A 144179-nucleotide genomic window follows, 5' to 3' on the forward strand; every position below is an offset into this window, starting at 1 on the left:
CTTCTAGCCCTACTAGCTTCTTGCTCTTCATTAAGAAGCCAAGTTCCCTTCTATTAAGAGCCTTTGCATTTACTCTTCTCTAACCTGCATGGTTCCTTCCTCACTTATGTGCATAGCCTTCCCTGACTACTGTATATAAAACCATACCTCCTTGGGAGGCCGAGGCGGGCAGAGCACCTGAGGTCAGGAGATGGAGACCAGCCTGACCAACACGGAGAAACCCCACCTCTCCTAAAAATACAAAAATTAGCAGGGCGTGGTGGCACATACCTGTAATCCCAGCTACTTGGGAGGCTGAGGCAGGAGAATCGCTTGAACCCGGGAGGCGGAGGTTGTGGTGAGCCGAGATCGTGCCACTGCACTCCAGCCTGGGCAACAAGAGCGAAACTCCATCTCAAAAAAAAAAAAAAAAAAAAAAAAAACAACCATACCTCCTCCACATCTTTTAGGTAGTCAACCTTACCTGGAGCTTTCTTTTTCCTATGAAAGAAATCTACACTAGGTAGGTGATTTCTGATCTTCCTTTGGCAAAAAGTGAGTTAGAAAAGGCAAAGAAAATCTTTTGAATACAGGCTCACATGATTACAGAGCTACTGACTTACTTATAATGCTACCAGTGACAAGATTCCAATGGTTTCCAGTAAGGGACTCTTCGTTCACCTACACTCTAAGACAAAAACCCACAACGACAAATAAGATAATATGTTTAAATTACTTAGAAAAAATAATGGGTTTGAGGAAAAGTGAAAATAAAGTTTAAAGTTTACCATTTCTATAAGTTTGTACTCTGTAGTTCAACTTAGTCTTAATTTTCTAGTTGGTCCTAGGTCCTGCAGTGTTCTTTCAAGTCACCATCATCTGATTCTGCAATCCCACTGTAAACCATTTTTAGATTTTGTCTAGATCTGGGAATGTCTCAATCTGAAGATCACTTTTTAGTTACAGTATGCAGTACTTTCACCTTCTTAATCACATTTAAAATACAGACTCTTATTAAAAATAATGGCATCCAAGTGATTCATTCAATGCCTACCTTCTAATGTCAATAGTGAGAAGACTTCTATTAAGATAGTTACAGTGGGGATAGAAGAACATGGACAGACTTGAGGGATGCTTAAGAAATAGAACTGTAGGAAATTGAGAACCAATAGTGAAAAGGGGAAATGAGAAAATAAAGATGAAGGCCAGGTGCAGTGGCTCATGCCTGTAATCGCAGCACTTTGTGAGGCCGAGGCAGGTGGATCACTTGAGCTCAGGAGTTGAGACCAGCTTGGGCAACATAGCGAGACTTTGTTTCTACTAAAAATAAAAAAAAATTTTTTTTTTCTCTAATGACCTGGTTTCTGGCTTAACCCACTGGATAGGCAGTGGTGTCACCTCAAGGCAGAGAGAAAAAAGGTTTGAAGAATGGGGGAAATGTCAGTTTTGGGCATATTGAATTTAAGGTACTTGCAAGAAATGTATTTTAGGCAGTTGGATACATAGTACAGATTGTGTTACTGTGTATGTTAAGTGAATGACAACCTTGCAGTAATATCTAAACCTTCTTGGATCCATTACCATATTTATAAAATGAGGGTGTCATATTGATCTTTAAGGTGCCTCTCCACCCTAAAACTTCAGTGAATTCAACTTTATCATTTTATTATTTAAATAATTTGGTTTGGGTCCCCATTTTCTTATTAGACTCCAGAGTATCATGTTATTGTTAGCACTTTAGTTCAACAGTTTTAAACAAAAACTATTAGCCAGTTAGAAGCTTGTGAATTCATACAACTTTGTTTTCTCTTAAATTTTAAGGGATTGTGAATCATTTGCTTCCCCTACTAACGGAAGACATATTCAAGCTTGCTGGACTTTCTTGGGATGAATACAAGAATTTTTAAAGAAAATGTAAAATATACTCATGAAAATTTCTTCTCCATGAATTCTTCCTCATAGATTTGGAGAAGTTGGAGAAACATTACTTTAATTAATAGAAAAAAAGGGGAGAGGAAAACGTGGAGCACAAAAAAATGGGGTTTGGCAACAAGAGAAATAAATCTACAAGGAGATGTATCACAATACATTTTAAAAGGAAAAAAACCAGCACTTAATTGGTGCCTTGCAACTGGCAATACGAAATTAAGTGATAGAAATGACAGGTTTAAGTTAAATTTTAATTTAAATTTTATTGTTGAGATAATAGTCTTGACATTTCAATACTGAATATTCTGGAATTCTTTGTCCTCCTTTCTTCCTAATTGCACATAGCATCTTGGTTATTATAAATTATTTCCAGGTTAACAGAACCGGTAATTTTGAGAGAAGAGAGAATACTAATCTCATTGTCTGAAACATGTTTAAGTAGTAGTCCCGGCCAGGTGCGGTGGCTCATGCCAGTCATCTCAGCACTTTGGGGAGGTCGAAGTAGAAGGATTGCTTGAGCCCAGGAGTTCGAAACTAGCTCGGGTAACACAGCAACACCTTGTCTCTACAAAAAAAGAAAAAAATTAGCTGGGTATGATGGCAATTGTTGTGGTCCCAGCTACTTGGGAGGCTGAGGTGGAAAGGTAGGTTGAGCCTGGGAGGTCAAGTTTGCAGTGTAATGTGATTGCTCACTGCACTCCAGCCTGGGCACGGAGCGAGACTGTGTCTCCAAAATAAATAAAAAAAAAAAGTAGTCCTGACAATAAACGCAACTTTGGTTCCCAAAAGAGGCTCTGTGGAATAACTGACAGATGAATGGCTCATCATTTGGAGGGGGGGAGGGGGGAGTGGGAGGTCGAAGAGTACTGTATACACAGCTCATTTTAGAGCATTGTTTCCTACTGCCTCAAGGAGTATTGTTGCTTTGGTGAAAATGAATCCCTCCAATGAAATATCACCAATTGAGCAAAATGAACAATTCCACAAACTGAACTATGTATGTTTTTAGTGCTTCCCATTGGATCAGCTCACAACTGGCATATCTTGAAGCATTATCACAATTATTCTCCAATTTAAAAAATTCCCATGCCATACTGTGGATCACATACCACAACTTAGTGAGACAGGGGGGCCAGAAATGCACAAGGGAGAGTAGAAATTAAGAAATTATTCCTTTATGAAACAAAATTACTCCAGCTTAAAATAATAAATAGAATTTCATTTTAACAGAATGATTATTTTATGAAGTATATCTGTAACTCCTGTAACAGAAAGCTGAAACTGCATCAGGAAGAAAAGCCTATGCTTTCGGAGTCAGACAATTTGTTTCAGACCTAGTGCCTCTATGTAATCTGGTATTTTGACCTTTTGATGCCCAAATCTCTTCCTTAGAAAAATAAGGAAGATAATCCTTACAAGGTTACTTGAGGATTAAAAGTAATCATGTATAAAATATATTATGTAACAAAAATAAAGACAAAAGAAACACTATTTCGACTGTGATTTTGTTAGACTTTTATTATGAATGTATTTTTTTGAATCATCATTTCAGATCTCACTAAAACTGCAAATCTTAGAGCAGTTCAATTTAAAGAGTGACTACAGCTTTCATAGCATTGATGTCGATGTCTTTTTCTGTAAGGAGCACTATGTGCGTGACACTTATATTGATAGCCAAGCTAGAACCCTAGTTTCAATTTCCTTGTTATAAAAGCTATTCTACTTACTTGTGGGTATTAACTTGAGGTGAAGAATGTAAAGCAAATTCTGAAAAACCTGTAAACAAGCACATGAGACTACATTTCGTAATTAATGGTAAAGATAGTTACTCCTTAATTTTTCAAATAAACTATAATATAGTAAACCAACTTATTCTAGTGTTGAGATACACTATAATTTTTGATTACTGTCCTGATAACCTTTCATTTAGATTATTCGTTATTTTTTGTTTATATTGCAAGTTAAGTAAAACGATGAAACTGACTTGAATATAAAAAAATCAGTAGTCCTGGGTTAAACATTTGCCACTTAAGGTCATTAGCTTAGCTGCAACATGTTACCAAACCAATAAATATAACATTATTAGGTTAGAGACTTAAAAAAAATCTGAATACAATTAAGGATGAATAAATATGTTATTAAGATGAACTACATGTGAACTTTCAGTTTAAAAGTATACTTTTAAAGAACAGAGCTAATTATCAAAAGCTTCCATTTTTACTTTCTCCTCCAGTAATTATCTCTTATGTGATAATTTGATAAGCTCTAGGAGAATAAGAAAAAGTCCTTTTATAATTCATGATAGGTTTAATCAGGTAATTCCAGGAGGGAAAAAAACCATTAAAACAAAACCTTATGATAATCATCTGGTATGTCCAATTACATGGGTATGATGTAACAGAAATGGTTACAAACTTATAATGTATTATTTACATTATATACTCAAAACTATCAAGCTAGTTAACTATATCTGAGGAGACACATTATGACATGAGTTAAACAGTTTTTCATTGTTCATTAGAAAGAATGCAGTCAAGCTTTTAATGGAAATAATATACAAGTGAGGCACTTTTTAGGTCAGAAATAGAAAGCAAACGACACTACACACTGGAAATGTTCACAAAAATCTATGTGTATTTTTAATACAGACTTTTCAACTAGTTTATTCTTGAAAAATTCCAAAACTAATCACTGATGCAATTTAAGAAGCTTTCAGGAATAATGGCTAACATTTATCAGTGTACCAAAGCATATGAACGTTTTATAACCACCTGGCTGCTAGGCAAACAGTACCTAATACCTTAAAGCCTTTTTTTTTTCTTTTGGTTTATATAAATCATCTCAGGTTGTGTTTCTTTCTTAAAGAAATTCATTCTTTATGTTTGTCTCATTGCAAAACACCTCATGGTGCTATTATCATGATTTATAGACTTTTTTAGTGCAACAATAATGCCAGTTTCTAGTGCTTCCTCTTACACTTTGAAATGTGATCATGGAAGTCAAATCAAGAATGAACATAATTAGTAAAGAATCCTTGCTTTTCAGGTAACTAAAGTTTTCTAAGTTTTATGTGGAAAAAATGTAACACTTGCTTAATGCACCTTTGGGCTACAATTAAAAACCCAATTTAACACATATTTCCAAGTGTAATCATAAAATCGAATGTAAATTTCAACACAAGAAATATCCTTAAAATTCTTTACACTGACCATTTAGGGGAAAGCACATTTCCTGTACTCTGGAGACTAACATGCATATTAAGAAACATTTCTGTGCCATTTAATTAAGGGGGCAGGGGAGAGGAAAAAGAAAAGAAAAAGCAAGACTTACCCAAGATATCAGATGGCACTATACACATGAATTGAAAGTGCATTTACATTACTTCAAAAGCTCATTTTAGGCACTGCTGAATAACCAATGAAAATAGGTAGTTTCAAGTTTTTCCCTTTAGATTTTAACCCCACCCCATCATCATTTCAGAAACATACACATGGCTGGGGGCAGTGGCTCATGCCTGTAATCCCAGCACTTTGGGAGGCCGAGGTGGGTGGATCACCTAAGGTCAGGAGTTCGAGACCAGCCTGGCCAACACGGTGAAACCCCGTCTCTACTAAAATACAAAAACTTAGCTGGGCATGGTGGTGGGCGCCTGTAATCTCAGCTACTTGGGAGGCTGAGGCAGGAGAATCGCTTGAACCCAGGAGGTGGAGGTTGCAGTGAGCTGAGATTGCACCATTGCACTCCAGCCTGGCCAACAAGAGTGAAACTCCGCCTCAAAAAAAAGAGAAAGAAACATACACACACACTCTCTGAAGTTGTCATGATAAAATACAGGTGTGATTATGTTTTTTCATGTTTTGAGTATTATTTTTAAAAATTCTGACTGGCGGAAGGAGGAAAAAAATGCCATTTTGGTAATGGCTTTTGAGAGTTAAAGCAACTGGTTCTATAAATGCCTCAGTACATCCATTAAGTTTGATTGCCAGTCCCAAATATCAACAAATATTTTAAAACAGGATATGTAAGAAAAAAGTGCTTAAAATCTTTCAGCAAGCCAACAAGACAAATTTACAATTCCTTTGAGATAGTTCTTATTCCTGGTTTCCCTGGTAGAGGTGGTCACCACATAAATAGCCCTTTAATGGTAGTAGTGATGAACCCTGTCAGATCCCTATTGCCATCTCATGTCTCTGGCCTGGAAATCATCCAGTAGGTGGTGCTGAAGCTCCACACGACATACTTCTTCAGAAATCAAATGATGTCCCTTTTCAAGTCAAAAGAAATATTTAAGAATTATCAATTCTGAACAAAACAAGTTCATCAGACCAGTCTTGCTTGTCATACCATCTAGATGATTCCATTTTCAATACTATTACTCAAGCAGTTGTCTTGAGCCATCTGCTTATATCAGATAAAAACAAAGGAAAGTTTTAGAGGAAAAGCCGATTGGCAGTGCCGAGTCTGTACAGAGAATGAGAAAATGTTCCTGAAGTTGCCTATACACGTTTAAGAATCAGTGATTTAAACTACCCATTTGCTTTCACAAAGGAATTCTAATTTACTCAAAAGAAAATTTCCATTTAGGGATTCAGAGAACATTATATCATCAGTTAGTCTTGTAGACTGATTTAGAAACTGGGTATGTTAACTACAAAGATCCAAGGTAAAATAAAAACCATTTCATCACCATAATTTTTAATGAAGAAACTTGTTTAAAATTGTAAAGGAAAAAATGGGAATGGGACGGCAAAATCTTAGCAGCAAAGTGGTTAAACAAATTGAAAATATTAATGCACAAACATTAAAATATTAAAGCATATATGTTGCATATAAAATACAGTACAGAACCAGGAGTTGCACTATACTGATTAGTGCTTAACAGAAGAAATGATTAAATTTGTTCCTCCCAGAAGTATATACACAGTTCATTTCCACAGCATTTTCCTATATAGCCAGCAAGTTATTTTCTTCAGTTATTCACACCTTGATCAAACCTGAATTATAATCTTAGCACTTACAAATATGAAAATTCATTCACATGGAAAAACAGTATTTCCATTTCACCAATAAAAATTTTGAAAGTTAACAGTCTATTCTAGGAAACCAAGTTTAGCTGAAAACTTCAGGGATGAAGATCATCTGTTGTAGCAGCATTCAAATATATAAACAGTAAAAATAAGACTTAAAACTGCTGCTACAGTGTCATGTTTTGGATTTAGTTCATCCAATTGACTTTTAGTACAAAACTAGAAATACCCTCTTCTTCATAACATCTATAGTTATCAATATATTTTCTTCTTTTCAATGTGAAATAATACTTCAAGATGATCTATATACACAATGTTGTCAGTTCAAGCTGTCATATAAATATAAATGCTTTCTTAAAAAAAGTATTTTACAGACAGATAGTGTTATATACATTGTTCAGTTTGATCTGGGGCAAAAGAAAAAAGCTAACACAAGCTTAAATGTGATATATAAAAAGAATGATACATAAATGACGTTTAAAAACCTGCATAGAAAATGAGCTTCAAATGGTAGTGTGATTTTAATTTTTATCACCTCTGAAACTTCAAGCCATTAAAAAAAAGGCACACTTCTCAACTTCATCCCTCTAAGGGAATGTTCTTAAAGAACCCTTTCCTTGGTTAGAGTTTTAATGTAACACTTAAGAAAACAACAACAACAAAAAAACAAAAACAGACAATTTGACTTCAAGGTACTTTAAAGTTTGTTGGAACATTTATCCAACTATTTTGTAAATTAAACATCCAGTAATATAATGCTCTGCAAAAGAAATAAATTTATATGTACAAGATACTTCATTTACAATGTTGGATTAAATACTTTCCTGGGATAGTTTAGCACACATTTTAACATAAAATAATTTTGCTTTTGGCCAGTTTAAATAAAAATAAAATGTAACTGATAAAAAGTTATTGTTATGTAAATAATAAGCACTGAGGATTAAGCTGAAAAATTAGTAACACAGCTGAACATATTCTGGTTTAGCAGAATGATACATGAAGATCTCAAGACGAAGCTTTTACACTAATTATCCAGTCAAACTTTCTGCCTTGTAAAACATTTGTAAATGCAATATAATTTTTTGAAGGAGGAAACTCTGAAAGAAAACAACTTGCTGGTTGAATACCACAAAAAACAACTAAAAAACTTCACTTTTTTTCTATAATGTTTACTCAGTCTCTTTTTATATAAAAATAAGTGTTACGTTCCCATCAGAACATTAGACAATTACATCTGTGCTTTAAAAAAAAAAGTTGGTCACTCAAGGCTATTAGAGTATTTTTAAGGATTTTAGATTACCAGAATGTACAGATATAACTCAATATAAATTGTAGCCAAAGAGAAATAAGGATGAAAATATCAAATCATTCACATGGAATAAAAACATTATTAACTAGATGAGTTAAATATTCAAAATATATGGAATGTGACAGTAGATATATATATATCTACTTCAGAACTAGGAAGGGGAAGAAAAGTTTAATATGTAATAATTCGTACCTTACATTTAGTTAAATATAAACATTTGTTATTTATACATAAAACTGCTTTCAAAAAACAACTAATAAATGATTTAGTTGCACTTGTTTTACTTCTTGTAATTCCCAAGTGTTAACTTTTCTTAGATTGAAATCAACTGTCCCCTAGTGCACTTTTATTTTTAGTTCATGTCCTAATAAATTCAAACCTTTAAAAGTCCCATCACCTAATGCATAAATATACAAAAATGCCAAAAATTAATCCCTTTTAGTTGGATCATATTTTATGCTGACTTTTTATAGCCAAATAACCAGAAATGGTTTCCTTCTGCAAATACTCTACAACCTGTAACAAAACATGCCATGCACTCAAGGGAAAAGTTAGGCATGGCGTGAAACGCCAAGAACTGATGAGTTCTGCTTCCTCCATGTGTGGCCCCAATGATACCAGGCAAGATTCCATATTGCTTGCCAAAAGCTTCCACAAATCCAAGTTAGCTAATTCCTGGAAACAAAGATTTTAAGCTCATTTTGGCACTGGACCATTTCATCCAGCAGCTTTATGTTTCCCACCACAGCAACCACATGCCTCACCACAGCGATGGCACATTCTCAAAGGGACGTAGCAGCACATACATGGTACAATGAAAGACAAAGCTACCAGGGCTAACCATCGCAAGCAGAACTTGTCGTCGCTAGTGTCACACGAACAGGGATCAGAAAAATCTCCCTCCGAGTCTGACATACAATGATACAACATGCTCTCTGCACAGAGCATGCAACTAACTTGATATATGCATCTTTTAATAGGGTCTGGAGCATCCTGACATTTTCCCCTGACATTTTCTTCATGATTAAACCTTTCCTGGCAGTATACACAGCGAGAACGTTCACCATCCTCTTTTCTTCGTTTTGACTTCTTAATTTTTAATGAGGAAGGCTGTGTCTTAAATACCACAGAGTCTTTGGGTGAACTTAACTTAGTCTCATCCCCACAAGAGTACAGATAGTCTGATTTTTTACTGTCTGGTTTAGAAAACTGAATACTGGAATCAGCATCATCTCTTTCCAAGTCATTTTTCCACATGTCAGGATGTCTGTAGTCTGCATAGCGACGTATTAAGATATCTCGAGGGTTTATTCTGACAATCTCATCCTCATCTTGAAAGCTGACATGTCTGATTGATTTCAAAGGGACCTAAAAAAGAAACAGATAAAAACTGCAGTGAGGGCTGTGATGGTTAATTCTATGTGTCACCTTGGTGGGGCCAGCGTCCAGATATTTGTTGAAATATTCTGGACATTTCTATGATACGTTTTTGGGATGAGATCAACATTTCAACTGGTGGACTATGAGGAAAGCACAGTACCTTCTGTGATATAGGTGGACCTCATAAAAATCAGTTGAAGGCTTTACTAGAACTAAGACTGAGCTCCCCCTGAGCAAGAAGAAATTCTGCCAGCAGGGTGCCTTTGGACTCAGACTACAACTATTTCTTGGGTCTCCAGACAGCCTACCCTGCAGATTTTGGATCTGTACCTCTACTATTGCATGAGCCATTTCCTTAAAATAAAACTTTCCTATCCGTCTGTCCATCCGTCTGTCCATCCATCCATCCATCCATCCATCCATCCATCCATCCATCCATCCATCCTGTTGGTTCTACTTCTCTGGAAAACCTTGACTAATACTGATTTTAGTGTCAATATTAGTCAAAGTGGGGTGTCACTCTAACAAACACCTAAAAATGTGGAAGTGGTTTTAGAACTGGGGAATGGGTAGAGGTGGAAAGTATTTTGAGATGCATGTTAGAAAGAGCCTTGAGGAGACTGTTGCTTCTAAATATGGACTTTAAAAAGTGCTTCTGGTAAGATCTCAGATGGAAATGAAGAACATGTTTTGGACACTGGAAGGAAGGCAACCTGTGTTATAAAGCGACAAAGAACTTGGCTAAATTGTGTTCTTGTGTTTTTTGGAAAGTAGAACTTGTGAGTGATTAACCTAAATATTTAGCAGATATTTCTAAGCAAAGTGTTGAAGGTGTAGTCTAGTTTTTCCTTGCTGCTTATAGTAAAATTCGAGAGGAGAGAGAGGAATTGAAAGAAGAAACTGTTAAGCAAAAAGGAATAGTACATGAAGATTTGATATGTTCCATGTCTATCCATTTGCAATAAAATGAGAAAGCATGTTATGGAAAGAATAGCTAGGGTATAGTTGGACAATCATATGGTAAAATGAAATGCTGTCAATCTGGATTGAAGGGGACAGAGTCAGGACAAAATGAAGGAAGACTGTTGGACTTCTGGAATTCTACAGGATGGGCCAAGGGAGTAATGTGAAATATGACTTATCTTTCAAGAAAAGGGAAGAATGAGCCTAAAGGCAGGCTGTTTTCTCCTCAGTTCCAAAGGGTGGGGTCAATTAGTCCCTGTCAGTGGGCCAGGCTGTAGCAGCCCAGAGCCCTGGGGGCAATACTGACACCTATGGCTGAGGGGGTGGGGCTACCATCCCAGTGGGCCCAGAGAGCAGAACATTAAAACAAAGAGGATTATTCTTAATCCTAAAATCTTTTTCAAAAAATCTTAAAATATTTAAAAAAGTTTAAATATCTAATGGAATTATTGTAAGGTTTTGGAATTGCTTGGGACCCATGACACCTTTCTTCCTTTCAATTTCACTTTTTCAATAGGAATGCCTATCCTATACCTTTCCTATCATGGTATTCTGTAACCTATCCTATCGTGGTATTTGTACCAAGAAATTACAAATTTCACGGGTTCATAGCGGAAGACGAATTTTGCCTCAAGATATATGTACCTCATCTTACCCACACTTGATTGAAAGATGTTATTTAGATGAGATTTGGGACTTAAGAGTTGATGCTGGAATGGGTTATGTCTTTGGGGCTGTTGGGATAAGGATGAATGTATTTTGCATGTGAGAAGAACAAAATGTTATGGTCTGACTTATGTCCTCTTCAAATTCATATGCTGAAGCCCTAATCTCAGTAATGCGACTGTATTTGGAGATAGAGCCTTTTAAGAGGTGACTAAGTTAAAATGTGGCCCTTAAGAGAGACTTTAATCCAATCTGACCGTTTTCTTTATGAGGAAATTTGGACACACAGAGAAAGACACCAGGGATGTATGGGCAGAGGAAAGACCATGTGAGGGCAAAGTGAAAAGGCAGCTACCTGCAAGCCAAGAAGAAAGGCCTCAGAAGAAACCAAAGCTGCCAATAACCTTGACCTTGAACTTATAAGAATTGTGAGAAAATACATTTCTGTTGTTGAAGCTACCTAGTCTGTAATATTTTGTTGTGGGAGTTCCAGCAAATTAATACAAAGACATACATGTGTATAGCTTGGGTACACAAAAAGTCTCTGAAAAATGACGTAAAATACCCCTACTTCCACAACCCTTCTGGGAAGGTTGGTTCTTTGAGGCCAAAGAACAAAATTAAGTCTTTTGACCCCTTCCATCATCCATAAATGCAGGCTTCTAAGTAGATAAATTTGTATCTTTAGCTCCAGTCCCTGGACATAGTGACCAGTCTACTACAAGTAAGCATCTGACTCAGTTTGGGGCAAACTTCTACTTCCTAGATACATGGAATTAGGGCTAAAAAAAATTCTAGGTCTGAGCTAAAGGTGGGGTGACAGATACAGTTCATTTAATTAACAATATATAATTCTTTTTGGTCCTATCTAATAAATGCAGCTCTGGCAATCTTTTAGACTCAAATGAGAAGTTTGGAGAGTTTTTAACTAACAGCATTTATAAGCACATAGGCAGCAAATTCATACAATGAAAAATTTTCTAGTACAATTCAACTATATGGAGAATTAGAAAGACTGGAAAACTTTACCTATATATTAATTAGTTAAATTCCATATCACAAGATAAACTAACATTACTTACCCTATTTTGGGACTTTAGGCTTCCACATTCCTTGGATATTTGCCGCTGTACGTATTCCATACTTCTGCTCTGAATGTCCAAGCCTGGCTGACCAAATGCTATCTAAAATACAAACAATTTCTACTTGAATGACACAAGAATTTTACTTTTAATGAAACTGTACAGTGTATGTTCCAAAACCTTATAATCTATTAGCAGTAAAGTTTTTCAAAAACGGTTTTGAGAATAAAAACAGAATCTTTTTCCCCCACCTAAAACACAAAAACCGTAGGTCTTTTCTTACATATTTAAATTTTAACAAGTAATGAATACATAGTCAAAAAAGTACAAACAACCCAAATATTCATCAAGTAACGAATGGATAAACAAAATGTAGTAAATCCGTAGAGTGGAATATTATTCAATCACAAAGAGAAATAAAGTAGTTACACATGTCACAATGTTGCCAGGGGCTGGGAATAGGGAAGGAGGGGCAATGACTGATAATCAATGTGGGTTTTTTGGGAAGTGATATGGAGTTTGATACTGCTGATGGCTGCATAATCTTGTGAATATAATAAAAACCACCAAATTATATACTTTTTTAAAGCATGATTTTGTGGTAGGTGAATTATATAGCAATAAAAAGATAGGAATCTTTAGTGTCCTGATACATTTACAAGTGTTTTGAATTGCAAAGCCCATTTCAGACCTAAATTATAGCTAAAATACATCAATGTTTAATTTTTAAAATTTTATGGTGAAAAATTCCAATATACATAAAAGGAGAGAATAATGTAATGAATCACCATGGGTCTATTATCTAGCTTCAGTTATCATCAACATTTTGGCAATCTTGTTTACTTCTTATTTTTCCAGATAATTTTGATCCAACTCCTACTGTTACACACTTAATAAACACAATAAACACTATAACCCTGAAAATAAATAGTAATACATGCAGATAGCAAAATTTTCAAATAGTATAAAAGCACATGAAGTAAAACCCTTCCTTCCATCTTAGACCTTTCGGTCCCAGTTTTAAAAGTTAACTATCATAAAAAAATTTTTTAATGCATTCCTCCAAAAATTTTTACACACACACACACACATCTTTAAAACAGGACCCTTTGTACTGTGCCCTTGGTTTCTACATTTAATGATACAATATGGAGGCCATTCTATGTGTATAAGTAGAATCTGTAAGAATTTAGAAATTAACAAGAGGAAATAACTATGGATTAAATGGTCTGGGAAGGCATGAAAGGAAATGCAACTTGAAGTAAACACAGAATAAGCTAGGTATTTGGTCAAGTGAAAAAAAGAAAAACAGAAGAACATTACACAAAAGGAAGTGGAGAGAACAATTTTTTTTTCCTGATAGAACACAATGACCTCAACTATTATACTAAATATGTATTTCTAAGAACTATTTTAAAGAGTAAAAATGTCACGTTTCTCACCACTGTCTCAGAAAAAAGTCACACACACCACTTAAACACATACATACTTTGAAAACTACCTGAGTCAATAGGGTCTATGAATATTAAATATTAGTTCTCTCACACAATCTCTAAGTGAAAAGACAAATAAATGGACAATATTGACCTTTTCAAACTTACTAAAAACAAATGTGATAAGATACACCCCAATTAATTTCTGCTTTTTAATATCCTCACAATTTGGCACTTTTGCTATAATCTTCAGTAAAATTTATCAGCTGAAAAAGTCATAAGAGACGCTTCTTCAAAGCTGGTCACAATTAAAATTTTAAAAGGATTCCATTTATAATAGAACAACAAAAATGGTACAAAGAAATAATCCTATAAAATATGTATTATCTTTTCACAAAGAAAACGCAAAGTTTTATGTAAAGATACAGAAGAAGAGCTACACCGAGATATATATCATATTCACTAATAAAATGATAAATTATCCCCTAAACTAACACACACATTCAGCGCAAATCAAATATAAACCACAAAAGGATTCTTCATCAGATTTGACAAGCTGATTCTAAATTTTTTAAAAAGGCAAACAGCCAAATTGAAAAAAAAAAAAAAAAGATCCAAGAGGGAAAACAAAGTTAGGCACTTTCTCTATAAATATTACATTATTATAGAGCTACAGCATTTCTACAGTAAAGATGACAATGTGGCACTCATTTAGACTAGAGACATCAGAAATAGACTCAAACATATATAGAGAATTGATGTGACAGATATGGTACTGCATATCAGTGCGGGGAAAGGCTCCAATAAACAGTGTGGCGACAATTAGTAACCTATGTGGAAAAAACAAAATTTGATCCCTACCATAGAAAATAAATCAAATTAAAGTGGATTAAAGACAAAACTTTAAAACTTTTAGATTAGGAAGAAAATCTTTAAGACGAGGATAGGGAAGAGTCTGTCAAAATAATAAGAGAAATGATAAATTCAACTGCATTAAAATTTGTAATGTCTGTTCACCAAAACACCACAAAGAGTGAAAAATAATCACAAACTAGGAGATAATAGCCGCAAATAAAACTCAGAAAGATCTGAATCCAGAATATACAGAGAAGTGACACAGAACATTTGATTACCTAGTAACAAGGCCATATGAGAGCATGCAGTTAAAACCCATTTGTAAAGGAACAATCACAGTTATTTCCAAAGTCTTTCAAATACTCAATACATATCCCCTGTACATGGTACACATCAATCCTAAAGTCCAGTTTGTCCCAGAATCTTCTGTAGCACATCAATGTAAAAAATCCACTCCTGAACACTCTAAAGAAACTCATGCACATGAATAGTTGTGGACAAGAAAGTTTGTACCAGCAGTATGCCTGTAACAACAAAAACCTGAAAACAACTGAAATATCCAATTGGGAGAATAAAAAGAAACAAGTTTTAGAACTATCAAGGAAAGCATGAGAATGTTAGACAAATACAATTCCAGGTAATAGTTACCTCTAGGATGAAGGCAAAGGTGTAGATTGGGGGTGTTCCTTTTTTAAGTTGTTTCGTGGTTTCTCAAGTATTCAGTGAATACATTCTTTTTTATGTATTAAACATGTCATAAATCTTTGATATAGGCTGTCACATTTGTCTACAGTGAAATGAACCCCGTGAAAATAAGAGAAACTGAATTAAAGAACTATAATGGCTTCTAGGCCTGTAAGACTTTGAAACAATGTGTCTATCCATCCAGAGGATTTTTTTTTTTTTTTTTGAGACAAGGTCTCACTCTATCACCCAGGTTGAGTGCAATGGCGTACCTGTCTCACTGCGGCCTGGACCTCCCTGGCTCAAGCAATTCTCCGGCTTTAGACTCCTGAGTAGCTGAGACTACAGGTGCGTATCACCATGAGATATATATATATATGAGATGGAATCTTGCTATGTCGCCCAGGTGGTCTCAAATGCCTAGTCTCAAGTGATCCTTCTACCTCGACCTCCCATAGTGCTGGGACTGCAAGTGTGAGCAACCACGCCTGACCTCAAAAGATTTACTAGATCTTCAAAGCATTAAAAAACGAGTCAAAGACAAACACTGGCAATGCCTATTTAAGCATTACTAAGGGAACATAAACTAGCGTAGTTGACAATTCTTTATGGGTCCCATCTCTGCAGATCTAGTGAGCATATGCACTATTGGCCTTTTGTTTTGGACTATCTTTTCAAGGATGTCTGTACAGTGAAACCCTTGAAAGACACAGTGTTTCCCCTTTGGAGACAGGCTTGTTTAGTGTCCAGTATAACAAAGACAGTATCTCCTTCCTCAGCAAGGCAGGCAGGCTACTGAAGTGCATTAAAAGTCATTACAAAAGACTTGGCTTCCCTAAGTTCAAGGTTCCAACGCTGGGATGCTAACCCACCGAGTGGACAACATACTCCTGAGCATCATTCCCATGGGATTTGGAGGAGCAAGGGAAACACAAACATGAAGCTCATGCTACTATTGTACTGTGAATAATAATAAAGTCCTTTGTTTGACCCAGCAGCCATGTCTTCTAGCAGCATTCATAAAACTAGTAAGTTAACTTGCTAGCTTACTCTTTACAGTTCAGCAAGGCAGTTGTCTAGTCCTTTTGGCAAGGTTGTTCCTCTGTTGTAGAAAAGGATCCATCAACTTATGCAATTAAACATTCAAAAGACACAGTTATTTTGTTGAGCATTTACACTCACCAAGTTAGCTTTTAGTGATGATCTCATAAAGACCTATTTTAGGTAGAGAATGTGTTAATCAGGCTACTGCAGGTAACTACAGTCCTCATGATGGCTGAAATCAAATTTTATGTTCTGATTTTCACATTTCATTTTCTTAAACTCAATTATTTGAATCTCTGAAGATGACTTTAGTCCTAGTATCCTAAGAAAATAAGGTGTCTGGTCTGCAAGCTGAGGGCCAGATTCTCTACCATGATAAAACTCATCCTGTGAGGCCTTCTTGGTCAAATACAAATGGAAAACTGCTACACTATCCTAACAGCACTGTGCTGAATGGAACTATTTTATTCCTATTAAGAAACTTCTACAATATTTCTTTACTGTAGGTATAGCTACAGTCCACTGCAGCTTTAAAAGAGTAAACCGTTCCATTCTAATTCCTATTAAATTGAGAAGTTCACTAATTATAACAGCAGTAAATGTATAAACATCTAGTTATGCAATTCATATAACCCTTGTTTCTTTAAGTCATCAATTTTGGAGATAAGAAAAAGTATCAATTACAAGGAATTACTTACGAGTATTATTGTTCTATTTAACATTTTTCCTAAGTGCTTTATATATAACATTAATTATTTAATATTCATAACAACTCTAGGAGGTAGATACTGATAGTATTCCAATTTACAGATGAGGATACTAAGCCACAAAGAACTTAAGTAACTTGCCCAAGGCCGCACAGCTAGTAAGTAAAGAAGTTGGAATTCAGAGCCAAACAGAATAGCTCTAGAGGCCATGTCATAATCCCAAAGCTATCAGCTGTCTGCCAAATGTTGTTCACTTCTCTCTCTGCAGTTATTGAGCACTTTTTGTACTTTCTACTTGATGATTACATTCTTCAACCACCCCATCATAACCGCCATTACTATTTTGGGAGAAGAGTTCAGTTCTTTTTCCCCATCAATCAAAAGAACACCTTTAAATTTATAGTTCTTTCAGCCAAAGAAGGTAGGCCAAATAAATTCCCAGGGCCTGGGATGAGAAATACTGGTATATCATAACGTCCCTGTGTTACATTCACCGTGTTTTCTTTCCCTGCTCAACTGTATGAATCAGTGACTTAGTTCAGGATATCCATACTTCCACTCTCTCCTATGTTGAGATGAGTTTTTCTGCCCGCCACTCAGTATGTGGGAAAATATTTTGTATTTAAAACTGTTAAACTGAGTATCTCCAGATTCAAATGTCTCACAGGATGCCTGGAAGTTTATAAGCAAGTATGACTCCTGGTGGGTTCATTTTAATATCCCAAAATCTCTAGCGAAAATATGCAGATTGCTTTTAGCCTTTATTCTTGCAATTATTTTGCTCAAAGTAAAACTGGCTTGCAATTTTTTCCTTCTTGTACCAATATCTTAATTTTTCTTTAATTTTTTATAACATTTCATAATAAATTTGGACAACATACATAAACTACAGATAATTTTTAATCACTAAAAATAGGTAGTTTGCCAGTTTGTTGAGAGGATTAAAACGAGTTATATAAGTAAAGCACTTAAAACAGTATCTAGCACGTAGTAGGTACCAGCTATGATAAACATTAATAATAATGATTAGTGAAAAATAAAGCTACAGGGGGCCTGGGAGACTTACCTGGAGCCTTTTACAATCTGTGTCTACCTTGAATAATTCAAACTGTATTTGCTATGGTATGAGAGTTGCTGGAAGAAAAGCTCCCAGATGATCTAGAAGTTTTTTTTGTTCTCTCTCTACCCACTTTTAAGACTTCAGGACAAGAATAGTAGGGCCCACAATGCTGAATTAATCAAGTTTGAACTGTTAACTTTCTGTCTCAATAGCAAATCTGTAACTCTACCTAAATTTCACTTCCACCTTGGAAAATGAAGTAATTTTATCACTTCTCATGCAATTCTCCTGTCTTTACAGTCTCCATTGTGCCTTTCTCTATCAATTTTTTTCTCTGTCCTGAATCTTTTAATTTCTCCACTTTCTTCATCTTATGACCATATTCATTTCTTGACCCTGCACCCCTCTAACTCCATCTATTTGTTAAGGAAGGCTTCTGCAGTCAAGCTTCTAGAGAAGTGGCTAGCAAACATCATCTTTGTTTCCTCTCCAGACATGCACACCTCTTAATCCCACTGAAACTGTGGTACGGTTATCAATTACCTTTATAGAGATGAATTTGAATTTTATTGGGGCATTTTCGCCATAAAATATTAATTAACTACTCCATCATTTCCTTTCCTTACTCCATCACTGTCCTCCCCAGGCTTCTGAGACATCCTTTTCTGGTTCTCCTAATGTGACTGCTCTTTCTTAACTCACTGTCTCAATATTTAGTGATTCCCTACTGTTAATAGTTTTAAAATAGAACATATATAGTCTTCCAAAATAATTCTAACTGTCCTCATAGTTTCAATTTTCATTCTCTGATAATGATTTCCAAAATTTATCTCCAGTCTTTAACTCTCCCTGAGCTTCAAACAATATTTAAAGAGCTACTGGTTGAAAATTTCTAAATCTGGTCAAAGACATCAAGTCACAGATTCCAGGAGCTCTTTACAACCAAAACAAAATATATAACCTAATACCTAGGTATAGCATAATAAAACATCTGAAAACAATAAAGATATTATTTCTTAATAGGAAGGGTAGAAACTTCTTCTCAATGGTATTACATCTTTTAAATTGATGAAAGAAAATAAATTATAACAGAATTCAATGAAAAGCAAAACATCCTTCAAAAATGAAGGAAATAAAAGATTTTTATCAGATAAATGAAAACTGAGGTTCAGCAAGCACCAATAAACAGCAAATGATCCTAGATGGAAGTATAATACATAAGGTACTGAAGAATGTCAAAAGTCATAAAAAAGTGAATAAACCTAAATGAATGCTGACTGTTTAAAATAGTATTTTTGCAAGGTTTTAAATTTTATAGAGATAAAGTTTGTAATGACAATTACATAAAAGGTAAAAGAGAGGTAAACTGAGTTAAGATACTGTAGATCTGTGCATTATCTTGAAAATGGTAAAACATTAATACAGGATAGATTTTAAGGAGGCAAGACACATTTGTAATCTCTAGGATAACCACTAAAAATACTTAACAACTGTATTACTAATTAGCTAATAAAGGGACGAGAATCAAGTAATATATTTGAATCAGCAAAGTGAAGGGAAAAAAACACAGCAAATGGGGCAAATAAAAAATGAATAAAATGGTAGATTTATATCAATAATTGTGGTAAAAGTAAACGAACAAAATACTCCAATTAAAAGACAAAGACACTCCGGGGGGGGAAAAAAACCCCAAACCCAACTATATATGGTTTAAAAGAGAGGTCTGAAATGTTGGAAGGAAAAAAAAAAAACCAAAAACCCATTGTGAAAGTGCTAACCAGAAGAAAATTGATGTAATCAGACATCAAAAAAGTAGCTCTTTAAATATTGTTTGAAGCTCAGGGAGAGTTAAAGACTGGAGATAAATTTTGGAAATCATTATCAGAGAATGAAAATTGAAACTATGAGGACAGTTAGAATTATTTTGGAAGACTATATATGTTCTATTTTAAAACTGTTAACAGTAGGGAATCACTAAATATTGAGACAGTGAGTTAAGAAAGAGCAGTCACATTAGGAGAACCAGAAAAGGATGTCTCAGAAGCCTGGGGAGGACAGTGATGGAGTAAGGAAAGGAAATGATGGAGTAGTTAATTAATATTTTATGGCGAAAATGCCCCAATAAAATTCAAATTCATCTCTATAAAGGTAATGGATAACCGTACCACAGTTTCAGTGGGATTAAGAGGTGTGCATGTCTGGAGAGGAAACAAAGATGATGTTTGCTAGCCACTTCTCTAGAAGCTTGACTGCAGAACCCTTCCTTAACAAATAGATGGAGTTAGAGGGGTGCAGGGTCAAGAAATGAATATGGTCATAAGATGATGCAAGGTTGCAAACCAATGACTGCAATTTAACAAACAGAATAAGGGAAGAAAAAAATAGAATCACCTCAATTACTGCAGAAAAAGCATGTAATAAAAATTTAGTTCTGTAGGAACACAAGGTTATCCTTAATCTAATAAAGAGATCTATAAAAACATATAGTAAACACATCATAATTAATGATAAATATTGAAAGCTTTCCTGTGAGATAAGGGGTAAAATAAGAATGCTTGTGATGTCCCCTTGCTCAATCGCTACACCCATATAGGACTTTATGGTGTATATGTTTACTGTTTCACTCTGGATTTGATTCATTATAAATCACATTCTCCTGGTTTTGTTTGTGGGGTTTTTTGTTTGTTTGTTTGTTTACTGTGTCTGGTAAAGGGCAGATAGTTTTAATGTCCTTATCTAAGACATCATCCAATTTCTACACCTATAAACAACGTGCTGAAAAAATATTTTATCTTCTTACCTGATTGGCTTGGCTTTGCATGTACACTCTTCTGGCATTCAGATCTTCAAAGGGAGAAGGTCTTATATTTGAGCTTCTATAAGGCTCACTGGTAACAACTGTCTCTTGCTGAAAAAGGTGATCCTTCACTAGAGAACTGGAAGAATCCTCTTCATTTGCCTATTGGGAACAAACCTTAACACATTAGTTGCCAGAATAAAAACCACCACCACCACAAAGTAAGATACTTTCACTCTAAAAAGTATTTAGCAAGTCAGTAAGTATATATCGCTACCATCGCTATGAATAGCAATTCCCAAAACTCAAATGTACATGATTATAAAGCTATGTCAAAATATAATAATAATATGAACTTTTAGAAAAATTCAACTTCATGAGAAAAATGGGCTTTATTAAAAATAACATGAAGAACTAAAAGGCTAACCATGTCATGTAGAAGAGCTAATTATAATAATGCTTTTAACTATAATAAAAAGTGATAAATGTACATAGAAAATGCAGAAATTATTAGGAAGAAAACACAAATCTGTTTTATTTTGCAAGTTAAAAAAAAATGTTCAAAGAACTCTGCTGTTGATACAGTGAGTCAAAAGAGAAGACAACAGTAGTCTATTACTGTGTTGAATGAGTGAATGAATAAATTAGCCTAAACTTGCTGATTACGTAGGATTTAAATCATGTACTCTAATTAGACTTAGGTTGGGAGATATGCTCAATAAATGACACTCACTAAAGACACTTTTAAAATGTCATAAACAATAATTTATATAAAATAAATATTAAGTAAGTAAAATTTAGCACACTACAAAACACAAAGTCCTGGAAGGGCTTTGTTTCATTTAATTTTTTAAAGGAATAGGATATTACTTTTCCCATCACTGTATAATTATTTAAGAAAAAAGCTGATATCCAAGTAAAAGTGGCTGAAATACTTTCACTAGCTTATTCTAAAATAATTCAGAGAAATCACTATAGGGCTAACAATTTTAAGGGTTCAAACCTTTCATAAGCTTTTCTTTTTAAAAGATTTAAAAGATTGTGTTGGTGCTACTTCTAAAATTAACAAATAAAATTCAAAAATGATTAAATGCAAGTTCTAGTTTTTGTTTCAGAAAAAAAAAACCACCCTTGTCCCATTTAATTCCTTTGGCATTCAATTTCTCCATTAGAAAATAATTGTGATACCGATGCTATTTTATGACACCGGGTTATCATAAGGATATAATGGTAGTAACTGAAAATGCTCTTGAAACTAAAAGCTGTTATTGTATCAAGGAGTAGGCAACTGAACTATTAAAAATATATCTGAGAATCTACTGTCACTTAAAACTATGTCAAAACTGGCTGCTATTTTTACCCAATTTTCATAACAGCTGTCCCAATGTGTTGTGACAGTTGCTGATAAAATATTGGAAAAATGTTGGCTAAACACTGATATCCAGCAAACATGCTTTCAAAATACATAATCAAAATTGGGAAGAGTAGAAAACTTCAGGAAACGTATTTATTTGTTCCAGAGATTTCTGAAAATAAATGACTCAAATAATTGTCAAAAATCATAAGCAAACTGAATAGAATACTGGGAGAAAAAAAAATGGGTGAGAAAAGACCTAAGTTAGAATCTTGTCTTACTTTATCTAAACCACAATTTCTTTCTTTTTTTTTTCTTTTGAAATGGAGTCTTGTTCTTGTTGCTCAGGCTGGAGTGCAGTGATGCAATCTTGGCTCACTGCAACCTCCGTCTCCCAGGTTCAAGCAATTCTCTGCCTCAGCCTCCTGAGTAGCTGAGATTACAGGCGCCCGCTGCCATGCCTGGCTAATTTTTTGTTTGTTTGTTTGTTTTTTAGTAGCGATGGGGTTTCACCATGTTGGCTAGGCTGGTCTCAAACTCCTGACTTCAAGTGATCCACCTGCCTCGGCCTCCCAAAGTGCTGGGATTACAGGCGCACAATTTCTTTTTATTATAAATTGAATATCTGCCTCAACAATTTCAGGGTTGGGATACTCAGGAGATTGAAAACTATAAACAAGCATAAGTTTTAGGAGTAGTATCAGTGGTAATTATAAGATACTGCTTTTAATTGTGACTTTTTTGAATTATCTTTTACTAAATTATAATAACTGAGAAGTCATGTTAAAATTATAAATTAAAATAAAGCTGACTTGAAAAAAATCTGCATATGAACAAACTTAGTGTCTTGCTGTACTGAGTTGGGTTATTCTATTTATATACTGTAAATTAAACATTAACACATTTTACTTTAAATATAATACTTTTTTAAAGAAAATATCACAAGTGTTTGTTGCTTCATTATTAAACTGTGTGTAATATTTAAGTAACAAATGATTTTTAAATGTTTACCAATATAGCTGAAATTAACCTATTAACTAGGAAAGGTTCATATTGCACACTGAATTTATAGCTACACACCTAAATGGGTCTCAGTGAATAAAATAACCAAAGCATCATTCAAGTGTCTGATATGGCAAACAAAAGACTGTTTGAAAATGCAAAGTATACAATCTACAATGAAGTATATATATTATTCATGAATTGTAAGAATCAAATTAACATTTTAGAGAATCCTAAACTAGAAAAAAGTATCTTCCTACTACCTAATTATCTCTTTCAGCAAGTTAAAAGTTTAAATGCATATTAAATTTACAGGTTTTTAAAAAAGTGGTGATAAGGAAAACAGGCATACTCATTCATTGCTAATTCTACACACACAGAAGTAAAATAAAATCTGGAACAACTCTTCCTGGAAAGCAATTTTAATAATAATGCAACAAAAAAGCATTTAATAAAATGTACCAAAAGCTTTTAAAACATTCACACATTTTGACCACTTCTTCAATCTAGCAAAGAAAAAACAGTACTAAAATGGAAAAAGCTTTAGGCACAAAGTATTTTTCTCAGAATTATTATCTGTTGTTGTTGTAAAGTTTTATTTTTTCACTAGTTTTTTTGGGGAACAGGTGGTGTTTGGTTACATGAGTGAGTTCTTTAGTGGTGATTTCTGAGATTTTGGTGCACCCATCACCCAAACAGTGTACACTGTACCCAATGTGTAGTCTTGTATCCCTCACCACACCCACCCTTTTCCGAGTCCCTAAAGTCCAACGTATCATTCTTACGCCTTTGTGTCCTCATAGCTTAGCTCCCACATATGAGTGAGAACCTATGACGTTTGGTTTTCCATTCCTGAGTTGCTTCACTTAGAATAGTTTGCAATTCCATCCAGGTTGCTGCAAATGCTATTATTTCTTTCCTTTTTATGGTTGAGTAGTATTCCATAGTGTGTGTGTGTTTATGTGTGTGTGCATATACATAATCAAAATTGGGGAGAGTAGAAAACTTCAGCAAATGTATTTATTTGTTCCAGAGATTTCTGAAAATAAATGACTCAAATAATATATATAATATATATAATATAAAATATATATACACACACCCATACACCACATTTTCCTTATCCACTCATTGATTGATGGGCATTTGGGCTGGTTCCATATTTTTGTAATTGCAAATTATGCTGCTACAAGCATGCATATGCAAGTATCTTTTTCGTATGACTTCTTTTCCTCTAGGTAGAGAACTATTTTTAATGGTAAAAAGAAACAACTTGAACATGCCATAATAAGGGAATGGTGAAGTAAATTATGATATGCCCATAAAGTGAAATATGGTGTTGTCATTTGAAATCAAGTTTGGGAATAATATAATATACAATGTAGGAAAGATTTAGTGTTAAAAAGTCAGTACATAAAATTTTATTTACAGTATTATCGTAGCCATAAAAAGATAAAAAGTTGGAAATAAAATGAAGGCTAATACTCCTTGATGGTATGATTAATTTTCCAATTTTGTAAGCTTACTTTTATATAATTTTAAAATCAAGGTACTGCATACTTTCTCCCTTTTGATGTAGGATCATTTTATATTTTAAATTTTTATTATTTTAAACTTTATTGGAGGTGTAACTCAATGAGACTGATCTTTTTTTCAATTAACATGTTTATGAATAGTACTGCTAGAATGAGACAGGTTTAGCATCAATTCTATTCCTGTTTTGTCTTTCTTTTTCAAGAGACAGGGTCTTACTATGTTGTCCAGGATGGCCTCAAACTCCTGGCCTCAACTGGTCCTCCCTAGTAGCTGATACTACAGACGGGTATAGGTCACTGTGCCTGATAAATCATAATATTTAAAAATATAATACAAATATACTGTATCAATGAAACCAATTTTTAGCTTAAATACATTTTCCCTCTTCATCTGAAATAATTAACTGAGAGACATACTATACCTTTGCCCAAATCCTTCTGAATTCATGCAGAATGTCTTTATGTCAATAAAATAATTTTCTAAACAAGGTAATCTTCTGAATACCTTTCAAATCCATTTCCTCTTCTCAATACCTACTATTCACTGTCTTAATGCAAAGCCCTCATTATCTTTTTTTGCCTGTCTTATTTCAGTAGGTTTCTAACTGATTTCCTTGTTTCCAGCCTTTGTCCCATTATTCTTAAGGCAAATCTAATTGGTTTTTCTGTTCAAAACCCCTTAAGGTTTCCAATTACCAAAGCTTTGTTGGAAGACTGGGCACATACTGGAGAGGACGGGGAGGAGAGTAAGTATTAGCTAAGGAACTCTTTTGCAAGGTACATAATTTACACATACATAAAAATGGGCCCTCTCTCCCTGGGAAATATGAGACTCACAAGATAAAGCCCAATTTTATTTTCCTATGAAAAAGAAATGGAATGTAAGTATATAAAAACATACTGACCATTCAATTAAAGACACATGGAAGTATAATGCCATTTTTATATACTAACTAGGAAAGATGTAAAACACAGGTAGTAATACTGAATGTTGGCAAGGGTTTGGAGAAACAGAAATACTTTTTTGCGCTGTTGGTGAGAGTGCAATTTGATAATGGCACTGGAAAAAAAAAATCCGTACTTTTTGACCCAGCATTTCTACTTTGAGAGATTGACTGTATATACAGATACAGATACACACACACACACACACACACACACACACACACACAATCACAGTAGCACTATTTTTTAACAAAAATAAAGAAAACAAGAATCAAAATATCTTATGGCTCTAACAGCAGGGAACTAGTTAAAAATTTTGATACATGACAGAATTCTGCACAGCTATTAAAATGATATTTTCAGTATTCCCAAGGTATTGTTAAATGAAAAAAGCTAGGTACAGAACAGTCAACATGGCATGATCCCATTTGTCTAACTGATAGAAGGATGAATTGATAGATTTATATTTTTACTTTTAAAATACCAGAAACTATCAATATAGTTCCGTGCAGTTGAGGCTAGAACCAGGGGACTCATGGGTTCTCTCTCCAAGGAGTTATTTTATATGTATAAAGGACTATATACATAATCATATAAAGAATAATAGAACGTGTACATTTGTCACCCAACTTAAGGAAAGTGAACATAACCAATACAACTAATTACTCCTCTGTGTTTCTCCGTATTAGCACCCCCCATCTCTACCACCTGGACCCTCAGCAGATAAACCCTATCTTGAAGTCATTTTTTTTTCATTTTTTAATCTTCTTTAAGTTTTACTAAACAAATATCCCTGAACAATATTTAGTTATAGATGCTTTTGAACTGACTGATATCATGGGACATTCTGAAATTTTTTGCTCAATTTTTTTCAGTGAAATTCATTCACACTGACATGTGTAGCAATAATCAGTCATTTTGACCTCTGTGTACCAATGATAGCTAAAATTTATTGAGCATTTTCTATGTATCAGACAGTCTCAAGTAGTTTACACGGGTTAACTCAATCCTCACAATAATCCTTTGAGGTACACAGTATTATCAACCTACTCCATATGAAAAGACTAAAATCCAAAGGGATTAAGCAACTTGCCTAAAATAAAAGTTACTAGGTGGCAGAGTCTGGATAAGAACACTATAATTTATTCATCTATTCCCTGTCTATGGATGTTTGGGCAGTTCTAATTTTTTGCTATTTCAATAAACGTTGCTAGGAATAATAGTGTATAGGCCTTATGGTATATATGCACAAGAGTTTCTCTAGAAGACATCCAAGAATAGAAATGCTGGGTCACAGGATATACATATGTTCCAGTTCTCATGATGAAAATGATTTTTGAAGGTGGTTTAAACAATTCATATATCCACAATCAGTGCTCCATATTCTTACCAAGACTAGGTGCTGTCACACTGTTCACTCTTATATGTATATCTGCTATTTAATTTCTATTACAATGGATCTATCTTATTAAAAATTAAATAGTGGCTTTCCTTATGTGAATAAGAAACTCCAAGAATGAACAAAAGAATAAATGAACACACAGTCTGTTACTTAAAAAGAGTCCATCTACTTTCTTAATATGGCTTGTTCCTACTGGTTTTCATCCTCATTTCTTTGCTTTTAAAATATTGATATACCTGTCTCTTTCTGTTAGCATCTGATGTTTCATACTTCTGATTTTCTGGTACATGTCGCTTCCTCTGCCCAACAATGACATGCTTCAAATTTTCCACTAAAAAACTGTTTTATGCTTAACAAACTCATCAAAAAGTCTTTGTTGATTCACTCACAAGTTAGTCACTCCCTCCTTTGAATTACCTTAAAATTATATGTATCTATCACCCTATATTCTCAGTACTCTTTTATTTACATTTTTCCCATGAACCAGTGCTATACTCCGAATGTTTGTGTCCCCCACAAAATTCATACGTGGAAATCTAATTACCAATATGATGGTATTAGGAGGTGGGGCTATGATTCAATTAGGAAGGTAGAGCCCTCATGAATGTGATTAGTGTCCTTATAAAAGAGATTCTAGAGTGCTGTCCTGTTCTTTCCACCATGTGAGGATATAGCCAAGTATCACTTATGAACCTGAAAGTGGGCCCTCACCAGGTACAGTCTGTGCCTTGAGCGGACTTCCCAGACTCAAGAATGATAACTACTTTTGTTTATAAGCTACCTAGTCATGGCATTTTGCTGTAGCAGCTAGAACGAACTAGGACAACCTGTAAGGAGGGACTCTGCCTAAGTTTTATCCCCGGAGCATAGAACTATATGCCTGGCACACACTGAGAATTCTACAATCTGTGACATGCAAATATCCAATAATCAGATCACATTGATACCTCAGGAGTAAATGTGATATATTAGAAAAAAAGTATATAAAGAGAGCTCCTTAAGCAATAATAAGTCTAAACACTCTGGCCAGCTAGCTAGCTAGACAGGGTCTTGCTCTGTTGCCCAGGGTGGAATGCGGTGGCACGATCACAGCTCACTGTAACCTTGACCTTCCAGGCTCAAATGATCCTCTCACCTCAGCCTCCCGAGTAGCTGAGACTACAGGTGGACTCCACCATGCCTGGCTAATTTTTTGCTTGTGGTAGAGACAGAGTCTCACTATGTTGCTCAGGCTGGTCTTGAATTCCTAGGCTCAAGCAATCTTTCCGTCTCATCCTCCCAAACTGCTGGGACTACAGGCATGAGCTATCACACCTGGCAAAAAATATCTTTGAATAACTGTTATTCAAAGTTCAAGTTATAAAAACAATAAAAATTATTTCCATAATCCTACCCCCGTGGAATAGCCACTATTACTATTTGACATATATCTTCCTAAACTTCCTAATGCATGCATATGTGTTTACATGCTATGTATAATTTGATTCCATTTATATTGCAGTCTATCCACACAGTGCTCTTTTTCTTCACTCCTTAACATTCCATGGACCTTTCCCCATACCAGTATACAAGTTATACTTTGCAACTGCTGCAAAGAAGTCCAGTATTGCATATGTCATATACTACCTTAGCTAATACTCTAATTATGGGCATTCAGATTTCCAAATTTTTGTTACATGCATTGTAATGTACTTCTTTTTACATATATCTTGGTGTACTTGTATTATTTCTTTAGTATTAGTTCCTACAAATGGAATTGCTGAATAAAGTATATACACATATTCAATTATATTACCAAGCTACCCTTTGGCAAACTTATGTTATCAACTGAAAACCCCTTAATTGTTTAAGACAGAGGAACCATTTCCTTACATCTCTGCCCACACTGGGCCTTACTGCTTACCTAACTTTTATATTAGGGATGTTCGACCTCAGTATAAATGCGTAAAATATAATATACCTATCCTAATAAAAAAAATTCAACATCTGAGCATTCTTTTGAGCCACATGTCAGTGCTGAAGAAAACGTGAATTTTGGAACATTCTGAACTGTGGATTAGGGATGCTCAACCTGTAGTAATAACCAAAACACTTTCTTAATTTGGATTTGATTTGTTCAGACTTAGACAAACTTCTATTTTTTTTTTTTTTTTTTTTACTGGGTTATAACCCCTGAAAAGTGACAATTACTATGGAAACATGAACATAACATAAAATTAGGTGGTGGGAAATGCCAAAAATCTTCCACAAGAGCAAAAAGTTTAATATATGATAGGCACAAAGACTGTAAATACGCTGGCATTATCTCTAGCTTAAAAAAATTACGTCTATAGCAGTTATATATACTCACTTTCAATGCTTTTCATATTGTATGCTGGCACAGGCTAATGTGTATTGTCTACAAAGTAACCCCATGCCAATAGTTAATGCACAATGAAAATTTGTTTTACTCTCAGCTGCTGGTGTAAGAATTATTCTTTTATGGTTGATAAGTGATTGCCTAGTTTTTTATTTTTCAAAGACTTCTATAGCAATTTTGTGTGTGGAGGCAAAAGGATACAGAGTAAAGCAATAAAATAATTCCAGCTGTAGCTCTTGATCAGAACATAAGGCCAGATGACAGCTGCAGAAAAAACAAAAACAGATTTTGCTTCTCTCCTCCCTTTGCGCCCCTTCTGCTAGTACTAGTTCTTAGAGAAAATTTAGTGCTGTTTTGCAAACCCTTGTTAATGTATGATTCCCAATAAATAAGTCAAATGCAGAAAAAAAGGGATATCACAGTCGACGTACTGCTCAAGAACATCATTCTTGTAATTGTAAATCACAAATTACAGGTTTGCAAAATGTGTGGCTGGCTCACAGCCTACTAAAATAAGTTTTTAAATAATTATATCATTGGTTTATTAAATGACAGAAGTGGTTTAAAATTTTCTTTGGTAAAGAGCCCTTATATCTTGGCATTACATGTGTTAAACATGCTACCAAAGCAATTCTTTCGGTATTTAAAATTATATGCTCAAATTATGCTGGCTTAGGAAGCATAGAAAAAACGGAAAAAAATTACTCTAATTCCACAAGCCCAACAAAACCATTATTAACACTGTGGTGTAGTGTGTCCAGTTGCAATTCATTTTAAATTTGGCCACAACTGTCTCCTATTCTGTTCATTAGCTTTCTTTAGTTTGATTAGCTTAACGGTAAGAATAAACCAGCAGTTGAATTTTTAGTTTTCTATTTGTCTATGAGCTTTGACTGGAAACATTAACAGCATATATCATTTTCTTTAAGCAACCTGAACACAGTGATCTGTGAGGAAATAATATAGAAGGAATATGAAAAATGCAGCAAGACAACAATGTCTGGTAATAGTGGTAAAGGAAAACAAGTCCTTTAACCTGGCTTATTCAACGGAAGAACTAAACTATGTTTCTAATGAAGAGTTAGTTCGGCTTAATGTGGTATTAGGTTTGCAGAGATTGTTTACTGTCTGTAGATCTACTTTTGAGTTAATAAGCAGTAATTACACACATCCTGCTAACACATAAATCTTCAGCCCTTTAAATCTAAGTATATTTCTAGGATTTTTATCTTAAGGTCACACTCAAAGATACAAATTAAAATGTATGTACAAGGCTGTGGGAAATATTCAATGACGTGAATGATTAAATTGTAGTATAGCTACATAACGTAATGGCTAAGATCAAAGACTCTGAAGTTAGACTGACACAATGAAAACGGCCAAGAGATTTTAAGCTGACTGCATTTTAGAAGTATGATCCCAATGGTGCTTTTAAAAGGAAGTATGCATTTGTATGCAAGATGCCAGAAGAAAGAAAAACCTAAGCAGAAATATCCAAATATAAACAGTAATTATTTTTGGGTAGGAATGAATGATTCTTAATTTTGTATTTGTAATTTTTGAAATATGCACATATTAGTCTAAGAGTCAATAAAATTTTAAATAACATTATGCAAAAAGTTGTACAGAGAATTTTTTTGCTCTCTTATTGGGTAATAAATAAAACTCAACCTAAGATACATCAGGGCTTTCTGAAAACTGTTAAGGCAGCACTTACGAAAGGATTGTGATAGCTTGCAGTACCATTAAATACTCTGTACTACCTAAATAAAGCCAATCCACTAACTTAGTTTTCAGATATAGAGCCTTATTAAAATATTACCACCTCTGAAAATCATTACATGAACAATTCATATCCCTTGCCTAAAGCAAAATTAGACAAACATAAATCATAGCCTTCTAATCATTTTGGCTAAGAAATCACATTACTTACTTCTAAAAAAGATTGTTAGTCACGTACTTCTAATAGCCAAACGAGAAAACATGAAAATGTTTTACTTCATTATCAATCAGATCTCATCTTTCTTCTGCCCAAAAACATGTTATCTAATATCTTTTCCTCTTTCAACCTCAAGCCTGTTGTGAGGTAAGTTTGTGGGTTTTGTTCTCAATCCAGCATATCTGAACAATAAGAGCTGTAAATGTTGTAAGTGACAACTCTGTCAGCACTAAAAATGATCTTAAAACAAGCATAAGCTAGCATTCAACAACAACAATAAGAAAAACCTAGACCAGGCACAGTGACTCATGCTGTAATCCCAACACTTTGAGAGACCAAGGTGGGTGGGTGGATCACTTGAGCCCAGGAGTTTGAGACCAGCCTGGGCAACATGGCAAAACCCCGTCTCTACCAAAAAGACACAAAAATTAGCCGTGAGTGGTGGTACGTGCCTATGGCTACTCGGGAGGCTGATGTGGGAGGACCACTTGAGCCCAGGAGGCAAAGGCTGCAGTGAGTTGAGATCATGCCACTGCACTCCAGCCTGGGCAACAGAGTAAGACCCTGTCTCAAAACAAACAAAAAAACCAAAAGCTCTCATTTGTCTCATTAAAATAGTTAAAGAAAAGAAACCAAATGAAAAGAACATTCATACCTTAATATTGGTTAGGTTTTTAAAAATCTTAACTTTTAAGACTTTTCCTCAAAACTTTTCTTGAGTGCCAACTATGTATGTGATTAGCACTATACTACACATCAGGAATAAAAGATGAGCAAGATAGGATTTTAAATTCAAATGATGATCTGTTATAAAACCCTCCAAAGGACAGATATGAAATAGGTAAATTTCTTTGTTGACTTATGATAATTGATGAAGACATTAATTGTTGAAAGCAGAAAGTTGTCCAATAGCTTATGAAGGAAATGTCTAGCACAGTTATTGGCACAGAAATAGGTACTCAAATATTTGTTGAATTAATTAATGAACATCCAAAAGGGAAAGGATTTCCACTCTTGACATTTAATGCCTTCAAAACATTTATTTAAATATAACATTATCATTACTTTTACTGTGTTAAAAAATTAGATAATGCATTATTCTTTTAAACTATATTAGTTGTCTTTGCAAACAATTGCCAACGAAGTAAACCCGATATAAACACTACCTGAAACCATAATCTGTATTCAAAACATTTATGACAAGCCCATAAGATGAATTATGAAACTTAACATGATCTATTTTATTCCTAATAGAGTAGCTAGATAAATCAGAACACACTGCAACTTCCCATACATTCCAAAAGAAGAATGACCTTCTAAACCTTTGGAACATCATGAATGAAATAAATGGTACTAAGGTAAATTTAAGAGTTTTCTTTCGCAGTTGTAACTCTGAAAAAATTAGCTATCATTCTAATCATCTTAAGAAAAAGTTAAACTTCCCTTTCTGCTTGTGCATTCTTTACCTATAGATGCATTAAAAATTACCACAAAACTTAGCCGCTTCAAACACAAACATTTATTATATATAGTTTCTGTAAGTCAGAAATGTGGGACCAGTTTAGCTGGGTGATTCTGGCTCATAGTCCCTATGAAGTTCTAGTCAAGGTATTAGCAGTGGCTGTAATTATCTGAAGGCTTGTTTGTGGCTGGAGGACTTGCTTTCAGGATGGTTCACTTCACGTGGTTGTTGCTAGAAGGCTCCAGTTCCTTGCTGGTTGTTGGCAGATGACCTCAATTCCTCACATGGATCTCTTCATACATCTCTCCTCCAGTGTCCTCACGTATAGTAGCTGGCTTCTCCCACAGTGATCCAAGAGAGAAAGCAAGATGGAAGCCAGAAATTTTCTTAGGATCTACCCTCAGAAGTCACACTTCATTTTCAACACATTCCGTGTGGTAGAAGTGAGTCCCTGGGAACAGCCTATACTCAGGAAGAGGGGAATTAGACTCCAATGATGAGAGAAGTATAAAATAATGTTTCCATATTTTAAAACGACCATAATTCACTGCTCTTTGAACACCAATTATTTATATTTTTCTCATATTCAAAATACACTCTACCCTCCCATGACTCCCTAAAAGTCTCATCTTTTTACAACAACATCTTCAAAGCTAGGATGTTGTCTTCTAAACAGGTGCAGGTACAGATGAAATTTCCTGGGTATATGTAGTTCCTTAAATGCCGCTCCTTGAATATACATTGCTTCTCTCAATCTGATTTCTGGAACTAAAGAGACAAATTACCTGCCCAACACATATCCAAAAGACAATGGTAGGACAGGCAGAAGGTAACTGCCAGGTGACCTTCTTGCTTAAAAGTGGAAAAAATGAGAGGAACAACATAGTTATTGGTGCACATAATTCTGAAATCAAGGTGGCAACACTGAAAGTTCCTAGAGTGGAACTTAGGATCTGGGAATAATTTTTCATAACTCGTGGCTCTGGCCTTCGAGATCTTGGTTCTAATTTCTAATTTCCTTCTATTTTCATTGAAAGGTGGGCCAGGTTTGCATCTGCATAGTGTTTTCAACTTGCTTCCTGCCAGTGGAATTTTGGGGATCCAAAGGGCCCCTCTTCAATCAAAGGTGGTATTTCTGCCAATATAATGCTATGAAAAACTTTGTGAATCTTATAGAGGTCCACTCCATTAGATAAAAAGCACACTCATAAATGAGAAAAACTCTTCTCAACCTTCAACTTCTGCTAAGTGACATACATTTACACTTCTTATAGGACCTACTACTTTGATCGAAAGTTTCTCTGAGGTTCATCTTAAATCCTCCTGAGGTCTTAACGAAGGAATTTACACTCACATCCTTAGACAATGCTTTTCTGAGAAGGCCCTGGATTTGATCTTTGCTTAGAAGCCATTTCTTAATCTTAGCCGTTTGACATACTGAGAAACTGAGAATTTTCAAAACCAGCAAAGCCCTGGGTTCTTTTTGTTTAGGAGCCCTTCCTTAGCTTACTTCTCTCATTTACTGTTTATCATAAGCAGTAAGAAGAAATCAGGCAAACAGCTTCAACCTTTTGCTTGAAAACTCCTTAGCTTAACCACCCAGTATATTAGGTACATTTTCTGCTTCCCACATTACTGCCATGACATTGTTGCTAAGCTTTCAGCCACTAAACAAACATTCCCTTTCTTCCATTTTCCAATATGGTTTTCTTCATTTTCATTTAAGCCCTCACTGACGCTCTATCCAAAGATCTTCAAGCTTCCAGTAAGTCTCTTCGGAACTTCACTAAAACTCGCCTCAAAGACCTTCCACCTTTTATTTACTGTCTGAGGCCTGAGTCCAAAGTCATTCCCATGTTTTAGTATTTGTTACAGCAGCGCGCCATTTTCAGGTCTCCAGAATCTGCATTAGTCAAAAATCATTCCCAAATTTAGTGGCTTAAAATAACAAACATTTATTATTTCACAGTTTCTGTTAACCAGGAATTCAAGAGCAGCTTAACTAGATGGTTTTGGCTCAGGGTTCCTCATAAGGTTGCAATGAAAACATGCCACAACTGGTCATCTTAAGGCTTGCTTGGAGCTGAATAACCTGCTTCCAAGGTGGCTCACTAATACGGCTATTGTCTGAACGCTTCAGTTCCTCACCACATGAATATCTACATAGTGTTGCCTGAATGTCCTTTTAATATGGCAGTTTGGCATCCTCCATAATGTGGGTGACCTCATGCAATTAGTTGAAAGGCATAAGAAAAAAGACTGAGGTCCTCTGAAGAGAACAGAATTCGGCCTTCTCATGACTGCAATATCAACTTGTGCCAGTTTCCAGCATGCCTGCCCATTCTGCCAACCCAGCCCACAATCTTATGAACCACTTCCTTAAAAAAGAAAAAAAAAAACAAAACAGAAACTTTACTTTCTATATAAAGATTGATATCTCTTATCTGAAATGCTTGGAACCAGAACTGCTTCAAATTTCAGAATATTTGTATGTGCATAATAAGACATCTTAAGGATAGTACCCAATTTAAAGATGAAATTTATGTATGTTTATACACCTTATAACACACAGGCTGAAGGTAATTTTATACATGATTTTAAATAATTTCGTGCATGAAACAAAATTCTGACTGCATTTTTAGTGTGATTTATCATATGAGGTCAAGTGTAAATTTTTTCTACTTGAGGTGTCATGTCCATACTCAAAAAGTTTTGGATTTTGGGGCCGGGCACAGTGGCTCAGGCCTATAATCCCAGCACTGTGGGGAGGTGGGTGGATCGCTTCAGCACAGGAGTTCCAGACCAGCCTGAGCAACATAGCAAGACCTTGTCTCAAAAAGAAAAAAAGTTTCAGATTTTGGAACATTTCAGATTTTAAATTTTCAGATGAGGGATGCTCAACCTGTACTGGCTCTTTTTTTCTGGAGAAATCTGACAAATACAGTGTCTTAGAAATATTCTTAGTAATTGCTAAGTTTATTTAATAAGGCTAGTGATTTCTTCCACATCCTTTATGTTTACAAATTCCTTTCAAGCCATTACTTACTTGTAAGTCATCTGCCCCTTCAGCTTCATTTTTTGATTCAGGGCATCCTAAGAAAATAGATAAAAGTTAATTAAGTATAGAATTTTTGTCTTAGAGTCCAGTATTAATGACTAATTGATTATATCATTATAATACTTTAGAAGACTAACCAGAGATCTTTCTGGACTGCCTGGCAATTAAGATACTGGCCACTTGTATTTGCCCGTGTTAGAATAATGGAGAATAATGTAATTATTTCCCTCTTCTATAGGTAAATTTCCAGCTGCTTACTAACGAGACGTTTTCTCTGAAAGTATACTATCTCTAGCTAGCCCTGCCCCTAGTTTCTCCCAAATACTCAAAATTACTAGGCAGATTATAATTACACTGCTCTGGTGATGCTAAGATGTGATTTATTCAATTTTTCTAAATGCTTTGACCCGGGAAACAGTATTTAGTACCTATAACCAGGATTTTAGTTGCTTTAGCTAAGATGGAAAACAAATGAGTTTTAATCCCCTATTGATAGTTAATGGCCAATTGTTGTTACTGACTTTTTTGCATCAATGTCTCTGTACAGATTTTCATGCTGTTAAGAGTACTTTTAGTTTCAATAAATTAGTAAGAAAGGATTTGTCCTAGCAAAGTATTCTTAGTTCATGCTACCCTTGAGAGGCACAGCTTAGCATGGAGTAGGCATGAGATAAGAAGAAATGTGCCCTTTGGAAAGAGCAGCATATTTTATCTTTTTGTCACAGAAGGTCAAGTAAAAGCAATTTGAGATTGTTGAAAGTCTATATAGCAGCTGATAATAATGCTAGCTAATGTTTTTTAATGTTCAAAAATAACAAGGTAGACTAAGTACTGTAGTCTACTCTACCTAGGAGTTTGTAAGCTACTCCTTATAAATCATTTTTTAAAACATTAAACCCAATCTGTTTGACCCTAGTGAAAGAGGTATACTGTTACGGTACATGAGCATATGCTTAAAAGTAATTCAAAACTTTAAATCATATAAATTCCAGCAGCCATGGATACTATTTTTCTCTTTAAAGCACTGGTTCTTCAAACCTGGCTAAAGGTTAGAATCAACTGAGGAATTGTCAAAAAATACACTGATGCCAGAGTATGGAGTCAAAGCAAAATATATCAGAATCTCTGTGGAATGAGGCACAGAAACATCATGTATTTTTTTTTTAAGTTTCTTATTTTTTTCTTCAAATTCAAATTACAATTACTTGACTAGAGAACAATTCCTCACCATATTTGAACTTCTTGGAGTTTTTGAAAAATAAGGGATGACTCGACTCTATTCCCCAGATAGAGTCAATTGGTCTGGAGCGCAGACTAGTCATTTTAAGCTTCAAAAGCTTCCCAGGTGATTTTAATGTGTAGCCAAGGTTAAGAACACTGATCTAAGGAGAATTTATGGAGTCTCACAATAAAGACAAAATGGCTACTATTACTTCATAGTAATTTTTTCTGGATCAGAATAAAAAATTACTCATTTACCAAATTCTAATCTTTCAAAGTAGCTAAATAAATTACTTAACTACAATTTCATGCACTATCAAAACAGATTTGTACAATGTATTTCCATGTTCTTCCCTGTGATTGGTCTCACAGTTTATGTTTTCAGATTTTCTTATTAAAACGACATCTTCAAAATACACAAATCACAATGTAGTCTAGCACACTTTCAGTTACTTTATACAGAAAGTTAGTTAAATTGAAATAATTTTCCTCCTAATTAGAAAAAAAAATCAAGTCTTGGATATTTCTTCCTTTATGGAAGAAATGAGTTTTAATGTGATTTTTGTTTAAGTAAGTGTAAGCTAGTCTTACATGAAAAAACATTATTCTTTCCTTCAAAACCTGTATGCTTTTGAGTTAATAATTTTAATAGACTGGCAAGATAACAAAGGAATAGATGAGCTTGTGGTCTCTGCCAATCCTCAATAATGAAATCAATCAAGTGAAGACTTTTGTCATGGAATAACTAGAGTCTACATAAATTTGAATATTACAAGTTCTATATAATTACCCAAAAAAAGGATGTGACTGGTGTCATACATACACAAGTAGAATACCAACTGGGATTCTCACAGCTGTACATTTCTATTCCCTCTTCCTTCAAGCTCTTATTTTAAAACATTTGAATTATCTGAAGTCAGCTGTTGATGGACTCTTCAAGATAATACATGCAATTGACATAGACTATGATGTGACAAATACAAATCACGTTAAGGAGTCTATTATTTTATCTTCATCTATTGTGAGGTTTCAAAGCCTGGTCACATATCACAAAAGCTGACATGGTTAAAGTGTGAAAACTACTTTGGGTCAAGTTTAAGAAAGATAACCTCTACTATATATAACCGACAAATAAATTAAGAAAATAGTCAAGAATACCTACCTTGAGAAATATCCTCTATAGCTCTTCGGATACCTCTATCAAAAGCCCTAGCATCAGCAGGACTTTGAAACGTAAGACCAAACTTCTTGTCATCAATCTTCCAGTGGTGAAATGTTGGAGTGACCTTATTATAAATGAGGTCTTTTTTAAGCATACATTCCAAAACCACCTGACAAAAGCCAAATGCCAAAAATTAATATACATACATCAAATGCATCTAATGTAGCTCATAAATACAAACTGAGATGATACAATGCTATTACTTTTTAATGAATAATTTTTAATATTTTAAATAAAGTGGTCTAGTTCACAAAGTCACTCAATAGATTAAGATGGAATAAAAAAATGCACATTATAAACAAGATGCTTATTATACTCCCATTTTAAAGAATACACACATATATACACTCCCATTGCAAACAAAATTTCCGGAGGAGGAATATATCAGGAATTACTTCCAGGAAAGAGGCAGGGGGGTGGTAGTAATAGAAATTTAACTTTTTAAAGTCATTTTTGGCTGGGGGCAGTGGCTCACACCTGTAATCCCAGAACTTTGGGAGGCCGAGGCAGGTGGATCACTTGAAATCAGGAGTTTGAGACCAGCATGGCCAACATGAAACCCCATCTCTACTAAAAATATAAAAAATTAGCTGGGCATGGTGGTACGCGCCTGTAATCCCAGCTACTCAAGAGGCTGAGGCAGGAGAATCGTCTGAGCCCAGGAGGCGGAGGTTGCAGTGAGTTGAGATCACGTCACTGCACTCCAACCTGGGCAACACAGTGAGACTTCGTCTCAAAAACAAAACAAAACAAAGTCATTTTCCTAAACTTCTTAAAAGATGTATTTATATTTTGTGTAAGGATTTAATGGTCACAGCAGTAAAACAAATACACTTTGCCACTTTTTCAAAATATGTATTTAAGTGAGTTACCTAACATTTAAAGCCTTAGTTTACTCATCTCTAAAACAGAAATTACAGTACCAAAATATCCCAGAGCTTAGAGTGGAATGATCGAATGTGCATTCATGTAAAGAGCTTCATGCAATGCATGAATCAATATACCCTTGGTTTTTAAATTTTTTATTTTGAAAGTATTTCAAATTTGTAGAAAAGTAACAAGAATAATACAGAAAATTCCTGTTTGCCCTTTATCCAGATTTATCACATTAATTTTTAACATTCTCTCCGTATATGTCCATGTATAAACATTTAACTTACTTTATTATGAACTATTTCAAAGGAGTTACATATATTATGTTCTACTGCTCTTTAATACACACTTGAGTATATTTCCTAAGTGCAATACTGTTCTCTTATGTAATCACTATGGTGATCTCATTCAGGAAATTTAAAACCAACACAGAACTTTAATCTATAGACCACGTTCCATAGACCGCGTTACATTTTTGCCTACTATACTAATAATGTCTTTTAGAGCATTTTAAAAATCCTTCCAGTATAGGATCCTTTCCAGGACAGTTGTAAGGTCTCTTCAGTCTTTCGTTCCTGGGCCTTTGTCTTTCATCATATTCACAGTATGCTTTTAATAAATGTTAGTTGTCACATAAAACAAAAGTGGATATACTAGTGATCTTTGCAATTAATCTAATTAATAAAAAGACTAGAACTACACACCTTAATTATTTTAAGAATCCCCTATAACAGGAGGAAAAGAATTAAAAATAATTCAAATGAAACCCATAGTAGCACATGACACATAATAAATGCTCAGTTGGTATTTGGTGAAAGATTATATTTTCACTACCTCCACTCTTTTCCAGTCACCATTATCACTTGCACGTCTCTTCCATGCACTGCTGATGATCCCCTCAGATATTACTAGTAGTCGTGAATTACTAATAGTAATTGCAGTACTCTGCAGGTAGAGTAATAATTTTTCTTAAAAAAAAAAATAGCAACTTTACTGGACCACTCCCTAGTTTCAATGTCTTTTCAATGCTTTCAAGACTAAAATTCTTATTATGACCTACTAGGCCCTGCATGAGCTGGTCTTTGTCTGTTTGCCAAATCCTTAAACTATAGTGGCAGACAAATATTAGGTACTCAACCAATACTTCTCCTCAGAAAAACTTTTAGGCTTTATGTACTTCCCTAGGAACTCATTCACAGATCATGGACTAGGAATCTCTAATTTATACTTTTGGAGGGGAGGTCTGCTAGAGTCTGCTTATACTGGCTCCTAAAAGCCAGATATTAAATTTTCAGGAATTTTGGAAGCCATTGTTAAAAGCTAGAATATATAACTCTATAATGAAATAAATTACATTAAAAATAAAATAATAAATACACAAAACTCATCAGTTCCTAATTATTTTACTATATTTTTACAATTACCTATGTTCATGAGGTAGTTTATGTCTGTCATATCTGTATGGTGGAAATACTATATAATGCCACACTACTGCTCATTTCTTCCCAATACTATATGCAATGATAGCATGTTGAGTAAAAGCAGCCACGGTAGAGGTATGTAAATGCTATAAATCATTGACTTGTGTCCCCTCTTGAAAGCTGATTGTTAAACCTTTTATCAGCATATCACTGAATATAATAATTCTTGGTAGTAAGTTTTATTAATTCAGAAATAACCAAAAATGTGACTAAGGTTCAGTCCTGCCCGTTTATAGGCAATGCAGTGAAATTTTCTCAAGACTTTTGCTTCCCATACTTTGATGACTCTACATGTATTAGAAAAGAATTAACAGCCAGGCACAGTGGCTCATGCCTGTAATCCCAGCCCTGTGGGAGGCTGAGGCGGGTGGACCGAATGAGGTCAGGAGTTCAAGACCATCCTGACCAACATAGTGAAACCCGTCTCTACTAAAATACAAAAATTAGCCAGGCGTGGTGGTGGGAGCCTGTAATCTCAGCTACTCAAGAGGCTGAGCCAGGAGAATCACTTCAACCTGGGAGGCAGAGGTTGCAGTGAGCCGAGATCGTGCCATTGTACTCCAGCCTAGGCATCAAGAGTAAAACTCCGTCTCAAAAAAAGAAAAGAATTTACATGTATCCAGAGCTTTTATGAGTCGGCATTTTGCTAAAGCATTTTACACAGATTTACTATTAAATATTTGTTACAATCACTTTGCAACAACAACAACAATTCATGATTAAGTTCTAGAATTCAAGGGGAAGTAAATGTTAGTGTCATAAATTACTGCAACATTTTTACTACATTCATAAACAGTGGGAAAAGCAGTATTTTGTAAAACAATGCTAAATTGGAATTGTTAAAAAGGGGAAGACATAAAAACAGTTTGATTCTAGTTTTTAATATATGATAATAACACTAAATTTTTAATACATGAAAATATTACTGAATTAGCCCCCTCTTCTGTTTTCCAAAATTAATATTTTCAACTATTAACTCTCAGATAAATAAAATTTCAATGTGATCTACCCTAATCTTGTCTTCAAATGGCATCTATTATTTAGAGCCTCCCAACACTCACAGAAAAAGTAGTTTTAAAAATAAGTTTAAGCACTATTCACAATAGCAAAGACATGGAATCAACCTAGGAGTCCATCAATGGTGGATTAAATAAAGAAAATGTGGTACGTATATACTTATAAAACATATACCATGGGATACTAAACAGCCATAGAGAAGAATGAAATCACGTCCTGTGCAGCAACATGGATATAGTTGGAGGCCATTATCCTAAGCAAATTAATGTAGGAACCAAAAGCCAAACACCACATGTTCTTACTTATAAGAGGGAGCTAATAATGAATACTCATAGACACAAAGATGGCAAAAATAGACACTGGGAACTACTACAGGGGAGAGAGAAGGAGGGAGGTAAGAGTTGAAAACCTATTGAGTATATGGGAGTCAAAATCCATCATTCCCTAAACCTCAGCATTACCCAATATACCCAGGTAACAAAATCTGCACATGTACCCCTTGAATCTAAAAGATGAAATTATAAATAAATCAATAAAAATGAGCTTTAAAATGCACTGAGGAAATGAAGAGGCCAATGAACTAGCTCTTTGACTCACATAAATACCTACGCAGAAATGTGTTCCACCTAAAAGTCATGAAAATACTGAGTTTAAATATCATACCAACCAGTACTAAAACATACTAATTATAAACTAGATCTCAACTTGTTTACTTCTATCTATAAAAATATGAGAAAATACTGTTGGCATTATATATTTAATGTAGCATAAAACTGATTATCCTTTAGGGAAAAACTTCTATGGTAGCTGCTAAAACGAAATTTGGAATAGGCAGTGGAATAGAAAAAAGGTAATCTACTGGCACAATCACCCAACATCGTTGTAGATAATTTTTAGGATATGCCTCCTAGAACAGTCTATCGCTCATTTACATAATTCTCATAGGTTCCCTATGCAATGTACAATATTGTCTTCTTTATCTAAGTGACATAATATATTAGAAAGTTGTTTTGCTTTTGACTTTAAGTAGCATTTTTTAAAATGTACTTTCATCACACTAAAGGCAATGTATAGTACACCTTGATTAAGTAACAGAGACAGATACCAACTGTCTACTTCAAATTAAAAAAAAAAAAAATCAATGGGGTTGAAAGTTGTTAAAAAAAAAAAAAAAGAAAGAAAAAGAAAGCAGAATAAAGAACGCCTCAGAAGATGTTTACTCCTCATCTGATGAGAACTAAATCTACATTCCTGAAAAGCAAAAATAATTTTAAAGGCTAGAGGATTCTTAAAATTACTGAATTCTGCTGCCTATTTTCACTGTCCCTTCTCAACTATATAAGAACACTAAGTTCTGACTTTAGCCCAATGTAGTTTTCAGTGTATTAATTATGTATCTTAAGATAATAGTAATATTAGTAACAACAGTCATACAGGAAGCAGAGTTCAATGCTGAATTACCATATTTGAGATTGGCATAATTAGCAAACTGTAGAAAATAGCAATTACATCTTTGACAAGAGATTAAAAACAACCAATCCCATATTACCAGTGAATTATTTACTTTGTAGGAGAAATGAGGTAAAGGGATACATTATTTCTGGCCAATAGGAAGTTAGACTAATTACCAATGGCAATTAATGTCTTGTCTTCTTTGTAAGACAAGACATGGTGCAAAAGGAAATAAATAATTCTAAGTCTTGTTAAGACTATCCTAAAGGCCATTGCCAGAAGCTATTAAAAACATAATCTTAAAAATATTCAGTCTATTGGAATACATCCCTAATTCTAATTAAAAGCTGAATAAACTTCTTGCTAGTATTAATTAGTTGTGGGTGTGAATTTCATCAGGCCCCCATCGTATTAATGAAGGACATTCATAAAATAGATAGTAGAGATAAATTTAAAAGCCAACCAGTGGCCTCACCCTCTTTTTTACTCAAAAGATAGTTTATATAAAAAAAAAAAAATTTTAATAAACTGGAAAGACATCAGAAGTGTAGACAGCTACTGTAAAGTAAATACTAAATGTAGGACTCAAATCAACAAGAATAACTATAAAGAATATGTTGCCAAAATAATATGACACGAATAACCCTGCACTGATCCATTAAAAATGCGGCTGGTTGACAAAGAACAAATTAGAGTAATGTTTTAGTATTAGTACTAGAACTTTTTGAACTTTTGATCATCTATAAATGCACAGGGATTAGAAATAAAGAATTAACCAAAGAAAAAAAAAACAAACAAACCATATAATGGAAAATTTTAAACTAGAAAAAGCCACAACAAATTCAAAAGCACTTAAATGTTTATACTGACTGCATGAAGAAAAATTCAGACTTTTACATACAAACAGATCTGGCCAGGTTAGAGCACAATGTAATTGCTGCAAATAGACTGGCTGGAGCCAGCTTTAGGAAAGTGACTATAATAATAAAGGAGGAAAATACAATTATGTAGGTGTATTTGGTAGCACAACTTTGCATTCCAACACAGATCTAAACAAATCTAAGTTACTTAAGACATACAAGTCTAAATTCTTTACTAGCAAGGTAAATATTTTTGGAACCACAGATATTTTAAGAAGATCTTAAAGTCTTTCAATCCAGTGGTAACGAAAATAACTTTTAAAATCTATTTTTATTTTTTATTCTTTTGTCTGTTAACATTAAACAGACGTTATTTATGAAAATACAGATAAACAGGTGAACTCTGGATTTCAAGAAAACTGAAAATACTGTTGACGTAAATTTAGTAAAATCTGATACAGATGAAGGAAGAGGGAAGACAAATGGTTTCCTTAAACAACACCAGGTTAAGAGACAGCGGAAGAAGGTGTTTAACAAAAATGGATTTTTATATGAGTGAAAAGTGTTCAAAATAAAATGATTAAGCTATGAAAAATAGAACAGGACAGAAACATGGCACATTCACTTCTCAAGGAAGAAGAAAACAGTTACTACTGTGTAAGAAGAATTCAGTACAGAAATTAATTTAGCTTGTAGGCTTTGTAGCCAAGAACTGCTGGGTCCCGTCCAGTCTCTACCACTCACCATCCAGCTGACTTCTGAGAATTAGATGAACTAATAAAGTATTCAAAATACTGCCTGACACATAGTAAATCTTCAATAAATCTTAGTAGTGATGGTGATGTTGGTTACTAGGTGATGCCAACACCCCACAATAGGTTACTTGCTATGCGAGGATGGGAGATCATTATTTATGAAAAGGATTTTTGAGTATGGAGACAGAGGTGTTTGAGTGACAGATAAAAGTATTAAGCACTTCAAAGAATTTATGTGAATAAATTCTGAAGAGTTTGTTAATGGATTCTAAAGGCTGTAAAAATGCTTCAATCTCCAACCCTTTTCCTTCATCTGAAAAAAGTTCCAGGGTAAGAATTTACAGAGGGGAAAAAAAGGGGAGAAACTGTGGTTATTAAATAACTACAACTTCTGAAGACTTATTCCAAGTTATTTTGGGAAATATAGAGCAAAACTCCCATCGTATAATAACTGTGTTGCTTGCCAGAAGCATTTAAAATAGACCAAGCCAAAAATGGGTGTTAAGTGTATTTTTGTTTCACTAATAACAACTAATAATTTGGAAGAAGAGAGTACAATTAAATATATACTTTTAAATTACTACGTACTATATTGTAGTTTCTACCTTACAAGTAGATAATTACATGTTCACAAATAGTGTTATCTAAGAAGTAGCATGCTTGGTAACCAGACATAAAAATTTTTACTAGTAACTTTCTGAAATACCTTTGAATCCAATGAAAAATAATTTCATTTTCAAAATAATAATTCCAAATTCAGATTAAATTACTTGATAACCAAAGCCAATAACTGATATCTCAAATAGTTGCCTCTTATTATGAACTTTAATTTTCTGAATGTAAAAACCTGTACCCTTTAAGAAATACATTATGACATTCTATATAGAATTATGTCATCAAATACATGTTTTTACAATTGTCTATTAATATAAATTTGTGTTCAACACTGTGTTCTGAGCTGAGTGGGACTTTAGACATTGAAAAATATAAGTAACAGAAGCAGCAATGGCAGTGATTCTCACACAATAGCAGTTCTGTTACCTTCAGCTACCACAAAAGGAAGGGAAGGAGGCAGAAAAAAAGGAATAAAGGAGGAGAGAAGGGAAAGAAAATAGTATCATATTTTCATAATTATGGCACTTTATTTTAACACACATTATTTTTGTATGACTAAATAGTTCATATAAAAAACAGCAAGTTACAAAAGAGATCAAATATTTGACAGTCAGACATACATATGTATTTTATTTTCACTCAAAAAGATAGTAACTGGAGCAGCAGTATCTACAGTTTCCATACTGCAATAAACCCACACTCCTACCTAGTTCCTACTTAAATAAATGAGGCGAGAAAGTATACATGTATGTGTGCAAATAATAAAAATTAGAACAAACAACCAATAGAGGAATAAAATTTAACTGGAGGCTCACATGACTACAAGGATATGAAAAAGTGTGCAGCTGGAATTAAACTTGACATTATAATATTGGGAAAAGGTGGTGGATGCTGAGAGTAATAAGCAAAATGGACTCTTAGGCTAAAAGGTATAATGAATAAGGTTCACTTAGTAGAAATATAATCCATATATTTTTATTAAGCAAGAATAAACACAAGAAAAACTTGACAAATCTATAATCAGAGTAAGATATCTGAATATATGTCTCAATAATTGATAGATGAAATAGACACAAAATTAGTAAAGATAAAGCAGATTTGAATATCACCATTAAAACATCTGACCTATGGGACACATGCAGAAACCTGTATGAATTACTTGAAAAATACATTCTTCTAAAATATGTGGAACACCTAGGTAAATTAATCATTTACCCACAATATAACATATATCTTGACAAATATAACTGTTATCGCATAGGCTATCATCTCTAAACATAATGCAATACAACTTTAGTTTAAAATACCTGTTCTTTTGAAAGAAATTACACCTGCTTCTAAATGACAAGTGAATCAAATAAATCAGCATGAGAATTAGAAAACCCTTAGAACTAAAAGATAATGATATTAACTCCATATAAAAATTTGTGTAGTGCAACAATCCACAACAAGAAGCCAAAAAGGAAATTTGTAGTTTAAAAAGCTTACAGTGAAAATAAGAATCTGAAAATAAAATGAACTCAAAGTCCAATTTAAAATGTTAAAAATGAATAAACCCCAAAAAAGTATTAAGAAATAAAGAGTATGAATTCATTTAAAAAAATCTACAGAAAGGAAGAACTACTTTTCCACCATTTGCCTGCTTGTTTAGAACATAGATAATATGAATTCCTGTTTTAGTCAATGAATTATAATCATTTATCCTACTTTAATTGGATAAAGGGAACTCCTTCATGCTGACTTGTGTCTTTTCAACAAGATTTCATCCTTTGAGTACAACTTTACTTTCTGGCACAAGATGTTATATGATATTCTGGGCAAGGATGAATAATATGAATCTAATCATGGGGAAACATTAGAAAAATCCAGATTGAGAAACATTCTATAAAATAACTGCCCAGTATTCTTTAAACATGTCTATGTCATTAAAGACTGAGGAACTGCTCCATTTTACAGAAGACTAAAGAGCTATGGCAGTTAAATGCTACATTTTCTTATACTGAAGAAACAAAATTGTCATAAGAACATTACATGGACAGTTGTAAAAACTGGAATAGGGACTGTAGATTAAAGTACTGTATTTATGTTAATTTCCTAAATATGATAAATATACTATAATTTTGTAAGAGAATATCCCTGTTCTTAGGAAAAATACACTGAACAATTAGGGTAAAAAGCAGGCTGTAATGCAACTTACATCACATAGTTCAGAAAAAAAGTGATTTTTGTGTATGTGGGTGTGTGCGTGTGTTGGGAGAGGGAGAAAATGATACACTCAATGTGGCAAATGTTAAAAATTGGTGAATTTAGGTAAAAGGTATACAAGAGGTCTTGAGAGTATCCTTGCCAACAGCTGATTATTTGCAAAGACCAGTGAAATGGACAAGAAAAAAAGAAAAAGTACGAATAAACTATGTTAGGAAGAAAAAGAGGGACAAAACTAGAAGTAGAGATTTAAGAATTAATAAAGAATACAATATAAAGGTTTATGACCCAGAATACGAAAACTTAAGTGAAACAAGCCAATTTCCTAAAAAAGTATAACTTACCAAACTAACTGAAAAATAAAATAGGAAACCATTAGAGACCTGTAACTATTAACAAAAGTGAATGACTAGAAAGCAACGACGACATGGGATGAGGGAATGTGAGGTGAGATACACTGGGATTCCACCAGCACCTCTTGAAAAAATATAACAAGGACTAGAGGTCAAAGAACAAGAATGTCACCACCTTTTATAGATACTGTAGGGGAATTCTACCCGCAAAAGGGAACGGCATTGTCAAAACTGACTCCTAATTAGGAATTAATATGGCTCTGACTCCTGGTAGGCACACTAAAAAATAATAAAAAACATTCGGGCACAGGCTTGTTGACTCAGCTTTTTTCCCAGGTCCCCACAGGTTGCTAGCTTTCTAAACTGCTAGAATAAAACTAAATAAGCTTAGGCAATTCTCTTTTCCCTCACTGGATTTCTATAATTTGGAGATGGGCTCATATAATGTTGATGAAATGAGCCTCGAAGATCTAAGATTTTAACAGTTACGAACCTTATGAACCAATTGATACAGCAATACCCTATTACAACACAGAAACCATTTAGAAACACAAAAATATCCAAAAACATGATAGTTGGAGATATTCAACCTTTGAAAGTTAAACAAAAAAGGATGTATAAATTTGAATAATTTAATAAATAATGTTAAATTTTATAAAACCAAAACTTTATACTACAGTGAACCGAAGTCTTTTCAAAAGTCTGGACTTTACAAAGGAGGAAAAATCTCAAATCAATAACTGAAGTTCCTACCTCAAGAGACTAAAGAAGGAAGAGCAAAATAAACCCAAAGCAAGCAAAAAGAAAATGACAACAGAAATAAAATTGAAAATAGAAGAAAAATCAATGAAACAAAAACTACTTTTCTAAAAATCAATACAACTGATACAAATCTAGCAAGACTGACAAAAGAGCAAAGCCACAAATCAATTACAGGAATGAAACGGGATACTGCTAAAGTTCCTGCAGCCTTTAAAAGAATAACTGACCTACTAAGAACAACTTTATGCTCATAAGTTGGACAACTTTAAAGAAATTGACCAATTATTTAAAAATCACAAATTATAAAAATTCAACCACAATGAAATAGGTAACCTGAATAGTCCTATAACAATTAAAGAAACTGAATTTGTAATTTAAAATCTTCTGAAGAGATCTTTATATTGATAGTTTCAATGAAAAATTCTACCATCTGAAAACAAACTAACACCAATTTTACAGTCTTTTCCAGAAAACAGAATATGAGGGAATACTTCCCAACTTATTTTAATGAGGCCAGTATTACCTTGACATCAATATTAAACAAAAACAGTACCAAAAAACCCCCCACCAACCTACAGACTATTATCTCTAATGAACTTAAATGCAAAATTCCTCAACAAAATATTAGCAAACCAAGTCCAACAACGTCAATAACGTATCAAAAATTATACACCACGACCAAGTGGGATTTATTGCAGAAACAAGGCTGGTTCAATATTTAAAAATCAATATAATCTATCATATCAACAGGCTAATGTGATCAATTGACACACAAAAAAATTTAACATACTCCAATATCTAGTCATGATAAAAATTATCAGCAAGTTAGCAAGAGTAGAATGATCTCAATTTGATAAAAAATGCCTACAAGAAACCCCAGCTAACAACATACTAAAGGTGAAAGAGTGTATGCGTTTTGGTTAATATCTGAAACAAGGCAAGGATGTACTCTACTACCATTGTATTCCATATAGAATTGGAGGTTTTAGCCACAGAAATAAGGGAAGAAAAAGAAAAGACATATAGACTGAAGAGGAAGAAATACATCTCTTCCTATTTATAGATGACATGATGTCAACATTAAAAAATTCCAGGGAATTTACATAAAGAATTAAATATGTCTATGTAACAGGATACAAGAACAACAAATGAAAATTAATGGCATGTCTATATACAATGGACACACAGTAACCAAAATTAAAAACACAATAGTATTTACAATTGCTCCAAACAAAACATTTAGGTATACAATTAACAAAACATATAAGAAAAACATTTAGGTATACAATTAACAAAACATATAAGATCTATGTGTTGAAAATCACAAAATGTTAATGAAAGGAGTCAAAGACCTAAACAGAGACACAGTGTATTTATGAATTAGAAGATTCATCATAGTAAAGATGTCCATTCTCCCCAAGTTGATCCACAGGTTTAATACAATTCCTATCAAAACCCCAGTAAGGTTTTCTTGTAGATACAGACAAGAATATTCTAAAATTTGGCTGGGCACCGTGGATCATGCCTGTAATCCCAGCATTTTGGGAGGCGGAAGTGGGTGGATCACCTGAGGTCAGAAGTACAAGATCAGCCTGGTCAACACGGTGAAAACCCCAACTCCACTAAATATACAAAAATTAGCGAGCGTGGTGGCAGGTGCCTGTAATCCCAGCTACTCAGGAGGCTGAGGCAGGAGAAAAGCTTGAACCTGGGAGGCGGAGGTTGCAATGAGCCGAGATCGCGCCACTGCGCTCCAGTATGGGCAATAACAGCGAAACTTTGCCTCCAAAAAAAAAAAAAAAAAAACCAGAAACAAAAACACACACACAAAAAAAAATTCTAAAATTTATATGGAAAAGCACAGATCCAGAATAGCTAAAACAATATTGAGAACAAAGAGTAACATGGGAGGAATCATTCTACTCTGTATTAGGAATCATTCTACTCTGCATTAGGGCTTCTTATATAGCCACAATAATATAGTGTGTGGTACTGGTGGAGAGATGGACAAATAGAGAAATGGAACATAATAAAGAACACAAATATGTTTACCTGATTTTTAACGAGTACAAAAGTAATTCAAGGGAGGAATCCAGACAATCTTTTCAACAATGGTGCAGGAAAAACTGGACATTCATAGGAAAAAAAAACCCCTTGATCTAAGTATCACAACTTACACAAAAGTTAACTTAAAATGGACCATGGGCTTAAATGTAAAAGGTAAAACTATTACATAAAACTTTTAGGAAAAAAACACAGGATAAATCTTCATGACCTATGGCTAGGGAAAGAGTTCTTGGACTTGTCACCAAAGTACGATCCATGAAAGGAAAACTTGATAGATGGGACCTTATCAAAATTTAAAACTTTGGTCTGCAAAAGGCCATGTTCAGAGGATGAAAAGACAAGCTACAGACTGGGAGAGAACATTTTCAAACCACGTATTCCAACAAAGGACTAGTAGCTAGAATATATAAATAACTCTCCAAACTCAATAGTAAAAAAGCAAGGCTGGGTACGGTGGCTCACGCCTGTAATCCCAGCACGTTGGGAGGCTGAGGCGGGCAGATCACTTAAGGTCAGGAGTTCAAGACCAGCCTGGCCAACATGGTGAAACCCCATCTCTACTAAAAATACAAAAATTAGCCAGGTGTGGCGATGCATGCCTGTGGTCCCAGCTACCTGGGAGGCTGAGGCAGGAGAATCGTTTGAACCCGGGAGGCAGAGGTTGTAGTGAGCCAAGATTGCGCCACTGCACTAGAAGGAGACTCTATCTAAAAAAAAAAAAAACCTCAAACAATCCAATAAGAAAATGGGCAAAAAGACTGACATTCGCCAAAGAAGGTACAAATAATCAAATGAAAAGATGATCATTAGTCACCAGAAAAATGAAAATTAAAACCACAATAAGTTATTATCACTACACATCTCTCAGAATGAGTAAAACAAAAAATAGTGGCTACTTGAAATGCTGGTGAGGATGCTTAGAAAATGGATTGCTCATAAACTGCTGGTGGCAATGTGGCATGATAAACCCACTCTAGAAAAAAGTTTTGCAGTTTCTTAACAAAACTAAATATGCAACTACCATACAACCCAGCAACTGCATAACTGGTCATTTATCCCAGAGAAATAAAACTTACATTCACGGAAAAAAACATGTATGTGAATGTTCACAGCAACCTTATATTTAGTCCCAAACTGGAAACAGCCAAGATGTCCTTCAGTAAGTCATATAAACACATATCAGAGACTACTACTTAACAATAAAAGGAACAAACTCTGGAGATACTCAATAACCTAGATTAACCCTCAGAGAATGATCATGAAAGAAAAAAGGTCAATCCTGAAAGGTTACATACTTATGATTACACTTTTATAACATTTTTTGAAAGACAAAATTACGGAAATAATTGAGAGAAGAAAATAGTGGTTGCCTGGCAAAAACAGAAATAGATGTGGTGATAAAATGAACAGAAAGAAGAGATTCTTGTGGTTGTTAAACTGTTCTGCATCTTGTCTGTGGTAGTGAAAACGTGATAAAACTGTACAGACTTAAAATACACAGAAAAATGAATACAAGTAACTGAGGAAATCTGAATATGACACATTGTATCAACAGAAATATCCTCACTGTGATTATGACAATATAGTTTTGCAAAATGTTGCCACTTGGGAAAACAGGGTAGAGTGTACACAGCATTTATTATTTCTTACAATAGCAATTAATAATCTACAATCATCTCAACAAAAATTTCAATTTAAAAAGTCTGTGAGACATTTGCAAAACCAGATTTCATAAAAATCAGTACCAAATTCTAGTCTGGGGAGGTGGAGAACATAAGAACACTTCCTTATCATGGTAAAGGACATCTCAAGACAACAGCTGACATCATACTTATCTGTGCAACATTAGAAATGCCTTTAAATTTGCAAAGAAAATAAAGAGATATTATATCACCAATATTGTCTAACATTATTCTAAAAGCTGAATGAAGAGCTTCAAAAGATAATGATTTTTAAAATATATCATTTACAATAGCCCCTTGCCACATTTTTATAACCCTAAGAGAAAACTTGTGAATGCACCTACATAAGAAAAAACATAAACTGTCTACGGTTCTGAAAGAATAAGTAAAAATATACCCCTCCCCACAAAAGTTAAACAAGTCTAATGAGAAAAACTAGCACTAGCAGATACTAAACTTCATATTAAAGTTACAATAATTTAGAGAGTGTACATGCATATCATAGACTACTCAACTAACAATCAACAAACAGTAGAATGGAATAGGAAGTACTATGGACTGAAGGGATTGTGCTCCCTCAAATTCATATGTTAAAGCCCTAATATCCATGGTGACTACATTTGGAAATAGAGCCTGGGAGGAAATGATAAAGGTTAAATGAGGTCATAAAGCTGGGGCCCTAATCTGATAGGGCTAGTGCTTTTATAAGAGGAAGAAACACCAGAGCTCTTTCTCTAGACCATGTGAGGACATCCTGAGAAAGTGACAGTCTGAAAGCCAGGAAGAGAGCCCACACCAGAAACAGAAAATTGGCTAATACCTTGGACTTCCCACCTTCCATAACTGTGAGAAAATAAATTCTGTTGTTTAAATCATTCAGTCTACATTATTTTGTTATGACAGCCCAAGGAAACTAATACAGGAAGTCAAGCACATAGAAGGCACTGAGTAGTTGATTAAACAAAAGAATACTACAGTCAACCACTCAATTAAAAGCATGACACATTCAAATTATAATTTAGAATGTAATAAAACAAAAGTAGTGCAGAAACATTTGGAAAGCTAATAAGTATGGTCGATAAATTGAGGTCAGAGTTTGGGCTTTAATTTAGCTATGATGGAGGCTATTACAGTGTAATGGCAATTGGAAGATAATGGAAAGGATGTGAAATAAATTATGAAATATACCACAATCAGGTATAAAAGAGAACAATGAAGCCAAGATAATATTGATGAGGCTGACAGACCAAATCAACCAGTGAAAAGCAGTAACTACAGAAAGGAATGATGTTAGTTTAAAATAAATTGTAAAGAGGAAATATATCAGATGCCAAATGCAGGGTTTGAAAGAAGAGGAAATGTTAATAATAAAGAGTATGCTGAAGAAAGGTAAAGTGTTAAGCTAAATGAGAAAATAAAGGGAAATAGGAAGGTATAATAATTTGGGACATTTTCTAAATCTTAATTTTCAGGAACCAGTTCCCACAAGACTCCAGGGAAAGAGAACAGAAATGCCAACAGGCAGATTTCTCCCCCTCTTCAAGGTATACTAGCAATATTAAATAATTAACTGTTGCAAAACAACGGCTGGGGAAAAACTAAAAAATTCATGGTTGTACAGAAAGTAATTAATAGCATAATTTATTACCTTTTCAATGGGTTAATAATGAAATGAATGGGATTCTGGACTGCTTATTATTATCATTTATCTCAATTCCAATTCTTCACAGCAAAATTGGTTTGCCCAAGGTGCTTTAACCCAGTTTTCCTATTTTTCCATCTATGACAGCAAAAAGGAAACCACTGTTTCCTGCCATTATTGTTTTCTGAGCATTAGCAACATGTTTATCAGCATTCTCTACTCCACATAATCTCTCAATATGCTATCTATATAGTGCCATATTTATTAAAAAGGGGAAGAGCATTTTCTTATGCATGGTACGTCTGATGAACTACAAGTAACTCAGTAAGGAAATACCATGGAAATGATTACCTTTCAGAAAAAAGGCAGACAGATTAAAGGCAAAGGAGGACAGGGCCAGATTATAAACATTTTCTATGTGGAGTTGAAATTGTCTCCAGGAAATTAGTGGGGAATCCTAAAGAAGTATTAGACCCAAGTTTTAGAAATTTAATTATGGTGAATAACACAGAAGTTAGAAGGAGTCAGGTAAAACTGGGCAATGAAAAAAAAATAGTAGGCTTATTTGCAGGAAAGATATGAGAGGGGTAGAGATTAAAAGAATGAAACAGAATCAAGAATAAAGAAGATCTGTTTGAATAAATGGAGAGATCACTGATAATTCCTAAGTTTATAACTATTGTTGATGCACATTTTGAGAACATTCACCAAATCCAATTTCAAGATCTTATATAGTTTAACATAAGAACTGAAACAAGATGAATTTATTCTACTTTAAGAATACTGAAGATTTGAAAATCTGAACATACAAACTAAAATATAAGACCTTATTCACCATATAAATAATCTTCACACGAATGTTACCTACATTCTTGGTAAGGCCTTCCTTGGTCACTGTGTTTATATACATTTTAACCAATCCCCACCCCCACCAAAAAACTTCCCTATACTCCCTTTTCCTAATTTGTTTTTTCCCTTTAGCACTGTCTAGCATACCATTTTTCTGTTTTACTTATTGTGATATTTATCTTCCACTAGAATGTATATTACCTTAAGAACTGAGATTTCTATTTTTGTTCACTTACATATTCCCAGTGCCTAGGACAGTGCTTAGCACACAGTAGCCACTCAACAATATTTATTGCATGAACGAACAACCCACCTTTAAAAAGAAAAAAAAAAAAGTTGCTGCCTTCCACATTCACGCAATTCTCCTGCCTCAGCCTCCTAAGTAGCTGGGATTACAGGCGTCCGCCCCCATGCCCAGCTAATTTTTTGTATTTTTTTAGTAGAGGTGGGGTTTCACCAGTTGGCCAGGCTGGTCTCGAACTCCTGACCTCAGGCAATCCACCCGTCTTGGCCTCCCAAAGTGCTGGGATTACAGGCATGAGGCACCGTGCTTGGCCTAAGAAAAGAGTATTAAAAGAAAATACTGTAGGATTCAATGAAGTTCCTTCAGTGTCAAGTAAGGTTAAAAAAAACTTAGCAACATATTGTCTACTGAAATATGAATGAAAGGGTTGTTTGAGAGATTGACTGAAAAGATTTAGATTAAATTAAAAAAGAAAACAATAAAAAAATACTGAAGCCAGAAGGAATCTAATTAAGGAAAAATTGGAGGCACAATGTAATAGTGAAGACATGAAATTGAAGAGCAGTAGGAGGGGAATAAAAAAGAAATGACAGGAAATTATAAAATTCCTCAAATGGAACAGTTCTGGGTAACAACCAGATCCAGGAAAGTAGCCTGCTGAAATGAAGACCAGAAGGTCGAGACTGCAAAGAAAAGTAGCCAAGAATGATGATGAGGCTCAGATGTAGAAAATTTGGCTTTGGGAAGAAATTGCTAAGATCAGTAGATGAAAATGAAAGCTAACAGATGCTGATCGGAATGCTACATAGATTCAGTAATGGGATTTATATATGTGGGTGATAGACTAACAACTTGTAAGGGGAATAAGGAATAATAACAATACTCCACTATCTCTACTCCCACTCCCATTCTTTTCCTAACTGTGGTATTATGGTGAATAGGAGAACTAGTATCTTTCAAGAAACAAAACTGCTAGGAAGGCTGAATCCTAAGGAAAAGTTAGTTAAGGCAATTGGTTTTTAGTGGAGGAGCACTTCTGTAGGACTGAAGTTTCACAAAGGAATAATTCAGGAGCACAGTGGAAAAGCTTACCAGGAAATTCTTGTTCTGTACTTCGATAAAGTTCAACCCAAGGCAGAAAGATGTTTCCCTGGTCTTTTAAGATTCCCCCATGATAGAAAGGGGTGAGTATCATTTTTAATAAAGCTACTGCTATATTATAACCACATTATTTTCTTCCTAGAAAAGAAATATTGTAACTTTGTTTTAGGCTACAGTAACTGGAAAGAAACCTTATTTTTAAAACATGCTCTTTTTAAACAATAGAACCATTATCTTAAAGGCACTTCAACTTCTATAAACAATTACTTACTAATCCTAAAAACAATTCCTTAATCTCTTTGGCAACTCCTTAAACTGAAAATATTTCTAGTTTTTCCTTTCTCCATTTCTATATTACCTTTGTCACTCTAAGTTTATAATGGTAACTGTCTTATAACCTTGCTTTTTCTTGTCCCCACAGAGCATCTTCAGGAATTCAGGCATTTTAAAAGACTCCTATCTTTCTACTCAGCCTATTCTTTTGTCATACCTTAACCCATAATATGGTTTTAAAAGCATAGCTTTAGCAAATTTTAATAATACTAGCAAATTTATAATATTTTATTATCTATTATGTAAACTAAAGAAAATCTACTTTAGATCCCCATGATAACTAAAAACTGTTTAGTAGTAAACAGATATTTTAGCAAACTTTTTGTTACTAGTTAATTCAGAAACTTAAAAAATCTTAAGCTGTATTATAATTCAGTGTTTTAAATTTACAATGTCACATACTATGTATCAGCTAAAAATGGTCAAATAACATAACCTATACAAATAGCAAACATTTTCATAAAATGTTTGTAAGACAGAAGTGTCCTACTTACAGAGAAGAACCATTATATCTAATGAAAACTAAATAGGCAATGTGGAACTCTATGACGTACGCAAATGAACAGTTAAATTTTAGTTAACAATTTAAATTATATGCGCTCCAAGGTAATACTAACTTGTATTAAAGAATTAAAGGAAGAATCAAGGCTATAAAGGTTTAGAAGAAAACAGAGGCTATAGCTCACACACATCAAGTAAGACTTTCTTTTCTTTTTCTTTTTTTTTTTGAGACAGTCTCGCTCTGTTGCCCACACTGGAGGTGCAGTGGCACAATCTCGGCTCACTGCCACCTACGCCTCCCAGGTTCAAGCAATTCTCCTGCCTCAGCCTCCCGAGTAGCTGGGACTACAGGTGCGTGCCACCACGCCTGGCTAATTGTTGTTTTTTTGTTGCTGTTTTGTATTTTTAGTAGAGATGAGGTTTCACTGTGTTAGCGAGGATGGTCGAGATTTCCTGACCTTGTGATCCGCCTGCCTCAGCCTTCCAAAGTGCTGAGCCACCACGCCCAGCCAAGACTTTCTCCGAATCTGTCCTTAACAACAACCATTCCATCCCCAAGTGTCTCAAAGAAAGGTAGTACTTTCATTTTCTTAGGCTACAACACCAACCCCTGGTGTTTCTTTCAAATTCTTTCTTTCTCAATCATCCATAAAGCATGAAAGCCAATTATGCAGAGCAGTGCTTTCCAACTCTTCTCTCCTCAGGCACATATAGAACAATAACATAAGGCAACCAGTCTGGAGGCCCCAGACACTCATGGCACACAGGTTGGAAAGCTCCAATTTAGAGTATCAAAGGATAAACCAGGAAATAAACTCCACCTTTTGTAGGCATCACAAAGATGCTTTATAGGTAAGCAACACAGGATCACTGAGTGAATGAGTAAACCCTGAGTCAGTTACACAAAATGATGTCTTCTTGAACAAGTCTCAGGCAGCCTGCTCTTCATTTGTGCCCCCCTTCTTAAAAAAATAAAGTAAAATAAAAAATAAAAAAATAAAAAGAGTAAAGTATATAACCTTCTGGGAATCGTAGCAAGACTTATTTTTAGTACCTGTAATTGTAAATCAAAGGCTGGAAAAGTCTTCTGTGAAACGGGTTCTCTCATAACTGATAAGGGCCATCTTCTTCACTATTGTTATCAGTATTCTGACTTATAAACACTCATTAAAATATTGTACTTATTAGCCACATGAGTGGTCATATACTCCTCTTCTGAATATTTATTCTTTCTTCAAGGGCATGAATTCATGGGATATGAGGGGCAAGAATCTCACTTCTAGAATTCATCTAAGGTAGAGGATTCTAAGATGTGGTCCACAGGCAAAATGGTTATAGAACAGTTTTCAGCAACTATCTTTCACATAACTATTACATCAGAACTACTACTAAAGTGCACTGTTTATTCACTGAGAAGGCTTTTAAAGGAAAGCTACCATTAATCTGGGAGGAACCCTGTAGACTTACAGACTCAGTAATCACAATACTTCTTTAAAAAAAAAGTCAAGAAACTAGAACTCAGGAAAACGGGTTAAAGTAAAACCAATGAATAACCAATGAATAAAACCACTGACTACAGAAATGAACATTAGTGATCTCAAAATGCAGTGATATTGTAAACTAATGTATGTATATGTCAATTCTACTATTGGACTTTTCAGTCCTTCAAGTAGTCTTGATCAGAGTGTATTACCCAGTAGAGGGTGCAAATTAATCTCATTTCAGTATCACTGTCTCATTTATCTTGAGATTTCACAAGACTTCGCTATTTTCAATTTACAGCCATGAGTTACTGCCTCTGCCTTTGATCACACAAGTCCCCATAACCTAGAATGCTGTACTATAGTTAATCCCTCTAAGAAATATGGCAACTTTCTGACTGAAAGCTCTCCTTTACGGCTACACTGAGAGATGTTTCTTACCCCTGTTTCACAAGTAAGAAGATTCCTCAAAGAAAAATGGCTACATAAAACAACAGGTGTTCTGATTCCTGTTACTTCTAGCAAAATAATCTATTTTCTTATTAGTCTATCAATATTCTATACCCTGGGAGTAGGGTAAGTGCTCTTAATTTTTAAGCTCTGTCATAGGGAATAAAAGTTTCTGTTCTTTCTGAATCTCAGGTTTATTTTCACTAGCTTTATGTTAAAGCCACACTCTGAACAATCACCCAATCCATCAATCTGTGCAGGCTCATACTTAGTTATGCAGATTTGGTCCCTTATTATCCTAAACTGTCCATCTCTACTATATCCAATATTCTGTTTCACTGAGTTTTTTGTTCACATCTAGGTCATCCTTTCCTTGTTCTTATAATTTTTTGAGCAAGCATTTTTCTCTCTTAATCCACATTTTACTTTCTACTACTTTTGTATTCTTAAGAAAAAGTTTATCTAGAAAAAAATGCCTTAGATTTTCACCATTTTACTCGGTTTCTAAAATAGACAATTTCTCCAACAATATTCCCCAGTTACCATTAGCTCAGACCAGAAGCATTATACCATCATAGGCGCCTTCTTAGATGTCTCCAGGCTTAAAAAAGCATCAGTATATGGCAGATCCCATTTTATCCAAGGCCAGAACACCTTTAAAAATTTAAACTTTTTAAAGATGACATATTTATCATATTTCACTTTTGACTTCAATCGGGGTTCTCTACTTAAACATATTTTGGCTGAGACACATTATACAATGTGTAGCATGGGTGAATCATAAACTCATAAAACATTAGTGTAGGAGGTCTTTCAAGATGATTTAGGATAACTCTCCCTTTAAGTGGGGAAGAAATTGGGGCACTGAAAGTTAAGCAACTTTCTGAATTACTACAATGATTCAGTTGTAAAAAAATACGAAGAAACCAAGCCCCCAAACTGAAAGTAAGTCATATTCAAACTGTTCATGCATGGAAGAATTATTTGGAGCTCAAAACATAAGAAATAACAAAGATGCTATATAAACAGATCCACAAATACATATTTAAAGGGAATTCTCATTATTTTCAAGGCTCTATTGTGGCACTTTATTTTTATTTTGCGTCTAAGTATATGCTTTTCTTTTTCTTAATACAGAAATGACACTAACATTACTCAGCTTTTCGGATGTAATCAGTTGTTTTTGGCCCACAAATGAAACAAAGAAAGTGAAGGAGCTTTCCATACCAATTAAAAGACAGCAAATAACATTATCAAAGGTTAAACTGAAATTTTAAAATGTATACAGGTAAGAAACCGCATGGAAGACAACAGTGTTAAAAATTAGGCTGGCCACCAGGTAGTCTTATGAGCCTAGAAAATAAGGGAATTAATAAGGGAATCACCTTGGCTATGTTCGAATAAAACTTCATTTGTGGATACTGAAATGTGAATTTCATATAATTCTTATGTTACACAAAATTATTAGTTTTAATTTTTTCCAACCACATAAAACTATAAAAACCATTATTAGCTCACAGACCATATAACAACAACTGGTGGGCTTGCATTTGGCCTGTGGATTAGTTTGCCAATCTCTGGTCTAGGGAATAGCAGAGAGAAGGGAAGGCATGATGTTACCAGTTTAATAACTAGGGGGACTATTTATTAACTCCTGCATTAAACCTAAATGGAAAAGCGGCAACCCCACCCCCCAACAAATGTGTATCAATGTCAGTCTCAGTTTGAAAAAAAAATGTTGTATTTCACGTCTTTAACACAGAAACAGCTCCAGAAACATAATCACTGATTCATTGGTGAAAAAAAATCTCAGAACAGTATACTAATCATAACTTTAAACAGATAATTCATTTTTGTAGAAATATCTAAAATTATAGTATTAGATACATTATTCATTACCATTTTGTCCCTGAGTCGCTCTCCACGGATAAAAAAGTCAGCACAGCCATTCTCTTCCTGATGAGGGACTTTGAAGACAGTGACGCTGCTTAGTCCACTCCCTCCAAGTGGTAACCATCCACCACTTGAGTCATCTCGGGTCATCACCACAGCTCGCACTCGTGCATAACTATTACTAAAATAGATGCAAAGATCAGGAATTAGCTTTTCCGTAAACAAAAAACAGCCAAGCCATCAGTCTTGTTTGAGAAACCAAAGACCACATTAGTTAATATGTGGTGCGTAAGGTGTTTACTACTTCCATGAAAATCCACAGAAAGTAACCTACTTGAAAGAGGTCAAAAACCGAAAACAGACTTTAAGGTTGTCTTTTATTTTGAAGACTAATATTGTAATAAAAGACTACAAAACTACTTCAATTCATCATTTCAGTAGTTCCAGCACATCTGATTGCCATGGAACAAGTTGTGAAGGATCCCAGAGACAAATACTGTCAAACTACACAGGGTACCATAAAACTTGTCTATATATGTCCATTTGCTACAATATTATAACCAGGACAAACTGCTGTATTTCGGCACATTAAACTGTAGCATCTAGAAGTTCCTAACAGTTCCAGAATATATTATAAATAAAATGCTGAAACAAACATGCTTTAATTTCTTCTACCAACTGGGAATCTCAATCACTTACACAAATCATATAAAGAAAAGTGTTATGCTTAAATTACTTAACAAGCAAATTGGTCTGTAGAAACTATAAGAAATAAATTTCTGTTATTAGCTAACCAGTTTATATTTTTCTATAGCAGTCCAAAGAGAATAAGACACATGTATAATCAACATGATAATCAAAATACAGGCCATTTTCATCACTTCAAAAATCCTTATGCCGAGCCGAACACAGAGATTTTGCCTGTTTGGGGCCTTCAAATAAATGGAATCAAAGAGAATTACCATTTGTACCCTTTTTGCCTGACTTCTTTCTCTCATGTTGTTTCGTGTATCAGAAGTTCATTTTTTTTAACTAAGTAGTCCTCTAATTGAATAAATCTATCATAATTTATTCTTTCTTACATGGATAGGCATTTGGATTTTTCTAGCTGTTGGCAATTATGAGTAAAGCTGTTATAAACATTCTTGTACATGTCTTTTTTGTAGACATTTTTTCATTTCTCAAATAATTACCTAGGAGTGGAATTAATGGGTCACAGGATAGGTACATGTTTATACAAGACACTGTCTTCCAAAGTGGTTGTACTGTTATACATTCCCATCAATAATGTATGACAGTTTCAGATGCACCACATCCCTGCCAATACTTGGTGTTTTCAGTCTTAACTTTACTCATTGTATTGCGTATACAGTGGTATCCCACAGCATTTTTAATTTCTATTTCCATAATGACTCATGATATTGAGCATCTTTTCATGTGCTTTTTGGCCATTTGTTTATCCTGTTTTTAAGTCTGTGACCATTTTTTATTACATTGTCTTTATTATGATTTTTAGAAGTGTTTTTTAAAATATATTCTGGACATAAGTATTTTTTAGAGAATATACTTTTAAAGTTGCACTGGGTTGTGATTAAGAGTGAGAATTCTAGAGTCAAACTTCCACAAGTTGAATCTTGGCTTAGAAACTTACTATCTGTATGACTTTGAGAAAGTTACTAAACCTCTGTGCCTCAAACGTATGTGTGAAATAACAGCACTCACTTATAATAAATGTAAACCATGCCTGACACATAACAAGCACTATATGAGTATTACTTTTTATTATCGTTATGACAACAAAGCATTGAAAACCGAAGACACTACCATCCTGGTAATTCAAAATCAGATAGAATCTGGGAAATAATTGAATTTTCATGTTCAACCATAATTATCTATTATTGGGGTCAAAATAATTCTTTATATAGAAACTCTAAAAGAGTTTGGCTTCACAATTTACTCTTTTGTGGAAGCTTTTTATTATTTAGTTATTCAGAGGCTCTGATTCTTATCTGGACCCAATTCTTGCCAATCTTCAACTCAGAGAAATGGTCAGAAGAAGTGCAGGTGCATAAAGGCTGGGTCGATGTAGATATTAAATTCTCCTGAGATGGGCTGGAGCAAGCTCCACCACTATAAACACAATATGCATCTTAAGAGGCAGTGGGAGCAGACTACATAATAACCACATTTGTGGGCTAGCTTCTATTCTAAAGCTAATTAAGAGAATCTTATAAGATGTTCCTTCTTTACTAAAAACCTAAACTGTAACTCAATTTCTAATCTCTGATCATATTTGAACAGTAATTTCAAATATATCCTTTCATACACAGCAGGAGAACTAAACTACTGTCTTTGTACGTTTTGTGCTGCTTTAACAGAATACCAGACTGGGTAAATGATAAGGAGAAATTTATTTCTCACAGTTCTAGAGGCTTGGAAGTCCAGAGGCTGGGAAATCCAAGATCAAGGCACCAGTAGGTTCATTGTCTGGAAAGAGGTCAGTCTCCACTTCCAAGATGGTGCACCTTGAATGCTGTGACCTCTGGAGGGGTGGAATGCTGTGCCCTTACATGGCAGAAGGTGGACAGCCAAAAAGGGATGGGCACCCTCAGTTCTTTTATTAGGATACAAATCCATTCATGAAGGTAGAACTCTTACTTTCATGATGGTAGGTGCTAAACACCTCCCAAAAGGCCGCACCTCCTAACACTGTTGCACTGGAGTTTAAATTTCAACATAAATTTGTGGGGGCAAAAACATTAAATCCATAGCAACTACTAATGTAGAAATCCAGGTGAGAGGTAATACTGAATTGAACTAGGACGATAACAATGGACACGAAGACGAATAGAGAGATTTGGTTATAATTTGGAGGTAGAACCAAGAGGACTTGCTGATGAGATTGTAACTACAAAACAAGTGTTCCAAATCATCTAAAATTCTTAGTAGCATCCATGAGCTTCATTACCTAAAATTTCCAGCTAGTATTTCAATAAAGTCAAAGGCAAAAGAAGATGACCAAACACACAAAGACAAATTTTGTCTCAGTTGTATTGAACCATGTAGTTTTGTTTGAAATGACAGCACTATATTACACATGAACCAGAATAACTCTAAAGCTATACTTTATTGCACTTTGTGGATAAATGTATGGCAGCAATTTCAAATTCACATATTGGTAAAATTTGTAATTTTGATGAAATAACCCAACAATGTATTTCTCAGAGCAAATACTTATTGCAAAACACATGACTGCTTTACTTAGCCTACTTTTATTCTCTTGAAAGTAAAATAATTTTATGATTTACTTGACAGAAGATGCTGTAACTCCACTCAACTGGCACTCAAATATCTAATGTGCAAGGAAATGTTATCTCGATGAATCCAAAATTCATAGAGCCTATAAATCTGTAGCAAAGCAACTTTGCCCTTTACACCAAAGATTAATTTTGTGAACCTCCTGGAAAGGATTACGAATCCCCAAAATCGTAATCAAATGTGAGTTTTTTTGCCACATATGTACTTTCTTCAGGGGAGACAGTATATAGCTTTAATCACAATAGCATCTATGATCACCCTGGCCCACCAATTTAGTAACCATTGCCATACAAACAAAATGACTAGCAGTACAGCTCTGGCTCTTGCTCAGATCAGTTTCCTAAATTTGGATACATTTCTAACAGCCTGCTGGCCATTTATATTGTTTTGGTCGACTGTTCTTAAGCTTAACATTTCTAAAATAAGTTGTCTTTCTCTTCTCTCTATACCTTTCTTTTCTATTATAATACATAGCCAAGCAATACCTTGATATTAGCCCAGTGAGACCTATTTGTATTTCTGACCTCCAGGCTAAAATATAATACATTTCTGTTGTTTTAAGTCACTAAGTTTATGGTAATTTGCCTACATCAGCAACAGGAAACTAATACAAAGGAGGAAACACCTTCTTGAAGATACAGTAATATATATACAGCAGAAAAAGATAACTTTTTCCATTTTTAATTACAATAGTATTAAAACAAAATCCTGACCTCCGCCCAACCAACCACCAAATTGAGGAAGTTCTTAGAATGCCTTAAGATTTGTACAGTATAACAGGAACTTATTTATCCATTGAGGCATATTTATAGTGACAAAACACCCTTTGCTCTCTATATATTTTAAGTAAATATTAACCATCCAAATATTAAACATTATTACAGAGACTAGGTAGAAAAGGGAAGCATTTAATAGAAGTAGGTTAGGATGATGTAGTACTTCACAGTGTAAGTACTTGCTTTCTAAACTATGTAGAATGCAGACATTCAGAAGATAACCACATTACTACTCAATAATCTATTCACTTAACCCATGAGATTCATATACTACATAAACAAAATTGAAAAGTTATGATCTTCTCCCTGTAGAAGCTCATAATCTAGTGGGCAAAGATATATTACCACATAATGGGAATATAGGAGATTACTAGTATTCATATTTGATGTAGGTTTTTAATAGCAGTATATCAGGTAGATGAAAGGCTAAGGACACTCAATAGAGAGAGCACGACACAAGTATATCATATTTAAGAACCAATACAAAGTTCAAAAGATGACAGTAAACATAAGCGATAGAAAGAAAGAAAATAGTAGTTGACTTACTGTATTAAGCCATGCATACTATGCTCAAGGTTAGTACTCTATTTTATCACGATAAAGAGACCACAGGATAACAATAAGCAAGAAAGCAGAATGTTCTGATTTGTATTTTAAAAGCTCTAAGGGCAGTAGGAGAACATTACTGCATTAACCCTAATGAAGGAGATATTTCTTCATCTTACAGAGAAGAGCTGAGTTTGATTAGAAAGATGAAGATCTGTATTACTCCTTTAGCACTGGCAACTCTAAAAACTGGAGCAAATATTAAACATGGCACTCTGTTTAATAACAAGTCAGATCTAGGTTTCAAAGGCAGTGTCACCTCTTAAAAGTTGTAATCTTGGAGCCAGGTGTGGTGGCTCACGCCTGGAATCCCAGCACTTTGGGAGGCCGAGGTGGGTGGATCACGAGGTCAAGAGATCGAGACCATTCTAGCAAAGATGGCGAAACCTTGTCTCTACTAAAGATACAAAAATCAGATGGGCATAGTGGTGTGTGCCTGTAGTCCCAACTACTCAGGAGGCTGAGGCAGGAAAATTACTTGAGCCTGGGAAGCAGAGGTTGCAGTGAGACGAGATCACGCCACTGCACTCCAGCCTGCTGAGAGAGGGAGACTCTGTCTCAGACAAAAAAAAAAAAAGTTGTAATCTTGGACAAATTACTTAAGCTCTCTATATCCCTATTCCTGGTCTATAAAATGGAGATAATAATATTTATCACAGTGCTATAAGAAATAAATGAGGTTATGCATGTAGATTTCTTAGCATTTTGCCTGGCTCATTGTTAGGTGCCCAATAAATGTTATTACAATGACTTAATATATTAAATCAACTTTATATTACTACAACCGCATTATCAAATTGTCTAAATTTGTCTCATTAATGATGATCTTGTATAAGAAACCAAGGTGACAGCTCCCTCTCAGAACTTTTAACACTAAGAATTATTAATCATAGCTAAGTATGTGAAATGGTTTGGCTGTGTCCCCATCCAAATCTGAAGTTGAATTGTATCTCCCAGAATTCCCATGTGTTGTGAGAGGGACCCAAGGGATCTTAATTGAATCATGGGGGCCGGTCTTTCCTGTGCTGTTCTCGTGATAGTGAATAAGTCTCATGAGATCTGATGGGTTTATCAGGGGTTTCTGCTTTTGCTTCTTCATTTTTCTCTTGCTGCCATCATGTAAGTGCCTTTCGCCTCCCGCCATGATTCTGAGGCCTCCCCAGCCCTGTGGAACTGTAAGTCCAATTAAACCTCTTTTTCTTCCCAGTCTCGAGTATGTCTTTATCAGCAGCGTGAAAATGGACTAATATAGTAAATTGGTACCAGTAGAGTGGGGTATTGCTGAAAAGATACCCAAAAACGTGGAAGTGACTTTGGAACTGGGTAACAGGCAGAGTTTGGAAAAATTTGGAAGACTCAGAGGACAGGAAAATGTGGGAGAATGGCTTTGACAAAAATGCTGATAGTGAAATGAACAGTAAGGTCCAGGCTGAGGTGGTCTCAGATGGAGATGAGGAACTTGTTGTGAACTGGAGCAAAGCTGAATCTTGTTATGTTTTAGCAAAGAAACTGGTGGCATTTTGCCTCTGCCCTAGAGATTTGTGGAACTTTGACCTTGAAAGAGATGATTTAGGGTATCTGGGGGAAGAAATTTCTAAGCAGCAAAGCATTCAAAAGGTGACTTGGGTGCTGTTTTATGCTGTTTTCAAAGGGAAACAGCATTAAAGTTCAGAAAATTTGCAGCCTGACAATGCAGTAGAAAAGAAAAACCTATTTTGTGAGCAGAAATTCCAGCCAGCTGCAGAAATTTGCTTAAGTAGCAAGGAGCCTAATGTTAATCCTCAAGACCATGGAGAAAACATCTCCAGGCCATGTCAAAGACCTTCAGAGCAGCCCCTCCCATCACAGGCCCAGAGGCCCAGGAGGAAAAACTGGTCTCACAGGATGGGCCCACTGTCCCTGTGCTGTGTGTAGCCTAGGGACTTCGTGCCCTGTGTACCAGCCACTCCAGCCATGGCTGAAAGGGGCCAACATAGAGCTCGAGCTGTTGCTTCAGAGGGGTGGAAGTCCCAAGCCTTGGCAGCTTCTACGTGGTGTTGAACCTGTGGGTGCACAGAAGTCAAGAATTGAAGTTTGGGAAATTCTGCCTAGATTTCAGAAGATATATGGAAACACCTGGATGCCCAGGCAAAAGTGCTTCAGGGGCAGGGCCCTCACGGAGAACCTCTGCTAGGGCAGTGTGGAAGGGAAATGTGGGGTCAGAGCCCCTACACAGAGTCCCTACTAGGGCACTGCCTAGTGAAGCTTTGAGAAGAGGGCCACCATTTACCAGACCCCAGAATGGTAGATCCACTGACAGCTTCCACCATGTGTCTGGAAAAGCCACAGACACTCAACATTAGCCTGTGAAAGCAGCCAGGAGGAAGGCTGTACCCTGCAAAACCACATGGGCAGAGATGCCCAAGACCATGGGAACCTACTTCTTGCATCAGCAAGACCTGGATGTGAAACATGGTGTCAAAGAAGAACATTTTGGAGCTTTAAAATTTGACTGCCCCGCTGGATTTCGGACTTGCATGGGCCCTGTATCCCCTTTATTTTGGACAATTTATCCCATTTGGAATGGCTGTATTTACCCAATACCTGTACCTCCATTGTATCTAGGAACTAGCTTGCTTTTGATTTTACAGGCTCACAAGCAGAAGGGACTTGCCTTGTCTCGAATGAGACTTTGGACTCTGGACTTTTGGGTTAATGGTAAAACGTGTTAAGACTCTGGGGGACCGTTGGGAAGGCATGATTGGTTTTGAAAAGTGAGGACATGAGAACTGCAGGGGCCAAGGGCAGAATGATATGGGCTAGCTGTGTCCCCACCCAAATCTCAACTTAAATTGTATCTCTCAGAATTCCCACATGTTGTGGGAGGGACCCAGGGGGAGGTAATGGAATCATTAGGGCTGGACTTTCTCATACTATTCTTTTGATAGGGAATAAGTCTCAGGAGATCTGATGGGTTTATGAGGGGTTTCCACTTTTGCTTCTTCCTCATTTTTCTTTTGCTGCCACCATGTAAGAAATGCCTTTCGCCTCCCGCCATGACTCTGAGGCCTCTCCAGCCATGTGGAACTATAAGTCCGATTAAACCTCTTTTTGTTCCCAGTCTTGGGTATGTCTTTATAAGCAGCATGAAAACAAACTAATACAGTATCAAATATCAGTCATCTAAGTCTTCCACAAACTGTTTATATAATGCAGACATCTGGGAATTCTTCCAGAAGAAGAAATAAAATTAAAATATGAAAGATGAATAGAGGTTTTCACAAACTACACCTTTAGAATCAATCATTTTAGGTTCTGCTAGACAGTATCATCAACCTATGAAAATAGTTCAAACTATAACTACTTTGAATGTCCCCTGCCTTCTGGTACTACTAGTGTCCATTCCCCATGACTCCTTAATTACTAGCATTGATACTATGATTTCATTCTGAAATTCTCTTGGTCTATGTCAGAAGAAGTGAACTATAAAAAGTATTCATTCTCAACAAAAGATCAAAACATAGAAGACAGGAAGTCAACATTAATATTAATATTAGAGTTCATGATGAGATAAAAGCATTAGAGTAAAATATGAAAAATTTTAAAATAATCCTATAGTTGGGAAAGCCTAAGATCCACAGGCCATTAAAATATGAAAGGATAAATTCAACTATATTAAACACATTCTTGCATGGTAAAAACACCATAAACAATAAAGACAAAAATAACAAATTGGGAAAAAAATATGTAACACACATGTATTAGCTTTTTATTGCTGTCCTAACAACTGCCACAAACTTAGTGGCTTACAACAACACAAATTTGTACACTTCTGTGAGTTGGAAGTTCAAAGAGTTTCACACTGGGCTCAAATCAAGGTATTGGCAGTGCTGCGTTCCTTTCAAGAAGCTCTAAAAGAGAAAACAGTTTCCCTTGCCTTTTCCATTTCCTAGAGACCATCCACATTCCTTGGCTCATGGCTCCCTCCTTCTACCCTCAAAGTCATGAATACTGCTTCTCTCTGAACCTTCTTCTGTAGTTGTATCTTTCTCTGACCACAGTCCTATACAGTCAGGAAAGGTTATCCACTGAAGTGCTCATGTGATTAGCCTAGGTTCATCCAGATAATCCAGGATAATCTCCCTATATCAAAGCTCACAAACTTAATCACAGTTGCAAAATCCTAACATACTCACAGGTTCTGAAGATCAGGGCAAGGACATCTTTGGGGAGGGGCAGGACATATTCTGTCTACCACAAATGGCATATAACAGGAAAAAAAAAAGGTACTTCCTTAAAAGTAACTCCAAAAATCAGTAAGAAAAGACAAACAACACAAAGGAAAAACAGGCCAAGTTCATGAATAAAATCCACAGAAGAAAAACATAAATGTCATGAAATATAGAAAAAGTAATTTTATTCAGAATAAGAGGAATGCAAATTAAAGAGATTACCTTTTTTTTCATTTCAAAGCACTGATTGCAGTTTTTTTTAAATGTGGAATACAAAACTTGTAGAATCCCAACAAATTCATTTAATAATGACCACACTAATAATCAGGAATCATGGCAAAACTTGTTTTAGCGAAAAATTCCATTGGTTTAGAGGTAACTAAAAACACAGATTCCCAAGGTCTACTCCCTGATTCCTAAGGTTTAAGGCACAGGAAACCTGTAGTTTAAATTCCTAAGGAAGTTATGATGTTGTATTTGGAATATTAGTAAACTAGAAAACTAATCTTAATTTTGAATAAACTAACTGAAAATTTGTTGCTGTAAAATTCTATCCAGAATAATTTATCTCATATCACTGCAGGTAATGTAGCCTAACCAAACAGTTACTCTAGTTTTGGGTTTGGGATAATCTTAAATATTGAGTTCCAAAGAAAAGCAATAAAAAAAGACACAATATTCAAAGCAAAAAATACTGAGTTAGCATGGCCTGGCAATATAAAATCTTATAATGGCTATAACTTAAAAGGCTATACCTCTCTGACCACCTCTCTTACTGCTTACTCACTATATTGCAACGATAGTATTTTTGTACTCCTTAATAGTTCTCTTCTACCGTGGGGCCTCTAGACAGTGTTTCCTTTAGTTGGGTATTCCCCTGAGATATTCTATTGGTTGCTCCTTTCTAAGCTATCAGCTAACAAGAATCCTCCTCGGAGTAGCACCAGCATCCATCCATCTTCTCTCCACTATTTCTTTTTCTGGTTTTAGCTTCCTCATAATGCCTATGACTATTTGAAATTATTTTATTTATTTATTGTCTGTCCTCTATTAATAGGATTTACGCTCCATGACTAGGAACCTTGTTTTCCTTGCTCACTACAATCTCCGAACCTTCCTCTCAATTTATTAACATGTCATAGTCATGAACCTCTGTGAAGACAATAACATGTTATGAAATTTTAGTTGTAAACAAGCCTGAAGTAGAAAATTTTCAGTACCTTCCTCTACCTTCCTCCTCTAAGCTCCCTTCTTCCACCAATACTCATTTATCCCTGACCCTCGTGATCAGGTAATTTTGACTTAAGGTAGGTAAACATGACTCCAGAAGCAACTCTTAATGATAGAGAGGTGAAAACAGGTATATTGTTACAATCCAAGCAAAAACCGTAAGATATAGAGCTTTTCTCAGTTGTGTTATCATTCAGAGAAGACCACCTCATATCTCATAGTGATTCATGATTCAAGTCTTTCCAGGAACCAGGTGTACTCTGGATCCTAAGAGATCAGAAAGATAAGCAAGGGGAAATTAGAAAAACAAGAAAAAATAAAGGAAGGAGAAGAAAGGCTTTCCTGATAGAAGGCTACAGTTGTTCCTCGGTATCTGTGTGAAATTGGTTCCAGGACCTCACTTGAGTATCAAAATCCTTGACGCTCAAGTCCCTGATACAAAATGGCAAAATACTTGCATACAGCCTATGCACATCCTCCTGTATACTTTAAATCATCTGTAAACAGTGGTATGCTGTATTGTTTAGGGAATAATAAGATTTTGAAGTGTGTACATGTTCAGTAAAGATGCAACTTTTTTCAAATATTTTCAATCTGCAGCTGGTTCGATTCACAGATGTGAAACACATACATATGGATGCAAAGGCCACAAGACAAGAAAGAGCATTAGAGAAAATGATATTCTACAAGATTCAGATAGACATTTTTTTAAGTGGGGAGGGAGCAGTAATGGGATATATGGACCAGCTCATACAGGGCCATATTAAGGATTTTGTTCTTTATTTTAAGAAAAAACACATTTTGAGCAAAGAAACAATGAAAGAGATGTATGTTTAAAGAAAAATCACAGTTTTGCAGATTGAATGAAAAGATAGTGGGGGAAAGGGAGTCAGCAACAGATGAAGATGGCATGTTAGAAATCCAGGTGAGATCCAGCCTGGGTGACAGAGCGAGAGACTCTGTCTCAAAAAAAAAAGGAAAAAAAAAAAAAAGAAATCCAGGTGAAAAATACAGACTAGAATAATGAGATAACTAGACAAACAAATGAGAAAACTACATAGATTGAAGATGTCTTCTGGAGGTAAAACTGTGCTAGCCAGTGTGCTTCTAAAACTCTGACCTCTGTTGCATTTTTCTGTTTTTTCAATTGTTTCTAGTCTCTAGAATAAAGGCCTTATTACACATTTTAAATAAAGAATTAAGGAGGTAATGCAATTCAACTTAACATGGTAACAGCTGCATTATTACATAAGACATGTGCGATGGGAAACAAATACAAAAAAGATTCTATACCTTCCCTCAAGAAGTTCACCATCTAAATAGGATTGTAGATATAATACAAGTAGCAATATAATAATGTGCAGTATGAATAAAAATACATAAAAAGAGAAAAGAGGAGTGAAATTTCAAATATAAATTTGATAAAGTGGGACAACATTATTTTTACAAAGTTTGCACTCCATGATTCAAATACTGGAAAGGGGACTAAACTGGCAATCAAAAGACACTGCTTCAGAAAAACTTCACTTACTTGGATGATGGTTTAAAAGAATTGAAAAATTCAACACTTATTCTTAAAAATATTCATGGTAAAGCAGTATGAGATACTTCATCAATACTGTAAAGGCTCAATTAATAATATGTAATTTACAACAATAAAAATGTATTTCAATAATTGGTACCATGCCTAAAAATGAAATACCTGTGGCATTCTATTAAAGTCAGAAATAGGACATTATCACAGATTTAAAAAAAAAAAAGGTATAAGTAATGATTAGAGGAGATGGTGGAAAAAGATAAATAAATCCTCATTTAAAAATTATTCTTGTTTGCAGATTATGTGACTGCTTACTTAGAAGATACAAGCAGATTTCCCATTAGAAAAATAAGAGAATGCAATATAGTGTTAGATAGAGGAAATTTTAAAAACTGTCCTATTTACCAATGATTTAGAAATTGCCACACATACAAAAAGAGCCAATTCACAATAAAAATAATATAAAATTGATACGATAATGATGTACAGAGCTAATCTGAAGCAATCTGCAAAACTTTTTTTTTTTTTTTTTTTTTTGAGGCTGGAGTGTGGTTGGCATGATCATAGCTCACTATAGCCTCAAACTCCTGGGCTCAAGTGATTCTCCCCATCTCAGCTTTTCAGCTCAGTAGGCGTGACAATAGGCACCTGCCACCATACCTGGCTAAATTTTTTCGCTTTCTGTAGAGACAGGGTCTTACTATGTTTCCCAGACTAGCCTTGAACTCCTGGCCTCAAGCAAACCTCCCTCCTTGGCCTCCCAAAGTGCTGGGATTATAGGTGTGAGCCTCCACATCTGCCTGATCTGAAAACACTAATAAGGGTACAAAGGGCATGAATGAGTAAGAAGATATTGTATGTTTTCTGGAAGCAAAGCTTAGTATTTCAAGGATGACAATTCTAACGTCTCTGTTCATTTATTGGAAATTGAGTTTAAAATACCGATGGACTATTCTGGGGAAAAGGTAACTTGAAAAACATGAGCTTTAAGTATACAATAAAGCCAAGAACATTTGAGTGATCTTTTAAACATGAATCAGGTCATGTGAGTCTTGCTCAGAAACCTCCATGAGCCACATATTTCACACACGGAAAGAGTCCAAACTCTAAAGACCCTATAAAAATTGGCTCTTGTAATCTGTGTGACTTCCTCTCCAGCCATTCTCCCTCCCATTCCCTGTTCCAGCCAAATTGTTCTTTCTCGTTCTCAAACATGCCAAGCATATGCCTGCTTCAGGACATTTACTCGTGTTGTGCTCACCACCTAAACCCCTTCCCAGATATTCTGTATGCCAGATTCCCTCACAAGAGACTCTCTGCTTTACTCAAATGTCACTTTCTCAATGGGGTGCTCCTACTGCCATCATCTCCACTCCATTTGCCATCCATACCATGTAGTCTGTGCTACCACAGCACTATAATTTAATTACTATAATTTTATTGTTATCTTCTGTGATCTCTCTCACACCTACATAAAAACTCAAAGATCTTTGTTTTGTTCTTGAACACATCCTTAAACTAGAAGAGTGCTTGGCACGAAATACGCACTGAAAATATCTGCTGAATAAATAAACATTTTAATTTGGAGGTGGTGCTTTTCCTAGTAGTTATTCAAGTGTAATGTAAAAATACATTACTTGAACAGAGGGAGAGGGAGCAGGAGAGGATAGTCAGGCAGCAGGAGCAGCTGGGAACAAAAAAATATATTTAAAAAATAGATCTAGTATTTAAAATGGTGTGGTACAGGCAAAACAGAGGAAGGCTTCTCAATGTGTGGCTCATAAAACACATGCATCTTAATAACCAAATGTGTTTATTATAAAACTGATGCCTGGATCCCACCAAAACTTTGAATCAAAGTTTCTGGAGGCAAGGCCCACAAATAGGTTTAAAAAAAAAAATCCCAGATGAAGTAACCACTTATGCACAGTTTAAAAACCACAGGAGTGGAGCTCAGAAAGCATCCAAATGCATATAAACATTTAGTAGGTGATAACAACAAGGAACATCAAATCTGTAGAAAACAGAAGGTTTACTCAAGGAATAGTGAGTAAAAGTCTATCCATCTGAAAAAAAAATTAAAACTTGAATCTCTACATTACACTAAAATTAAGACTGTAATTATTAAAAGAAATATTTTTATAGTTGTGTGGTAATAGCACTTAAAACTTCCACTAAAGTCAGAAATTATAACAGAAGACTGCTATATTCAACTGCATAAAAATGTAAAATCTCTGTATTGCTAAAAACACCAAGATATTAGAAGACAAATGACAAACTAGGAAAAAACATGTCATCATACATGGCAAAGATTAGTATAATAATATAAAATTAAATCTTATACAGCAATTTGGCAAATTAAAAATATTATACCTTTAGACCCAGAAATGTAACATCTAAATATTTATTCTAAAGAAACTGAGACATGCACTCAGGAGCATATGAACAAAACTGTATATCAACATTGTTTATTATAGGAAAATAAAAACCTTTGAAACTGCCTAAGGACCCACCACTAAGAAATTGACTAAAAGTAAATTTTCAGCCACTATTATGATGTGAATTTTCACAGGCTGATTCAGTAAATAAAAAGACTTCCAAATAGTATAAAATAGTATAACTTCAGTTTGTAGAAATAAAAACATTTTAAAATGTATCATATATGCCTTAAAAGATAATCTGGAAAAATTTACAACATAATGTCGTAACGGCTATCTCTTAGTAGCAGAAGTAGAGATTATCTTTATTTTCTTCTTTTATAATCACATGGACAAAGAAAACTATCTAAAATAAAGTGATCTGAGCTCTAATAATAAACATTTAATAGTAAATACCTAATTTTTACCACTAGTTTTTACTATTAGTAAGGCAGTTACACTATAGTAAGGCAGCTCTATCTACCTAATCTATTTTGAATATTTGGTTAAAGACATTATCTTTAATTCTGACAACAACCCTGGAAAGGGGTATTATCTCCAAATTACAGATGGGGAAACTAAAGCTTCAAGAGGGTAAGTGATTTGCACAAGATCACATCACTGAGTAAGGATTTAAATCCCTGCTCTTCTAGTCCTGCTGTGACTGGAAAGGAAAACAGCCACTCATATCATACTCTCAGCTTCACTTACATAAAAATAAGAATATTTGGAGTAAACATTCTCCATCAATTATATTTTTCATTGTCTACAATTTTCTATGTCTAAATATAAGCTCATAGCACCTATTGAAAAAAGCAGATTCCATCATCATGCCCCTGACACCTACAAGGAAACAAATCACAAAATCTGTAATCTATTTCACAAAATAAACATGCTGACTTTATCTACATATCCTTTCACATTATTCCCTATACCTCTCAAGACATGGTCTGGCTCTGTGTCCCCACCCAAATCACATCTTGAATTGTAATCCCCACATGTCAAGGGAGGAACCAGGTGGGAGGTGACTGGATGATGGGGGTGGTTTCCCCCAAGCTGTTCTTGTGATAGTGAGTTCTCATGAGATCTGATGGTTATATATGTGTTTGACAGTTCCCCCTTAACACGCTCTTGTCTCCCTCCTGTCTCCTTGCGAGGAAGGCGCCTGCTTCCCCTTCGCCTTCTGTCATGACTGTAAGTTTCTTGTGGCCTCCTAGCCATGCTTTCTGTTAGGCCTGTGGAACTGTGAGTCAACTAAATCCCTTTCTTTTATAATTACCCAGTCTCAAGTAGTATTCTTTTTAGCAGTGTGAGAACGGACTAACATACCTCATTACACCCCAAAATGTTCAGCAATCCGGTATCTAATGGAAATAACACTAGAACTTACAAGAAGCTTTTTAACTATAAGCAACACTAGATTCAAATCAGTGTCACAGTCCTCAAAGTAGCAAGAAAACAGTGGTTTAAAACAACACATGACAGCGAGGGACTTACAAACCTACAAACCATGGTCCTTAAAGAAAAAAAAGACAATGAAGAAATAAAAACAGCTATCATCAGACAAATTTTAATCTATAAACTTTTCATCCGCAAAGTTCATCTGCAAAGTTAAACTGAATAAAAACAGCAAAGATGTAGAGGAGATATTTCTCATTGCTATTAGGAAACGGGCATAGATAAGAATTTTCAAGTGTTTCCAAGATCCCCAAACTCAAACCATCCTACCACTGTTTATACATCGACATCAGTGGCTTTTACATCAGACACAGGTGGAGTAAATCAAACATACTACCAATGGCTTCTCGAGTAGAGTAAGGAATGAAATAAGAATTTTTTTTTTTGAGATGGGGTCTCGCTCTGTTGCCCAGGCTGGAGTGCAGTGGCACAGTCTCTGGTCACTGCAACCTCTGTCTCCCCAGCTCAAGCAATTCTCGTGCCTCAGCCTCCCAAGTGGTGGGAATTACAGGTGCCCGCCACCACACCAGGTTAACGTGTGTGTGTGTGTGTGTGTGTGTGTGTGTGTGTGTGTATTTTTAGTAGAGATGGGGTTTCAGCATGTTGGCCAGGCTGGTCTCAAACTCCTGACCTCAAGTGATCCACCGGCCTCAGCCTCCCAAAGTGCTGGGATTACAGGCATGAGCCACCGATTCTGGCCAGAATAAGAAATGTTAATTTAATGAATGTAAACCAACACTCATTCCCAAAAAGATGTATTTATGGAACATGCATGGAGTATTATGGACAGTGTATGAACTCAGTGATGCTGGTGTCCACTGGACTATGACAACTTCAGAAAGCTTCAAATTAATCCCTTAAAACAAGTAAAGCTTTTTCACTCCATAGATAAATAACCACAAAACCATACCTTCTTCAGCAATAAAATTGGTTTTACCCTGTAAGAGCTCATACTGAACTAGGTATCGACTTTACATCTAGAAATTTCAGGAACTTCTATAAGTGAACATGAATGAGTAAATTCCAAAAGATTAATTGGGGTCGAAAATTTCTTCTTCATCCATAAATCTGAAAGTTTACAGCATGTCTCTAAAGCTATGCATTTTATATATTTTTATACAAAAATGTACATTTCTCAAAGGGTGGAAATGTAAGAAACAGAGCAGTGTATGACATGTATAAAAATCAAAAGGCCAGGCACGGTAGCTTATGCCTAATCCTAACACCTTGGGAGGCTGAGGAGGATCACTTGCAGCCAGGAGTTCGAGACCAGCTTGAGAAGCATAGCAAGATCCTGTCTCTACAAAAAAAAAAAAAAGAAAAAAAAAATTAGATGGGCATGGGGGCACACACCTATAGTCCTAGCTATTAGAAAGTCTGAGTGGGGAGAATCGCTTGAGCCCAGGAGTTTGAGGCTGCAGTGAGCTATGATCACACCACTGCACTCCATGCTGGGTGACAGAGAGACCCCCCGTCTCAAAAAGTCAAAAAAACAGAACTTAGGCAGTTGTAAGGAACCTAAAAGATCTAGACTAATCTGACACGCTACACCATACTTACTCCTTTTGCAAAGATGCACAGATGATCAATCTTTTCACTCTCCATTTGAAAATAACTATAGGAAGCTCCCAATTTCACAAGACAGTCCATTCCATTATCAAACAAATCACATCAGTAGGAAGTTCTCTTTTGTATAGAAACAAAACTTACTCCCCCACCTTTTTTACTTTCATCCACTGATTCTAGTTTTACTTTCAGGGACAAAAAAGTCTAAGTTTACTCCCATTATTATATGAGGTTTTTAATTATTTGAAGATAACTAATATTTCAATGATCAACTCTTCTCCAAGTTCAACCTGACCAGTTCCTACAACTTGTCCTAATTTAATGTAGTTTCTAAATATATCATCACACTGGTGGGTTATGAATTTATCACAATGGTTATATATGTACTGGAAAAGAATAAATAATAACCTTTGAGATAGGATGTTTAGGTGATGAGCTAGGCTCACTCACTAGCAAAGCGATTCACTGTTTTCTCTTTTAAGGTATCATCTATTTTACAATTACATATTTTGAATGAAGATCTATAGAGTTCACAAGTAGTTATTTTTAAGTTATAAGAGATGTTAAATTTCTACTCATTCATTCTAAATTGTGGTTTGGCAAATAAGGGCTTTTGATTATCAAAGAAAACAGTTTGCTGATCCACATATATGCTTACTATCTTTATTAGTACACTGCCTAATCAAATGTCCTAAGTAGCCCCAAGCTAAAAATCACATCTTTTAAATCTCTTATCTTTAGATAAGATAGATTTAATGGTCTAACTCAATTATAATTATCTCCACAAAAAACAATGGATTTTTAAAAATCTAATACAAAGATGATATCCATGTCAATTTTGGATAAGGATATAGATAAGGTTATCTTTTTCGTACCTTTCTGTATTTTTCAAATGTGTAAGAGTAAACAAGCAACTCATCTATAAGCTAAATAATCAATCTACTGCCAATACCCTTCTGGCTATCATGAGAATCTGAATTGTGCTTTTGGAGATTTTCATTAACTTGCTGGAGGGATTAATGAAGAGATTCTGACAAAAAACATTATTATACTATTGTGTTCCTTTAAGGAGGCAAATGAGGTATTTCTCTTCCAACTTATATTACCTACACTTTAAAAATCAGTGTTGATTACTGACATCAATGATCCCTAAAAATAAAGAAAAAGATGACTTCCCAAACAAATCATTTCCCTTTAAAGACATTGGGGTTACTAGAGGCAAAATTATAGGAAAAAATTGACCAAGGCAACATTCAGTGGAAACAACACTGAACTTACAGTCACGAAGACCAAGTTTCCACTGAGACTGACACATACAACTGTAATAGTTCAAGCAAATTATTTTATCATTCCAAGATGTAGCACCCTCATCTATAAAACTAAGGAAGAAAAGATGCTAATCAAAACCCTCTCCTAATCCAAACTTCTTTGATTCCATGAAATACTGAAGACTCCTAAAATCATCCTAGATAGTCCCCCATAAATGTTTGTCATGTATTACCCAGTTCTTACTCTACATTAGGAACTTTTAATGTCTCCTTGCAATGAATTACTACTACTATTGCCACTAATATTAACAGGCACTCAACACTTCAGTATCTGCTATGTGCAGATATGGTTCAATGCTTTACAAGGATTATATTTAATCCTGATGATTATTCTCATTTTATAGATGAGGAAACTATGGCTTACAAAAGTCCAGAACCACATAACTGATAAGTAAAAGAGCTGGACCTTGATCTGGGCAGAAGCAACTCAAAAGTACCAATGGAAGTTTACTTCAGAGGTTGTGATTAGAACAGGATAGCACTGTTTGGCACAAAACCACATACAAACATCCTCTTTAGATTGAGATGCTAATTTGCAATCTGATAAGATTAAGAAAACCAGAAATAATATTCTGCATCCACTCTTAAGACTAAATTTTAGTAAACAATCTAAATTGCAGAGCTATAGCCTACATAAATCATGGCCTTCGACTCATACTGGTAATTGCTCTACAGAGAAAATTCAACCATATTTAAAGTACAACAATAAGAAAATGTGGTAGAATTCTTCTTGGTCACTGACTAACATTAAAATATGGTATGATCATATCGTGGGTGTACCATGGTTGTGGTATTTGTGGGTACCACATCCATAGATTCAACCAACCTTGGATCAAAAATGTAGTTAGGAGGCTGGGCACGGTGGCTCAGGCCTGTAATCCCAACACTTTGGGAGGCCTAGGAGGGCAGCTCATGAGGTCAGCAGTTCGAGACCAGCCTGACCAACATGGTGAAACCCTGTCTCTAGTAAAAATACAAAAATTAGCCGGGCCTGGTGGTGTACGCCTGTAATCCCAGCTACTCAGGAGGCTGAGGCAGAAGAATCACTTGAACCCAGGAGGCAGAGGTTGCAGCGAGCTAAGATTCCGCCACTGTACTCCAGCCTAGGTGACAGAGTGAGACTTCATCTCATACACACACAAAAAAAATGTAGTTAGGCTACAATGGTTGTGTTTGTACTGAACATGTACAGACTTTTTTCCTTGTCATTCTTCCTTTAGAAATGCCGTATAACTTTTTACACAGCATTTGCATTGTATTAGGTATCATAAAAAACCCAGAGATGATTTAAAGTATACGGGAGGATGTGTGTAGATTATATGCAAATACTACATCATTTTATTTAATGGACTTGAGCACCCATAGATTCTGGTATTTGGTCAGGGGTCCTAAAACCAATCCCCCACAAATAACAAGTGTTAATCTGTAATGTACACAAAAAGTGTACAAAAAGGAGTGATAATTTCTTTCTTTTTTGGAGGAGGAGACAGGGTCTCTCTGTGTCATCCAGGCTGGAGTGCAGTGGCACAACCACGGCTCACTGCAACCTCCAGCTCCCAGGATCAAGCGATCCTCCCACCTATGCTTCCAGAGTAGCTGAGACTACAGGCTTGCACCACCACACCAGGCTAATTTTTTAAATCTTTGGTAGAGACAGGGTTTCATCTTATTTCCCAGGCTGGTCTCAAACTCCTGGGCTCAAGCAATCTGCCCACCTGGACCTCCCAAAGTGCTGGGATTACAGGTATAGGCCACCACTCCCAGCCAGGAGTAATAATTTCTAAGAGCTATCTAGTAACAAACATGAATTTTTGTCTTGAGAGTTTTCTATTTTCATTACTGCTAGTGAATAAACACACACATAAATAGTTCTACCTTCTTTCTTACCTGTTTTGATTTGTAAAATTTGATATTAAATATCTAAGATATAATTAATCCTATATTACTTGACATTGCCATTAATACATCCTTACATTAACTTCAACAAATTAACAAGCAAAAAACAAACATCCCCATTAAAAAGTAGGCAAAGGGTATGAAGACACTTAAAAAAAAAAAGACATACACAGACAACAAGCACAAACACATGAAAAAATGCTCAACATCACTAATCATTAGAAGAATCCAAATCAAAACCAAAAGATACCATTTCACACCAGCAGAACAGCTATTCTTAAAGTCAAAAAATAACAGATGCTGGCAAGGATGAGAAGAAAAGGGAATGCTTATACACTGCTCGTGGGAATGTAAATTAGTTTAGCTTCTGCGGAAAGCACTTTGGCGATTTCTGAAAGAAGTTCGAATTATTATTCAAATCAGCAACTTCATTACTGGGTAAATACCCAAAGGAATGTGAATCATCCTACCATAAAGACACATGCACATGTATGTTCATCACAGCATTATTTACAATAGAAAAGACATGGAATCAGCCTAAATGCCCATCAATGGTAGACTGGATAAAGAAAACGTGGTACATATACACCATGGAATACTACGCAGCCATAAAAAGGAATGAGATCATGTCCTCTGCAGCAACATGGATGGAGCTGGAAGCCATGGGTATCCTAAGTTAACAAATGAATGAATAGAAAACCAAATATCTCATGTTCTCACTTATAAGTGGGAGCTGAACACTGAGTACACATGACACAAAGAAGGGAACAGACACCAGGGCCTACTTGAGGGTGGGAGGAGGGAACGGATCAAAAAAACCACCTATTGAGTATTATGTTTATTACCTCAGTGACGAAATGATCTGTACATCAAACTCCGTGACATAAAATTTACCTATATAATAAACCTGCACATGTAACCTTGAACCTAAAAGTTTTAAAAAGTCCTTATACTGACACAAGAAATTTTAATAAATTTACTTCTCTTAATGTAGAAGCAAAGATAAGCTTTATGAATATTACTATAATTTTTTATAAAGATAGACCCCAAACAATCATGATGACCCAGAAAAGAAATGCACACCAAGCATTAGCCTGCTATTATAAACTAGCACAAAAATATATCCACCTCTTTTTACTTGTGGATGCTTATCACTAACCCAACACAACTTTATAGACCAGAAGAATGTTCCATAAGTTAGTAAGATGATACTGCCATAAGACTTCTTTAGGATAAACTACAGTGTTTCATAAATCAGGCAAAAACCTTAAAGGGGCAGGATCAAAATGTGTAAGTCAAAAAATGTTTAAACAGAATAGACTTACTCACCAAATCCTGATCATTAGAATTAAAAAGATACTTGAAAGCCTCAACAAAATACATCTACAATAGGAACTGTATTTCACGTTGTAGGTAGCATAAAAATTAGATTTAAATCCACCTTATAATATTTATTACGCCTTGGGTGAGTCAATTTAAGTCTGTTTGCTCACCTGAAACATGGGGAAAATAAGACCAACTCATGAAGCTATTGTGAGAATTAAATGCAACAACATAAAGTGCTTAACTGTGGTTAGCAAATATGTATCATTTAATGAGTGTATAATATTACAATTATGAAACAATATCATTTAATGGGTGTATAGTATTACTCTAATTATGAAATGATAGTGCACTAAAAGGAGGCACATGTAAACAAATGCTATATATATAACATGTCTGCATATTTATATAATATAAAAATCCTAAGCCATTTGAATTAATGGATAATGACATAATTTACAATTGTCATACACCTACCTCTACCCCTTAAATATATATCTAGGGAAAAAGAGCCACAGTAAAAAAAACAAAAACATTCTCAGCACAATGTCTCCTAGTACATATGCAAATACTCACCTACCAGCAATGTTTGGCACACTGCCTTACTCATGGCAAGCATATGATAAATATTTCTGGCACTGCAATAACTATTTTTTGCATTGAAATAACTGTATCTGGCCGGGCGCGGTGGCTCACGCTTGTAATCCCAGCACTTTGGGAGGCTGGGGCGGGTGGATCACAAGGTCAGGAGTTCAAGACCAGCCTGACCAACATGGTGAAACACCGTCACTACTGAAAATACAAAAATTAGCTGGGCATGATGGTGCGCACCTGTAGTCCCAGCTACGTGGGAGGCTGAGGTAGGGGAATTGATTGAACCTGGGAGGCAGAGGTTGCAGCAAGCCAAGATCACGCCATTTCACTCCAGCCTGGGAGACAGAGCAAGATTCTGTCTCAAAATAATAGTAATAATAATACCACCAGCCTCATTCCAAAGCCAATTAGCACATCTAGCACCCATAGAGTAGTTTCTAAATACAATTCTCCAATAAAAGGAACTAGAGCTCCTTTAATGGGATGGTTCCAAAGCTGGGCAAGAAAAGCATGAGATGAGCCTGGAGCATCTTGTGATACCAAAAAGGACGTGCTGAAAAAATGAAGGGATATGTCAAAAGGACATAGAAACAGACTTGACAGGGTTCCCAATGGCCAAATCTGGGACAACAGACCATAAAAATGATGACAGTGATGGATTATAATTGATACTAATAATTAAATAAATGTGAGAAAATAAGGCTCTTCTATAAAATTCCAATTAATAAAAGCAGAAGGAATGATGGAAGTAGAAAAAAATCATTTGGCAAACATCACAGTAATTGTTGTAGGCAAGAATCATCAGCAGATGCTAAAAATAGTAACAAGTGAATGACAGAAAATAGGATATTTACGTAGTCTCAAACTATCTCTTCAAAAGATGCTTATTACAAAGCGAACAGTTACAAAACCTGGCAAAACAAACATCTTCTTAACCAAATGATCAAAATTTACCAGTAACGGGATATATCAACACCATCCACCTGTTGAATTGATGCAGAAGGATACCATCACTCTACGGTATTGTTGCCAAAAACATGGAAGTTGAATTTAGGAACATTCTACAAAATTCCTGGCCAGTACTCTTCAAAAGTGTCAAGGTTATAAAAGACAGAAAGGCTGAACAGCTGTTTCACCTTAAAGGAGACTAAGGAGACATGACAACTTAATGCAACATCATTTATCATATCCTGAACTGGAAAAAGGACATTAGTGGAACAACCAGTGAAATTTCAATAATATCAATAGATACGAATATTACATTGCCAGTTGATAATAATATTGTATAGATCCTAGTTTCCTGATTTGGCTACGTAAGACATTTTAGGAAGCTGCCTGAAGGATATGTGCATTCTTTGTATATTTTTTCTTACTCCTGTAGGTCTAAAATTATTTCAAAGTGAGAATGAATATATACGTAGTTTCATAAATCTCACAACTGCTTTGAGAATCACATGAGATAATGCACATAAAGGTGCTCTGTAGATTCTAAAGTAATATACAAATGTTAGCAACTTTCATTATCATTTCTGACTCTGGTGCTGCAAGATGCCTGACACTTCCTGTTGGCAGTTCCCCCCAGTACACCTTCCAGTCTATGGGAAGAACCAAAATTGTTAACTGGTCCTACCTGTAGAATTTTGGTCCTAAACCAAGGGTATCTAAGGGTGCTTAAATTTCTACTCTAAAGGGAAAAACTTTTTCTAAAAATGTAGTCTGACCCTTTAAAAATGAATCCTGTCTCCCTGTCACTGTGATCTTAAAGTAGACTCTAAGCATAAAAATTTTCTGAATAAACACAGCAATATGAGGAGGACTCGCTCATAATTACCAATAATGGCCACATATCTTTGAATAACTCTTTAATATGTGATAGTGAAAAAGTTCTCAAGATTATCTAGGTTGTCAAAATAGAAGTAGTGATGGGATTATTTAAACATGCTTGTCTGTCATTTCTTGTCTTAGCAAGTTTTTCGTATAAATAACTGAAGGGAAAGGGAGAAACAAACATAGTTCAGTAGGTTCATGATGAGTTATTTAAGGAGTCGGGAACCACAAGCGTGTTCTTCACCTAAAATCCTCCCTTCGTCTTCCAATCAGAAATCGGGCAGTTTGGGCCATTTATATGATTTAGAATGACACATCTCATACATCTCATGCCAGACCCAACTAGGCTAATTATCATTTAGCTACAAATTATCATTTAAATTTAAATTATCATTTAGCTACAAATTATCCATTTTCAAGCTCTTGCTAGTGAAGGGAATAATTTTTTTAAAAACACTAAAGTCCTACACATCCTATAGGAAAAAAACTATTATTCACATATATATATAAATTAATAATACATAAAAATAAAAATTAAGGCTAAGGTTAAAAAAACTTAGTTCATGATATTCATTTGATCCTGAGCTCTATGTTAACAGACAATAAATCTTTAACCCTTCTTACACAATCTATCATGCCATACAAACTTCAAAGTGAATCAAAAACAGTTAAGATTGTAGCTACTTAGATCACACTACTACTGAACTATAAAGTTAAGTATAACACATAAAGATGTTTCTTCAAAATGAGGTAATTTACATATGGTGAAAGGTAAGCATCCAGTTTCATTCTTCTGCATATGGCTAGCCAGCTATCCCAGCCATATACAAAAGTTAACTCAAGATGGATTAAAGATTTAAATGCAACACCACAAACTATAAGAATCGTAGAAGAAAACCTAGAAATCACCATTCAGGACATGGGCCTTGGAAAAGAATTTACGACTAAGTCCTCCAAAGCAATTGTAACAAAAAAATTGACAATTGGGACCTAATTAAACCAACAGCTTCTGCACAGCAAAAGAAACTATCAACAGAGTAAACCTATAGAATGGGAGAAAATATTCACAAACTATGCATCCAACAAAGACGTAACATCCAGAATCTATGAGAAACTTAAATAACTGAACAAGCAAAAAACAAATAACCTCATTTTAAAAAGGGCAAAAGACATAAACAGACACTGTTCAAAAGAAGACATACAAGTGGCCAACAAACCTAAGGAAAAATGCTCCATATCACTAATCATCAGAGAAATGCAAAACAAAATCACAATGAGATATGCCATCTCACACCAGTCAGAACGGCTATTATTAAAAAGTTAAAAAATAACAGACTCTGGCAAGGTTGCAGAGAAAAAGGAACACTTACACAATGCTGGGAATGTAAATTAGTTCAGCCACTGTGGAGAGCAGTTTGGAGATTTCTCAAATAACTTAAAACCAAACTACCATTCGAGGTCGGGCACAGTGGCTCACACCTATAATCCCAGCACTTTGGAAGGCTGAGGCAGGCAGATCACCTGAGGTCAGGAGTTCGAGACCAGCCTAGCCAACATGGTGAAACCCCTGTCTCTAGCAAAAATACAAAAATTAGCTGGGCGTGGTGGTGGGTGCCTGTAATCCCAACTACTCGGGAGGCTGAGGCAGGAAAATGGCTTGAACCTGGGAGGCAGAAGTTGCAGTGAGCCAAGATTGCACCACTGCACTCCAGCCTCGGCAACAGAGCAAGACTTCATCTCAAAAAAAAAAAAAAAAAAGAACTACCATTCGACCCTACAATCTCATTATTGGGTATATATCCAAAAGAAAATAAATCGTTCTACCAAAAAGACACGTGCACTCATGATCATTGAAGCAAAGACATGGAATCAACCCAGATGCCCATTAACAGTGGGCTAAAGAAATGTGGTACATATATACCATGGAATACTATGCAGCCACAAAGAACAAAATCATGTCCTTTGCGGCAACACATATGCAGCTGTAGGCCATTATCCTAAGTGAATTCAGGCAGGAACAGAAAACCAAATACCACTGTTCTTACAAGGAGGAGCTAAATATTGGGTACTCCTGGACATAAAGATGGGAACAATAGACACTGGCGACTACTATATGGCAGGAGGGAGGGAGGGAAGTAAGGGTTGAAAAACTATTGGGTACTATGCTTACTACCTGGGTGACAGGTTCAGTCATACCCCAAACCTCTGCATCATGAAATATGCCTTTGTAACAAACCTGCACATGTACTCCCCAAATCTAAAATAAAAATGGAAATTTTTTTTAATGAAATAATTTTTATTTTCAGCAGTTTTTCTCACTCTCCTGTGAAAAATGTATTTCCCCTAGCAGGGAATCAATATCTCTAAGTCCTTTTTTACCAAAGAACCAATCAATCATTTACTTCTAACATTAGGTTGAGAACTGCATGATGGAAAGATCTAGATTTTATTCATCTCTAAAGCCTACTGTCCTAACACCTGGAACACAGTAAGCTTCAAAAATGTTAGTTTCTATCCTTTCTCTAACATATAATAAATGCTCAATAAATGTTTGTTGTCTCTATTTCATTAAGTATCAACATTAATGACTGTCAAACCTAAGAGCAATGTAAATCCAGGAGATGGACTAAATGTGACTAATAAGAAATGCTGCAACATCCGGATCTCCATCTGTTTGGCTGTTTCTATTAGCCCAGCATTCCAACGCACACGTGTGATTGATCCTTTAGAGTCTGCTGCACTGAAACATTTAATTACCACTAAAATGTGCAGCATACACATGACTTTGAATTAAAAGACATTTCCTTACTGAAACAGGTCTAAACACTATTTTCATAGAATCTAAACACTTTAACATCTGACATTTAGATAATATCACACTTTGGCATGATATATGGATAATTAGGTATTTATTATTGGTCTAATAACTTTGTCACTGAATAAGTAAGTAAATTCTCATATCACCAGAAGAATCATTTTTATATAATATCTATCTTTAAAAACCCAGTGTCTAAAAGGTAAAATAAAGCAAAACAAACAAACAACAATCTATGGTTCATCTAGCAGATCATAAAGATGATTGGCTTTATAAAGCACCACCTCAAAGGTATCAACAAGAAATGTTTAAAGAAAACATTTCACTCAGTTCAAGAGACATATGTACAAAAGCTTATACACGAAGATTAGTATACTAATTAGTATATATACATACATACATCTTTTTAATTTAAAATTCAACAAGTATTAAGAAAGGAATAACTTCTCAATTTAATTTAATGCTGATTTGGTTTGGCTCTGTGTCCCCACTGAAATCTCAGGTCGAGTATGTAATCCCCATGTGTCGAAAGAGGGGCCTGGAGGGAGGTGACTGAATCATAGGGGCAGACTATCCCCTCGCTGTTCTTGTGATAGTGTTCTCAGGAGATCTAGTTGTTTGAAGCGTGTAGCACTTCCCACTTGGCTCTGTCCTGCTCTGCCTTGGTAATGCTTGCTTCCCCTTTGCCTGCCACCATGATTGTAAGTTTCCTGAGGCCTCCCTGCCAAGCTTCCTGTATAGCCTACAGAACTGTGAGTTAACTAAACCTCTTTTCTTAATAATTACCCATCTCAGATGGTTCTGTATAGCAGTGAGAACAGACTAACATAAATGCCATGTCTGTGAAACAACTACAATTATCTTACATACCAGTGGCAAATTCCACATTTTGGAAAAAGCTCTGCTACCTCAAGTTACCGCTCCATGAAAAAAAATTAGAAACTTTCTTCAACAGAGTGAATGGAGAACATGTCATTGTTTTCAAAAAAGGTGTTGGGCTTGAAGGAAAAGAAATGCTCCAGATTTGGGCCGGGCATGGTGGCTCACGCCTGTAATCTCAGTACTTTGGGAAGCCGAGGCAAGCGGATCACCTGAAGTCGGGAGTTTGTGACAGCATGGCCAACATGGTGAAACCCCGTCTCTACTAAAAATACAAAATTAGCCAGGCATGGTGGCACACGTCTTTAATCCCAGCTACTCGGGAGGCTGAGGCAGGAGAATCACTTGAACCTGGGAGGCAGGCGTTGCAGTGGTCTAAGATCGTGCCACTGCACTCCAGCCTGGGAGACAGAGCAAGACTCTGTCTCAAAAAAAAAAAAAAAGAAAGAAAGAATTGCTCCAGATTTGTGCCATCCAATACAGCCGTCATCACTAGTGACTTGTGGCTATATAAATAAAATTTAAAATTTTAGCTCCTCAGTCCCTCAAACCACTTCAGGTACAGCCAAATAACTTATAGTAGCTACCATATTGGATACCACAAGCAGAATGTTTCCATCATCACAGAATGTTCTATTGTACTCACTGCTTTAGATTCTCAAAGAATTCTAATAAAGTCCAACTGGCAGCAAATGGAAGTAAAAATTTTAGCAGATAACAAAGGTAGTATCTTTCAGTAAAGTAACAAACATTTGGAAAAAACAGTAAGAGACAATGAATTAAATGCTAGTAGTAAGGGCCAGGCATGGTGGCTCACACCTGTGATCTCAGCACTCTGGGAGGCTGAAGTGGGAGGACCACTTGAGCTCAGGAGTTGAGACCAGCCTGGCTGGCCAACAAATCAAGACCCTGTCTCTACAAAAAAATTTAAAAATTACTGGGCATGGCGGCAGGCACCTGTAGTCCAAGCTACTCAGGAGGCTGAGATAGATTAATCACTTGAGCCGAACAGTTCGAGGTTAGCATACTATGATTGTGCCACTGCACTCCAGCCTGTGTAACAAAGTGAGAGACCCTGTCTCTTAAAAAAAAGTACTGGCTGGGCACGGTGGCTCATGCCTGGAATCCTAGCACTTTGGGAGGCTGAGGCGGGCAGATCACAAGGTCAGGAGATCCAGACCATCCTGGCTAACACACGGTGAAACCCCGTCTCTACTAAAAATACAAAAAAAATTAGCCGGACATGGTGGTGGGCGCCTTAGTCCCAGCTACTCGGGAGGCTGAGGCAGGGGAATGGCGTGAACCCGGGAAGCGGAGCTTGCAGTAGCCGAGATCGTGCCACCGCACTCCAGCCTAGGTGACAGAGCAGGACTCTGTCTCAAAAAAAAAAAAAAAAAAAAGTTAGTACCTTAAATATGATTTCTGTTTCTACAACTCCTTTATAATCTGATGATTTCAAAGATTGAAAATGTACTAAGGTAGATAGGAATCCCTCTCCAGCTAAGATGATATGGTTACTATTAAGGAACGAACAGTAAAAACTTAGAAAACAAGGTTAAGAGACTGAAGCCATACACTTTTAACACAACCTGTGAAAAATCTTTTGATTACTTTCATTAACATAAAGCAATAAGGAAAGTATGCTCAAATAACAGAGTATTAACAGTATCTTTTTAAATGATGGGTCCTGTATGATGATTTATCATTTACTATACCCTGGTCACTTTTAAATGTTTAGGCTATTCCCCCACCCCCTACATGGTCTCAACATCCTTGTGAATTTGTTTGGCGATGATTGGTAGTCACAAGGGTAATTGTATCACGCACACAGATGACTTTTCACAAAACAACTTCGACTTACTGTGACAACACACAGGCTGACTTTGGTATTCTACTCCATTCTACATGGAAACATAATGCTGATGGAGACCAATTGCCAATGAAAAATTCGCTGCTCTAAACTACTGTGAAGTATTTGGGATGTTGCTCTCCTCTAAGGATGTACCTCCTTGTTGGTAGTGAAGATTCACATTTATGTTCAGCTTATTTCATGAAAATAAGATATAATACTAAAAGGCATAGGATACTCACAAGAGTGGGTTTCAAGGCTGAGCTGTGAGGGACTGCAGAAGAATTCAGAATTGAATTGCTGTAGCTAGAGTAGAGATAGCAAATGTTATTACATCATTGCTTTTTCAGATGTCTTCACTGAAGTGCTCCAAATGATATAGCAATGTATTGCAAATTAATCTTTTATAAGTATATAATTATTTGTAAATTTAGTAAACTAACTCAGATTTATGATTTATATGAACACTGAATTCTAATCACTAGGACAGTTGTTTTCCCAATATGAAATGTTTTTAATTATTTGTATTAGGAAAAGATGGAAAGCTTTTTAAACACTAAATCTTTTCATATGCATATCCTATGGGCATACGTGCGCGTATGTACACTGCTGATGTCAAAGTGTCAAAATGCAGAACGTATTTGTTACCGTGATGCAGTCAAAGTCTAAAAGCCATTGTTTTAGGGCATAGGCTTTGGAATCGTAAGACTTTACCAAGTATGTAATCTTTGCCAAGTCATTTAACTTTCCTGCACCTCAGTTTCCTTGGCTTTGTAAATGGGAGTAGTAACATTATAACAAACACTTAAATGGTTGTTATAAAGACTAAATGCATGAAATGATTTTAGGCCAATGCTGTTAGTTACTATGAGCTGTCATTTAATTATGTACTTAGAGCTACATAAAACCACAAGGTACCAAAGAACAAAAATGGAATCTAAGAAATTTGAGAACAAATTTCATTACAAATAATCCACGATAGAAAAAAATGTGAATTTTCAGAAGTGGCAGTTCATATTAAGAATTTAAAAAAAAACACTTGTACTCTTTGACACAGTTATCCCACTCCTGTAAATTTATCTTAAGAAATTATTAAAGAGAAGAAAATATTTATATGCAAAAAGATGCTCCTTAGAAATGTTATTTGTAGCAGCAAAGAGCTGGAAACCTAAAGTGTTCTTTAAAGAGATAACAAGTAGGTAAACTTTTGGTAAAACAATGTGAAATATTACAGGTACTAAAATGATTATTTAAAAACTATATATACACCTAAGCCTTTATATTAAGTACATCAGGTGATATACTTAATCAGGTAAATAGTATGTGTATGTACACAAGCAAAAATGTGTATGGAACTAGACGCAGTTGAAAGCTGTGCTGGGTTTTTAGTTGATTTCTTTTGATGTAATTATTGCTCATTGTCTTCCTAAAGGATTTTAGCTTACTTTCATTTTTTTCCTTATACCACCTGACTAAATCTGATAGGGTAAATGCAAAAATTGGATGATCTGCTATTTGCCAGTAATTATAAGTCAAATTATCCTTCTTATGTGTTATATGCTAGGGCCTAGTACACAAAACACAGTTCGGACTCAAAAGCAGTAGAGTCTATACAACATCCGATAAGTTTTTTTTCTTTTTGGCTCACTTAGAAGCTCAGTTTGCTTGCTCTTCAAGTATCAAGATTAGGAACCATTGCTAAGGAAAACTAAGGTGGCTAGAAGCTAGTCTGTCTCATTCATCTCTCGCCACTCTCCTTCTCTTTAAAAATGATAATATAAAGTTGAAGAATATCCTGATTTTTTTTTTTGAGACAGTCTCACTCTGTTGCCCAGGCTGGAGTGCAGTGGCACAATCGGCTTACTGCAAACCTCAGCTTCCTGAGTTCAGGCGTTTCTCATGCCTCAGCCTCCCGAGTAGCTGGGACAACAGGCATGCACCACCATGCCTGGCTAATTTTTTTGTATTTTTAGTAGAGAAAGGGTTTTGCCATGTTGCCCAGGCTGGTCTCCAACTCCTGAGCACAGGCAACCTGCCCACCTCAGCCTCCTAAAGTGCTAGGATTACAGGCATGAGCCACCATGCCTGGCCCTAATTTGATATATCATTTAAGGCTGTTATATGTTCTTAACTGTCACTAAGTTAATTAAGTTTGATGTTTGGATCCAATAACCTTCATCAAGAGAAAAAGTATGTGCATTCTTCATCATATTTTTAAGTTCCTGATTTATGCTCATTTAAGATTTTGATTCACATATAACTCATTCCTAAACCAAGTTTCTGATTATGTGTCCAAGGCAATTATTTTTGAATTAACAAATTATACAGTTTTTTCAGAATGCTAGGACTAAACATCAGGCTAAAGCAAAATGTAAACGTATTTTTGCTTTAGTTGTTAATGACCATAAAACTTAACTAAACATGAGCATACAGACCATCAGCTGTCCAAATTAAAGTTAACAGACTAAATCAAGAACAATGAATTTCTAGCTGGCAGAACTAGTGCGTCCATCTAATAGGAATCTTAGTTTAATTACAGCTGCAAGAAAATTAAATTCTAAACCTTTAATAACTTAATAATTTCCCTAAGCTGAAAAATCTTCCTCTCCCATTCTCTCCCATGAAAACAGATTTCTGCTTGCCATATAACAATATTTGAAAGTTCCTGGATTGAACTGTAAAATGTTTTTTTCCATTAAAAATGATGGCAAGATACTGAATCTACTTAGACTTCCAAACTGTGCTCAGGTATTAAAATTATTTTAATAAGTTCCAGAAATATACTCCTTTTATAACTAGTTGTATTAAAAAATTAAACAAAAAACTAGTTAGAGCTAGTTGTTTGTCTTATTAACCTACTCAAGACTAGTTACATCTACCTCTTCAGTCTGCCCAGAACATGGAAGAAAATCTTCACAATATAAATTATTTTTCTAATGTTGGAATTTTTAGATTTTAAGTTTTTCTGAAAAGTTGCTTTCTAACATTTAAAATGAAACACAATTTTTCTAAGTAGGTTAATAATCCTTTTTAAAAAGCGACCCCACCTTCAGGCTAAATGAAAATGAGCACTGATTATTTTATAAACATAGTACCTTCCTTCTGAAGAACTAAAAGTTCTGTTTAATATTCTTTTATCTCTAATCAAAAAATGTTATTGTAGGGAGAGAGGTTACATTCAGAGGTTGTATCCCTCTGAAGTGGGGACATATTATCCTGGTTTTATAGATGAAAAAGCAAGCACAAAGACAGGTTATGTTATTTGCCAATGTCTTAATGTTACAGTCAGCAGTAACCCCAGGATTATGTTAGCTGTGAACACCAGGTTAACTATAAAATTTAAATTAGTAAATTTTTATTTGAAGGGGCTTCTCTAACCACATTAAGAATGGAGTACCCAAAGCCTACAAAATCCCATAAATGACACTATAATTTATTTGGATAAAACCCTGCAATATCAGTCAACATCTTGGTTTGCCTCTCATAAAAACGTAAAGTTCTTAATAAGACCTTAATTTGGATAGTTTATTTACATGTCTTTCTTCCCCTCTACTTTCTAATTCTCAGAATCACTCGTTCCTGATAGGACCATTTTACATGACATCCTATCATTGCTAATACTCTCACATCTTCCCAGCTAAACCCTTCCCTTTTCTTATTCTCTTCCCCAATACCCTTTTCTTCAACCTCCAATTCCAAAACCCTTACCCTTGTCTCTTTTGATTGCAGAGGGAGGTGGCAACAGTGATACCAGCACTCTAAGTCATTCAACCCACACTCACATTAAATACACTGGCACTGGCTTAGGATTTCTCTCCACCTCAACTCTTGATACCACCCTAGCTATCCAAACATCCATATTGTTGACTCTTTAAAAAAAAAAAAAAAAAACATTTTAGCAGATCCTGGCTTCTCCAATAACCTTCATCCCTGTTTCTACTTTAATCTTCCCTTACATGTCATCACTCTGGAGCCATTGTTCTATGATCAAAATCTCTTTGTCTTCCCATTTTTCCCACTTACACTCTACAAGCTCTTTAACTTCACCAAAACTTGCAGTTCTTCAAAACAGCTGTCAATTCTATGTGTCAATCTACCACTTCAAGCTAATTTTTTCTTTAAAATCTAGTCTGTCAATAAAGTATATGACGTACAGTGTGGTATAAATACTGTGCAATTTGAATCTCAGTTCTACCACTTTACTCTCTTGCGTGGCCATGGCAAGTTACTAAACCTTTCATGAGTCTCAGTTATCTCATCTGTAAACTATGGATACTTAGCTCACATGATCTTTAGAAGGATTAAATCTAACAGTGTGTGACAACCAGTAAAACAATTTGATAGACTGTCCTAGGCCTTGCTCCATCCATTACACCATTCCTTAAGTCTTTCTTTCTCTTCCTCTCCACTACTGACATAAGCCAACAAATAAACTTCAACTGCTAACTTCGCCCTAAATGACTAGCATCTACTCTATGACTTCTCTGCTTCAGCACTTCTTATTTTCTCTTTAATCTACAGCAAGCTCATCCAACCCGCGGCCCATGGGCCACATGCGGCAGGATGGCTTTGAATGCAGCCCGATCCAAATTCGTACACTTTCTTATAACATTATGAGATTTTTTTGTGATTTTTTTTTAGCGCATCCGCTACCTTTAGTGTTAGTGTATTTTATGGGTGGCCCAAGACAATTCTTCTTCCGGATAGACCAGGGAAGCCAAAAGATTGGACACCCTCAACCTATAGCAAAACCTGACGTCTGTCCCCATTATTACTCCCACAAAGGTCAATGACATCCTAACAGTTAAATCCTTGTCTTAGAAATCACCAATCTAATTTTTCTGTGATATCTAACATTTTCTCAATACTCCTTTTTCCCTTGGCTTCTAAAACGCTTTCCTCTCGGAGCTCTCCTACCACTTAAGCCACTTCCGTTTTTTGGTGTCTCTTCTTTCTTCTCCTCTCCCTTAAAAACACTGCTATTTCTCACTTGTCATCTTTCCATTTAACTTAATATTCTCCATGGGAAATTCTCCACTGGCCTCAACTACTATGTATGCTGAAGATGTCACTATAACTCTACCCTCTTAACCTTTTTGAGAACTCAACCTATAGTTAAAGCACCTTGTTGGACACTTTCTACCTTGACATCCAGTAAGCACCCAGACTAAAAAAGATCAAAACTGGGTTATTTTCCCATTTAAAAAACTGGGTTCACCTCTATTCCCACCTTCATTTAAACGCATTACAGCGGCCTAAATTTAAAATGTTCAAGTCATCCCACAACCTTCCTACTCCTTCCTTCACATTCAGTCAAATAATCGTTGGACATTTGAATTTCTTCTCATATGAGTCCCCAATAGTTCCAAATCCTCTATTTCCAGCTCTGTTTTGTTGTCTTACTACATCTTCCTCATCAACTGAAGTTCACTTTCTTCTCCCTCCAGTGAACTGTCCTAACAAGCCCTGCTTTACACAAATTGGCTTATCATTCCCTCACTTAAAATACTGATTCCCCACTGTCTACATGATGAAAACTTCACCTGATGCCTCTCATTAAGTATCCTTACTGACTGAAGATAGTTGTGGTGAGGAGGGAGGGCAGCTCAAAGAACAAATTTTCTTTCAACTCTTCAGTGTTTCATCTATAAAATTAATGGGAACTGTTAAAAATTCATCTTATTACTAACCAGTCAGATAAATATTGAACTTTTCAAGAAAAACTGATTTCCAGGGGCTTCTGCCATGCTCATATTGTGTCTCATATTTTAGGCCTAGCCACCATCCCCTGTCCCACAGTTGGTGATACACAGGTAAGCACAAATCTACACTACTCACAATCTGGTCCCTCAGCACTTTCCTTAACCCCTCGCAACTCCTCCAAACAACTGTATCCAAAAAGGTATTGCCTTTCCTCCAACTTTTTCTTCTTTCTATGCTTGTCTTCTGCCCCCTCTCTTCCTGGTTGGAATACCCCTCCCCCCTTCCATGCTCTCATTCATGGCTGACTACTAAAATGCCACTTCTTTTCTGAAGCCTTCCTTCACACACAGTCACCATCCTGCCATCCACTCCCAGGTAGAATCACTTTCTCCTTGAGCCTTGAAGAACTTTATAACCAGAACACCCATTACATTTAAGAAGTATCTATTTCCCTTGTGGACTGTGATAGCAATTTTAAAGTTTTAATTATCTTTGTATCTCCAAAGCTAAGGCAAAAGTCAAGTGCCTGGTAAGCACTCATTCAAATGCCACTGAACTGAATTTCTTTAGGAAAAAGTTACTAATGGTCCCTGTTCAAATCTATCCTGAAAGTGTAAAAAGTCAATATATATAATCCAGCAACTAAAATTCTGAAATGTTTAATACTGCTTTTACATATTAAGGGGGGAAACCCCAGAACTCCCCAATCTCACAGTATAAAAATAACACAATAAAATAGTTAAAAAAAAAAAAAGTTTGGTGACTGTGCTGAAGTTAATAAAGCACTCTGAAGTGGTAAAAGTTACAGTAACTTTGAAAAAGTGGCATCAGAAAAGACACAACTCACTAAATTTTATCTAAATTTTTGGCAATCCTGCTACAGGATGCTAATACATAGAAGTCATTAAAAAACACTGTGTATTTGTGAATGTAATTCCTAACCACATGAACAGCTCAAGCAAAATGTGTTTAATCACATGCAATGGTATCACTAAATACTACCACGAAAAAGAATTACATTCCACATTCCAAGTTCATAATGGCCTTTATCCAAATTATAATTCCTGTTAGAAAGGCGTGAACCCAGGAGCCGGAGCTTGCAGTGAGCCGAGATGGCGCCACTGCACTCCAGCCTGGGCGACAGAGCAAGACTCCGTCTAAAAAATAAATAAATAAAAATAAAAAAATAAAAAAACAAATTATAGCTCCTGTTATACAGATAAAATTTAGACATAAAATTATTAAACTGATATTAGACTGAAATTTAATTCCAATTACTCTTGAATTTACTAAATGTTATTCTTTGCTCTCCAAACACAGAAAGAAATGCCTTGCAAGGTGATTCAGAAATTTCAGACACAAGGCAATTTCCACGAGTCAATCCTACATCTGAGTAACAGAAATGATATATTAATTCAGAAGTACAAAAAAAATCAGTTATGATTCTAGAACTCTTGGACTAAAACCCCAGAGTAAATCCCACACCCTCGTTTTAAATCAGAAAAATTAAAAATCTAAAATTCTAGAGAGCAGAAAAATAATTTGTCTCTATATTTATGAACATTTACTTTATTATGGGCAGAGATTAAATGACATTTCTGGCATTTATTAAGATCATATCATTTCTCTCCATTAATCTTCAAATGTGATAAAATGCACTGCTTTTCTCATGTTGATCCATTCTTACATCCTAAAGATAAACCCCATTTGACTGTGAGGCTTTGTTTTGTTCTAGTTCGCTGACTGAGGTTTGATTTGCTACTTCTTAAAAATTTGCAGCCACTATTTGTCATATTTCCTCTCCTCTATTCTCTTCTTTTGGAACTGTTAGCTGTATGTTGGAGTTACTCATCTTATCCTCATGTTTCTTACTCTTCCTATTTTATATCTGTGTCTTAGGGTTCAGGCTGCTGGGCTTCTGTCCATTGCAGAAGATTTTAACCTTTTGTGTCATGGATGTTTTTGGCAGCCTGGTAAAGCTTATGACCCCTTTCTCAGAACAATATTAGGGGCCTAAAACAATATATACAGTATTATAAAAGAAATTAATTATATTGACATAGTTATTGAAGTATTTTTCATTTTGATACGGTAATAATGTGGTTCTTTATTAACACTTTAAAATATATGCTCTAGCAATAGGTTTAGTAACTATAATAATTTCAAATTAGTGATGACTATAAATGGTATTTCAAGATAGCTGTAACAGCCAACAGCAATTGTGCTATAAGAAAAAAAAATCCATAGTTTCTATTGGTGTTATGGGTTGAACTGTGTCTCCCCCACAGTACATGTTGGAAGTCCTAGCCCCATGACCTTATTAGTTAAAATGAGGTCATACTACAGTAGGGTAGGCTAATCCAGTGACTGGTATCATTCAAATGAAGATAGAGACACACAGGGAGAACACCGCCATGTGATGATGAAGACATGGAATTATGCAGCTCCAAGCTCAGGAATGTGAAAGATTCCCAACAACCACCAGAAGCATGGAAGACGAAAGGATTCCCCTATTGGTTTTAGAGGGAACATGGCCCTGCCAACTCCTTGATTTTGGACCTTTAGTAACTGTGAGACAATAAATTTGTTGTTGCTTTTTAAGCCATCCAATTTGTAGTACGTTGTTACAGCAGCAATAAAAACTAATACATTTGCTGTCACAAGTACCTCTAATACTGTCATGGCTTGTTAACATTTCCTTTAATTATGAATGTTAACATATTTCAGTTAGAGATTAATAAGAATGTCACATTTTCCTTCAAGCCTGCAAACACTCTGAATTTTAAGAACGCTTTGTCTATAGCAACATAACACCTTGGCGTAAAATCCATTATTAATGAACTGTTTTTCATTCTGAGTATCACAAAAACACAATCTCACAGATATGTAATAATCTTGGTTCTGGATTCTGAGATGCAGCTATGACATAATACTTATCATAAATCTAAACATTAAAGAGTAACAAAATTCATTACCTGAGTTAACTTCTTAAACTAATATACAGTTATCCCTTAGTGTTAGATTATTGATTCGTATAAGTGACCTAGCAAAAAACTTACTTCTGTAAGTAAAGCATAAAGACTAGTATCTTGTTAGCATATTCCTTGTAGAACTAATCAAGTTGGTGTTTAAGCCCAATAGCCTTTTGTTTACTTATTCATCCACAGATGGCGGCCATACTTTTTTTCTCTTTTTTAAAATGAGGGCTGTGCATGGTGGCTCACGCCAGTAATCCCAGCCCTTTGGGAGGCCAAGGCAAGAGGATCACTTGAGCCAAGGAATTTGAGACCAGCCTGGGCAGGACCCCATCACCACAAAAAATTTTAAAATTAGCCAGGTGTGGTGGCGCACCTGTCGTCCTAGCTACTCAAGAGGTGCAGGTGGGAGATCACTTGAACCCAGGAGTTCAAGGCTGCAGTGAGCTATGATCATACCACTCTACTGCACTCCAGCCTGGACAACACCACAAGACCCTGCCTCTTTAAAATAAATAAATAAATAATAAACAAAATTGAGTAGTACAAAATTTTGTGTCATCAAAGATACATGGCTATTAAGCCCAACATAAGTCTTGAAAGACTATTAATATACCAATGGTTTACAAATTTTGTATCTTAATTGTTCAAAATGCATGCTTTTACCTCATCATCCTACCACTCTTACTCTTAAGTCTTTTGTTTAAGTATGTCAAAAATAACAATATAATAAAATTAACCAAGTCTAAATCATACGCCATCAACAAAGGAAGGGCGCATATGATGCTTAGTCCAAATTCTTTAATTTATAAATCAGCAAACTGAGGCCTACGGAGCCCAGGATTCGAGAATAAATTAAAAATAGCTACAAAAGAAATCCATCTCCCAATTTCAAGTCCAGTGTTCTTTAGACTATACCATACTGCACAGAAGATGGTAAGAGTTAAATAAACGATGTACAAATGGCTTTTACATGAGCACTTAAATTCTATTTGTAATACAGTATTTAAAAACATTCTAGTTACCGCAAAACAACCTAATGTTTTTAAATCAATTTTATTTTACCATAAAGCATTTAAAAAATAAGACTTCATTTTCTACCTTCAAAATTGGCAAAGAAAAATTCAGACAACTGTACAGACATTTCAAAGTGTAAGCACTCTCATATACGAAATACTTCTTTTCTAGAGGGCAATTTAGCAGAAAGAATAAAATTAAATATTTTCCTCTCTTTTAACTCCATTCTTAGACTATCTCAAGGGAAAAGTAAGAGATCTGGATGGAGACAGAACTCAGGATGGTATGCAACATTGTTTAAAAATAACCAAAATATCCAACAATAGGAGACTGATTAAAACTAATGTATATCATACACTGAACATAATGTAGCCACTAAAAATTATATTCTAGAATATTTAACGACTTAAGAAAATATTCACATTAAGCTACAATCGTACCCACTGTGCAATTCCATTCCACTGAGAAGAAACACATGCATATATATAAACTTCACAATGCTTTGATAAAGCATTTATAGCAGTGCTTGGCACACAGTAAAAATCTAATAAATGAATATGTTTCATCACCAACATCATAAGAAAGGTTTCCATGTATACCAAAATTTTAACAGCTGTTATTTAATGGTAGAATTGCAAATAAATTATTATTCACTTTAGAGATCATTTTGTACATTATCTGAAATAAACTACTACTCTTACATGGGACGAAGCATTTTTTAAATTGGCATTTTTAATGTCGTTCCAGTTCCCACTGAAAGATGGAGAAGAAAAGCAGGCTTGTCTTTACCAATCATTTCCCCAAACTGGGTAAGACTAGTCAAGTTCAAGTTATACAACACCAGAGAAAAGGCTAAATTGTTACACTTCCCCCGTAGGCAGTTCTCAGTCACCAACAGCTGCAGTATAAAATCATGGAATCTGCTGCTGTTTACGCTTTCCTGATCAATTTCACTTCTTTATCCCTAGTCAGTTCCTCACCCTTGGCACTTATGTGGAACCATGGGGGAAAGGGAGAGCAATTTAAAGAACTTAAAACTGATAAACAGCTGGAGATATATATTCCTAAATTTTGAGCTTCCTATGCCAAAAAAGACAGAGACACAAATGTCTACCTTCTTGTGGATATAACACGGGTCTTCAGATACACCACATAACTCAGAGGCCAAGCACATCCAAACATCCCAACAGCATTTAGGACAGTTTTAAGCCTGATCTAAGTTATTTCTCAAACTTGCAGAAACAAAACATGTCAAAAATGAGGCCAATTTTGGTCTTTTCTTAAAAAAATAAGGTAAGCCTTCTTAAATGGGTAATAATTTACTTTTCCCATACTCTTTTTCAGTCTATTTTTCTAACACAGCTAATGATCTCAAATGCATAAATTCAGAGAAAACAAAAAAATGAGGTAGTAAGGCTCCATTAATTCAACCACATTTGTAGAGCATTTGCCATCAAGCACTGTGCTAGGCATACAAACAAAAGTAGGGGATTACAGAATAGTGGTCATAGAAATCAAGTAAATAATCACAATATTATATGATTTTAAAACTAATATACATATGTACGAAGTACAGAGGCAACATAGAGGGAGAGAGTGTTGAAAGAGGGGAAGAGAGAAGGTCTTTTGGGGAAAAAATGACGAATTTACAAAAGTTTATAAGGAGAGGAATTCTAGGTATGGTATCATAATGTGTTTAAAATACATAATTCAGGATCCTGTTTTAAGTGAGAAAGCAGAGGGAAATTAAGTTGAAGCAAGTATGCAGTCATTTAGCTGATTTTTACATAGGCCAACTGAATAATAAGCAAATTTTTATATTATGTATACACCACATCTATATAAACAAACATTAGATGGCTTAATATTACACAGCTTTCCAATGCTTCCATTTATTTATAGAATGTTTTCCAATTTTATATATATATGTGTGTGTGTGTACATACATATACATATGTAAAATGTATGGGGTGAACATATGTTTACTTACACTTATCAAAAATAAGTGTAAATAAAATATACCACTGGATGTATTTTTTATGAGGCACTAAATGATATAACCACAAAAAATTGCTTTTTATTTATGGAAAAACGGTTCAAATTCAGATTACAACATAGTACGTTTATCATACGTGGTCTAATTCTAATTAACCTAATTCCAAAATCTAATATAATCCCAACTTGCTATTAGAAAGCCTAATACTGACACAGCAAGTGTTTCTGGCTAACGTGAGCCTAATAAGCCACATGCTTATTATTTCAGCTACTTCACTTCTCCAAATGTTTTGGCCAAATTGACAAAAGGACATGTAGTGCTATATACACTCAATACCAAAGGACAAAGACTCTTAAGTATTATATAATATGCCTTTAAATGTTTAAAACTCTATTTAGAAGGCTAACTCAATAATGTAAAATATGGTACAGTTATATCTATCGGAAACATTTGACTGGAGTATTAAACAATCTGTGCAAATTACCTACAAAACAAATATGTATGTGGCTATTTCCTCTACTATTTATAACACAAACTCTTTTGCTCTAGAGTGCATTTATTATTTTTGAAAAGTAAGATTTTTAAACATAAATGTGAAACAATCTAAGAAATGCTTTATTCTAATTTATTTCTTCCTTACTTGATTGGGCATTAAAGCAAAGCCCTACACGTAACAGATTCCCCACTAATTCTTGATTAAATATATTCTCACAGTCAGCCGAGGAGTTATCCATTTCTCTACATAAAACTTTAATTTCAAATAACAGAGCATGTACTCGAGGATTTCAGAATGAGGCCTTACTGGATTTTACCACAATGGCTATCTAGAAAGGGTTAATGGTTTCCCAAGAAAACTGGTGATTTTCACTTTTCCTGAAGGTTGAAATCAGGTGAAAAAGAAACTAAAGAACGTTAAGAATAGTCCCTACTGTAATTAAACCCCTATGAGCAATGGCTTTAAAAAAGAGAAAAGGGAAAAAAATGTAAGGCCCAAATAAAATCCATGTTATGGGGCAGTTTTAAACTGTGCTAAGGCCTTAATGGCTTCTGCCATGATATGTATCTTTCTTCATAATATATGACTATAAATAATAAATTTCCATTTCGAAACAGTTCACCTATTAAAGATGAGACATAAATTACTATATTAAAAGCTACATTGCAAATAAGTTCACTCTGTGGTTTATCTAATGCACAAGCAAACAATGCTGGCTCTAGTAAAACTGATTAGCAGATGAGCACATTATTTTCTAATATAATAGAGTTTTTTAAAGTAAAATCCCCAAGATTTTGTTCCCATGAAGGGTTTACCAAAATATTATGCTAAATATTATTATCGCCCTACCCAAACTTAAAAGTATTACAAAGCTCCTAGGGAATAATTTATTAATAAAGCAGGATAAATTTGTGAAAAAACGATTTTAAAAGTCTGGGTGAGTGAGATAATTTCCAAGTTGTCCCATACTAAGTACATTTGGATGAAAAAAATTATTTAAAGCAATCCTCCCACTGACGATTGCCGTTCGGTGTTTCAAATATCAACATCTTGGGGATTAAATCACTGGGAGTATTTTCTCAGTTTACTGTAATAGCAGTAGAATGCACTATCACTATACAAAAAAAATCTGTTTTCTCAATTTATTTATGGCAAGTATTTAAAAAATGGCCATTTAGAAAAAATATGTTTTACTTGTGTTAATTCACATTCCATCATCTGCTTTTTTTATTAGCTGCAACCAGAAGGAAACAAGGAGATATTCACTGCTTTAAGAAAAAAATTAAACTGGTAATAAGTCTTTTCCCATCTCTAAAAGAAAACTTAACATTTTTAATCCAAACTATTTGTTTGAAAGATACCAATAAAAGTTACCGTCATTCGGTTCAGCATTTTTAGCAGTTTTTCTCCTAAATAACCATTATCTGAGATAGACTTCTTGATCTCCCTCAAAGTAGGTCTAATCTGCAGAAGGCAGGGAGACACTGTACTGCACTGTGAATGGACAGCCAGGTATTTTATGAATGGAGGCGATCACGTGATCCCAGCACCTCCCCGAACTGATATTTCCCACATAACTGTGTCAACATTCTCAGAACAGGGGTAGTTGTTTGTGTGTGCGTATGTTTTTAAATTTAACCTAAAATTTCACATTCTTCTTGCCTTCTGAACTCAAAAATCTACACACAGACAAACAAGCCGCGAATTTTTTCTTGGGAAATCCTTTCAAGATGTCCAAGGTGATGGATGTTTAATTATTTTTTTTATGAATGAAGAGTGTGCTATGCAAATGAGGGCGATTCACAAAAAGAGACAGAACATGGCTGCCACTTCTGCTTCTACACTGTACTGACACTGCAGCAATGTACCTCCTTCTACACCCGCTCAGCAGAAGCGTGTGTTTTGGGGTGGGGAGGGAGTAAGGGGGGAGGAAATGTTGCTTGGCCTTTCTCTAACTATTTTATGTTAAACAGGACTCGGCACTAGACTTTATAAAGTTATTTCAAAAAGGTCTGACTTTAGTAATGCACTGTATTTAAAGGAATGCATCCAAAGGACTAAGTCCTAACTCACTTAACTCTTTCCAACCCTCCAAAGATAAACAAAAGTTGAACTTAATTACAAGAAAACGGATGCTAATATTCTGCTTGGAATTAAATCCCTTCTCAATAGAAAAGTGTTGCCAACCATTATTTCTCCACGCAGCTGTTACTTTAAAGCAAAACATTCAAAAGACGAAGTATGTCGTTTGGAAAGCAAGGAGAAAGCCCAAGTAAGCTAAAACTTAAACCAGAATGCTCTAAAAGTTAATGAAATCACCAACATATTCAGCAATGTAAATTCGATTAAATCAACGTAAATCATGTGTTTTCACATAGCTGAAAGGTAAGAATTAGCATTCAAAATTCTTCTCCGTTCCTGAAGACACATCCAATATTCACAAAGGTAAACTCTAGCTCAACATCTCCCACACTCCAGGTGTCCTTAATTCTATTAAATTCTAAAAATGTTTCCCTAACCCTATGTTTTACAAGAATCTTACAGGTCATAAGTTTAAAAGGGGGAGGGGGGGAGAGGGTGAAGGCTTAATCGGTATTTAAGAGTCACTGACTCATCGAATTAAGATTCAAGAGCAGTTTGCTGCAGGAGGTGCTCCCACACATCAGTTTCCAAGTGAAACAGCTATAAAGGAAGCAGGATGGATATTGAAGGTATGGTGACTGGTATGTGAGTGAAAAAGGACAGGACAGGGGTCTAACAGGCAAAGGGGTAGTTTCTTTTCCACTTCCATCCATCCACATTATTCCATCTCATAGACGTACAATTGCCACCATCCTCTCCCAACACTTAATCCCCTACCCCAAAAGAAAGCAACTAAATGGGGGAGGGTGGGGAGGGGTGCTGCCACTAAAAATGGCTAAAGAAATCAGCTATCTCCGGAAGATGCACTGAACTCTCCAGGGTCGCAAGCTTTCCGGCACCCAAGTCTCGGATGGGTCTGGGGGAGAGCCGAGGACGGATTGGAGGAGGGGGATTAGCAATCGAGATCAATGAGGCGCTTACTCGTTGTCAGAAGTCGCCGTCTCCTCGCTCATCTTTCCCTCACCGTGATCCGATCTGGAGATGGAGGAGCAACAGCAGGCGGGGGAGCAGCAGCAGCACCGAGGGGCAGGAGGCAGCGGCGGCCGGGGGGGCGCGGGGGCAGCGGCACAGGGGCCTCACCATGGTGGATGCCTCACCCAGAACGGTACCCCCCCAGCCGGGAACCCCGGCCACCCCCGCAGGGGGGTGGCGGCAGCAACCTCCGCCGTGGCGACCCCAGCCTCTTCCCCCGCCTCAGTGCCCAGCCAAGGGATCCGAGGAGGCCCGGTGGAAAGGGAAAAAGAGAGGGGCTGCAAAGGCTGTCTGGAGAGCTGCTCCTCCAGCCACTGGGGTGGAGCGGTGCGGGGTCCGGCCAGGAAGGAGCCGGCGGGCGGAGAACCCGGGAGCAGAGGCGGCGCTTCCCTCAGGGATGCGGCGAGGAGGAAGCAGAGCTCCGCTCGGTGGGGGCCGGCGGGGGGGTGCCGAGCCCAGGCTCCGGGCAGCGGCGGCGCGGTCCTGCCGGAGCCCACCCCACCATCTCCCGCCTCGCCGCCGGCTGCCCCTCAACCCTCGGCGGCGCCTGGGTCGGTCCTCAGGCGCGGGCAGAGCCGGGCTAGGGGCCCCGCGGCGGCGGATTCCTCCAGACACGCTCCAGCCGGGACTCCTCCTCGGGGGGTGGAGGGGGCGGCAGGGAGCGTGTGAGGCGAGGGGCAGGCAAGCCGATCGCTCCCACCCGGCCGGAGAAGAGCGGGCGGGCCCGGGTCCGGGGGGCAGGATCCCGAGAAGCGGCGGGAGAGGACAAGAGCGGCCGCAGGTTCCCCGCCAGCCGGTGCCCACCAGCAGCTCAGCGGGCCAGCTCCTCACGCCCGAGAGAGGGGAGCCGCGAAGGGGGCGGCGGAAGCGCTCACGCCGCCCGCTCCTTCCGCCGCCGCCGCCGCTGCCCGAACCGGGGGCGCCCGCGAGAGAAGGAGGCGAAGTAGTCCCTCGCGACTTCTCCTGGCCAGCCGCTTCCCCCGGAGGCCACAGCGGGCGCGGGGTGGGGCTGCCGAGGGGGGTGCCCGGGCTGTGAGGGTGTGTGGGTAGGACTAATAGCCGCGGCCTCCGGGCGAATCACTGCAACTCGAAGTCGTGTGCAGCATAGCAAGTTTCAGGAAAGTAGTTCCCTCCTCCCTTCATTTCCCAAATCGTTGTCGAGCCACTTAGCGGAGAAAGCGGGGGGGGGGGGGGGGGGGGGTTAGGCGGAGGGATACCGCCCTGCACCGTGCTCGGTGTGCGTGCGCGCGCTCCAAACTCTTGGCACGCCGCGAAAGGGGGCGGGGGTGGGAGCTGCGAGGGGAGCTGCTAGGGAGGTTGCATTGTTGTGGCTCGTTACTCCCCGTTACTCTGCTTAGAATATCCGGGCTGCTTGAACGAAGAGGGTAGAAAGACAGTGTGCTCAGAGGGGAAATCTGGAGGCTACTCTCTTCTGCCATGTTTGTGTGTATGTGTGTGTGTGTGTGTGTGTGTTTTCCTTGCAGAGCAAAGAATGGAACTGGCATGAGTTCATCTTTAGTTAGTGGGGGTTAGAAGCAGGGACTGTGCAAAGAGAGCTCCTCCTGCTGTCCCCCTGGTTGCACTGCTGCAGTCCCCTAGCTGCATGCACGACGTGTGTGTGTGTGTGTGTGTGTGAAAGAGAGAGGGAGAGAGAGAATATGAGAACGTATGTGTGTTAGTTTTAACACCTCGCCTCGCTGCTTGGATTCTTACTGTGCAAGGGGTATGCTGTCAGGGCATTCATCTCCGAAAGCTGGAGTGATTGTTAATGGAGAACGACTTCCATTGAAGCCCAGGGTAGGCGTGTTACATGAATCTGGCGCAGCCAGAACAGAGGAAATAACTCCCGCTGCGACTGAGGTTGCATAACTATAGCGCAGGAGATGCTTCTGTGGCACGAACTGCTCTGAACGGAGGCGGACCGATTGGATAGACAGCTGTCACGAATGCATTGTTAGAGGACAATGTTTGCATTCATCTCAAAAGATTTTTGCACAGAAACCTACTGGGGTTGCGGGCTGGAGCCTAAGGTCAACCCAGCCACAGGAGTCAGAGCTCCTGGCTCTGCAAATTCAATTCTGTCTTCTCTACTTAGAAAATCAGCCTATACATGAACCACCCTAGGGGACTGAATCCCAAGTGCTCCCAAGTTCCTGACGCATCTTCCCAGATGAAAGTCTCGCCCTGCGTGCAATGTTTTTCTCTTCCTTCTCAGGTTTGTGCGACCTAAGAATGAAGGTTGCCGCTGGTGCCACATTAAAGAGAACAATCCCCCAGGAAAAAAAGAAGTTGGGAGAACCTCGCAACCTCGCAACAAGGCAGCACTCCTCTTCTACCATCCCACTCCAGGAATCGCAGGATTGTTGCTCTGAGAATGAGCGTGCACAGTAGTGCACTGTTAACAGTGTTTTGCACGTAGCAGGTGCTTAATAAATGACGAATAAACAGAGGCGCTAAACCAGTCAATGTGCCCAAAAAACCATCCCATTGATTTCTGAGGTCTCGTTATGTAACTTGCTTCCTGCCTCTGTAGCGGTATTGTCCTTACTCTGAGAAAGAAAGGGGCAATGTTGGTGGTGGTCTGTGCTAGACATGACCTCTAAACCTGCCTTTTTGACCTTATTTTGCAAAGAACCTATACGTGGGAGTGTTGATACTGGCCTCTTCCCCTTCCAGGACTACAGTTAGCCAGTTAGGCTGCTCAAGTTTCAATCAAGTCCCATCAGTTATAATCTATGTTCTTATCCAAGTTACTGAAACTCTGGGCCTGCGTAAAATGGGGATAATAGTACTTATAGAGCTGTTGTAATGATGAATGAGATAATAATATACCTAGTTACTTAGAACAGATTAAGAATTCACAGTAAGAATAAGTCCTAGTTCTTACTACTATTTTGTCAGAGATAGTAATAAACTTCATGGCAAAATAATGGCAGGTGCTCTGAGGATTAAATGTAAAGCATTCAATATTCTTGTTCATGCATTCAACAAATAATTAGCAGTTGCTAGACACATGGCCTGGTCCTTAGTAAGCCATCAATAAATGAAACTATCACAGTTATTATGATTAAGTAAATAGAAGGAAAGTTGGTCATTTGCAAAGGCCTTTCTCTTTTGAAGATCTGCATCTGTTCGAGGTTCTAATGTATCAAGGAAGTTGTCAGTACAGTCTTTGGAAGAATCTTGGTTGTCATGAGCCAGGCACTGTGCTGGCTACTTCCACATTACGCATACACTACACACTGCTTACATGAAGGGAGTAAGATGTGATCAATAGCCCAAATTAATGCTTTAAAGATTGCTCTCAACTCCATGACCAAGACATAGTCACCAAACCATTCACAGCCTTTGGTGGTCCTATGCCATTTCTAGGACACTTTTGTGCCCTTTTTTCAACAACACATTTGTAGTTCTCTCACCCAGTTGTTGAAGATCTTACCAACTTTTTAAAAATTTGCTTTGGTTTGGCAGAGCTCAGAGTCTTCTACTCTGAAGCAGTCAGAAATGGTGCTAGTGCTCAGAGCCAAGGGATCTTCTAGTCTGTCAATCACTGGCTGCTCTATACTCAGGAGGCCTCGACTGATCTATCCGGGTGTCTGGACCTTAAAAGTAAAGAGATGTAGCAACCAAAGATAATGTGTGAGACATTATTTGGATCGTGACTTAAACAAATATTTTTAAATTTGGGACAACTGGAGAAATTTGAGCATTAACTGGAGATTCGATGAGAACAAGGAATTTTTTTTTAAAGTATTGGTTTATGGCAACATTGTCTTCAAGTCCTTACCTTTCAGAGATACGTACTAAAATATTTACAGATGAAATGTTATGCTTCAGAATAATCCACTGGGGTGAGGAGTAGGAAGAACAGGTAAGGATATAGATGAAACAAGATTGGTTATAGATGAATGATGAACACATTCTCTTTACTATTTTATAATTTAAAATGTTCTACAATAATTTTTTTAAAATACACTGCAAGTACTTAAAATGCAGATCCTAGACCCCAGCTCAGAAACTGTGATCACTAGGTCTATGATGGGACCATGCTTCTGTAAGTATGCCAGGTACTTGGCCCTTTTCAGTCCTTCATCATCTACTCCCCCTTTCCTTAAAACCATTTTTGTCATCCTGTCTCCCAGCACATCCCTGATTGAAAGCTGTGTTCCAGCCAAACACAAAAAAGGGTGGCCCGTGGTATATCATAAGCTTAGATACATACTGGTCAAGGCCAGAGGGATAGTTCAGTTAGGAAAGGGGGATCCAGCCAGATGTGAGAAGCTAAATACAGATCACAGTTTTGTCTTAAGTTCCAACTCCATTCAGTTGGTACTAATCAAGAAGAATTCTATGGCCACATTCGGGCTCAGCAAGAAAGGAGATACTTATATTTGCTCAGTTGTGTTTCCTAGGTGGCCCTGTGGGAAGGAAGCTAGTCACAATAGCTGGTTATCACAGGTGACTATCTGTATTATTGTCCTCAGCTTTAGGAATTAGCCACAACCATTTAATGACCTGTTCGAGGTAATTAATTATCAATAGCATCCATGGGCCAAAGAGGGAGGAACAAGAGAACACTTGCCAAGTAATTGCCAGTATAGGATATGGTCCAAGTTAAGAAGGTACAAGTGGATTCTGAGTTCCATGTAGGTATCAGGCCAGGGTTTATTCATAAGGACAGCAAAAAGTAGGCTGTCCTCACTGAGACACTGGCAGATGGCATGCCGTTCTCCTATTCAAAGTTTCTTTTCTTTTTTTCACATTGCTCAGCCCATAGTAATAATCTTTCTTATAAGTTCAAAATTGGTCTTCTCAGATTCTTTTATTTTTGCCTTTGCTGTTTATACTTGTGTTGATAATTATTATTTTTGCTGATTCATTTTTTATGAGTTTATATTTGTTTTCCCAGTTAAATTTTAGTGACTTGAAGGTAGGGGCTGCCCTTTATATTTTTTGGCATCCTTTTTAGCAGTGGTTTTAAGTAATAGAGGCTTTTTAGGTGAAATACTATACCGGAGCCTTGACTATATATAAAAATGAAGCTATACTGACTGGCACTGGAGTCGAAATCAGGAATCCCCTCTGGTTTCCTATTGGGACTTAATACTATTGCAGTTTAGCATTTCACATACACTGTGCCTAGCACTAGAAGCTCTCATCAGATATCTGTATTCTTGAGAAGCCAAAAGAGGAGACAGCCATACCAACATAAGAAGTTCTAAAAGTACACAAAATACAAGTGCATATTTCCATTTCTAAAATTACCCTTAACATTACTCCTTAGCAGATGTTATTAAAATTTTGTATTTTAAAACTGTAGTTAATGTGTGCCTTGATCAATGGGAACTTCCTATTTTCATGGTGTACTTTGTTTAATAAATGATTTTTTTTCTTTAGTTTAACCAGTCTCTTGGCTAATGAGCCCTGCCTCTCAGTGGAATTACTAAGTGGTAACCATGTTTCTAAATAGTTTCCTTGCCTCTGGCATGAGTCTGCTTCCCCATCACTAGGATTCCCATGTTCTTCCAAACTAATGCAAAGTATAAAGGATAAGTATGCTATTTTCCTTTTTTCCCTAAGGACGGCAATTGTTGGTTTGGCAGTATCCGGTGAGTGTGTAATCAGTTTACTTTTAATGCTATAATTGCCTTTTACAGGAAGTTTCCACAAGATTAGGATGAGTACAAGGGAAATGAGCAGTCTGCAATTTCCTTTATTTTCTGTATAATCTTAGCAGGGAGGATGCTTACCAGACCCCACACTACTAAATAAAGCACTTACCATTATTCTCCCAAATGGCTTTAGCGTGCTCATTCTTTAATGGTTATGTCCCACTACAACAAATATGAAGGACTGAAATACCCATCATAAAAGTATACAAGGTCACGTGCAACACAAATTTAGTATAACAAAAGATTCTAGGCTGGTTCCTTGGATTTCGCTTTAAATATGGCATTGCCTTCCCTTTTAATAAGTACTAATTAACCACTGTATAGGATTACAACAGGATTACATTTCAAATATACATTGCCCTTCAGGAACTTACCTTCCTAACACCCTTGCCCAGTAGGTATTATTATTAACTCCAATTTACAAAGAGACTTGCAAACTGAATATCAGAGAGGTCCCAGAGGTTACACAATAGTAAAGGCATAGCTAGAGCTCAATCCCATATCATCCCCTCCTTCAAAATTCTGTGTATGTGGGTGTGTATGTGTGTATGTTTCGATATTATAATTTCTCAAAGATGGGATATTTGATGGGATAGACTTTCAAGTCATTATTACTTTGGATAATGATTTAACAGGAGAGTCCTACTTTTAGATAACGAAAGAATTAAATTCCTTGGCTATTATCAGCTACCTTTTGTGGGCCTCAGGTATATAAGTTCCTTTATACCATCAGTTCTTAGAGTAGGATCTGGGGACATCTGGAGTCTCTTTTGTAAATTGGTTGCTAAATCTGGAGCCATGATAGGAGGACTACTTCAGTCAGAAGGCAAATAACATCTGGTTGTCTTTGGGTGATGCTAGCAGATATTGATGATCATGGTAACCACTAGCCATATGTGGCTGTTTATTCCTCAGGTATACTAGCCATGTTTCAAGTGCTCAATAGCCACAAGTGGTTAGTGGCTATCATATTGAACAATCTAGATATAAAACATTTCTGTCATCATGGGTTGTTTTCTTAGACACATTAATGTGCAAATGTGTTGCTGTAAATAACAAAAGTAGTTATCTTGTTATTAAAGTAGACATGTAACAATGATTATGCTCTCAAATATATTATTATTGGTGTGAACTGGGGCACTGTAGATTATCTCTTCACTGCCATTAACTAAGGGTTAAAGGGAGGATAATTTCATAATTATCTTGGATATATAGGTCTTTGATAAACCCACAAGATATCTGTACTGGGAAGCATAAATTCATTGACTGATTTATTTTGTAAAAAAAATGGTTTTTGTTTGTTTAGTTTGTGGTTTTTTTTTTTTTTCCTTCCTCTGTTGCCCAGGCTGGAGTGCAGTGGCACAATCTCAGCTCATTGCAACCTCCACTTTCCAGAGTCAAGCAATCCTTCCACCTCAGCCTCCAAGTAGCTGGGACTACAGGCACCCATCACCATGCCCAGCTAATTTTTGTATTTTATAGAGAGGGGGTTTCGTTATGTTGCCCAGACTGGCCTCAAACTCCTGAGCTCAAGCAATCCATCTGTCTCGGCCTCCCAAAGTGCTGGGATTACAGGTGTGAGCCACCACACCCTGTGTATAAAAATGTTTTGGCCGGGCGCGGTGGCTTACACCCGTAATCCCAGCACTTTGGGCGGCCAAGGTGGGCGGATCATGAGGTCAGGAGACTGAGACCATCCTGGTTAACACGGTGAAACTCTGTCTCTACTCAAAATACAAAAAATTGACCGGGTGTGGTGGTGGGTGCCTGTAGTCCCAGCTACTTGGGAGGCTGAGACAGGAGAATGGTGTGAACCCAGCAGGTGGAACTTGCAGTGAGCCAAGATTGCACCACTGCACTCCAGCCTGGGCAACAGAGCAAGACTCCATCTCAAAAAAAAAAAAAAAAGAATGTTTTAAGTGTTCATGTTTAATATTGCATATCTTTGCCACTCAAAGCTGAAAAGCTTCACCTGGAAGCTTGTTAGAAATGCAGGCTCTTGGGCTCCACTCCAGCCTTCCTGAATTAGAATCTGCATTTTAATAATACCCCCATATGAGTCATCTGTGCATTAAAGTTTAAGAGGCCCTATTGTAAGTAATCCCTTTATCTTTATTATTATTATTATTATTATTATTATTATTTGAGACGGACTCTGGCTCTGTTGCCCAGGCTGGAGGGCAATGGCGTGATCTCAGCTCACTGCAACCTCTGCCTCCCAGGTTTAAGCAATTCTCCTGCCTCAGCCTCCCAAGTAGCTGGGATTACAGGCGTGTGCCACCACACCCGGCTAATTTTTGTATGTTTAGTAGAGACGGGGTTTCACCATCTTGGCCAGGCTGGTCTTGAACTCCTGACCTTGGATGATCCACCTGCCTCGGCCTCCCAAAGTGCTGGGATTACAGGTGTGAGCCACCATGCCCGGCCAGTAATCCCTTTATCTTTAATAGCGTCCCTTCCTAACCTTGTTCTTCAAGCTTGTCCAGTTTCCAAGTATGCAAAAGTCAGATATTCCCATCACCATTTCTAGCCCTTTTTCTGTGCTCCCCACCCCAAAACAGGATTTTTATTCCTGTTTTCCTTTAGCCTCTTTTTCCTGGCCTGTGACTTGGACCACTCAGCGCCTTGTCTCTGTTCATCTCTGGATTAAGCCCACTGCTCACCTGTAGCTCCCTGCAGTCCTGGCAGGGGACTGTGGCCTTAACAGCTACTCCCTGCTTTCCCTCTTTTCTCTAAAATCTCTTTGCTTTTCTAAAAAAAAAAAAAAGAAAAAAAAGTCTTCCCCCCTCCACCAAATCTCTAGCTTACCTGAAGATTCCTTCCTCTTCCCACTGCAACATCACACTTTAATCGGACTTTTTCACACTTCATTAGGCACATGTAAAGCCTGGTGTTTCTACATAAGTCACTTAGGAGACCTTAAAACTTTGCATTTTGTTGTAGCTTGCGGTGTAGTCCACTATAATTTTAGAAAGCTAAACAAAACAAAACTTAAGACCCTGTATTTTCATGCAACATTGGCCCCTCCATCCAGCCCTCTGTGTTGGCAGTGTGTGTGTGCAGTTTAATAGTTATAATTGAAAGTCAGAATATAGGTAGAGGTGGGAGGAGAGCTATAAAGAAAAGGTCAATATTCAAGGGAAAAATAGCAGTTATTTTTATATGTTTGTATAACATTTTATATTATTTAAATATTTCCATTTGGTTTTCCATGTCTCCTTGCTATACTGTAAGATTTTGGAGACCAGTAAAAAGACTGTTGCAATCATCTATACAGGAGAAAAATGAGGACATTGCTCATGGGGCTAGAAAGAAGATGACTATAGACATATGTAGGTGGTAGAATCCACAGGACTACTCTAGGTACAGGGAGGAGGCCTGCTTTCCAGAAACTTACAGTCTAGCTAGGGTGACATAGAACCAGAAGGAAACATTTAGATTATATAAATTGCAATATGACTAAATGCCATAAAAAGTAATAAAATTAACTCATTTTTCTCCAATGACACTAATCTTATTAGTATCCTCAAATGTGTCTGTTTTGAAGTTCTATGATATTATCTTTAGTACTTTTCTATAAAGAAAGAATACACACCCGAAGGAAAACTCCTTCCAGTTTAAAAATGCTGAAAACTTCAGTCCAGTGACATCTGGCCAGTTCTTACATCACCAGAAAGAGATGTTTTTATTTTCCATAAGATTTAAAATCCTAAGACACTGGCTTTCCTTCATCCTAGAGAATGCCTCCTTCAACTCTAAAGCTCTTTATCAAAAAGCCCTAAAACAATTAACACCCTCATTGCCTCCTGGGTTTTAGCCAATTTTTGTTTATGTCAAGTTTCCTTCTTTTGTTGGAATGTCCCAGACTTCCTTCTGGGTCCCCTGCCAAGATGCCATGCATTTTGAACAGTCTCTCTTTACCTATCTTATTCTTGCTTATTTCAGGTACAGTCAGATGCCTCATAATGACTTTCAGTCAACGATGGACTGCATATATGACACTGGTCCTATAAGACTATAATACCTCGTTTTTATTGTACCATTTCTATGTTTAGATACGCAAATATTGATGCTTACCATTGTGTAACAACTGCTCACAGTATTCAATACAGTAACACGTTGTACAGGTTTGTAGCCTAGGCTATACCGTCTAGGTTTGTCTAAGTGCAGTCTGTGATGTTCACACAAAGCCATCCCATTACTGGGTATAGACCCAAAGGACTATAAATCATGCTGCTATAAAGACACATGCACACGTATGTTTATTGCAGCACTATTCACAATAGCAAAGAGTTGGAACCAACCCAAATGTCCAACAACGATAGACTGGATTAAGAAAATGTGGCACATATACACCATGGAATACTATTCAGCCATAAAAAATGATGAGTTCGTGTCCTTTGTAGGGACATGAATGAAACTGGAAAACATCATTCTCAGTAAACTATCGCAAGGACAAAAAACCAAACACCGCATGTTCTCACTCATAGGTGGGAATTGAACAATGAGAACTCATGGACAAAGGAAGGGGAACATCACACTCCGGGGACTGTTGTGGGGTGGGGGAGGGGGGAGGGACAGCATTAGGAGATATACCTAATGCTAAATGACGAGTTAATGGGTGCAGCAAAACAACATGGCACATGGATACATATGTAACAAACCTGCACATTGTGCACATGTACCCTAAAACCTAAAGTATAATAAAAAAAAAGAAAAAAAAAAAAGAAATTGCCTCACAATGCATTTCTCAGAATTTATCCTTGTCTTTAAATAACACGTTACTATATATCTCCTGATATTTTCCATAAAGCTTTTTGGAATTGATTTGGGAAAATAAAATTGCTCTCTGCAATCTTAAATTACTTGGTCCAGAATATGTCTTAGAAATGTAATTATCCTTTATAGTTTCCATGATACTGTCCTTAACTATGTATTTGTTTAATGTCTGTATTTAGCTAACCATCCTTTCCAAATTTTATGAAGTCTCAAATTTCATATTATCATTTATTACACAAATTATTTTGTGTAATAACTTGTAAAGTGAGATGTCAGATAGGCACTTATTATATGTTATTTTATTATGGTAATAGTAATTTATTACTCTAGTAGGACAACTCTTAGTTTATATTTTGAATTTATGTCTCTGGAGCGCCTATCCATTTAAATGGCATGGAAATTTTGACATGCTTTCATCCAAATTCATAAACTCTACTTATGTGCAATTCCAGTTTATTTTTACTTTTCATATATCTAAAATATCAAATTTGCTTGAAAATCACTTGAAGTTTAACTCATTTAATTCTAACCATTATTATTGCTTGGTTTTGCTCTTTTTAGACTTTTCCTTATCACCTTCACTTCTGATATTTATCCTATTTTACAGAGCCAACAGTACTCAATAAACGATAGAGAGAACCTTCAGAAAACTATCAGAGACATCTAGAATTCATTAAAGAGTGGTGTCTAGGTCCAACTTTCAAAGGGTCCATCTTTGATAAACTCACAGAAGATATCTATATCAGCAACACTAATTTATTGACTTACTTATTTTATTTGCCAGGCTCTTATTATAGATGAAATGAGAGCAGTTCTTAAACTCAAGAGGTTTATAGTCTAGTAAAGGTGTAAATTGGTAATCACCATTACCATGGTAAGTGCTATAAGAGTTACTATGGGAGAAACTGATTTTGCTTCACATAAAATAGAGGATTAACAGCAGATGAGTTACCATGAAGCATTATAGTGAAACATAAACAAGAACAAGGAAGTGAAAAACAGTCCTTGAAATTGACTTAACCATGTCAAGGAGAATGTAAATAGAAAAAATATGCTAATTGTTATTTATTTGTATAACTTCAACTTTCAAAGGGCCAATTGAAGCTAAGAGAGATTTGATACATGTTTGGATTTTTTTGTGGTACATTTTTATATGACAAGGCTAGGACTTGGCTGAAGAGGAAACCCCATCAGAATTAACCTGTCATAGCCATTGCCCAGCCTTTAACCTATTTAAATATGTTATCCTTTTCACGGGCACCTATTTCATTTTCCCTGGGAAAATATCTGTTTGGTACCACACAGTGACCCAATGAATGTTTATGTAGCTGACTTGTTTGTTTTCAATTATACTTTCTGGCAGTTATTTATTACATAGGCCCTTTGTGGCTTATTTCAACAATCTCCTAATTTAGTACCTAAAAACTCTGAGAAAATTATCTTTTACATAATGCACTTGGTTTGATTCCCAACCCAAGAACTAAGAGTGGTTGTCTTTTTTATTTATTCTAAATGTCTGGCTGTCCATGGTGGCTCACACCTGTAATCCCAGCACTTTGGGAGGCTGAGGTGGGTGGATCACCTGAGGTCAGGAATTCGAGACCAGCCTGGCCAACATGGTGAAACCCTGTCTCTACTAAACATACAAAAACTAGCCAGGTGTGGTGGTGGGCACCTGTAATCCCAGCTACTCGGGAGGCTGAGGCAGGAGAATGGCTTGAACCTGGGAGGTGGAGCTTGCAGTGAGCCGAGATCGCGCCACTGTACTCCAGCCTGGATGACAAGAGCAAGACTGTGTCTCAAAAAAAAAACAAAAAAAATTCTAAATGTCCAAGGCCACCTGTTCTGATTCTCATCTTATCCATTCCAGTATAGTTTTTACTAGGTCTTCTGTTTCTCTTGTCTCTTCTGAATGCATGTAAAAATTCTATACTAGACATATTTTTATTGTGTTTATGTTATTCCAAAAAGTGTTCTTGGTTCTCAGTGTTTGCTCTGAATATCAGATTAAGAAAACAGTAGCCTTACTTTCTAAGATCTCTTTTATCTTCCCCAAATGTCTAGTATTGTTGATAGGTAGAAATTGCCTGTTGCCTTTCAGAAATTTAACGGACACTTATGTGCACCTATGTCATGTATAATTCAAAGGAATAATTTTATTTATTTTATTTATTTATTTATTTATTGAGACAGGGAGGTTCTCACTGTATCACTCAGACTGGAGTGCAGTGGTACGATCACAGCTCACCGTAACCTCAAACTCCTGGGCTCAAACAATTCTCCCTGCCTCAGCCTCCCAAGTAGCTGGGACTACAGGAGTGCACTACCATGCCTGGCTAATTTTTTAATATTTGTAGAGAAAGGGTCTCACTTTGTTTCCCATGGTGATCCTGAAGCCCCGGGCTCAAGTGATCCTTCTACATTTGCCTTCCAAAGAGCTGGAATCACAGGTGTGAGCCACTGCCCCTGGCCCAAAACAATAATTTTAAAAGGCTCAAAATAATATCAAGATGAAGAAATCTCAATACTCAGCTCAAATCAGATATACTGGAATTTAAAGTCCACATGCACTCTCCATATATAACCCTAGTAATCCCCAAGTGCAAAGACAAAACTGCTAAATTGCGATTTTTGCTCATTTAATAATTAAACCAAGTACTCCTTCTAAAAACTTAGAATTGTATAAAAAAGTGTACAGAGTAAAAGTGAGGACTCCAATCCCACTTTTCTCAAAGGTGACCACAATTAGCAGTTTAGAATACAAGTATATAATTTCACATCCTTTTCCATATATTTACACACACATAACAAACACAAGTTTTACATATTATAATGCTACTTTTTAATAAGCTGTGTATATTTTTATATGAGCATTCATTATTTTAAATGGTTATATAGTATTTCATAATGTGGATATACTACAAGTTATTTATTTCTATTTATCTGTTTCTGTCTATAAATGGACATCAATCATTTATTGTTTTAGATTTTGTTATTTCTATTGAAAACGATTCTTTGGCTGGGTGCAGCGGCTCAGGCCTGCACTTTGGGAGGCCACAGTGGATGGATTACCTGAGGTCAGGTGTTCAATACCAGCCTGGCCAACATGGTGAAACCCCATCTCTACTAAAAATACAAAAATTAGCCAGGCCTGGTGGTGGACACCTGTAATCCCAACTACTCAGGAGGCTGAGGCAGGAGAATCGCTTGAACCCACTCAGGAGGCGGAGGTTGCAGTGAGCCAGGATCATGACTGGGTAACAGAGTGAGACTCTGTCTCGAACAAACAAACAAAAACAATTCTTCAGTGATTATCCTTGTACGCTTACCTTTGGACTTAAAGGCAAAGATTTCTCTCAGAAAGATTTATATAAGTGAAATTGCTACATCAAAAAGAATGAATATTTTAAATAATAAAAGATAATGCCAAACTGTCCTCCGAAAAGCATTGTTCATTTTTTTAACCCATATTTTTTAACCAGTAGTGTGTAAGAGTACCTTTTACTCTATAGGTGCACCCAAAGTGGATATTAACAATTTCTTAATTTTTGCCAGTGTGATGCCCTACCAAAATGGTATCTTGTTGTTTTATTTTGTGTTTCCCTAACCACTAGGTTTAATTTTATTCATGTTTCTTCTTCAGTGAGTTCCCTAATTTACCTGTTTCTTAATTTCTCTTTGCTTCAATTTCCTTAGCTATACCATTAGCTGTTGTTGTGAAGTAACTGTAATGAGATTAATATGGTTAGGCTTTGTGTCTCCACCTAAATCTCATCTTGAATTTTAGTCCCCATAATCCCCACCTGTTGAGGGAGGGTCCAGGTGGGAGGTGATTGGCTCATGGGGGTGGTTTCCCCATGCTGTTCTTGTGATAAAGAGTGAGTTCTCACGAGATCTGATGGTTTTATAAGGTAGTTTTCCCTGCTTTTGCTTGCTGTTCTCCTTCCTGCCACCTCGTGAAGAAGGTACCTTGCTTCCCCTTCACCTTCTGCCATGATTGTAAGTTTCCTGAGGCCTCCCCAGCCATGCTGAACTGTGAGTCAATTAAACCTCTTTCCTTTATAAATTATCCAGTCTAGGGCAGTACTTTACAGCAGTGTGAAAACTGACTAATAGAGGGAATATTCATTTATTAAACACTATTAGCAGTAGCTCACTGTCTTTCCTAAGAAAACTAACAGGTGAAAAATAAGTCTTGTTCAGAAAGGCTTTTCAAAATTTCATTTTCTGTATTTAATATTCTATTGTTATTTATGTAATTTTAAAGTTTGCTTTCCCTCCAGCCACAGAGAAATATTGCATACATTATATTCAGACTAGCAATAACAATATACATATTGCAGGGAGAAATTCAATGGAATTACTTCTGTTCTATTACTATAAAATGTACATTTGTTCATAGTGTTTCCTCAGCACTTTCCCCAGCACAAAGGTGTTAAATGAGCCTTCTTCCTGAAAGTGTTATTAAACAGATGCCTAACTTTTTCCTCTCCTAAACCAGTAATATAGAATAATTCTCTCAATAAATACAAACAGGCAAATGTTGCTAGACTCTCTTATATCAAAGTGTGTGGTCGTATTCTTCCCTGCAGGGTAGGGGATGTGAAGGTAATCATAATGGTTAACATCTACTGGGTTAACATCTACTGCCTGCCACAGCCTCCCTTCCATGCGCTTTACATATGTTAATATGCTGACCAAGAGACAGGTACTATTAATATCATCCCCATTTTAGTGGTAAGGAAATGAAAACACATGGAGGTTAAATTATATGCTTGAGTAGGTTTCACAGCAAGAAAGTAGCAGAGCTCTGATTCAAACTCCGGCCATCTTGTTCCAGGACCCCACTTACAACCATGATGCTGGGCTTTCATGACCAGTGCTTGACTAAAATAGTAACAGAGGGGGAAGGAACTAGAAAAATAACATGCACAAGGATGCACAAGGGAGAAAAGAAAGAAGTAAGGGATAAGAGAAGAGAAAAAGAAAGAAAAATAGAGATGTAGACAAAAGGGAGGCAATAAAAAAGAAATTAGGAAAACTACTCTCCAAACTTCTCATGCCACCAACACAATGGCCAACTAACCCAAGCTTGCTCATATCAGCACTAATGAAATGCACTGCATTTTGGATTTGGTTTTCCTAATCCTCCCTAGTCTTTGGCCTAGCCACCCCCTTCCCTCCACCTATAGACATACTTCTTCGAGTTTGGGAATATGGTCCTAGCATCTCCCCTGCTGTACTTCTAAGGCTGACAAAAATTGTAAAAGATGAACTCTTACAAAGCAAAATGGGATCAACTCTATACTCATTGATTTGTGCTTTTAGGCTTAATACAGGCCAGTGGCATATGTACAAAGTGTGCCCTTAAAAAATTATAGCAGAGATAAGATAGAAAAAAAATTATAGCAGAAACATTATAGAATTCTGATTTGGATTTCAAGTTCTCCTTAATTCATTAGATTCACCTCATCTTGTGCACAGTAAAGAAGGTAATGAGGAACACTCCATGACAGTGGTTCTCAACCAAGGACAATTTTGGTGATGAAACATTTGGTGATGTCTAAAACATTTTTAGTTGTCACTACTGGCAAGGTTGGAGGGAATGCCACTGGCATTTAGCACATAGAGGCCAGGGTTACTGCTAAAGACAGCCCCTCGCAACAACAAATTATCTGATTGAAATGTTGGCAGTGCTAAAGATGAGAAACCTTGTTCCATGAGGCAATGCTACCCAGGCTCAAGTGAAAGCTCATCTCTGGTGGCATGGGAATTTTTTCCCTAACAAAGATACAAGGACAGGTGACACTTTTCTTTCCAATCAAATTCTTCTTAGCCAGGAGCAGTGGCTCACGCCTATAATCCCAACACTTTGGGAGGCTGAGGCGGGCAGATCACCTGAGGTGGGCAGATCACCTGAGGTCAGGAGTTCAAGACCAGCCTAGCCAACATGGCAAAACCCCATCTCTACTAAAAAATACAAAAATTAACCAGGTTTGGTGACGCTTGCCTCTAGTCCCAGCTACTCGGGAGGCTGAGGCAGGAGGACTGCTTGAACTCAGGAGGCGGAGGTTGCAGGGAGTGGAGATTGTAGCACTGCACTCCTGCCTGGGTGACAGAGCAAGACTCTCAAAAAAAAAAAACAAAAAAAAACCAAAACATTCTTTTCCCTTCCAACTCCTTCCAGAGGCCTAAGGCCAGGCCATTCATTTGGAAAAAAAAAAAAAAAAAAAAAAAAAAAAAAAAAAGTTGTATAAAGATCCAAGCCAATATATTTGCTTGTAATTTCTTGTCTGAGTTTTCTACCACTGACACTGATCATGGAATATTTTATCAAAGGATTTTGTGAATGATATTATTTGGGTATCTCTTTATAAAGCTATGGATTAAAATGAAACTGAGCAGGTGTTGTTGGGATAATAATAGAAGAAAAAAGGGAAAACCTTTATTCCACTGAAACTAAGGAATAATTATTACCCAATAATTAGACTCAGGCACTTGGATGAATATTCCTTATCTCATAAAAAAACTTACTTTACAGATTTGAATGCTGTCTCTTTTATGTGTCTAATAATAATAATGTGATATATTTATGTAGATTCTAAGAATATGAAAATGCTTAATAATTGTATCTGAAGTTGATATACTATTTAAAATTTTATATATCACATACTCTGCTCAATCCTATGTACATGATTTTATTTAAGCCTCGTATATCCATTTAGCAGATATGGAAACTAAACACTCAAGTTATTTGCCTAAGCTTACGGCTAGTACGAGGCAGACTAGGATTTTAATTCATGTTTTCTGACTCAAACCAAATCTAGCATTATTTACATAATATGAGTCTGTCAGTCTCATTATCCTTGTTCCCAACATGGAAGAATGGACTGTATCTCTACTGGTAATTTATAAAATATACCCCTAAATGAAATCATGATTAAATTATATAAATATATTGCTATGTTAAAATATTATGTTCATTATAAACACTCCAAAATAAAATTTCAAAAATGAAAGCAACGAAGAACAAGTAAAAATAAAATTTCTAAAATATTATTTCTGTTCTTTAAAATCATCTCGTGTACATCCTGGGATTTTTTCACCCCTTTCAGAGACCACTTGACTACTGGAGTCAGTTCTTCTTCACTATATACATCAGACTAGGAGATCCAGCCTATCTGTGCTTCTTCAGAAACTGTCTTAGAAATAGCTTCTTGTCAGATCAGTATTGGATGTCAGTCCCAGTTCAGATCCACACTTAAAACTAAATGACACAATAGTAATAGGAGAATATAGCTCCCATCCATGAGAATAGTGCAAAATGGTAGAAGGGGGGCTTCTGCCCCGTCATCATCCATCAGGATAAAAATATAGTGTGACAAGGCAGACCCACAGCACAAGACTGAAAGCCTTCCAGCGTTTCATTACCAAAGTCTTTACCTGAGAGTCCCAAGGAAATGTACTTCTAACTCCTGTCCTGTATTTCTTTTTCTTTCTTTTTTTTTTTGGAGACGGAGTCTCACTCTGTCACCCAGGCTGGAGTGCAGCAGCACCAACTCGGCTCACTGCAGCCTCCACCTCCTGAGTTCATGCCATTCTCCTGCCTCAGCCTCCCGAGTAGCTGAGACTACAGGTGAGCGCCACCACGCCCAGCTGATTTTTTTGTATTTTTAATAGAGACAGGGTTTCACCATGTTAGCCAGGATGGTCTCCATCTCCTGACCTCGTGATCCGCCCGCCTTAGCCTTCCAAAGTGCTGGGATTACAGGCATGGGCCACCGCGCCCGGCCCCTGTCCTGTATTTCTTACACAGTAATTGTTCAAAATATATACTGAGGTCACTACTGAAAATTTAAAACTACTCTACTACAGAGTGAGGAAATCTTGGGGACATGAATTAGGTGCAGAAAGGCAAATTATAAATATACCATTTAGTTATTTTATTTAATTTGGCTTAACAGGTACTAAAGCTTCTATAATTTCCTCCTGTTTCACTTCTTACCAGTACCCTTGCGTTGAACTTTTGTACAGATGGAACTCTCAGGACTAAGATGAGATGAGTGACGGACTTACTTCAAGCTAAAAATGTAAAAGGGTGACCAAAAAACTCAGTAGTGAAGATAAATAATACTTTAATGCAATGTTTTATAAAAATCAAATTAATACATAAGAATTCATGATAAACAAAATAGAAAAATTTTAAATAATGCAGAGGATTCTATCTGCTTCTTAGTTTTTCTAGGATTGTGGAAATAATATCCATTCTGTCCAGATACTCCATGATTTACCTTCACATTTAGGTAAGATGATACTTTATTTCATTCCCCAATGTAAAAATATGCCTTTGATCTTAACTCTAGAAAATCTCCCTTCAGCAGAACATCTTCTGTTTTCAAGTCTGTTCCAGTTAAATTGCTTTCTGTCAAAGTATAATGTTCCTATCTGGCTATGCCTTCAACCTTTACAGTCCTTAAAACCTTCAACTTTTAGAAACAAAAGAGATATTAGAATATATTGCATGTAACTGTTTTCATCGCAACTAATAGATAATTTATTGGCTAAGTGGCTAATGTAATTTTTTTAGTGGGAAATTTAATGTAAGGATTCTGAGTCCTCTCATTGTATAAAGGGCAGTGATACACTGAGCATCACATTCTACCAGGATCATGGATTTAAAAGTTGTTTCTGTCTTTCTATTCTATTTTTTTGTGTCCGCTTCTTTCTTCTCTCTGATTGTCTATTAATCGTTTTCACCACATAGAGCAAACTGGGAAGGTGGCCACCAACCAGTTGTAGGTTTGCATATCCTCAGTTTCAGCTACCAGAAAGAAGCTGATATTACTTTTTAGCTCCAGTCCTGAAGTTCCTTGTAAAAGATTCATATCAGCCCAGCTTGGGAGTGCCTATGCCTCGATCAATCGACCTTGACCATGACCACGACCTTGACCAATCTGGGCAGGGTCAGATTTTACCAGTTTGATGGTTTGTAGCGTGTTCCCATTATAACCACATGGATAAAGAAATTGGAGGTTGGGCGCAGTGGCTCACGCCTGTAATCCCAGCAGTTTGGGATGCTGAGGGGGATGGGTCACCTGAGGTCGGGATTTCGAGACCAGCCTGACCAACATGGAGAAACCCGTCTCTACTGAAAATACAAAATTAGCCAGGCGTGGTGGCACATGCCTGTAATCCCAGCTACTCGGGAGACTGAGGCAGGAGAATTGCTTGAACCCAGGAGGTGGAGGTTGCAGTGAGCTGAGATCACACCACTGCACTCCAGCCTGGGCAACAAGGGTGAAACTCTATCTCAAAAAAAAAAAAACAGCAAATTGGAGGGGGCAGGTCCCTCACTAAGCTGCAGCTTGGCAGAAAGAAAGCATCTGTATATACCACAGAAATAATGTAGTCCAAGCCCTTTATGTAATAAATAATGAAACTAAGCCTCAGAAAGGTAGGTTGACTAGGACTAGGGAGAAAGCCAGAGCCAAATCCCAGGTCTCCTTAGTGCCAGACTCATGTACTTTTATTCGACAGACATTGACTGAGCATTCACTACGTGCCAGGCCTGCTTTCAGATGCTCAGGTTGGCTGCAATAGTAAACACTATACTGCTTATCAAGTCAAACAAATTATTTTCTGATCTATCTTCTAAACAGCTTCCTTTTTCTCACTGTCTCCAATCTTCCTTAATGAAAACTTCAGAAAATATCCCCTTCATTCTGCCCGTTCATTGCTTTCCCATCTGCCAATTGACTCTCACATTCTTTTCACAAATCTACATGAAGGTTGCTTGCTCTGATAGACACACAGTCACGAGACACACATTTAACATACACTAGGTTTTTTTTCTTGAGACAGAGTCTCACTCTGTCACCCAGGCTGGAGTGCAGTGGCACGATCTTGGCTCAGTGCAAGCTCCGCCTCCCGGGTTCATGCCATTCTCCTGCCTCAGCCTCTCCGAGTAGCTGGGACTACAGGCGCCCGCCACCACGCCCAGCTAATTTTTTTTGTATTTTTAGTAGAGACAGGATTTCACCGTGTTAGCCAGGATGGTCTCGATCTCCTGACCTCATGATCCGCCTGCCTCAGCCTCCCAAAGTGCTGGGATTACAGGCGTGAGCCACTGCGCCCAGCCAACATACACAAGGTTTTTGAAAGGATATGGATATTTTCATGATATGGGAGGCACATTGTAAGTGGAGAAGAAAAAATACACTTTTATTTTTAAATTGTACCCCATTTACTACTTTGCCTCAAGGGAAAACACTTACATGTAAAGATTGCAAATTCTTTGGGAGCTGTTTGGGAAAACCAAGAGGAAAATAAAATAAAAGGATGGACTCTAAATTGAATCATGGCTTATAGTGAGACATCACACTTGCCATTTGCTGGCTAAGAGACCTTCGGAAATTCACTTTAACTTCTCTGTGCTTTAGTTTCGCAATTTGTAAGAGTAGGTACTAAATCTCTATTGAAATTATTTATAGTCCTTACTCTTACTATGGTCTTAGAAGGATTTGAGAAGCCAATTAAATGTAAAATCCATTCCATTATCAAAATTCTACACTTCCACGATAGTAAGTGGTTTCACTCTGCTTTATTTAGAGGTAAATAGCTCTGCATTTTACTATTTGTATATAGATCCTGGATCATGTAGTGATGTTCATTAAATCAACCTTGTTTTTGAAAACAAGGTGGCTTTGTTTTCTAATGCTAGCATTATAATAGGTTGCGACCGTCATACTAAAAATATCTATGTAGGTAACCGAAAAGCATCTCACACTGGTCCTATATACAAAAATCCCACCCCTCCAAATGATTTCTTCTGTCTCTGCCCACATTAGAAGGCTAAGATATGGTATGAAAATGTAACACACATTATTCAGAGTTCTCCACACATTTCCTTCCTTGAAAATCTAAGAAAAGAGGGATGGAAGAAAAAACATTTCTTTTTTTGCTTACTGGATCACTCTAGTATGCTTATGTGATTAAATTTCTTTAGTCTAGCTTTAATTTCTTTATGACCTGGGCACATAGGCAGTGTATATATTTTTTGTCTGATATCAGAACATTTTCGTATTGAATTCTATAAAAAATGATCTTGGACCAAGCATTTCCACATTACTCTGTGTTCCCTTGACTACCGGAGATAGCTACGCCTTGGTGGGCCCTAGAAGGGACAGCATGTGAAATGTGCCAGTTCCCAGAAACAGAATACAGTCCCTGTGGCTGGATTTTGGATAGGCCTTCCTGGAAGCAACCACTCAGGAGTGCTACTTTTAGTAACAATAGCTGCTAAGATATGATGCGCCAGCCAGGGCATTGTGCTAGATCTTTTCTAAGTCTCTTGAATGAGCCACTGTTTGGGAGTGCTTACTGAACTGATAGCTGAATGCTAGTCTTCATGTAATACAGCCATCAATGTTTTTCCCATCGTAGAAGTGTGGAGCGTACCTCAGAAGTGGCTACAGAGGAAACCTTCTGGAGTGGCAACTTTGCAATGGGCATCGAAAACCTTTAAAAAACACAAAATTTATCTCAGCACTTCTATCTCTTGAGAATTTGTTCTAAGGAAATATGTAGCATATTGGCTGGCACATAGGAAATGTGCAAAAACAAAGTAAGCTGTTATTATATAGATGGTCATCACAGAGTAATTTGTAATGGTGAAAAACTTCAATCAAACCTAAATATCTGGGCTGACCTGGTGGCTCACAGCTGTAATACCAGCACTTTGGGAGGCTGAGGTGGGTGGATCACCTTAAGTCAGGAGTTAGAGACCAGCCTGGCCAACATAGAAAACCTGTCTCTACTAAAAATACAAAAATTAACTCGGCGTGATGGTGCTTGCCTGTAATCCCAGCTACTTGGGAGGCTGAGGCAGGAGAATCCCTTGAACCCGGGAGGCGGATGCTGGAGTGAGCCTGGAGCGCACCATCGTACTCCAGCCCGGGTAACAGAGCAAAACTCCATCTCGAAAAAAATAAAATAAAATAAACCTAAATATGCAAGAAAAGGAGATGCTGCCACTAAAAAGTATGACAGTGGTTTCCAAATTTTGGTGTGCAACAGAATTTCCTGAGGAATTTATTAAAAATAAAATTGCCTAGGCCTCATCCAAAATATTCTAAGAATAACTGATAAATTCTAGAAATAAGAGAGAAGTCTGGCTTCATGTGAACTCAACATACAGTATAGCAGGACTATTAATTATGCTTAAAATATTATTAAGTCAAAGACTTACTGATTTCTCCTAGCCAGCCTATCTCCCAACCAATCAGTTTATTTTAAAAGGATGTATTAAATCCTTCAGGTCATTGAAAGCAAGCCTGACTTAAAGCTATATCTCATGCAATGAGGTTTTCTTTAAATGGCCATCCTTGTAAAAAGTCTTTTCCTCTCATCCTCTAAGTGATATCGTCCTCTCTCTCTGGATGGATAGATCAGATGAGATAGATAAATTCTGGATAGATAGATTAGATAGATAGATAGATTAGATAGACTAGATGGAGATATATCTATCTAATCTATCTATAATAGAACTAGAGATAGATATTATCTCTATCATCTTTCTATGGACATCTCTTTAATAAAAGAACATTTTCTTCTAAGAGGAAAAGTCCATTTGGGGTAATAATTCACATTTGGGGCTGTCTTTCAATCTGCCTTCTCTGGGAGTGTTTTTATAACATCTGTATTGGATTGAAAGGTAGTTGGAAGGCTGTAGTTGTGTAGAGTAAAAACATTTAACTACAAACTCTGAATGTTATTCTAGCCTCTAGAGAAATAACTGTGTAGCTATAGTTCCTGTTTGACTCAAAGAAATATATATACCCCCAAAATGGCCAGCACAGGATTTGCTTTCTTCCAGATGACACATTACTTCAAAAAGCAATGTAATACAGTGTATTGACATGGGGAATTCTAAAATTTTTTTTTTTTCTGGGCATTCCTTGCTGTTTACCATTATTGACTCAAACCATAAAGCCGACACTCAGCAGCAGAGTGACTCAGTGAGTGTGGATATGTCATGTTTTAAGGAGAGTGTTAAAGTCTTAATGTCTTATTTCTTCCCACATAACAACTTCCCTAATAACAGCAGCTTACAATTATGTAATGCTTATCTGTGTCAGGCACAGCTCAGATCACTTTATCTCAGTACTTATATGTTTAGCTCTCACCCTGTAAGTTTGTAGTAGTAGTATTCACTCCCGTTTTACAGATGAGAAAACCTAATCCCAGAAAGGTTAAGGCATTTGTCCAAAGTAACAGTTACACACATGCACAGTCCATAAAGTTTTGAACCCAAGAATTCTGAGAGTCTTCACAGGTAATCTCGAAGCCTCCATTTTAAGTATACTGCCCAAGGGCTGAGACCTTTGCTTCAACTGCTGGAGAAGCTGTGGGTGCAGGAGAGAATGCAAAGGACTGAGAGGCACAAAGAAGTGCCTTAAGACAAAATAAAGGGAGAGTTCTGATGGTTGCAAAGTGAAGCCATGAGAGGAGCCTGGACAGAAATCCTGCTCATCTCTGCTTCTGGCTAAGGCCCCTTAGTAAACGTATTTCGTTTTTCAGAACCTCAGTTTCTTGCCATAAAAAGCTGTTGATAATACCACTTTCATTGTACTGTCATAATTAAATAATATATGCACAATAGGCACAGAGAAACCTTAGCTGTCATCTACTTCCATCCCTCATCAAATGCAAAGAAAGAAACTTGAAATCTTTAAATTTACTAAATTAAATAGATAGATATCTGAGTAGGCTTTCCTTAGGACTAGAAAACAAATAAAAACAAAGCGACAAAACAAAAACCTAAAAAAAAAAGCTGGCATTTATAAACATTAGTTTTCATTAATTTCAAATGTTCTTTTTTATTGCTCTCTTAATTTTTTGATTTCTCCTTCCTCTTTCTCTTCTTTCTCCTCTTCATTCCATTTCTCCCTTCGTTTCTTAGTAGAATATTTTTTTAAAATATCTAGCTTTGACTTAGCTAAATAAGAGGGCAGAAGGATAAGTTTCTACTGAGGCCAAGAAATCTATGGAAAGCTGAGTGCCCTGGGGGACAACCCAGCTGCAAAACAAAAACACAGAAAAGTGCGCTGAGCTGGGAGATGAATATTCTAAAGGGAGGAAGTATGGGGATGACTGAAAATTGCAGATTCTTTCTGGCCTGGGGTTTACTTCCTGGGATTTACGAAGTTCTACTTTGCTTAAATATTTGATTTACTTTACTAAAGAGTGGCCATTTACCTGGGCTGTCTTTTTTTTTTGTTTTTTTTTTAATGGAGTCTCGCTCTGTTGCCAGGCTGGAGTGCTGTAGTATGATCTCAGCTCACTGCAACCTCCGACTCCCTGGTTGAAAGGATTCTCCTGCTTCAGCCTCTGGGGTAGCTGGGATTACTACACTCGCACACCACCACACCCAGCTAATTTTTGTATTTTTAGTGGAGATGGGGTTTCACTATGTTGGCCAGGATGGTCTTGATCTCCTGACCTCGTGATCCGCCCACCTTGGCCTCCCAAAGTGCTGGGATTACAGGCGTGAGCCACTGCGCCTGGTTTACTTGGGCTGTCTTATACTACCTTTTACATTCCTTTAGAATCATTCAAGTTGTTTCAGGCACATGTCTCATTGAAATCCAAACTGCAGATTAGAATAAGAAAGTGTATCTTCCCCTTTGGTTCTATCTCTGTGTGTAAATAGGAAAGAACTAGATTCTGGGGTCAAAGAGTTCTGAGTTGAACTTTAGCTCTGCTACTTATTAGACAGGTGACCTTGGGCAAACTACTTAACCTCTCTAGCTGTCCTTATCTGTAAAGTGGAAGTAAGAATAGTAGCAACTACATAGGTTTGTTGAGATAGTAAAATGAGATAATACATGTAAAGCACTAGCATAGAATTGGAGACTAAGAAGTATTCATTATATGGTAGCTACTGTTCTTATTTTTTAGTCTATTTTTCTCTCTCCCACGAGTGCCTATTTAATACAGGTTTGTTGAGCAAACTATAATATATGAATGCAACAAGGATGTACTATTAGCCAGGGAGAAAGACATAACATAAAGGCTTCTTTTCAGGGGGTTGAATAATTTTAATATTATAGGTTATATTTTAGATCCAAATCATAAAAGGCAACATAGAAATATGAAAATAGAGTGATATCCGGTACAGTTGTCATAGTGGTTAGGACGTCTTATTTGCATACATAATTTTTTATTATCTTAACTACCTTAGTAGAATACCATATTATTTGATATGTTTTTTAAAACAGCAGGCCATGAAGCAAAAATAACAATTTAAAATTGAACAACTCAGTCCAATTTTAAAGCCTAAAAGAGCGGTTATATTTCCCTTCACCCCGCCCACCTCCCAAACCCTGAATTAGCAGCCTTTTGCATGGAAGAGGCTATCTAGCAGATACCTTTCTGCCTCTAGGTAACTTAGTTACTTTTATTCCACTTCAGTTAAATACATATTTTTTATTCATATACCATGTACCAGACACCTCGGTTTCAAAAATGAACAAGCCACAATTGTAACTCTGGAAAATAATAAGATTGCCAACATGTTAAGAACATGAAAATTGTGCTTTTGAGGAATGTGGTTGAGCTCATGGATGCTTTTTATAAGACTAGGGTGTGATCAATCTAATCATTCCTTCTGTGTCCTAGTTATAGAACTCAGTGTTTATATGTATTTTCCAGGTTGTTGGTTTACTAGGTTAGTGTGTATTTATTTTACATCTTGTGAATGACAGTCAAAATTTATGCCCCAGAGTCAGAAGCTTGGGTGAACCATTTGCTAAGGCCTGAAAACTACCTTTCTGTCTCACACAAGCAGTTGTTGTAATCAAATTGGCTCCATGCCTAGAGCAGGCTGTGTGACTCAGTGACAGTTGCAATCAGAGCATGGAGCTGGAGACAAAGAAGTCATAGATCAGGAAATCACAGTGACGATGGCCAGTTGGGATTGGCTGGTTTTATATGAGTGGAATTTTTTTTTAAGAATTTTTTTTCTTTAAATATCATTCATCAAAGACACATTTAATCCTGTTAGTTCTGCATGCGATTTAAAAAAATTGTTCTGGTAATACTGTGTTCAACACTACAAGTAATTCTGCATGGAGAGAGCTCCAAATATTATAACAACCATTCAGCATTTCCAATGATCTTAGATCCATCTTGGTAAGTTTAGGGCTTATATGCCTACTCTCACTTGAATTAGATCCACTTTTTGAAGTCACTTTGATTTTAACAACCACCCCAGGCTAGATTCCATTATTTCTAGTTAAGATGACAGAATTGATTTTAAGGCAAATCTGAAGGTAGAAGTTTTCAAATATTTTGAAGCTCACAACATATGTTTTGTGTTTAAAAAGGATGAAACCCTTCAGTTTTATATTCATTAATCTAGTTATCAATAGTTATAAATGTACATGGCAAATGGTAATAAATACTTATATTGATTTGTGACTGTTGATTATAAGGGGAAGGTGTATGTACAAAATTAGGTAAAAATGAATAAGGGTGTGAAGTTGTGGTAGTTATAATACAATTTATTTTTTCTCTTTTTATGATATCAGATATATAGTAATACAGGGTAGAAATATTTTGGTCACATCAAAGAAATCATTCTTAATTGCATAGTTGAGTAGTTGAGTACAACTGCTGTACGACCAAGTATCTCAGTCCTCTTATGCTGCTGTAACAAAATACCTGAGACTGGGCAATTTATAAATAATAGAAATGTATTTTTTACCATTCTGGAGGCTTGAAGGTCCAAGATCAAGGTGCTGGCAGGTTCGGTATCTGGTGAGGGCCTGGTATCTGATTCCAAGAAGGTACCTTTAGTTCTGTGTCCTCACATAGTAGAAGGTGGAAGGGCAAAAAGGGCAGAAGGTCATGTGAAGCCTCTTTTAGAAGGATCTTAACCCTTATAAAGAAGGAGCCCTCATGACCTAATCACCTCCTAAAGGCCCCACCTCTTAATATTGTTGCATTGGAAATTAAATGAATTTTTGAGGGGCACAAACATTCAAATAATAACACTGGGTAAGGATGAGGGTAATCTTGAGATAGTACAGCACTAGATTCTGAAATAGTATTCTCACTCACATAAACTTACAACTTTGGGAGTGGAAAACAACTATTTTACACTGTAGTTGGGAAATACTCTTACTTTTGCTGTTACTTTTTTACTTGGGTAATGTTCCTTAACACGAATCCTAGAATTCTGTATGAGGATTGAAAATGCCATTGAAAAAGTCCCGAAGAATTGTGATGCAATTTGAAACAGAGTAATTGTGTGAGGACTAAACCACATCATTCCAAAGTGAAGAGCTATTACTTGTGGAAAGAGTTGGAGTGACCATTGCATGTGATTTAGTTGGGTGTGTACTTAAGGTGAACAGACTTGTAAAATTGGATCACTATGCCAGGGTCTCCAGCCCCAAGGGATGTATAGGAGGAATGTGCTAAGTGCATATCTTTGCATCATTGTATTATTGTAGTATTGCATATTTAACCTTATGCAATAAATATTGTTACTAGCAACAGATGAGAAAACAGTGGCTCAAGTAAGCTAAGAAACTTATGCAATACCTCAGAGCTAGTAATTCTAAATCAAGGATTCAAACACTGATATACTGTCTCTAAGGCCTATAGGCTTAATTGGCACAGCGTGTTTCTTGAGAAGGACCTCAGAATTATTGTGAGAATACTGGAAAGAGCATTTGATTTGGAGTATGATGAGATCTGGATTAAATATCATTTCTGTCTCTTATGTGCCCACAGGCAAGTTACTTAACCTTTGAGACTCAGTTCCCTGGTAATATCTACTTTGCCATATTGTCGTAATATTAGACATAATGTCACATGGTCCATATTCGATACATGGTAGTTGTGATTTAACTGTTATCTCTGAGTCCAAACAGTTACAGAGAGAGAAAGCTATGTCAAATTTTGAGTGCACTTAACTTTTTCCTTTGTCATTAACCAAGGCTACTGGTGGTTATTTGATAATTTATCTCTAAAATCAAGTATGACCATTGCTGGAGGAAAGAAGACTGTGGAATGCACACTCCTATATTTCAAACAACTTAGAAAATGAAGCCCATTTATTTAATTTACACCAGAGCTTTTGGCACCATGTAAAGTCTTCCTCTGGAGGAAACAGACAACAAGCTAATTTCCCAAGGAGGGAGAAACAATTAGCTAATTCATGAACTGAGGTTGTAGTTACAGTATACTCTTTTGGCCGAAGATAATCATCCCTTAGCTTAAATAACACCAAACCGAGATTACCAATGTCATGACAGGAAGTGCTGCTTAAGGATAGGTCAAACCATAAATTTGAAATTCAGAGATGTTTGGGATGCTCAGAGACATTGGGATTTACATCGGAGATTTCATAACAAAAACAGAAAGTCAAACTTACAAGTTATTTTCCTGAAAAACAGAAGTATAAACAGAATCCTAATTAATGAATATTCCAGTAATTTTTAAGGAGCTAATATGTCAGAGCTGGAAGGGATTTTAGAGCTCACTGATTTCAGATCTCTCTCTCTCTGTCTCTCTTTTTTTTTGTTTGTTTTGGTAGGTGCAAAAACTGAAAATGAGAGAAAGGAAACACTGTGGCCAGATCCATCTGATACTGTGAAATATTTCTCATCTTGATTTTCTCCTGGATAAGATCCTGGGGCTTGGTGAGAAGCGTAATGTGTAGGGGTTCTAAAAGCCAGAGGCCTTGCTAAATTTAGATTTGGTTCTTGCTTATGTAATTTTCCCTGTGTTTTCAATTATTTATACAAATATATTATTTATATATGTCTGGAACTTGTGCTTTTAGCACTCAATAAGCAGGAATAATTTATAGGATTACGGAGTGCTTCCTGTCCTTACCTTTCAGAGTATGTTCTTTTGCATTGTTAATTAATTGTTATATTTCAGCCTTGTGCAACTTCCTTTCCCAGCAGTCTTGTGGTGGTGCTTAACTAGTCAGAGAGATAGGATCTATATTTATCATCATATGCATGTTCCAAAATCTGGGTTAATTATTTTATTAGCCATTTCTCTAGCCTAGCTACCCATTGGGGGGAGGGGGCTGGGTGTCAGTGGCATGACCCAACAGGTCATGTTCCTTAAGTACAGTGAGAGCCTACTGAAAGAGGAAGCCAGCTTCCAGGCCTAAATGGAAGTTGCCTGTGCTTCAAGTTTCTTTTTTTGCCTCCACTTTCCAAAAACAATCTAGTTCTTGACCTATCCTTTTCTCCACCCTCCCTCAACACCTTTTTTTCTCTGCTGCCATGCACTGGCATCAGACACCTACCTGGGCTCCTGACCATGGGTCTGGATTTGGGCTACTGCTAGAGATGCTGCCTATTTTTGCCCTTCTCTCTCTACAATGCTCCCTTCCGGTTGTTCCCCATGTCTGGCCCCCCTTTTCCTTGGTTCTCACCTTGTCTTGGATTTCAGAGATTCAGGCCCTGCAACCCACAGGACTGGATGACAGCTGCTAAGTGTCAACCTGGCACATACCCCAGAATGGTGCTTGCATGTAAGGACGCCTAGACACCCTGGGAATTGAAGGCCTGAAAGTGGCTCCACTGGCTAAGGGCTGGGCAAGGTAGCAGCGCAACATCTACTTCTGCCTTTTTTTCCACAGTCTCCTCAGTATTCCCTGGAGCAAATGGAGAGTGGTCTTGGTTGTTTCCCCCGAGGCTGGAGTATGTTGCTCTCTAATCATAGGTTTCAGAAGAGTAAATATAGTGAGATACATAAACTTCCCCTCTGTGAAAAGGAGGACAGAGATTTGCAAACTGAGGTGTGTTTTTTGGCTACTGTCATTTAAAGGCATGAGACTGGCTGGGTGCGGTGGCTCATGCCAGTAATCCCAGCACTTTGGGAGGCTGAGGCAAGAGGATTACCTGAGCTCGGGAGTTCAAGACCAGCCTGGCCAATATGGTGAAAACCTGTCTCTACTAAAAATACAAAAATAATCCAGGCATGGTGGCAGGCTCCTGTGATCCCAGCTACCTGGGAGGCCGAAGCAGGAGAATCGCTTCAACCTGGGAAGCGGAGGTTGCAGTGAGCCGAGATCGCACCACTGCACTGCAGCCTGGGCAACAGAGCAAGACTCTGTCTCTAAATAATAATAATAATAATAATAATAATAAATAAATAAAGGCATGAGGCCTTTGGCTGTGATGGAGTCCTCTGAGCTTAGCCTTTCTTGGACTCCTTCTAACCTTTTGATGGAGCCATCAGGTCAGCAGCCCACTCTCAGACCATTTACCCTGAAGGTGAGCAACTAGCTTACCACAGTCATAGGTGTTTATAAGGACATAGACCATCTATGCCTTTGGCTTGACGTGAAAAGACAACAGAATATAAACAAAATAATTCATAGGAAAAAGGGCCATTGAAGAACTTTCCTCTTTCCTTTTCTCAGCATTGTCAGCAATTTGTTTTCTTTTTCATGACATGCTAAATAGGTATCAGGCATAATACAGTATACTAGGTTGTCAGTATGTATTCAGTGAAGGATTGATGGGTGATGAAATGGCATCCCAGTTTAAAATATGGAACTCTCCAGACCTGGGCTTATTCATACTGGGAACACCTTCTGAAACATCACATATACCTCAGGAGCCCTGACAGCAGCTTTCAAGTCTTAAGGAATGCAGCTGCAGATGCTCCTGGTTAGGTGAGACTGATTGGCCACAGCACTGGCTGTCTGGAACCTGCCTCCCTGGTCTATTTGTTCTCTAGCACACTTTGATGGATAGATGCCAGAAGGTTCTGGTGCCTTGTGGGGCCAACTAGACGGTCAGGGAACTCCACCCAATCCAAGCTGATTAGGCCAAGTAGGCAGTAGTTAACTGTGTGAAAGGTGAAGGAGAGGATTCTGGGAAAGATACTATAAATGCCCTAGGCAATGAGTTTTCATAAATTCATCTGGCCACAGAGTGTGTATTAGCTCCATATTTAAAACATCTTAAATTTTAAGAGTAATTTATGTGTGTCATTTAACAAATGTAAAAAGCATAGATGAATATAAGGTAAAAAGTCCCTCTCCGGTCGGGCGCGGTGGCTCATGTCTGTAATCCCAGCACTTTGGGAGTGCCCGCGAGGCGGGCGGATCACGAGGTCAGGAGATCAAGACCATCCTGGCTAACACGGTGAAACCGCATCTCTAATAAAAATACAAAAAATTAGCCAGGCGTGTTGGTGGGCACCTGTAGTCCCAGCTACTCCAGAGGCTGAGGCAGGAGAATGGCCTTAACCTGGGAGGCGGAGCTTGCAGTGAGCCGAGATTGCACCACTGCAGTCCGGCTTGGGCGAAAGAGTGAGACTCCGTCTGAAAAAAAAAAAAAAAAGAAAAAGTCCCCCTCCTGTGTGGTGATACCCTAATCCTACAATTTGAGTAAGCACAGCTAAAACTGTCTTGTTTATCTTCCCAGGAGTGTTTAGCGCACGTGTAACCAGTATAGTGAATGGGCTAGGCTAAATAGGGTGAAATCAGAAAAGTAGCTTTATTTTTTTCTCTAACCCAAGCCCTTCAAACCCATTCTACCAGTCTCCCTCTATAGAACTTGGACAGTATTTTGAGCAGATCCTCTATGGCTTTTCCAAACATGTCTAGATGTTAAAACATTCTTTTATTTTAAAATGTATTTAAAAGGTCAATCTGATCAAAATCAAAAGTTCCTTCTCATATCCCACTTTAAACTTCTCCCCTCTCCTTAACTTAGGCCTGGTCTTGGGTCAGAAATCTGCAGTGAGGAAGAGGAAGGTGGGATTTGGCTTGTCTGTCCACTCTGCCTTGCTTTCCCACTCCTCTGGATCCCCTGCTGAACCTGGCTACTCCAGGGCTGGGCTGAGGGGCAGGAGGAGAGGTAACAGAACAAGGTCTTGCTCAACGGGTGCTTTGTAATCAGATCAGTGCCCTCTGGATAGTGCATACCTAATGCTGGCTTTTTCCTTTGTGGATGGTTTGTAAGTTTTTCAGAGAATGCCCTCCGCTGAAGCAGCACTTTTGTTCTCTGTTCCCTGAACGATTTGTTTTGAGAGATGCTCTCTCAGCCTAGCAGAGTGGTTCCCCTCCTTCCACAGAATGTTTCAGCTGGGGTTATCTTGGCCTGGCAGCCAGCTCTCTGGGGGCAAGTTCTTTTCAAGATGGCACTAGCCTGGCAATCTTCCAGGAGGATCACTTAGCCCATGGGAGAGCTTGGCATCATTGCCCCACAGAAGCATGGAAGAACAGCCTATTCCCACCACAGCCCTCTTTCTTTGCTTTATCCTTGCAGGTCATTCTGGCCACCCTTCAGCCTTTTCCAGGCAACAGGCAGGCACTTCTATCTGTACCCCTGAGTTCTAGGGAACAAAGGTCAAGCTCACCCAAGAGTTCTCTCATTACACTCTTACAAGAGGAGGAAGCCTTCTGAGTTTTTAAAGATCGGCAACAGTCGAGCTGGGGATGGGATGCCTTTTCTCCCTCTAGTGAGCCTCCCCATTCTCCCCAAAGTTCTCTCTTTTCCTCTAACTTGGCACCCTGTGCCGCTTCTCTCATGAGGTGGGCAATCCCCTGGAGCTCTGACACTATTGGGCCAACAACTCTTATCCAGGTTCTCCTCTTCTTCCTCACTCTGATCAACCTCTAATATCCTCTTACACAGAGACTGATGGTAGGTGATGGGCTAAGGGGTCACAGTATAGGGTTTTGTTCACCGTTTAGCAAGTCCTAAATGAATAAGATAGCACCTCTATTTAGAACATGGGGGAACATGTTACTTACTGTTATCAATTTTGAAACCTCAGCCCAAATTCAGAGACAACAGGAAAAGTACACACACACACACACACACAAACTTCTAAATATTATATATCCTTTTCTTAACTTCAAATGGGAGTATACTATTCTTACTGTTTTGGAACTTGTTTTCTTCACTCAAGAACATATCTTAGACATCTTACATTGTCCATACATACAGATTACTGTATCTTTCTAATGGTCTAGAATTGTGCACTATATGTCCATTTTCAGGTTTCCATTATTACAAACGGTGTTAAAATGAATAATCTTTGTACACTTTTGAAAGCGTATCTGTAGAATAAATTTCTACAAAGAGAATAACTTTGAATTAGTAAGTAGGACTTTAATATATCTTGCCAGTTTGCCAGTTTTCTATCAGTTTTCGCTCTCACCATTAAGATATAGGATACCCATTTCTCCATACTGCCACCAAAAGTATTGAAATGTTTTTCAATGTGATAGGTAAAAAAAATCTCTACCTTATTTTAGTTTGTGTTCAACTGTAAACATGGCTGAACATCTTTCCATATGTTGCTTGGTCTTTGATATCTTTTGTTCCAAGTTTCCTTTTCACATCCTTTGCTCATTTTTGTACTCATGATTTTCATATTGATTTTTAAAGAGCACCCCACATTAAGGACATTAGCCATTTTCTGATATGTGAAATGCAAACATCGTCTCCAGTTCTTCTTTGATACATTGGCTTTGTGTGTATCTTTTATTTCTCTTCTCCAAAGAATTTTTACAGTTTAATGCAGTAAATTCATCACTATACATTTGTGGCCTCTGGATTTTATGACATCCTTAGGTTATGAAAATATTCCCCCATTTTCTTCTAGTGTTTTAATGGCATCATTTTTTTTTTTACATTTGTTATTGACCTTTACGGAATATATTTTAGGGTAAAGTGTGAGCTTATTTTTATCTAACAAAGCAAACTTTTACATTTATTTTTACTTATTTTTCATTTTAAAATAATTTTTAATTAATTAATTAATTTATTTATTTTAGAGATAAGTTCTCTCTCTGCTGCCCAGGGTGGAGTACAATGGTGTGATCACAGCTCACTGCAGCCTCAAACTCCTGTGCTTAGATGATCCTCCTGCCTCAGCTTCCTTAGTAGCTAGGAGTGTAGGTGCATACCAACGCACTCAACTAATTTTTTTGTTTTTTGGAGAGATAGAGTCTGACTATTTTGCTCAGGCTGGTCTTGACTTGCCAAGCTCAAGCAATCCTCCCACCTTGGCCTCCCAAAGTGCTGGGATTACAGGCATGAGCCACCACCCCCAGCCCTCAAAGCAAACTTTTTGCCTCTTAGACTTCTGTAACTCCTCTTCCTCTTCTTCACATCACTAAATGAAAATTTAAATCCCTTTAACTACAGCTTCCCACACAGCTAAAGGCAAAAGCAAATGCAAAAGGTAAATTTTGTGTGTGAGTTTTAAATAATGCCCACTGCCCACTTTCCAGGAATCTTAGCCTGAATTTTCTGGGCATTGGTCTCATGGACCAGTGCTTATTTTCATGGCAGTTACAGTGGGTTTTCAGATCAGGTGATAAAAAGAGGCACAAATATTTGCTCCTTCTTATTTTTATACCAGATGCCAGGAGAGAGGAAGTAATAGGCCCAAGGTCATAGAACAAATTAGAGTGTTGAAATCCAACATTCTGAGCCATCAAGCCTGTTGCACTCATCATTGGACAATATCTGGTACAAAGCACAGGTAGAAAGCATTCTTCTTATTGCATCACTCACCAAATTACACAATCCACAACAAAAACAGCTAGAGGGCAGTGGTCAGGGTAAAGCTTAGCCCATTGAAATGCACAGATGTTTTAGTGAATTGGGAAAATGGCCTGCTCATAGAGATCATATATAATAATTGACAATGTGAGTCAGACTTGGGCCTCATTCAGAATTAATCTTATCCTCTTAATGAAATTGCTGATTGTTTTGACTTGCTCCTCTCTGCCTGTTTCAAGTTGCCTGACAGTGTGTTCCAAAGACAGTCTTGCTGGTCTGAGGCTCTATTCTCAAGTGCTGAATTATAGCGTCCATTAAGGAGTTCAGAAGATCTGTTTGGAGAGGCAGGAATCCAGCAAAGCTTCTAATTTTTCCATGATGACTGATGGATTTGGAGCACTCTTAAGGGGCGGCTGTATAATGCTAAGTGTTTAGCATGTGCCAGATTTGTCACCTTACATGAACCCTGTAGCTACCTTTTATTCCAACCTCATCTTCATAGGCTACCAAGAAGTGGTAGGTGGGAGGGGGGAGTAGGAGGGAGCTGCTGCTTCCAAGGGAAGAAGATTTCTGACTTTGGGAGTAGGGAGAGGTAGGAGGGAACGTGGGCAGTGAAGGGGGAGGCACCAAATAAAAAACCCTGCCTGCGTCCTAATTACCTGGAATATTCCCTGCTCGGGTTTCATAGGTCATTGGATTTCTTCCAGAAATGTTGTTTTGCAAAGGGTGTGTGGAGTAAGCAGACCTGCTGGTGAATAGGACATCCCTTCCTAACAACAGGATATGGAAGAGTTCAGCTCCAGGAAGATCTCTGTGCCCAAAATGGTGGAAAGAAGTCGGAAATGGTCTCTGTATGACCAGCTGCTATTTTCTGTAAACTCAAGTGGCTCTGGGGATCGGCCCCAGCACCTCGTAATACTGGGAGACTGTGTTTAATCTTAGGTGCCTGAAGTTCTTCAGTTAGTTTGTGGTTTATGTGGTTAGTGCTGACAGCACCAGCTAAGTTGGAGTTACAGGCAGTGATTGTGCTTGTCATAGAAATGGTTCATTCCTTGATGTGCTTTCAAGTGCTGTGTCCTATGAATCCTGTTGGCAAGAAAACCATCCTCCACCCTAGCACTTAGTTAATAAATATGTCTTGAAATGCAGCCAAAAATGCATATGTTTGCTGTGCTGTTAGATTCCTTCTTGAAAGGGAAAAGCTCTTCTGAAAGTGATGCACAAAGGATTCTATTAATTAGAACTTATGTCTCCCTATGGAATAAAGAAAAAATAATAGCCTGTATTGCTACTCCACCAGTTCCTTTGTTGGACAACATTTATTGCTTTTGCTGCTAGCAAAAAAAATGCTGCTCTGACCCCTCAGTTGTCTCTCTTATCCTTGTGCTGTGCACATACAACTATTCATTAATGTCAACAAGACTTATGAGTGCATATCCGGTGGGGTGGAGGCAAAGGGACTAGATCCCAAAGTCAACATCTTCGCAATACATTCCAAGATGAAAATGATCAAAGTCTCATTACTCTTCAATGACTAACAGAAAACAAAGTAGCCCATTCAGGACACAGGTTAGAGATGAAACAGATTTTAATTTTTTCGGATTTATGTTCATATATGCACCAGGTCCAAAAACATTTCAAGTCAAACTTGTCTCTAGGTATGGTAAAATAGGGTCATTGGAGCTCACTTGAAAATAGAATTTCTAGAAAGTAATTTAAACTTCCAGAAAGCTGGAGGGAGAAAGAGCAGCCATCCAGGCAGAAATCAGGTACTAAAGATTCTGAAACACACTTGGGCGAGTATCATCAGAAGAAAAGATGTGTGTTGGATAAAGTAGCTAGAGAGAGGACTCCATGCCTCCGAGGGAACAGAGATTCCTTAGCTTGTTTCTGCCTTGATGAGTTGATGAGACTGTAGTTAGACTAAGAAGGGCTCCTAAGAAGACTTAGTCTCAATTCTAAAACCAGTGCTTCCAGGCCACCATTTTATTCTGCGGATAGTATACTCCTATTTTCTTTTGTAAGTTACACTGTGTCTTCTGTGTCCCCTACAGATTTATACCCCACCCTTTTCTACTCTAGATTCTATGAGGCTGATGTCCATGGACTAGATCACCTGGGCTCCCTTGCCTCTGGCTTCTCTTTGGGTTTGGCTAATGGAAGGGGCTGGCAAGAAGTCAGAGGGCGGCAGGAAAGAGAGATGGATCAACTTATTCCCCACTGCCCTTGCTGCCAGGCCTCTGGTTATTAGTGGCTGTGTTCCTTAGAAAAGGCCACAGCTCCTGTCAGGACCCTTTCCCACTGTGCAGGTCTCCCTGGGATCCAACAACCACCCCTTTCCCTTAGCTGTCAGGCCTAGGATTGCTAGTGTCTTCTCTCTTTTGCTAGCACAGAAATGTTTCACCATCCTTCCTTGGCTTTCCTTAACCAGTCTTACTCTTTGAATGAGCTATCTGTTTTCTGCTAGAATTATGACGTGGATATCTATCCATATCAGCACGGCCACTAAGAACAGAAAGCAAGCAGCCAGTCCCTGATCTGGATCCAACAATCATACTTTACAGTGTTGTGGGTTTCTGGTAGTTGTTTTACCTTTGGAAATGTTCACAGGCTCCCATTATAAATGGTCACTTCTGCTGTGTTTTACCTCCATCCTCTGGCTATATTAGCTGTTTAGTGACAACCTTGGCCTATCTGCTCTGACTCTTTCTTGCTTTGGATAATTTAAGTAAGTGCTTCCTATGAGTCAGGTACTGTGCTGAGCTTTTTACTTATATATTTTATTAAATCATCGCAATAAATAGGTACTATCTTTGTCCATAGGTCACAAATGAGAAAACTGAGGTGCAGAAAAAGCTACTGAAAGTTACACAGCTAGGAAGAGCAGGCATTCAAATTCTGTTCTGCTCTAAACTGCCAAGCTCTGTGTCAGCTGATGCTCTGGCTTAGATCTCAGAACTCACTATCATTACATGCCATGTTTCTACATACATTGGTGCTTCCCTTGTGTTTTCTAAACCGTGGGGTATCTTAGCTATTCAAACTGCTCACTGGGCTTCTAGTCCTGGCCCATCTCCTGTTCCTCCCACTCTGGAGCTTGATCTCTGTTTTAGTTTGCTAAAACTGCCATAAAAAATACTCCTGGGGGGCTTAAACAATAGAATTTATTTCTCATGGTTCTGGAGGCTGGAAGTCCAAGATCAA

At 36.8% G+C, this 144179-nt stretch overlaps 1 protein-coding gene across 1 annotated transcript; it reads right to left on the reverse strand.

The window, feature by feature from the left end:
* Positions 1 to 3418: 3418 nt before the first annotated feature.
* Positions 3419 to 106801, reverse strand: SPRED1 (sprouty related EVH1 domain containing 1). The gene is made up of 7 exons (XM_003272817.3): positions 105911 to 106801; positions 61037 to 61211; positions 38355 to 38523; positions 35960 to 36006; positions 20919 to 21077; positions 12336 to 12437; positions 3419 to 9612 (listed from the first exon to the last, which is right to left on the reverse strand). Exons 1-7 carry the CDS (start codon positions 105940 to 105942, stop codon positions 8962 to 8964), a joined length of 1335 nt encoding a protein of 444 aa, XP_003272865.1. The 5' UTR covers positions 105943 to 106801; the 3' UTR covers positions 3419 to 8961.
* Between the last annotated feature and the right edge of the window lie 37378 nt (positions 106802 to 144179).

The sequence above is a fragment of the Nomascus leucogenys genome, chromosome 6, assembly GCF_006542625.1.
Source record: "Nomascus leucogenys isolate Asia chromosome 6, Asia_NLE_v1, whole genome shotgun sequence".
Taxonomy (NCBI): domain Eukaryota; kingdom Metazoa; phylum Chordata; class Mammalia; order Primates; family Hylobatidae; genus Nomascus; species Nomascus leucogenys.

Bases quoted from the DNA above. Each gene is read 5' to 3' on its own strand.
- SPRED1 (XM_003272817.3), bottom strand. From the start codon at position 105,942: ATGAGCGAGGAGACGGCGACTTCTGACAACGA. The intron at 36,007-38,354 runs GTAGGTATTCTT...CTATTTTCTTAG, and splicing joins TATAGAGGATATTTCTCAAG to GATGCCCTGAATCAAAAAAT. The intron at 21,078-35,959 runs GTAAGTAATGGC...TGTTCCCAATAG, and splicing joins AAGGGGCAGATGACTTACAA to GCAAATGAAGAGGATTCTTC.